The 144179-nt window shown below is 36.3% G+C and overlaps 8 protein-coding genes, 1 long non-coding RNA gene, 2 other non-coding genes and 1 pseudogene across 16 annotated transcripts in view; 6 read left to right on the top strand and 6 right to left on the bottom strand.

Annotated features, from left to right (window-relative positions):
• Positions 1 to 16171: 16171 nt before the first annotated feature.
• Positions 16172 to 16279, bottom strand: LOC148572288 (small nucleolar RNA R71). Its single transcript, XR_015908694.1, has one exon. It is a non-coding gene; the product is annotated as a small nucleolar RNA R71 (small nucleolar RNA).
• A 29664-nt stretch (positions 16280 to 45943) lies between these two features.
• Positions 45944 to 52476, top strand: LOC107634602 (uncharacterized). The gene is made up of 6 exons (XM_016338027.3): positions 45944 to 46738; positions 51232 to 51496; positions 51597 to 51633; positions 51718 to 51823; positions 51909 to 52019; positions 52101 to 52476. Exons 1-6 carry the CDS (start codon positions 46403 to 46405, stop codon positions 52215 to 52217), a joined length of 972 nt encoding a protein of 323 aa, XP_016193513.1. The 5' UTR covers positions 45944 to 46402; the 3' UTR covers positions 52218 to 52476.
• Positions 52477 to 56597: 4121 nt separating this feature from the next.
• LOC107633535 (floricaula/leafy homolog) lies at positions 56598 to 57868 on the top strand. The gene is made up of 3 exons (XM_016337150.3): positions 56598 to 56973; positions 57056 to 57330; positions 57397 to 57868. Exons 1-3 carry the CDS (start codon positions 56598 to 56600, stop codon positions 57745 to 57747), a joined length of 1002 nt encoding a protein of 333 aa, XP_016192636.2. The 3' UTR covers positions 57748 to 57868.
• Positions 57869 to 62130: 4262 nt separating this feature from the next.
• On the bottom strand, positions 62131 to 64168 carry LOC107633534 (ethylene-responsive transcription factor ERF114-like). 2 transcript variants are annotated; one of them, XM_021119245.2, is made up of 2 exons: positions 64034 to 64168; positions 62131 to 62690 (listed from the first exon to the last, which is right to left on the bottom strand). In XM_021119245.2, the coding sequence occupies exons 1-2, from the start codon at positions 64080 to 64082 to the stop codon at positions 62218 to 62220; spliced, it is 522 nt and encodes a 173-aa protein (XP_020974904.1). In that variant the 5' UTR covers positions 64083 to 64168; the 3' UTR covers positions 62131 to 62217. The 2 variants fall into 2 exon arrangements, with proteins under 2 accessions (XP_020974904.1, XP_020974903.1); XM_021119244.2 differs by having other exon boundaries at positions 62131 to 62693; positions 64034 to 64166.
• A 3278-nt stretch (positions 64169 to 67446) lies between these two features.
• Positions 67447 to 72563, bottom strand: LOC107630879 (protein BONZAI 1). 2 transcript variants are annotated; one of them, XR_001618432.3, is made up of 17 exons: positions 71974 to 72563; positions 71829 to 71876; positions 71281 to 71429; positions 71138 to 71186; positions 70706 to 70762; positions 70169 to 70354; positions 69944 to 70078; positions 69727 to 69788; positions 69531 to 69633; positions 69335 to 69449; positions 69116 to 69192; positions 68893 to 69030; positions 68645 to 68809; positions 68268 to 68381; positions 68068 to 68164; positions 67705 to 67984; positions 67447 to 67629 (listed from the first exon to the last, which is right to left on the bottom strand). XR_001618432.3 is itself a non-coding variant. In XM_016334154.3 (16 exons), exons 1-16 carry the CDS (start codon positions 72121 to 72123, stop codon positions 67890 to 67892), a joined length of 1740 nt encoding a protein of 579 aa, XP_016189640.2. In that variant the 5' UTR covers positions 72124 to 72543; the 3' UTR covers positions 67447 to 67889. The 2 variants fall into 2 exon arrangements, 1 of the variants encoding a protein (XP_016189640.2); XM_016334154.3 differs by having other exon boundaries at positions 67447 to 67984; positions 71974 to 72543.
• Positions 72564 to 75976: 3413 nt separating this feature from the next.
• LOC107633533 (uncharacterized) lies at positions 75977 to 77212 on the top strand. Its single transcript, XM_016337147.1, has 2 exons — positions 75977 to 76396; positions 76961 to 77212. The coding sequence occupies exons 1-2, from the start codon at positions 75977 to 75979 to the stop codon at positions 77210 to 77212; spliced, it is 672 nt and encodes a 223-aa protein (XP_016192633.1).
• Positions 77213 to 79983: 2771 nt separating this feature from the next.
• Positions 79984 to 80493, top strand: LOC107633532 (uncharacterized). The gene has a single exon (XM_016337146.1). It carries the CDS (start codon positions 79984 to 79986, stop codon positions 80491 to 80493), a length of 510 nt encoding a protein of 169 aa, XP_016192632.1.
• Positions 80494 to 80678: 185 nt separating this feature from the next.
• On the top strand, positions 80679 to 132652 carry LOC148572285 (magnesium transporter MRS2-3-like; annotated as a pseudogene).
• LOC148572287 (uncharacterized) lies at positions 85168 to 86616 on the bottom strand. The gene is made up of 3 exons (XM_088509591.1): positions 86412 to 86616; positions 85414 to 85533; positions 85168 to 85214 (listed from the first exon to the last, which is right to left on the bottom strand). Exons 1-3 carry the CDS (start codon positions 86614 to 86616, stop codon positions 85168 to 85170), a joined length of 372 nt encoding a protein of 123 aa, XP_088365717.1.
• On the bottom strand, positions 114982 to 115085 carry LOC148572286 (small nucleolar RNA R71). Its single transcript, XR_015908450.1, has one exon. It is a non-coding gene; the product is annotated as a small nucleolar RNA R71 (small nucleolar RNA).
• Positions 132653 to 137805: 5153 nt separating the features above from the next.
• LOC107630876 (uncharacterized) lies at positions 137806 to 139109 on the bottom strand. The gene is made up of 3 exons (XR_001618427.3): positions 138826 to 139109; positions 138314 to 138402; positions 137806 to 138138 (listed from the first exon to the last, which is right to left on the bottom strand). It is a non-coding gene; the product is annotated as an uncharacterized LOC107630876 (long non-coding RNA).
• A 1627-nt stretch (positions 139110 to 140736) lies between these two features.
• The window catches only part of LOC107633531 (magnesium transporter MRS2-3), a 3823-nt gene continuing 380 nt past the window's right edge, over positions 140737 to 144179 (top strand). The window contains exons 1-4 of one of the 4 annotated variants that reach the window (XM_088507998.1): positions 140737 to 141032; positions 142292 to 143298; positions 143384 to 143600; positions 143989 to 144179. The exon at positions 143989 to 144179 is cut by the window's right edge and continues 380 nt beyond it. In XM_088507998.1, coding sequence (XP_088364124.1) covers positions 142355 to 143298; positions 143384 to 143600; positions 143989 to 144179 — 1352 coding nt within the window. In that variant the 5' untranslated portion in view covers positions 140737 to 141032; positions 142292 to 142354. Of the gene's footprint in view, positions 141033 to 142288; positions 143311 to 143383; positions 143601 to 143988 lie in introns of all 4 variants that reach the window. The other 3 variants (XM_088507996.1, XM_088507999.1, XM_088507997.1) reach the window with 3 other exon arrangements.

The raw sequence follows: 144179 nt of genomic DNA, 5'->3' as shown, positions 1-144179 counted from the left end.
AGCAAGACCGGTGAATGGAGCAAATAGAGCGTCGTAACAAGTGCCGATACAGCTACCTGAAGGACCTCATAGTTGGTACATACTCACCTCCAAAACCAAAGGACACCCCAGACTCCCCTTCATCCAGTAGCACAAGCATTCAAGGCAAACCAGACACTGGAGGCGACGCTTCCAGCCCTCCCTTGCTCTTTACTGATGGCACGGAGGACCGTGCCAAGCCTTAAGTGTGGGGAGGTCAGTCCTCGACTTTCGGAGGTAACTTTTCTCTCTTAACACCAATATTTGATATTTTTTCTTTTGTTAGATAGGATAGATTGCATGATAATAGTTGTTTGCATGTATGTTTTGCTTGGTTAGAGTAATGAGTTTCTTTTCAAGACCCTTTCTATAGTATTTCACTAATTTAAATTGAAAATTTGTGTTAAACTTGTTTGAAGATTGTAAATTGGAACATGAATTATAGCTAAGAACACACAACCTGTGAGATTTGAGCTTAATTACATGGTTACATTATTTAACCATAATATTTTATTCTTGTGTGTTTCCTTCTCTATGATTGCAATCTATATTTTCTTCCATTCTATATGGCCATTGTTTAGTATATTTACATGCTTGCATATGATTGAGGCCATTATTTGTTATTAGCTCACTTATCCCAAATAGCCTACCCTTTCAATCACCTTTGTTAGCCACCTTGAGCCTTTTAATCCACATCTGTTCTATATTTTATCACATCACTAACCTTAAGTGGAAAAACAATTAATTACCTGAATCTTTGGTTAGCTTAAGGTAGAGATTGTGTATCAATTAAGTGTGGGGAACCATGGGAACTTGGGTTGATAGGAAAGTGTTGAATTTTGTTGACAAGATATTGGGAATTTGGGTATCTACTCATTTGAGACCAGAAAAAAATTATTAAAAACATAAGTGCATTGATATGTTATTATTATTTTTATGTTCAAAAAAAATATTTAAAAAAATATTCAAATAAATAAGTAAATAAATAAATAAGGGGACAAAATTACCCCAATGCTAAGTTAAATAGAAGATCAATGCATAGGTGATGAAATTGAAGAAAAAAATTTGGTACATGAGTATGTGATGCAAAAGTAGAAATTTTGGGTAGCTAGGCATGAATTAGAATTACATAAAGTGTGTGTGTATGTTAGGTGAAAGCTTAAGTTAGTCAAAGATTCATATTTCAGCTCACTTGGCCATACATATATCATCACCCTTACCATAGCCCCATTACAACCCTAGAAAGACCTCATGATGTTTGCATTGGTATACTAAATTTTTGTTGATTGGTTAAATGGAGAAGAAAGTTTTAGAAAGCATGATTAGAGAAGAGTAGAGTAATTAACCCTAGACACTTGAGCGATTAGAGTGCATATACACTACCAGTGAGGGTTCAATGCTTAATTCTATGTTCCCTGCTTTCATGAGCTATCTTCTTACAAGCTTACTTGTCTCTTATTGTGTGATTTAAATTAGTAGAATCTGATTTATGGTTGTCTTGGAGAACTTATTTATTTTTAACCAAGTAGACAGAATCATCTCAGCATATAGTCGTATTTATAGGTTGCATCTCATGAGTCTTACTTTCCCCTATTCATCCTTTTGTCTCCTTGAGTTTAGCATGAGGACATGCTAATGTTTAAGTGTGGGGAGATTGATAAACCACTATTTTATGGTTTATCTTGTGCTCAATTGAGTGGTTTTTATCAAGCCTTTGCACACTTATTCATATAAATTGCATGATTTTACAATTCCTTCCCAATTTTGTTTTATGATTGAAAACTTACTTCCTAAGCCTTTAAATTGTATATTTTTAATTCTCCTTTTATACCATTCGATGCCGTGATCTGTGCGTTAAGTGTTTTCAGGCTTTATAGGGTAGAAATGGCTTAGAGGATGGAGAAGAAGCTTGCATAAATGGAAGGAGCACAAGAAATAAAGGAGACAACCAGCAAGGAGCGACGCGCACGCATGGACGACGCGTGCGCATGAATTGGAGCTCGCACGGCGACGAGTGCGCGTGCCTGACGCGGACGCGTGATACGCGAAAATGACCAGCGACGCCTAGTGTGACTAACGCGTACGCGTGACATGCGCTACCTGCAGAAATTGCAGAAAATGCTGGGGGCGATTTTGGGTCGAGTTTAGACCCCGTTTTCAGCCCAGAAACACAGACTAGAGCCAGGGGACGAGCAGAGACTCAACACACATTCTCATTCGTATAGTTTTTAGTTTTAGATTGGAATCTTAGAGAAAAATCACTCTTCCTCTAAGTTTTCTATACACTCATAGTTTTTATAGTTTATGCTTTTGCTTTGGATATTGAGAAGAGTCACTATCTCCGTTGAAGTTGCTATTATTCTAGTTTGTTTTCTTATTCCTTTACTCTTTCAATTGCCCATTAACCCTGTTCAGATAAGGATGTTTATGATTTTGGAATTTATTAATGCAAAGAACTATTTTTACCTTTAATTAATTCTCAGTTATTATTTTATTTAGTTTATCATGTCTTCCTTTTATCCCCTTTTTAAATTTATGCAAGTAATTTTCATATCAATGGAGTAGACTCCTAACTTGACTTTGGAGTTGATTAATAGGAGAACCTTGAGTTGGAATACTCATGTGTTAATTTTAATTGAAAGTTGTTGGCTGGCTCTCTGGTCTTTGACTCTAATCCTTCCTTAGGGAGAGGATTAGGACCTGAGGTTTATAGTTGGTTAGTTAGTTAATTGACTTTTCCTTATCAGGTAAGGGATGACTAAGTAGAACAACAACCTCTTAATATTTCACTTGGAAAAATCCAACGAGGATAGAACTTCCAATTAATCTTCTCCGGGTCAAGGCTTTTATTTTAATTATATAAATTCTCTCGTTAATTTTCATTGCTTTAATTAATTATTATTTTTATTTTCCGTTCTCCAACTCTAAAAATTCTCAGAAAATTCCTGACTAATAAAGTAGCTTTTGTCAACTCGTTGGAAGATGACCTGGGATTTCTACTCCCAGTATTTTTATTCTTAATTTGTGACAACCCTTCTAAATTGATTAGCGGAATTTCGTTGGTTAAGAACTGTACTTGCAACGCTATTCTATTTATAATTTCTTAATTGGCTAATTTCTGCCACGTCACTTGTCTCAAACCATAAAGAGCTTTTGAAAGTTTAAAAATATGATTTGAAAACTCTTTATGTTCAAAACCGGGAGGTTGAATCACATATACTTCTCTATCTATTATTCCATTCAAGAAAGCACATTTAACATCCATTTGAAATAACTTAAACCCTTGATGAGCAGCATAGGGCAGTAGTAATCTTATGGCTTCCATCCTTACAACAGGGGCAAAAGATTTATCAAAGTCAGTTCCTTCCTCTTGGTCATATACCTGTGCCACAAGTTTTTCTTTGTTCCTTGCAATGCTTCTATCTTCTCCCAACTTGTTCCTAAAGATCCACTTTGTTTTCCGTCACTTTCTTTCCATTCGAATCTGGAATAAGAGTCCATACATTATTTTTCTCAAATTGTTGCAATTCTTCTTCTATGGCTTTGACCCAAGAAAGATCATCAAGAGCTTCTTTTACAGTTTGAGGCTCAATTTGAGACAACAATACTAAATTGTTTAGTTTGGACATTCTTTTACAAGAGGATCTTATTGTGACACCTTGAAATGAATCTCCAGTAATGAATTAATGAGGATAATTTTTCATAAATTTTTATTCTCTGGGTCCGGGAGTCATGGGAACGGATTCAGAGGGAGTTGAATATGCGTTGCTGTCATCTTTAGTATTTTCTGCTGTAGCAAGAGATAAAATAGAATTGTCTCCTACAGATTCACTCGTCACAGAGGGTTGCTCAATCTGCAGTATTTTAGATACTGTTTGGGTTTGATTCTCATCCTTGGAACTTCCTGACTTCATACCTTCACTATCATCTTCAAAAAACACTTTGAATAGTATTAGAATCACAAAAGGTAACATGTATGGATTTTTCAATAAATCTAGAGTCTTTGTGATAAACTCTATATGGTTTGCTAGATGTAGAGTAACTAATGAAAATGCATTCAAAGGTTTTTGGATCAAATTTTCCCAAGTTATCTTTTGTGTTAAGACAAAACATTTGCATCCAAAGATATGAAAATACTTAAGATTTGGGGGAGTTTCTTTCCACAATTCATAAGGAATTTTCTTTAAAAACTTCATAATAATTGTTCTATTCAAGATATATCATGCCGTATTCATGGCTTTAGCCCAAAGAAAGTTAGTAACTTCGCTTTCACACAACATGGTGGTTGCTAACAACCAATACCTGTACAATTCTGAGAGGAACCCTGTGAACTCTGGGGCTCCTCAGAAGAAAGGAGTCTTGAAAGTGGATATCTTGGATGCTATTCTTGCTCAGAACAAGGTCATGTCTCAACAAATTAGTGTACTTACACAACACTTGAGTGAAATGCAAGTTTCAGCTGTCAGTGCTCAGAATGCCCCTCAAGAGGCTCCATATGACATGAATAATGGCTTCCCTCAAGGTGAGAATTATGAATATGCTCAATTTTCTCCTGAATAGGTCAACTTTATGGGGAATTCTCCTAGAAACCCCAACAATGGTCCATATACCAAGACATTCAATCAGGGGTGGAGGAATCACCCAAACTTTAGGTGGAGAGATAAACCCCAAGGGCCACAAAATTTGGTAATTCTCAAGGCAGGCTTAATCAGAACAACTTCAATAATCGCCAACTCCAACCCTCTCAGCCTTCGAAGACCACTGACTTAGAATCACTAGTTGCAAGTTTTATGCAGGAAACCAGAGCTTTACTTAGGAGGTTCAGATGGGTCAAATAGCCACAAAAGTTGCTGAAATTGATCAGAGGTCCACCAATTTCCTCCCTAGTAACACAATTCCAAATCCAAGAGAGGAGTGCAAGGCCATCACCGTGGTAAGTAGACAAGTGGCAAGTATGGAAGCATAAGTTACTGGAGAGCCAGTTGAAAAAGAAGTTCCAGAGGAGAAAAAGGAGGAGGTCGAACACGCCCCACCTAGGCGTGCAGACAATCCTTTTCCAGTCACTCTTGACACACATCCGGCATTACCTAAACCTCCTGAATACAAGCCTAAGATGTCATATCCTCAGAGACTTCAAAAGAAAACCAAGGACAAGTAGTTTTCAAAGTTCTTGGAAGTTTTCAAAAAGTTACAAATTAATATTCCTTTTGCTGAGGTTTTGGAGCAAATGCCTCTCTATGTTAAATTTATGAAGGAGTTGTTGTCAAGCAAGAAGCCTTTAAAGGGAGATGAGATAGTGGTCCTGACCAAGAAATGTAGTACCATAATTCAGAATAACTTGTCAAGGAAGATGCCAGATCTAGGGAGCTTTCAAATTCTATGCACCATTGGAAGCACAATCTTTGAGAAAGCCTTGTGTGATCTAGGAGCAAGCATAAATTTAATGCTCTTGTCTGTGATGAAGAAGCTGCTAATCATAGAAGAACAACCAACAAGGATAGCATTACAAATGGCAGACAAATCTCTGAAACATGCACATGAAATAGTGGAGAATGTCTTGGTCAAAGTGGGTAAGTTCTTCCTTCCAGCAGATTTTGTAATTCTTGACATGGGGGAGGATGAAAATGCCTCTATAATCCTAGGAAGACCATTCTTAGCCACTGGAAGAGTTCTAATTGATATGGAAGAAGGTGAATTAGTGCTTAGAGTGCATAATGAGCAACTGGTCGTTCATGTTTTAAAAAATATGCATTCATCAGGTGAAAAGGATAGGTGCATTCAGACTGAGCTTAATGATCCAAACCTTCAAAAACTCCCTGATGATGCACAACAGGATCTGCAGCTCAAACCTCCTTTTGCGGGAACTAATACAATTCTCCCTGACATCAAATCTAAGTTTTCAAAATCTTGGTGCGGAATTTATAACCCACAAACTAACCGGCAAGTGCACCGAGTCGTACCAAGTAATACCTCAGGTGAGTGAGGGTCGATCCCACGAGGATTGATGGACCAAGCAACAATGGTTGAGTGATTCACTTAGTTAGACAAGCAGAAAAGAGTGTTTTGATGTTCAAAAGCATCAAACAGTAAATTCAGAGAATTAGAAAGCAAACAGCAAATTAGTATGAAGAATGTACTTCAAAACAGTTAAGACTTCAGAGTTGTTTATCTTCTGAATTTCTATTTCTTACCAACTATTTTAATCATGCAAGATTCAATCCATGGCAAACTATATGTGACTAAACCCTAATTCCTTAGCAATTTAGTCTCCTCTAACCTAGTCAACTGCCAATTCCTTGGTCACTTATTTTCAATTAGAAGGTGAAGTTCATTTCTAGTTTATTAGCCACAAAAATCCTAATTATCCAAATATAAAGGATTATATGTCACGTATCCCGTTAAGTCTAGATAAATTAGTAATTTAGGATAAATTTTTTTCAAGTTATTGTTCAAGTAAATTGTTTTTTCAAGGTTTACAAGAACTCAATTAGAATAAGGATTATTCTTCCGATCTACCCAAATCCTTAAGATGAAGAATGAAAACAAATTCTTGAAAGTGAAATCAATGCATGAATTAAAATAAAAAAGTAATAGTATCAATCCATACAACAAACAAAGCTCCTAAGCCTAACAGTGAAGGTTTAGTTGCTCATGGCTCAGAGAGAAAACTAGAATTCTAAAAACTGTAAACTATAGAATGAGGTGCGTAAAAGAGAAGGAAGCCCGAAGGGCTGAACTTTTTCCTTTTATATATAACCTAATAAATGTAAAATATATTTTCTAAAACTAAATAATATATTTTCCTATTTGTAAATAAAATAAAGTTTTAATCAAAATTAATAAAAGATCTCGATGCTGGCTCGTGCATAGGCGTGGGGACCAACAAATTTCCTAAAGCTGGCGCCAAACTTGGACTGGGCCAAGTTTGGCGCCACTCTACCTGCATGTGTTTCTTGCTTTTTCTTCATCTTGGTGCCAAACTTGGAAGATCCCAAGTTTGGTGCCACCAAGGCAGCGCAATTCTAGGAGATTATAGAGCTCATGGTGCCAAACTTGGAACATCCCAAGTTTGGTGCCACCAAGGTAGTGATTCCCGAAGAAAAGTATAGACTATTATATATTTTTGAAAAGCTCTGAAAGTTAACTTTCAAACGCCGCTAAAATCACTTTAATTGGACCTCTATAGCTCAAATTATGCTCGTCGGAGTGTGAGGAGGTTAGGGTTGACAGCATCATTCACTTTCTTCCTTTTCTTCTACACGAACTCTGTCAAATCCGTTCGAATGCTACTTGAAATAAATCAAATTACACACAACTCAAAGTAGCATTCATACTGGCTCAAAAATACTTAAATCTTGATTAAAATTAACAAATTTAATTGCAAATTCACTAGGAAAAGATAGGAAAGATGCTCACGCATCACATGGCTCTAGCCGTTTCTTAAAGACTTCTATTTTTTCTTTCCACAACGCCATTTTGTTGGGGTGTTCTTGGGTATGAGAAGTTATGTGAAATTCCTAGTTCATCAAAAAAGGAATCAAAATATTGATTTTCAAATTCTTTACAATGATCACTTCAAACCAAAGCAATCTTTAAATCTTTTTCATTTTGAATCTTTTTGCTAAAAACTTCAAAGGTTGAAAATACATCATTTTTATGTGCAAGAAAAAGAACCAAATCAAATCTTGTATAATCATCCATAATCACTAAGCCATAGTATTTACCACCTAGACTTTGAGTTCTAGTTGGACCAAAGAGATAAATATGTAGCAGTTCAAGAGATCTTTTAGTAGAAATGTCTTCTTTCGGTTTGAAAGAACTTTTAGTTTGTTTACCCATTTGAAAAGCATCACAAGTGATGTCTTTGTTGAATTGAATTTTAGGAAGACCTCTAACTAAGTCCTTTTTTACTAGCTTGTTAATTTGATACATGTTATCATGACTCAATCTTTTATGCCAAAGTCATTTTTCAGAATATTTGGAATGAAAACAAGCTACATTTTGACTCTTAAGTTCATCTAAAGTAAGGCCATATACATGATCACATCTTTTCACAACAAATAACACTTTATCATATTTTTCGCTCACAAGAAGGCATTCTAATCTTTTGAAAATTATCCAATAACCTAGATCACATAATTGGTTAATACTCAAAAGATTGTGTTTCAACCCATCAATAAAAAATACATTATCAATGAAGGTAGAGAGATCTTTACCGACTTTTTCAATAGTAATGATTTTTTTTATTTTTCATCATCACCAAAGGTCACGAATCCTCCATCATACTTGTTGAGTTTGACAAAGAATGTTAACTTTTCAGTCATGTGCCTAGAGCATCTACTATCCAAGTACCATATATCCTTCTTCTTCTTGGATGCTAGGCAAATCTGCACAGAGTCATAAGTAACCTTAGGTATCCAAATCAATTTAGATTATTTGATGTTAATCCATCTTAGTCACCCAAGAGCATTGAAATCACAAATAACTTTGTACATTTTATTTCCAACTTTTCTTTCAACAATGAAGCATTGGAGAAAAGGGTGACCAAGTTTTTTGCATGTTTGACAATGCTTTCTGTGTGCAGAATTTTGAAAGTGGTTAAAGGTTTTGATTTTTCTAGTTTCTAAAGTAGATGCATCAGTTTTGATAAAACGATTTTTAGCGGCTGCATCATTTTTTGCAACATAACCCATACCAAATTTTTTGACAAAGGTTTGATCCTTGACATTGATACATTTATGTCAACAGATGATTTATCAAAAACTACATTTTTAGTGACATAACTCAAACCAAATTTTTCAAATAAAGATCTTTAACTAGCAAATAATTTGTCCAAATTGTTGGAACTTTGTGCAAGTTTTGCTAAATCATTATTTAGACCTTTAATCACTTCATGCAATCTTTCATTTTCTGCAATAAGGTCTAGTGAAGCATTAACTGAGTGGATTTCATTTAACTTTCAATTTCAGATTTTAAGAACCTATTTTTCTCAACATGTTCAATGGCACTCTTGGTTTTCTTCACCTTTTCTTCCAAGAAATCATTTTCACCTTTCAAAACTTCATTTTAGCTTTGCATTTATTGTATTTACCCAGCAGTTCATTAGCATGATCAGTTGGTCATTAATAATGTGCAAATCTTCAATGGACAAGTCAAAGTAGTCTACCTCATCTAGTTGATCGTGACTAGCCATGAGACAGACTTGTGCTTCATGTTTGGACTCTTTATTATCATCAGAATTGTTCTCTAGATCCTCCTAAGAAACCATAAGTACTTTCTTCTTTTCTTTCTTCATCTTGTCCTCATTCTTAAGCTTAAGACAATCAAATTTGAAATGACCAGCCTCCTTGCAGTGATGACAAATTACCTTACTCAAATCTCTCTTTTGCTCCTTTGAACTTGAGCCTCTGCTCTTGTCTTTGCTCCTCACGAGTCTTCTTAATCTCCTAGGAAAAAATACAAGTTCATCATCTGAAAAACTATCACTGGATTCCTCTTCCAATGAATCAACTTTGGATTTTAGGGCCATTCCCTTTTTTTTTTGTGTCTCGGTTCATGTGTGTGATTTCATATGCAAGTAGTTTCCCTCTTAACCCATCATATGTCATTTGATTTAGATTATTGCTTTCAGAAATGACAGTAGCTTTTGTTTTTCACTCTTTAGTGAAACTTCTAAGTACTTTCCTCACTAGCACTTGTTTGGTGTGAGTCATCCCCATAGCATCCAAGCTATTGATGATGATTAAAAATCTTTCAAACATTTCATCGATGGATTCTCCTTCCTTTATAAAGAACATTTCATATTCTAAGCATATTGACCAAATCATGATAGCTATCCTCAATTTGTTGTCTACACACAGCCAAAGATTTGACCGTGTTAGGAGACATTGTTCCGACAGGAACTTGTCTTGACATCTTTGGAAATTTGGAGGTACGTTCTCCACTAACTGGCAATCTTGTTTGGGTTACCCCTGTGCCCTGTGTCAAAAAGACATTTGGCATTACCATATTAAGTTACAAGGACATAGCACTGACCCTAAATATGAGGGATTATTCATCAAATATTGATAAGCATCATGATTTGCTATACTAGGGTCATAGTGAGTCAGTGTACCAACTAGAGGGTAACTTGGAGGAGGTTTTAGATTATACAAGGGGTTATTCCTTGTAGTGGTTATACCTTCTATATATCCCATGTTGGGATTTTTCACTAGTGGAGCATAATTTGGAGGCAATCCGTATGGAGGCCATACTCTATATCGAGGCCATGTAGTGGGCACAGTTGACGGAATTCTCTTTGTGATAACAAGGTTCATCGTTCGACTTGATGGGCTAGCTTCTTCCTTTGGGCCTCTTGTATTTTAACTAGCGTCATTATTTGACATATCCGTCAAAGTAGAGGCTTTATCAGTCATTATTAACTTGCTACTGTGTAATCGCATGCAAGATTTGACATGTTACTTAACCCAGGGTCCCACTGGGTGTGCCAATTTGTTTCACTTGATTTTTGGTAAACGTCGACAGCGTTTCTTGGCAGGGTGTAGAATTAAGCTTGTATCAAGATCTCAAGTATCGGAGAGTAGATATGACTTTTCTAAAAAAGAGTAGGCTCGACCTGAGAATCACTCAGCATTCGTGTCGAAATGTATGGGATACTCAAATTATGGAAAATAATAAAGAATTGTAAATAAACAGATGAAGCTTTAAAATTAAAATTGAAAGCAAGCAAAATGCTTGAAAAACAGAAGTAAAAATAAAATGCGTAAAGCAAATAAATAAAAAGAAAGCAAATAAATGAAAAAAATAAAAGAAAAGCAAATAAAAGTGGACTTTCAACACTCACATACATTTGTGCTCTATGGTCTTCTGTTGCGTCACTGGGACAGGGAATTTTGGCTGAGGCTTATGTGTGATGATCTAGTATTCTGGTGTTTTTGAAGAAGTCTCATAACTCTTCTAAGTTTCTTCTATTTGTAGACTATAGAAATAGACTTGCCATGGAGAATCTTGGTCCACGATCTTACTTCCTCTTTTTTTCTCAGCCATGATCTTGCCTTAACCATGAAGAATCTTGACTCTCAAGTTTTGATACCCACGTCTTTCTTAGTCTTCAAGTCCCATGTTTTCTTCAACTTACTCCTCAAGTTTTGCACCCATGTTCTCCACCCAGCTTCAAGGTCGAGTAGCAAGCCTTGATACTCAAGGAAAGGCAATAACTACCTTTCGACTTCGACACTCTTTGTACGGTCTTTCTTCGACTTTAGCTTACCCATTTCTGCTTCTGTAGTTAAAACACCGCTTCTGTAGTTGAAACCATTGGCAATCAAAGTGCCCTCTTGTCGAGGAAAATCCATTTTTTGTACCGACAGTTTCATTAAATTAAAACACAATATAATATGGAATAATAACTGCTAAAAACATAATAAAGTAATCTCATAAATAACAACCGCTAACAACCTTCCACTAGTGGGGGCGGGACAATTAGGTGGTGGTTGAACGTCGGCTCGTGGCCCATGCAAGCTATCATTGTTGGCCATTCATGAAAGTAGAGGAGGGGGAATTAGTAAACTGCTATAGGAATAGCTTTGCATAAACCAAATGAATGTCTATAGCTGGTTGACCGTGCTCTTTAGATTTAGGTGGGTGATGATATATCCCCTTGCTACCTCGGGTGAGTATGCCTCTACTTCTCTTGTGCCCGATATGATATGGTAGCATACTTCCAGCCCTATATACTTTATCCTCTGCTCATCTTACTGTTTTATCTATCGACTAAGCTCTCTGTTAAGTAAAGTTATTTTCTTATAGAGGTTTATTAGACCCTCGTGATGAATGGTCCTATGGCATCCCAATATGAGTGGTGAAATTGAAGTGCTGTGGTAGTGTTAACGCACCTAATCTTCGTGAAATCTCTATTTTCGCATGCTTTTCTTCCATCTTTCTAAGTCGTCTTTCTCTTCTAAACCTTAATTAAACAATGATGAGCGGATAATTTATACGCTTTTTGGCATTGTTTTTAGTATATTTTTAGTAGAATCTAGTTACTTTTAGGGATGTTTTCATTAGTTTTTATGTTAAATACACATTTCTGGACTTTACTATGAGTTTGTGTGTTTTCAGGTATTTTTTGGCTGAAATTGAGGGACTTGAGCAAAAATCAGATTCAGAGGTTGAAGAAGGACTGCTGATGCTGTTGGATTCTGACCTCCCTGCACTCAAAATGGATTTTCTGGAGCTACCGAACTCAAAATGGCGCGTTTCCAATTGTGTTGGAAAGTAGACATCCAGGGCTTTCCAGAAATATATAATAGTCTATACTTTTCCCGAGTTTAGATGATACAAACTGGCGTTCAATTCCAGCTCTCTGCCCAATTCTGGCGTCCAGCGCCAGAAACAAGCTGCAAAGTGGAGTTCAACGCCCAAACTGGCACAAAAGCTGGCGTTCAACTCCAAGAATGGCCTCTCTACGTGTAGACTTCAAGCTCAGCCCAAGCACACACCAAGTGGGTCCCAGAAGTGGATTTATGCATCAAATACTTACTTCTGTAAACCCTAGTAACTAGTTTAGTATAAATAGGACTTTTTACTATTGTATTAGACATCTTTGGATTATCTTTTGATCCTTTGATCATCTTGGGACGCCTAGTTCTTAGATCATGGGGGCTGGCCTCTCGGCCATGCCTGGACCTTTCACTTATGTATTTTCAACGGTAGAGTTTCTACACTCCATAGATTAAGGTGTGGAGCTCTGCTGTTCCTCATGAATTAATGCAAAGTACTACTGTTTTTCTATTCAATTCAACTTATTCTGCTTCTAAGATATTCATTCGCACTTCAACCTGAATATGATGAACGTGACAATCATCATCATTTCCTATGAACGCGTGCCTGACAACCACTTCCGTTCTACCTTCGATTGAATGATTATCTCTTGGATCTCCTAATCAGAATCTTCGTGGTGTAAGCTAGATTGATGGCGGCATTCATGAGAGTTCAGAAAGTCTAAACCTTGTCTGTGGTATTCCGAGTAGGACTCTGGGATTGAATGACTGTGACGAACTTCAAACTCGCGAGTGCTGGGCGTAGTGACAGACGCAAAAGGATAGTAAATTCTATTCCAGTATGATCGAGAACCTCCAAGATGATTAGCCATGCAGTGACAGCGCATCGGACCATTTTCACAGAGAGGAATAGGATGCAGCCATCGACAAGGGTGATGCCTCCAGACGATTAGCCGTGCTGTGACAGAGCATTTGGACCATTTTCCCGAGAGGATTAAAAGTAGCCATTGACAACGGTGACATCCTTACAAAAAGCCAGCCATGGAAAGGAGTCGGATTGATTGGATGAAGGCAGCAGGAAAGCAGAGGTTTAGAGGAACAAAAGCATCTCTATGCACTTATCTGAAATTCTCACCAATGATTTACATAAGTATCTCTATCCTTGTTTTCTTCTTTATTTTCGAAAACTCCATAATCAATTATTATCCGCCTGACTGAGATTTACAAGGTGACCATAGCTTGCTTCATACCGACAATCTCCGTGGGATCGACCCTTACTCACGTAAGGTTTATTACTTGGACGACCCAGTGCACTTGCTGGTTAGTTGTATCGAAGTTGTGACAAATTATGAATTAAGATCAGAGCACCAAGTTTTTGGAGCCATTACCAGGGATCACAATTTCGTGCACCAAGTTTTTGGCGCCGTTGTCGGGGATTGTTCGAGTTTTCGGCAAGCTTTTGGTCCGGTAACATCAGTGCCAAGTTTGATCCGGCAACAACACCAAGTTTTTGGCGCCGTTGTCGGGGATTGTTTGAGTTTGGACAACTGACGGTTCATCTTGTTGCTCAGATTAGGTAATTTTCTTTTTGTTTTATTTTCAAAAATTTTTCAAAAATCTTTCAAAAATTTCTCCTTTGTTTTCGAAAATATATTTTTCTTCAGAATTTTTAAGAATGAATTCTAGTGTTTCATGAAGTATGTTGAAGCCTGGCTGGCTGTAAAGCCATGTCTAAATTCTTTTGGACTGAGGTTTCACTTATACTCAAGAGAAGAGCTTCTTTGTCTTTCTTAGCAAATTAGCTGATGCATGTAATTACATACTAAAGCTTGGCTGGCTATTAAGCCATGCCTAACCCTCAGATTGGAGCTTTAGACTAAAGAGCATAAGATTCCTGAAATTCTTCTTAAAGATTTTGGAATCCTTATTTTTCTTTTTCATATAATTTTCGAAAAAACCAAAAAAATTAGAAAATAAAAAAAATCAAATATATTTTGTGTTTCTTGTTTGAGTCTTAAGTCAATTTTTAAGTTTGGTGTCAATTGCATATTCATCTTGCATTTTTCGAAAATCCATGCATTCATAGTGTTCTTCATGATCTTCAAGTTGTTCTTGGTAAGTCTTCTTGTTTGATCTTGATGTTTTCTTGTTTTGCATCCTTTCTTGTTTTTCATGTGCATTTTTGCATCCATAGAGTCTAAACATGAAAGATTTCTAAGTTTGGTGTCTTGCATGTTTTCTTTGCATATAAAATTTTCAAAAATATGTTCTTGATATTCATCATGATCTTCAAAGTGTTCTTGGTGTTCATCTTGACATTCATAGCATTCTTGCATGCACTCATTGTTTTGATCCATAACTTTCATGCATTGCATCATTTTTCTTGTTTTTCTCTCCCATCATAAAAATTCAAAAATAAAAAAAATATCTTTCCCTTTTTCTCTCTCATAAATTCGAAAATTAGATTTGACTTTTTCAAAAATTTTTAAAAAAATCTAGTTGTTTTTATGAGTCAAATCAAATTTTCAATTTAGAAAATCTCATCTTTTTCAAAATCTTTTTCAAAAATCAAATCTTTTTCAAATTTCTGAGTTATTTTCGAAAATTCCAAAAATATTTTTTAAAAATATTTTTCTTATCTTTATCTCCTAATTTTCGAAAATAACACCACCAATTAATGTTTTGATTCAAAAATTTCAAGTTTGTTACTTGCTTGTTAAGAAAGATTCAAACTTTAAGTTCTAGAATCATATCTTGTGATTTCTTGTGAATCAAGTCATTAATTGTGATTTTAAAAATCAAATCTTTTTCAAAAAACTAATTTCAATCATATCTTTTCAAAAATATCTTTTCCAAAAATTTGATTTCAAAATATCTTTTCTAACTTCCTAACTTCTTATCTTTTCAAAATTTGTTTCAACTAACTAACTAACTTTTTGTTTGTTTCCTATCTTTTTCAAAACTACCTAACTAACTCTCTCTCTCTAACTTTTGAAAATATCTCCCCTCTTTTTCAAAATTTCTTTTTAATTAACTAATTATTTTAATTTTTTATTGTAATTTTCGAAAAATTACTAACCTTTTTCAAAAAAACCATTTTCGAAAATCACTAACTCTTTTTCAAAAATTATTTTCGAAATTCTCTTTCTCTCTCATCTCCTTCTATTCATTTATTCATCTACTAACATCTCTTCCTCACATCACTCACCAAATTCGAACCCCCTCTTCCATCTGTGTTCGAATTTTTTCTTCTTCTTTTCTTCTACTCACACAGGGACCTCTATACTGTGGTAAAAAGGATCCCTATTATTATTATTTTTCTGTTCCCTCTTTTTCATATGAGCAGGAACAAGGACAAGAACATTCTTGTTGAAGCAGATCCAGAACCTGAAAGAACTCTGAAAAGAAAACTAAGAGAAGCTAAAATACAACAATCCAGAGATAACCTTTCAGAAATTTTCGAACAGGAAGAGGAGATGGCAGCCAAAAATAATAATAATGCAAGGAGGATGCTTGGTGACTTTACTGCACCTAATTCCAATTTACATGGAAGAAGCATCTCCATTCCTGCCATTGGAGCAAACAACTTTGAGCTGAAACCTCAATTAGTTTCTCTGATGCAGCAGAACTGCAAGTTTCATGGACTTCCATCTGAAGATCCTTTTCAGTTCTTAACTGAATTCTTGCAGATTTGTGATACTGTTAAGACTAATGGAGTAGATCCTGAAGTCTACAGGCTCATGCTTTTCCCTTTTGCTGTAAGAGACAGAGCTAGAGTGTGGTTGGACTCTCAACCTAAAGATAGCCTGAACTCTTGGGATAAGCTGGTCACGGCTTTCTTAGCCAAGTTCTTTCCTCCTCAAAAGCTGAGCAAGCTTAGAGTGGATGTTCAAACCTTCAGACAGAAAGAAGGTGAATCCCTCTATGAAGCTTGGGAAAGATACAAGCAGCTGACCAAAAAGTGTCCTTCTGACATGCTTTCAGAATGGACCATCCTGGATATATTCTATGATGGTTTATCTGAGCTATCAAAGATGTCATTGGATACTTCTGCAGGTGGATCCATTCACCTAAAGAAAACGCCTGCAGAAGCTCAATAACTCATTGACATGGTTGCTAATAACCAGTTCATGTACACTTCTGAGAGGAATCCTGTGAATAATGGGACGCCTATGAAGAAGGGAGTTCTTGAAATTGATACTCTAAATGCCATATTGGCTCAGAATAAAATATTGACTCAGCAAGTCACTATGATTTCTCAGAGTCTGAATGGAATGCAAGCTGCATCCAACAGTACTCAAGAGGCATCTTCTGAAGAAGAAGCTTATGATCCTGAGAACCCTGCAATAGCAGAGGTGAATTACTTAGGTGAACCTTATGGAAACACCTATAACTCATCATGGAAAAATCATCCAAATTTCTCATGGAAGGATCAAAAGCCTAAACAAGGCTTTAATAATGGTGGAAGAAATAGGTTTAACAATAGTAAACCTTTTCCATCATCCACTCAGTAACAGACAGAGAATTCTGAGCAGAATCCATCTAGCTTAGCAAACTTAGTCTCTGATCTATCTAAGGCCACTGTGAGTTTCATGAATGAAACAAGGTCCTCCATTAGAAATTTGGAGGCACAAGTGGGCCAGCTGAGTAAGAAGATCACTGAAATCCCTCCCAGTACTCTCCCAAGCAATACAGAAGAAAATCCAAAGAGAGAGTGCAAGGCCATTGATATTACCAAAATGGCCAAACCCAAAGAGGGAGAGGAGGACGTGAATCCCAGTGAGGAAGACCTCCTGGGACGTCCAGTGATCAATAAGGAGTTTCCCTCTGAGGAACCAAAGGAATCTGAGGCTCATCTAGAGACCATAGAGATTCCATTGAACCTCCTTATGCCCTTCATGAGCTCTGATGAGTATTCCTCTTCTGAAGAGAATGAGGATGTCACTGAAGAGCAAGCTACCAAGTTCCTTGGTGCAATCATGAAGCTGAATGCCAAATTATTTGGTATTGAGACTTGGGAAGATGAACCTCCCTTGTTCACCAATGAACTAAGTGATCTGGATCAACTGACATTGCCTCAGAAGAAACAGGATCCTGGAAAGTTCATAATACCTTGTACCATAGGCACCATGCTCTTTGAAAAGGCTCTGTGTGACCTTGGTTCAGGGATAAACCTCATGCCCCTCTCTGTAATAGAGAAACTGGGAATATATGGGGTGCAAGCTGCTAAAATCTCATTAGAGATGGCAGACAATTCAAGAAAACAGGCTTATGGACAAGTAGAGGATGTGTTAGTAAAGGTTGAAAGCCTTTACATCCCTGCTGATTTCATAGTCCTAGACACTGGAAAGGAAGAGGATGAATCCATCATCCTAGGAAGGCCTTTCCTAGCCACAGCAAGAGCTGTGATTGATGTGGACAGAGGAGAATTGATCCTTCAATTAAATAAGGACAACCTTGTGTTTACAACTCAAGGATCTCTCTCTGCATCCATGGAGAGGAAGCAGAAAAAGCTTCTCTCAAAGCAGAGTCAACCAAAGCCCCCACAGTCAAACTCTAAGTTTGGTGTTGGGAGGCCACAACCAAACTCTAAGTTTGGTGTCAAACACCCATATCCAAACTCTAAGTTTGGTGTTGGGAGGTCTCAACAAAGCTCTGCACATCTGTGAGGCTCCATGAGAGCCCACTGTCAAGCTATTGACATTAAAGAAGCACTTGTTGGAAGGCAACCCAATGTTTATTTATCTAATTTTATTTTTGTTTTTCATGTTTTCTTAGGTTCATGATCATGTGGAGTCACAAAATAAACAAAAAATTTAGAAACAGAATCAAAAACAGCGGAAGAAAAATCACACCCTGGAGGAAGCACCTGTCTGGCGTTCAACGCCAGAACAGAGCATGGTTCTGGCGCTGAACGCCCAAAATGGGCAGTATCTAGGCGCTGAACGCCCAAAATGGGCAGCATCTGGGCGCTGAACGCCAGAATTGCACCCTGGAGAAGAGCTGGCGCTGAACGCCCAAAACAAGCATGGTTCTGGCGTTCAACGCCAGAAATGGGCAACAAATGGGCGTTGAACGCCCAAAATGGGCACCAACCTGGCGCTGAACACCCAGAGTTGTGTGCAAGGGCATTTTACATGCCTAATTTGGTGCAAGGTTGTAAATCTTTGAACACCTCAGGATCTGTGGACCCCACAGGATCATCTCAGGATCTGTGGATCCCACAGGATCCCCACCTACCTCCACTCACTCTCTTCCCTCTTCTCAATCATCCTCTATGCCCAATAAACACTCTTCCCCAAAACCCTTCACCTATCACCTCCATCCCTCTTCCCTATTAACCCTTCACCACTCACATCCACCCACTCTTCCCCATAAACCTACCCAATAAACTCCACCTACCTTCAAAATTCAAAATCAACCCATATGGCCGAACCTTAACCCCCCCTCCCTTCCCTATATAAAGCCTTCCATTCTTCTTCATTTTCACACAACACAACACTCTCTTTCCCTTCTTGGCCGAAACACACCTCCCCCCTCTTCTTCATATTTTCTTCTTCTTCTTCATCTAATTCTTTCTTTTCTTGCTCGAGGGCGAGCAATATTCTAAGTTTGGTGTGGTAAAAGCATAAGCTTTTTGTTTTTCCATTACCATTGATGGAATCTAAGACCGGAGAATCCTCTAGAAAAGGGAAAGGGAAGACAAAAGATTCCACCTCCGAGTCATGGGAGATGGAAAGGTTCATCTCCAAAACCCATCAAGACCACTTCTATGATGTTGTGGCCAAGAAGAAGGTGATCCCCAAGGTCCCTTTCAAGCTCAAGAGAAATGAGTATCCGGAGATCCGACATGAAATCCAAAGAAGAGGTTGGGAAGTTCTAACAAACCCCATCCAACAAGTCGGCATCTTAATGGTTCAAGAGTTCTATGCCAATGCATGGATCACTAAGAACCATGATCAAAGTAAGAACCCAAATCCAAAGAATTATATTACAATGGTTCGGGGGAATTACTTAGATTTTAGTCCGAAAAATGTGAGGTTGGCGTTTAACTTGCCCATGATGGAAGGAGATGAATGCCCCTACACTAGAAGGGTCAACTTTAATGAAAGGTTGGACCAAGTCCTTATGGACATATGTGTGGAAGGAGCTCAATGGAAGATTGACTCCAAAGGCAAGCCGGTTCAACTAAGAAGATTGGACCTCAAGCCTGTGGCTAGAGGATGGTTGGAATTCATCCAACGCTCCATCATCCCCACTAGCAACCGATCTGAAGTTACTGTGGATCGGGCCATCATGATCCATAGCATCATGATTGGAGAAGAAGTAGAAGTTCATGAAGTCATCTCCCTTGAACTCTACAAAATAGCCGAAAAGCCCTCTCCTGGGGCAAGGCTAGCTTTTCCTCATCTTATTTGCCATCTATGTTACTCAGCTGGAGCTTTCATAGAAGGAGACATTCACATTGAGGAAGAGAAGCCCATCACTAAGAAAAAGATGGAGCAAGCAAGAGAGCCCATTCATAGAGCTCAAGAGGCGTATGAAGCTCATCACCATGAGATCCCGGAGATGCCTCAAATGTATTTTCCTCCACAAAACTATTGGGAGCAAATCAACACCTCCCTAGGAGAATTAAGTTCCAACATGGGACAATTAAGGGTGGAACATCAAGAGCACTCCATCATCCTTCATGAAATTAGAGAAGATCAAAAAGCAATGAGGGAGAAGCAACAAAGACAAGGAAGAGACATAGAAGAGCTCAAGGACATCATTGGTTCCTCAAGAAGGAAACGCCACCATCACTAAGGTGGATTCATTCCTTGTTCTTATTTCTTCTGTTTTTCGTCTTCTATGTTATGTGCTTATCTATGTTTGTGTCTTCATTACATGATCATTAGTAGTTAGTAACTATGTCTTAAAGTTGTGAATGTCCTATGAATCCATCACCTCTCTTAAATGAAAAATGTTTTAATTCAAAAGAACAAGAAGTACATGAGTTTTGAATTTATCCTTGAACTTAGCTTAATTATATTGATGTGGTGACAATGCTTCTTGTTTTCTGAATGAATGCTTGAACAGTGCATATGTCTTTTGAAGTTGTTGTTTAAGAATGTTAAATATGTTGGCTCTTGAAAGAATGATGACTAGGAGACATGTTATTTGATAATCTAAAAAATCATAAAAATGATTCTTGAAGCAAGAAAAAGCAGCAAAAAACAAAGCTTGCAGAAAAAAAAAGCGAAAAAAAATAGAAAGAAAAAGAAAAAGCAAGCAGAAAAAGCCAAAAGCTCTTAAAACCAAGAGGCAAGAGCAAAAAGCCAATAACCCTTAAAACCAAAAGGCAAGGGTAAATAAAAAGGATCCCAAGGCTTTGAGCATCAGTGGATAGGAGGGCCTAAAGGAATAAAATCCTGGCCTAAGCGGCTAAATCAAGCTGTCCCTAACCATGTGCTTGTGGCGTGAAGGTGTCAAGTGAAAACTTGAGAATGAGCGGCTAAAGTCAAGATCCAAAGCAAAAAAAGAGTGTGCTTAAGAACCCTGGATACCTCTAATTGGGGACTCTAGCAAAGCTGAGTCACAATCTGAAAAGGTTCACCCAATTATGTGTCTGTGGCATTTATGTATCTGGTGGTAATACTGGAAAACAAAGTGCTTAGGGCCACGGCCAAGACTCATAAAGAAGCTGTGTTCAAGAATCATCATACTGAACTAGGAGAATCAATAACACTATCTGAACTCTGGGTTCCTATAGAAGCCAATCATTCTGAACTTCAATGGATAAAGTGAGATGCCAAAACTATTCAAGAGGCAAAAAGCTACAAGTCCCGCTCATCTGATTGGAGCTATGTTTCATTGATAGTTTGGAATTTATAGTATATTCTCTTCTTTTTATCCTATTTGATTTTCAGTTTCTTGGGGACAAGCAACAATTTAAGTTTGGTTTTGTGATGAGCGGATAATTTATACGCTTTTTGGCATTGTTTTTAGTATGTTTTTAGTAGAATCTAGTTACTTTTAGGGATGTTTTCATTAGTTTTTATGTTAAATACACATTTCTGGACTTTACTATGAGTTTGTGTATTTTTCTATGATTTTAGGTATTTTCTGGCTGAAATTGAGGGACTTGAGCAAAAATTAGATTCAGAGGTTGAAGAAGGACTGCTGATGCTGTTGGATTCTGACCTCCCTGCACTCAAAATGGATTTTCTGGAGCTACAGAACTCAAATAGGCGCTCTTTCAATTGCGTTGGAAAGTAGACATCCAGGGCTTTCCAGCAATATATAATAGTTCATACTTTGCCCGAGTTTAGACGATGCAAACTGGCATTCAACGCCAGCTCTCTGCCCAATTCTGGCGTCCAGCGCCAGAAACAAGCTGCAAAGTGAAGTTCAACGCCCAAACTGGCACAAAAGCTGGCGTTCAACTCCAAGAATGACCTCTCTATGTGTAGACTTCAAGCTCAGCCCAAGCACACACCAAGTGGGCCCCGGAAGTGGATTTATGCATCAAATACTTACTTCTGTAAACCCTAGTAACTAGTTTAGTATAAATAGGACTTTTTACTATTGTATTAGACATCTTTGGATTATCTTTTGATCCTTTGATCATCTTGGGACGCCTAGTTCTTAGATCATGGGGGCTGGCCTCTCGGCCATGCCTGGACCTTTCACTTATGTATTTTCAACGGTAGAGTTTCTACACTCCATAGATTAAGGTGTGGAGCTCTGCTGTTCCTCATGAATTAATGCAAAGTACTACTGTTTTCTATTCAATTCAACTTATTCTGGTTCTAAGATATTCATTCGCACTTCAACCTGAATATGATGAACGTGACAATCATCATCATTCCCTATGAACGCGTGCCTGACAACCACTTCCGTTCTACCTTCGATTGAATGATTATCTCTTGGATCTCCTAATCAGAATCTTCGTGGTGTAAGCTAGATTGATGGCGGCATTCATGAGAGTCTGGAAAGTCTAAACCTTGTCTGTAGTATTCCGAGTAGGACTCTGGGATTGAATGACTGTGACGAACTTCAAACTCGCGAGTGCTGGGCGTAGTGACAGACGCAAAAGGATAGTAAATTCTATTCCAGTATGATCGAGAACCTCCAAGATGATTAGTCATGCAGTGACAGTGCATCGAACCATTTTCACAGAGGGGAATAGGATGCAGCCATCGACAAGGGTGATGCCTTGGTGCACGAATTATGAATCACACTTTTCACAATTCGTACCACTGACCAGCAAGTGCACTGGGTCGTCCAAGTAATACCTCCCGTGAGTAAGGGTCGAATCCCACGGAGATTGTTGGTTTGAAGCAATCTATGGTTATCTTGTAAATCTTAGTCAGGAAGTCAATTATGTTTATCAGTTGAATTGCAAATAAACAATAGAGCATGGATTAAAGGTTACTTGTTATGCAGTAATGGAGAATATGTTGGAGTTTTGGAGATGCTTGGTCTTCTGAATCTCTGCTTTCCTCTGTCTTCTTGTTCACGCACGCACGTCCTCCTATGGCAAGCTGTGTGTTGGTGGATCACCGTTGTCAATGGCTACCATCCATCCTTCCAGTGAAAACTACGCTCACGCGCTCTGTCACAGCACGGCTAATCACCGGTTGGTTCTCGATCCGGTTGGAATAGGATTTACTATCCTTTTGCGTCTGTCACTAACGCCCAGCCTTCAGGAGTTTGAAGCTCGTCACAGTCATTCAATTCTTGAATCCTACTCGGAATACCACGGACAAGGTTTAGACTTTCCGGATTCTCATGAATGCTGCCATCAGTTCTAGCTTATACCACGGAGATTCTGATTAAGGAATCTAAGAGATGCTCATTCAATCGGATATAGAACGGAGGTGGTTGTCAGGCACACATTCATGGTTTGAGGAAGGTGATGAGTGTCACAGATCATCACCTCCATCACAATTAAGCGCGAATGAACATCTTAGATAGGAACAAGCGTGTTTGAATGGAAAACAGAAATACTTGCATTAATTCATCGAGACACAGCAGAGCTCCTCACCCCCCAACAATGGGGTTTAGAGACTCATGCCGTCAGAGAATACAAAGTTTTGATCTAAAATGTCATGAGATCCAAAATAAGTCTCTAAAAGTTGTTTAAATACTAAAGTAGTAGCCTAGGGTTACAAAATATGAGTAGACTATGATGGATGATGCAGAGATCCACTTCTGGGGCCCACTTGGTGTGTGCTGGGCTGAGACTTAAGCAATTCATGTGCAGAGGCCATTTGTGGAGTTGAACGCCAGTTTTTATGCCAGTTTGGGTGTTCAACTCCAGCTTTTGATCCTTTTCTGGCGCTGGACGCCAGAATTGGGCAGAGAACTGGCGTTGAACGCTAGTTTACGTCGTCTATCCTTGTGCAAAGTATGGACTATTATATATTTCTGGAAAGCCCTGGATGTCTACTTTCCAACGCAATTAGAAGCATGCCATTTCGAGTTCTGTAGCTCCAGAAAATCCACTTTGAGTGCAGGGAGGTCAGAATCCAACAGCATCAGCAGTCCTTTTTCAGCCTGAATCAGATTTTTGCTCAGCTCCTTCAATTTCAGCCAGAAAAATACCTGAAATTACAGAAAAACACACAACTCATAGTAAAGTCCAGAAATATGAATTTTTCCTAAAAACTAATAAAAATAGACTAAAAACTAACTAAAACATACTCAAAACTATATGAAATTATCCCTAAAAAGCGTATAAAATATCCGCTCATCACAACACCAAACTTAAACTGTTGCTTGTCCTCAAGCAACTAGATGAATAAAATAGAAGACTAATAGGTTGGGAAGCAATAATATCTCAGAGTTTTTGATTGAAGCTCAGATTCTAATTAGATGAGCGGGACTAGTAGCTTTTTGCTTCTGAACAGTTTTGGCATCTCACTTTATCCATTGAAGCTCAGAGTGATTGGCATCTATAGGAACTTAGAATTCAGATAGTGTTATTGATTCTCTTAGTTCAGTGTGATGATTCTTGAACACAGCTTCTTTATGAGTCTTGGCTGTGGCCCTAAGCACTTTGTTTTCCAGTATTACCACCGGATACATAAATGCCACAGACACATAACTGGGTGAACCTTTTCAGATTGTGACTCAGCTTTGCTAAAGTCCCCAATTAGAGGTGTCCAGAGTTCTTAAGCACACTCTTCTTTTTGGAGTTGGACCTTGACTTTAACCGCTCAGTCTCAAGTTTTCACTTGACACCTTCACGCCACAAGCACATGGTTAGGGACAGCTTGGTTTAGCCGCTTAGACCAGGATTTTATTCCTTTAGGCCCTCCTATCCACTGATGCTCAAAGCCTTGGGATCCTTTTTATTTGCCCTTGCCTTTTGGTTTTAAGAGCTTTTGGCTTTTTCTGCTTGCTTTTTTTTTTTGCTTTTTTTTTTTTGCAAGCTTTATTCTTTGCTGCTTTTTCTTGCTTCAAGAATCATTTTTATGATTTTTCAGATTATCAATAACATGTCTCATGTTCATCATTCTTTCAAGAGCCAACATATTTAACAGTCTTAAACAACAAATTCAAAAGACATATGCACTGTTCAAGCATTCATTCAGAAGATAGAAAGCATTGCCACCACATTTAACCAATTAGAATTTCTTTTATTAAACTCGAAATTTTATTGCTTCTTATTCAAAAGATCTACTATTTTATTCATGTTTAATGATGATGAGAAAAATAAACTATAGCTTAATTGGAGATAAAATCAAATAGATACTAATTACTATTATATGACTTCTAAGGTAAACTTTTATAAGGACACTGTCACAGAGTTAAGGCAGAAATTGGAAATTAACAACCTTTATTCTGGGGGCACGGGGGTTCCTCTGATCCTTGGGGTGCTTGGTCCTACAAGAGAAGACTTTTGGCGCTTCAGTTCCCTTAAGTCACGCCCCTGCTCCTCTTGTTCTTTAAACATATAGGTCAGCATTTGACTGTGTTCCTTCTGTTCTTTTATTATTTGCTCCATAGCTTCCCGTATCTTGGTGACGGACGTCTCAAGATATTCCCAATATTCAGCTTGAGGGATCTCTGGGAGGAATTCCTGTGCTCTCTTCTTGATGGGATCCTCCTGTGCTTGTTGTCTCTCCATTGATGCTTTGGTGATTGACTTTTCAATTAGGATATATTCAGTTATTCCCATCCTTACTCCAGCGTCCTTGCAGAGCAGAGAAATCACGCTTGGATAAGCCAACCTGGCCTCTTTTGAATTTTTGTTAGCAATCTTGTAGAGTTCAGTGAAAATCAGCTGATGAACCTCCACTTCCTTCCCCATCATGATGCAATGGATCATCACTGCTCTTTTAACTGTGACTTCAGAACGATTGCTAGTGGGCAATAGAGAACGCCCAATGAAGTCCAGCCATCCTCTGGCGGCTGGTTTGAGATCCTCTCTCTTGAGTTGATTTGGGACACCCTTTGTGTTGGTGGTCCACCTGGCTCCAGGGATACATATGTCCTCTAGAATCTTATCCAGGTCAATGTCTGCTCTCATCATCCTCCTGTTGAAGGAGTCTGGATCATCCTTTAGTTGAGGTAGCTTTAAGATCTCTCTGATCTTGTTAGGGGTGGTATGAACAATCTTCCCTCTGACCATGGTCCGAAATTCATAGAAGGCAGTTCCAGATAGTTTTTGCTTGTCAGTCTGCCACATATTAGCATAGAACTCCTGGACCATGTTCCTTCCTACTTTCGTTTCAGGATTAGCTAGGACTTCCCAGTTCCTGATTCGAATTTGCTCCTGGATCTCCAGATATTCATCTTCTTTCAGATCGAATCTAACTTCCGGGATCACTGATCTCAGACCCATTACTTTAAGATAATGGTCTGAATGTTCTTTAGATAAGAACTTCCCTTGATTCCAAAGTGGTTTTGGAACGCTCTCTTTCTTGCCTCTTGGAGTGGGTTGTTTTCCTTTGGGAGCCATGATCTTAGTGATCTCGAATAAACACACCAAACTTAGAGGTTTGCTTGTCCTCAAGCAAAAGAAAAGAAAGGAGAGGGATAGAAGGAGAGCTAGGTGCAATTGTTGATGGAGGAGGGGGTGGCCGAACCCAAATTTAAAGGGATGGGGGGAGTGGGATTTCGAAAATTTGGAAAAGATAAGATAAAAAGATTGAGTTGAAAAAGATAAGATAGAGGATATAATTTGATTTTGAAAAGATATGATAGATTTTTGAAAAAGATAAATTTGAATTTTGAAAAAGATAATATGGAGATTTGAAAAAGATATGGATTAGTTGAGAAGATTTCAGAGTGAAAAAGATAGATTTGTTTTCAGAAAAGATTTGAAAAGAGTTGGATTGAATTTGGAAAGATGGATTTTTAGAAATTAAGGATTTTTAGAAATCAGGGTTCTTGATATGTTCATGTAAAAATCATGCATTGAAGCATAAAATTTGAAATTAAAATGGAAATACGTGTGGAAAAAAATGAATTTGGCTCCTCCCTGCTGTCCTGGCGTTTGAACGCCCAAACACTGCCTATTTTGGGCGTTCAGCGCCCAATTGCTGCTCTCCTGGGCGTTCAACGCCCAGCTGCTGCCATTACTGGCATTCAACGCCCAGTGGGTGCCCCTTTCTGGCATTGAACGCCCAGCTGCTATTATCACTGGCGTTCAGCGCCCAGTGGATGCCCATTTTGGGCGTTGAACGCCCAAAATGCTCTTTTACTGGCGTTTTCTTGCCAGTGAGATCTTTTTCTCTGTTTTGTGTGCCGAGGTCTTCTGTAAATGATTATTTACCTTGTTGTCAATGAACTTTATACAAATAAAAATAAAAATAGAAATAGGGCAAAATGCTTAGAGGATTGTTGCCCCATGGCTGGGTTGCCTCCCAGCAAGCGCTTCTTTATTGTCTTTAGCTGGACCTTGCTGAGCTTTTAATCTAGCTTCAGCCTTGAGCATTCTTGCTCAATGTTGCCTTCAAGATAATGCTTGATTCTCTGTCCATTGACAATGAACTTCTTATCAGAATCAATATCTTGAAGCTCCACATAACCATATGGTGACACACTTGTAATCACGTATGGTCCCCTCCACCGGGATTTCAGTTTCCCGGGGAATAGCCTGAGTCTAGAGTTAAACAACAGGACCTTCTGTCCTGGTTCAAAGATTCTAGATGACAGCTTTCTGTCGTGCCATTTTTTTTATTTTTCTTTATAAAGCTTGGCATTTTCGAAAGCTGTGAATCTGAATTCCTCTAGCTCATTTAGCTGGAGCAATCGTTTTTCTCCTGCTAATTTGGCATCAAAGTTTAGGAATCTGGTTGCCCAGTAGGCCTTATGTTCCAGTTCCACAGGCAAGTGGCATGCCTTACCATACACAAGTTGGTATGGAGAGGTCCCTATAGGGGTCTTGAATGCTGTTCTGTAAGCCCACAGAGCATCATCCAAGCTCCGTGCCCAATCCTTTCTACGGGTGTTTACTGTCCGTTCCAGGATTCTCTTTAATTCTCTGTTAAAGACTTCAGCTTGCCCATTGGTTTGTGGATGATATGGAGTGGCCACCTTGTGGCGAATTCCATACCGAACCATGGCAGAGTAAAGCTGTTTATTGCAGAAGTGAGTGCCCCCATCACTGATTAACACTCTAGGGACACCAAACCTGCTAAAGATATGTTTCTGGAGGAACTTCAGCACTGTTTTAGTATCATTGGTGGGTGTGGCAATAGCCTCAACCCATTTTGATACATAGTCAACTGCCACCAGAATATAAGTGTTTGAATATGATGGTGGAAAAGGTCCCATGAAGTCAATTCCCCATACGTCAAACAACTCAATTTCCAAGATTCCTTGTTGAGGCATGGCGTAACCATGAGGCAGATTACCAGCTCTTTGGCAACTGTCACAATTACGTACAAACTCTCGGGAATCTTTATAGAGTGTGGGCCAATAGAAGCCACATTGGAGGACCTTGGTGGCTGTTCGCTCACCTCCGAAATGGCCTCCATATTGAGATCTGTGGCAATGCCACAGGATCCTCTGTGCTTCTTCTCTAGGCATACACCTACGGATAATTCCGTTTGCACATCTCTTAAAGAGATAAGGTTCATCCCACAAGTAGTACTTTGCATCAGTAATTAATTTTTTCTTTTGTATCTTGTTGTACTCCTTGGGTATGAACCTTGCAGCTTTATAGTTTGCAATATCGGCAAACCATGGTGCTTCCTGAATGGCGAATAAATGCTCATCAAGAAACGTCTCAGAGATCTCAAGAGAAGGGAGGGACGTCCCTTCCACTGGCTCTATCCGGAACAGGTGATCAGCCACTTGGTTCTCTGTTCCTTTTCTGTCTCTTATTTCTATATCAAACTCTTGCAGAAGCAATACCCATCTGATGAGCCTGGGTTTTGAATCCTGCTTTGTGAGTAGATATTTAAGAGCAGCATGGTCAGTATACACAATCACTTTTGATCCTACTAAGTATGATCTGAATTTGTCAATGGTGTAAACCACTGCAAGTAATTCTTTTTCTGTGGTTGTGTAATTTTTCTGGGCATCATTTAGAACGCGACTGGCATAATAAATGACATGCAGAAGCTTGTCATGCCTCTGTCCCAATACTGCACCAATGGCATGATCACTGGCATCACACATTAGCTCAAATGGTAATGTCCAATCTGGTGCAGAAATGACTGGTGCTGTGACCAGCTTAGCTTTCAGTGTTTCAAACGCCTGCAGGCACTCTGTGTCAAACACAAATGGCGTGTCAGCAGCTAGCAGATTGCTTAGAGGTTTTGCGATTTTTGAAAAATCCTTTATAAACCTCCTATAGAATCCTGCATGCCCCAGAAAGCTTCTGATTGCCTTAACATTGTCAGGTGGTGGTAATTTTTCAATTACCTCTATTTTTGCTTGATCCACTTCTATTCCCTTGTTTGAGATTTTATGCCCAAGAACAATTCCTTCAGTCACCATGAAGTGACACTTTTCCCAGTTTAAAACTAGGTTGGTTTCTTGGCATCTTTTCAAAACAAGTTTCAGGTGATCAAGACAGGAGCTGAATGAGTCTCCATATACTGAGAAGTCATCCATGAAGACTTCCAGAAATTTTTCCACCATATCAGAGAAAATAGAGAGCATGCATCTCTGGAAGGTTGCAGGCGCATTACATAGCCCAAATGGCATCCTTCTATAAGCAAACACTCCGGATGGACATGTGAATGCTGTTTTCTCTTGATCCTGGGGATCTACTGCAATCTGGTTATAGCCTGAGTAGCCATCCAAAAAGCAGTAATAATCATGACCTGCTAGTCTTTCTAGCATCTGGTCTATGAATGGTAAAGGAAAATGATCCTTTCTGGTGGCTGTATTGAGCCTCCTGTAGTCAATACACATGCGCCACCCTGTAACTGTTCTTGTAGGAACCAGTTCATTTTTTTCATTATGAATCACTGTCATGCCTCCCTTTTTTGGGACGACTTGGACAGGGCTCACCCAGGGGCTATCAGAAATAGGATAAATAATCCCAGCCTCCAGTAATTTGGTGACCTCTTTCTGCACCACTTCCTTCATGGATGGATTTAACCGCCTCTGTGGTTGAACCACTGGTTTGGCATTATCCTCCAATAGGATTTTGTGCATGCATCTAGCTGGGCTTATGCCCTTAAGGTCTCCTATGGACCACCCAAGAGCAGTCTTGTGTGTCCTTAGCACTTGAATAAGTGCTTCCTCTTCCTGTGAATTTAAAGCAGAGCTTATGATCACTGGAAAAGTGTCACCTTCTCCCAGAAATGCATATTTCAAGGATGGTGGTAGTGGCTTGAGCTCGGGTTTAGGAGGTTTTTCCTCTTTCAGAAGAAAGTTCAGAGGCTCTTTCAGGTCCTCTGAATCCTCCAAATCAGGCTGAACATCTTTAAAGATGTCTTCCAACTCTGATTCGAGACTCTCAACCATGTTGATCTCTTCTACCAAAGAGTCAATGAGATCAACTTTCATGCAGTCTGTTGATGTGTCTGGATGCTGCATGGCTTTGACAGCGTTCAACTTAAACTCATCATCATTGACTCTCAGGGTTATTTCCCCCTGTTGGACGTCAATGAGGGATCGTCCAGTTGCTAGGAAGGGTCTTCCTAGAATGAGAGTAGCACTCTTGTGCTCCTCCATTTCCAGCACAACAAAGTCAGTGGGAAAGGCGAATGGCCCAACTCTGACAATCATGTCTTCAATCACGCCTGATGGGTATTTAGTGGAACCATCAGCAAGTTGGAGACATATCCGGGTTGGTTTAACTTCTTCAGTTAAGCCAAGCTTCCTGATAGTGGATGCAGGTATTAGGTTGATGCTTGCCCCAAGATTGCATAAAGCTGTCTTGGTGCAATCACCTTCTAATATGCATGGTATCAGAAAACTCCCAGGGTCTTTAAGCTTTTCAGGAAAGCTTTTCAGGATGACTGCACTGCATTCTTCAGTGAGGAGAACTCTTTCTGTTTCTCTCCACTCCTTTTTATGACTCAAGATCTCTTTCATGAACTTGGCATAAGAAGGTATTTGCTCAAGTGCCTCTGCAAATGGAATCTTTATTTCAAGAGTCCTTAGATAATCTACAAAGCGAGCAAATTGCTTATCCTGCTCTTCTTTCCGGAGTTTTTGAGGATAAGGTATCTTGGCTTTATATTCCTCAACCTTAGTGGTTAAAAAAGCCTTTTTAGAGGGGTTGTTATCAGCACTTGTGTGTGTCTGATCCCTCACTGGCAATTGAGTGCCAGAGTCAGAAGCTGGAGTGACTTTAGACACCAGCTCACTGTCTGTTCCTGGCGCCTGAACGCCAGAAATGTGCCCATTTTGGGCGTTCAACGCTGGATTCTGCCCCATTTGGGCGTTCAGCGCCAGCCTTCCACCCATTTTCTGGCGTTTTAGCGCCAGAATTATTTTTTCCTGGGCTCTTACTGTCCTCAGGTGAATCTTTGGTGGGTTGCTCATTTCTTGAATTTTTGATGCCTTGAGGTGGGGTATTTAGTGTTTTCCCACTCCTTAATTGAACTACTTGGCATTCTTCAGCTATTTGCCTTGATAGCTGCTGCTTTGTTTGCTTAAACTGTTCGTCCATATGTATATTAGCTATCCTTGTCTCCTGTAGCCTGTCCTTGAATTCAGCTAGCTGCTTTGTTAGAAAATCCAATTGCTGATTGAATTCAGCAGCTTGTTTTACAGTACTGAATTCAGCAGTTACTGTTTTAACCTCTTCATTCATGGAAGGGTTGCTGCTTAAGTACAGATGCTGATTCCTGGCAACTGTATCAATGAGCTCTTGAGCCTCTTCAATTGTCTTTCTCATATGGATAGATCCACCAGCTGAGTAATCTAGAGACATCTGAGCTCCTTCTGCAAGCCCATAGTAGAAGATGTCTAACTGAACCCACTCTGAAAACATTTCAGAGGGGCATTTTCGTAGCATCTCTCTGTATCTCTCCCAGGCATCATAAAGAGATTCATTATCTCCTTGTTTAAAGCCTTGGATGTCCAGCCTTAGCTGTGTCATCCTTTTTGGAGGAAAATACTGATTCAGGAATTTTTCTGTCAGCTGTTTCCATGTTCTTATGCTGGCCTTAGGTTGGTTATTTAACCACCTCTTAGCTTGATCTTTTACAGCAAATGGAAATAGTAATAGTCTGTAGACATCCTGATCTATTTCCTTATCATGCACTGTGTCAGCAATTTGTAAAAATTGTGCCAGAAACTCTGTAGGTTCTTCCTGTGGAAGACCGGAATACTGACAACTTTGCTGCACCATGATAATGAGCTGAGGATTCAACTCAAAGCTACTAACTCCAATGGAGGGTATGCAGATGCTACTCCCATATGAAGCAGTAGAGGGGTTAGAATATGACCCCAGAGTCCTCCTGGACTGTTCATTTCCACTTATGTCCATGATGGATAAAAGGATATAACTTGGATTGATTTACCTTTTTATTTATTTTATTTTATAGAAAGAGGACAACTTAACCAAAAATAAAAATAACAAAAATTATGATTTTCGAAAAAGATGAGGAGAGAGAAAAGTGGTTAGGAAGTTTTGAAAAGGATATGATGATTTTAAAAAAAAAAATTATTTTATTTTTTTTTTATTTTTTTTTGAAATAAAAATCTGAATTTTATAAATATATTTCGAAAATTTGTTTTTTAAAATAGAGAGAAAAGATATTTTTGAATTTAAAGAGGAGAGAGAAAAACAATAAGATAGCACAAGATTTAAAATTTTTAGATCTAATGCTCCCTATTTTCGAAAATTTTGGAGGGAAAACACCAAGGAACACCAAACTTAAAAATTTTAAGATCAAGTCACAAGGAAAACTCAAGAACACGAAGAAAGAACACCAAACTTAAAATTTTTAGAAAACCAAACCAAAATTTTCGAAAATTTTAAGGAAAATCAATCAAGAAAACACCAAACTTAAAGTTTGGCACAGGATCTAATAGAGAAATTATTTTTGAAAACTATTTTTAAAAAAGAAAATAAGGATTCTAAAATTTTAACACGACAATAATAAGAGACTCTAAACAAAAAAAGAAATTTTTCCTAATCTAAGCAACAAAATAATCCGTCAGTTGTTCAAACACGAACAATCCCCGGCAACGGCGCCAAAAACTTGGTGCACGAATTATGAATCACACTTTTCACAATTCGTACCACTGACCAGCAAGTGCACTGGGTCGTCCAAGTAATACCTCACGTGAGTAAGGGTCGAATCCCACGGAGATTGTTGGTTTGAAGCAATCTATGGTTATCTTGTAAATCTTAGTCAGGAAGTCAATTATGTTTATCAGTTGAATTTCAAATAAACAATAGAGCATGGATTAAAGGTTACTTGTTATGCAGTAATGGAGAATATGTTGGAGTTTTGGAGATGCTTGGTCTTCTGAATCTCTGCTTTCCTCTGTCTTCTTGTTCACGCACGCACGTCCTCCTATGGCAAGCTGTGTGTTGGTGGATCACCGTTGTCAATGGCTACCGTCCATCCTTCCAGTGAAAACTACGCTCACGCGCTCTGTCACAGCACGGCTAATCACCGGTTGGTTCTCGATCCGGTTGGAATAGGATTTACTATCCTTTTGCGTCTGTCACTAACGCCCAGCCTTCAGGAGTTTGAAGCTCGTCACAGTCATTCAATCCTTGAATCCTACTCGGAATACCACAGACAAGGTTTAGACTTTCCGGATTCTCATGAATGCTGCCATCAGTTCTAGCTTATACCACGGAGATTCTGATTAAGGAATCTAAGAGATGCTCATTCAATCGGATATAGAACGGAGGTGGTTGTCAGGCACACGTTCATGGTTTGAGGAAGGTGATGAGTGTCACAGATCATCACCTCCATCACAGTTAAGCGCGAATGAACATCTTAGATAGGAACAAGCGTGTTTGAATGGAAAACAGAAATACTTGCATTAATTCATCGAGACACAGCAGAGCTCCTCACCCCCAACAATGGGGTTTAGAGACTCATGCCGTCAGAGAATACAAAGTTTTGATCTAAAATGTCATGAGATCCAAAATAAGTCTCTAAAAGTTGTTTAAATACTAAACTAGTAGCCTAGGGTTACAAAATATGAGTAGACTATGATGGATGATGCAGAGATCCACTTCTGGGGCCCACTTGGTGTGTGCTGGGCTGAGACTTAAGCAATTCACGTGCAGAGGCCATTTGTGGAGTTGAACGCCAGTTTTTATGCCAGTTTGGGCGTTCAACTCCAGCTTTTGATCCTTTTCTGGCGCTGGACGCCAGAATTGGGCAGAGAACTGGCGTTGAACGCCAGTTTACGTCGTCTATCCTTGTGCAAAGTATGGACTATTATATATTGCTGGAAAGCCCTGGATATCTACTTTCCAACGCAATTAGAATCATGCCATTTCGAGTTCTGTAGCTCCAGAAAATCCACTTTGAGTGCAGGGAGGTCAGAATCCAACAGCATCAGCAGTCCTTTTTCAGCCTGAATCAGATTTTTGCTCAGCTCCTTCAATTTCAGCTAGAAAAATACCTGAAATTACAGAAAAACACACAACTCATAGTAAAGTCCAGAAATATGAATTTTTCCTAAAAACTAATAAAAATAGACTAAAAACTAACTAAAACATACTCAAAACTATATGAAATTATCCCTAAAAAGCGTATAAAATATCCGCTCATCATGCCTCCAGACGATTAGCCGTGCTGTGACAGAGCATTTGAACCATTTTCCCGAGAGGATTAAAAGTAGCCATTGACAACGGTGACATCCTTACAAAAAGCCAGTCATGGAAAGGAGTAGGATTGATTGGATGAAGGCAGCAGGAAAGCAGAGGTTCAGAAGAACGAAAGCATCTCTATGCACTTATCTGAAATTCTCACCAATGATTTACATAAGTATCTCTATCCTTGTTTTCTTCTTTATTTTTGAAAACTCCATAATCAATTATTATCCGCCTGACTGAGATTTACAAGGTGACCATAGCTTGCTTCATACCGACAATCTCCGTGGGATCAACCCTTACTCACGTAAGGTTTATTACTTGGATGACCCAGTGCACTTGCTGGTTAGTTGTATCGAAGTTGTGACAAATTATGAATTAAGATCAGAGCACCAAGTTTTTGGAGCCATTACCAGGGATCACAATTTCGTGCACCAAACAACTTGTACAAACATATCAAGGTATCGAATGGGATGACAATTAAAATTAATTTGACAATTTTAAAGGTCTAAAAAATATGTTTATTCAATTAATCTCAATTAGAAGAAAATTCACAACAATATACATTTACAAAGATAAAGTACAAATTAAATTAATAAGTTTTACTCTTCTCAACCCAAAAATTATCATAAAATATAAATTTTTTATTTATCAAATGTACACCCTACTATATTTTTACCAACCATCTGTATTCATACCTCATCTTTTGTAATGGAGGCTACTCTAATCTAGACCCTAACAATTTAGGTGCCATGCTCTAAATTTTGTATTCTTCAAAGCAGTTTTGACATAAAAAAAAAAAACATAAAAGCATCAATAAATAGACAATTATATATAGTTAATGGTTTTGTCTATGATAGAAAAAGTAGTTGCAAGATCTTAAAGGACTAGATGAGAATATTCCATTCTAATGACTTTGATTGGTGCCATACAAAGGGGTATGATTTTAAAAATTTGGCCCTCAACTTGTGCCAATAGCAAAATATACCAGTTGGATTAAGCAAAGCATTGATCATTTTTTGTAAATCACATAACAACAGAGCTAGTTGCCAATAATATCAGTGCAGGAGATGCGTAGTACCAGTTCTTCAACTTGGAGACCCTAATTGACGGAGGTTAGGATGAATGGGATTGGTAAACTGGTTGCCGCCATGTGCGAGAGTATGTGTGCTTGGCAAAAGCGTTGAAACAAAGTCATCGTCCTGTAAACATGCCAGTATGAATCAGTTGAATTATTTAATTAACTAATTATAACATGAAGTAACTAAAAAACAAGAGAAAAAAAATATTGCTCGGGGACTCATAAGGAGACAGACAATTCACCGATGAAAATGGAGTCAGAGTCTACAGTAGCTGTGGAGGAATTGGAGTTGTTGTTGTACGGTCCTTTGAGAAACTTCCTAAGATGCTGTCTTTTTTCTCATTGGAATTCAGAGAAGTCAACGAAGAAATCTTCTCTACCTCCACTGTCGTTGAAAAGCTCAATGGTGGAGAAAAGGGTTTCGGACGGTTCAATTCACGGTGAAAACAGATCGAATTGGAGCCATTATGGTAGCGTCACAACAAGCGGCAACAACGAGGAAGATAAGAGTCCTAGTGGCAGCGATAGCGCCAGCGCCAGAGGAGATAGGCCGAGGCACCGGCATAGTAACTCCGTGGACAGTTCTAAGGGAGTGTTCAGAGATATCATAGAGGCTAAGAAAGCAATGCCTCTCGAAAAGCTTGCTGAGCAATGGACCATTGATCCTAAAGCGCCAATTTGTTTATGATCATGATACTCACTTCAATTTTCATTTTTATTTTTCTATTTTTTATCTTTTTATTTGATTTTGAGTAGAAGTTTTTGTTTTTGCAATTTGCGGTTCATCTTAATGTTATTTTCGAACAATTTCTTTCGAGAAATCTTTAATTTATGGTATGGGAACGTTGAATTTGGTAATGATATTTGATTATTGTCATGTTTTTTCTTAATCTTTAGCAGCCATTATTGACGATATTGAAGGATATAAACTTGTTGATTGGCCAATGCAAGTGATGATCATAATGAGTTCATATGCTTAAAACCCATATTTATAAAAGAACTCTAAATTATTACTGTAAATCTCGGATAATTAGTAAATAATTAACCAATAAATTAATTATTATTCAAAGAAATTAGAAAATTAAATTTAATAAGTTAGAAGGGTAAAAATAATTAAAATACTAATTTTAACACTAATTTTAAATATTTTTACCCAAAATTAGGCCAACGAGTTAAAAAGGTTGAACGGGCCCAAGTGAGCCCAAGCCCATAAACCCAATCTACACTAAAGAATTTCATTCAACCTTCTTCCCCATTTCTTCCTTCAATTCACGTTGCAAAGAGAGAAGGAGAGCTCATGGAACCTAACCCTCACCTCCAAAATTCAATCACCCATAACTTTCAATCCGGAGCTCCAATTGACGAGTCGTTTGCTGCCATGCGTTCATCTCGAAATCCTATTCAATTCTATCCAAACAAAGTGGTAAAAAAATTGTAATTCATGCCCAATTCTTCTCTCCCTATATTTTTGAGTTTTGGGTATGGTTATTGAGGAAAGTTTGTGATTTTGATAATTTAGGTATAATCTAGTGTTGGATAATTGTTAGGTTACATCCCAATTTTATTTGGGTAAGGTAAGAAACCATTATCCCTTTGAATCTTCTAATTTTATGAGGTTAGGATTTTGCATTTGTGAAATGTATATAAAATTATATGAATTAAGTTGAACATATGTGAAGTTGATGTCAAATTGGTGGTGTGAAGTGTTTGAATTGGAACTCTGGTGATTGGAAGCTTTACAAGTGGACTTTTGAGGCTTGAAAACTTGTGAAAATGAGGTTTTGAGGTGCTTCGAGCTTTGGAAAGAAATCGGCTAAGATATGGTCTTGGTTTCTCGTAGTTAATATATAATGTCACGTGAAAACTTAGGCTAATTAACCATAGGATAAGCTTAGATTAAATTTTGTTGTTGATGTGATTAGTGAATAAGTGTATATATGTGTGTAATTGATTTGAGATTTGATATGTGTATATGAATTATTGGTGGAATTATGAGACATGGTGTTAATTACGAGATGTGATGATGATATATTGATGAATTTATATGTTGATAGGATTGTGGCATGAAAAGGAGGTATGTGAGTAGGATTGTTGTTGATTTTGGTTAAGGAATTGTTGAATAAACATGTATGAAATTGTTGAATCATTGAAGGAATTGGATATTGGTATGTGGGGAATTGATTGGAAGGTATGTGTACATGATTTGGGGACATGTGATCCTGTTTTTGTTATAAAACTTTGTTTTAAAATTGAGAATTAGGAAAGAATAGATGTTTTGTACTTTTTGGTAAAAGTTAATTTTTGACCAACTTTGGCGGGGCATAAATCGGCTTTCAAACCCTCAAATTTTGTAAAACTTATTTTAAATGAAAATGGGATTCGTGAAGTTTACAACGTTCAAACAATGGACTAAAAATGATTTCTAACGAAAAAGTTATGCTCGTTCAAAGTTGGGTGTGTAAAACTGATTTTCTGTACTTCACAGCTTTTTGAAGGATTTTAGACTCATACGTACGCGACGTGCAACACGACAGGAGCATTGGGTTCTACCCATGAGTCTCACATACGCGGACATGTCATGCATACGCGAGTTTGGCAATTTTTACACTCATGCGTACGCATGACCAGCCAACTTTGCACAAGTTGTATTTTTGAGTTTTAAACCATTTATCTAGCTTTCCAAACCTTTATAACCCCTATCTAAGGCCTGAGAGCTAGCTTTAGGCTTCGGAAAGAAAGCGAACCTATTGGGGGATTAAGTTGACACTAAAGAAGATTTTGTGAAGTAAATAATTGAATTAATGAGCAAGGATAAAGTTGAATGAGATAGAATTGATGATAAAGTTAGCTATGAGAATGAAGGATAACGAGGATTGAATTGTAATGATATTGAGGATAATTTTGAAAATGAAATTGAATTTGATTGAGATGTACTACTGGGTAAGATGCAGTGGTGTTATCCACTTACTCCGAGTAATAGTTGAGACTCCAGGTAAGATACAGTGGTGTTATCCACTTGCTCTGGGTAAAAGTTGATAAGCTGGGCAAGATGCAGTGATGTTGTCCACTTGCTCCAGGTAAGAGATGAGGAAGAAGAACGATGAGGACTGGGTTTAATTATGAATTATGAATGAATTGAAATGATATTGAGAATGAATTTTTGTGAATGAGATACCTGGGCAGTGGCATTAGTAGTGGTTCGTCCCACTTGCTCTGGGTCAGTAATTGTGATGCCTGGGTAGTAGCAGCAGTAGTGGTTAATTCCACTTGCTCTGGGTTGAGTTCGTAAACACCCGCTTGGATAGTACGTAGTAGTACTGTAGTAGTGGTTTATTCCACTTGCTCTAGGTCAAGCGGGTAGTATGCGAGGGGTTGTGGCTCAGACTCGCTTGCTCTGCGAGGTAGTGTTTCTGTCCAAGGTTAGCTAGCAGGACATATCGGGTTGGCTGTATAACTGACAGATTATATTATCATCCATAAGGCAGACATGCATCATATGCACTTGTGTGTTTTGTTTGAGAATGCTTTGTTTTGGCTTACCTAAGTGTTTACCTGTAATTAACTGCTACGTGTCCTATCTGCTGTACTTGCTATCCATAATTCTGTTTTCCTTGATTGTATTGTATGTCTTTGCAACTAGGGGTGAAAACAGGCCAAATCAGGCCAGGTTTTGCACTTAACAGGCATGACCTGTCATATAGTTGATTGGCCTGAGTCTGGCCTGCAGCCTGCTATAGGCTTTTTTCAAAGTACTAAGCCTGGCCTATTATTCAGCCTGGCCTGGCCTGAAGCCTATTAAAAGGCTTGCTAATTTTTTTTTACAAAAATAAAAATATTATTTAAAAAAATATTTTTTAATAAACATATTTATATGTAAAATGTCATATTTAATATTTATAAGAATTTTTAAACTTTAAAGTATTTAAAATATACAAAATTATTTATAATTAAATATAATAAATTTAAAATATCTCATTATTTTGTTAATAATAAAAAATTATTTATATATATAATTATGTATTAAAAGGTCCAGACAGGCCTGACAGGCCAGGCCAGGCTAATTAGTGAGCCTGAGCCTGACCTATTAACATAATAAGGCTTTTATAACAATCTGAGCATGTGCCTATTTTATAACAGGCCAGACCAAACACAGGCCAGGCTGCAGGCCCTTAGCAAGCCGCCTAGCCTTTTTCCACCCCTATTTGCAACTGAGAGATCCCTCATCCTGGCGGAGGTGACGCTGAGGGTAGTTCCACCGGTGATTAGGAGGTTTGGGTTGATAGGAGGTGAAGAGTTAGATTAGAACTAGAATCCACAAATAGATTCCCGAATTTCTGGTTTAATATACTTCTTTAAGTTTAAATTTGAATGTCGAAGTTCTAGGAATGTCTCTGGCTTTTCCAAGACCTTATATATTAACTATGTGGGCACCTTAACCATACTGAGAACCCCCGATTCTCATTCCATATATATTTTGCTATTTTTCATATGTAAGTCGAGAGGTACCGAACTAAGCATTCTAGAGGCGAAGAACTCTTGGGACTTAGTGTTGTATTTTGTTTATGTATATATATATATATATATATGTGTATAGATTCACCACCTTATATATTTTATATTTTGTCCTTCTTAGAGGCTGACTTGAAAAAACAAGTGTATTTATCATATCTTTTGAACTATTTTGGATTATATATATATGTGTGTGTGTGTAAGTATATTCTGGGCGGCCTTAGTTTTGCAAGTTGAATCTGAAACTTGATATTTATATCTTTTAGAATTCTGTTCTATATACGTATAATTTATCCTTTTTGTCCGATCTTATTTATCCGTTTACGCTTATCCTTCGAAAGTGATGCAATTCTATTTCGATCTTTGTTTAGCTTCTTTTTCAGACTTTTTGTTATAATTTTTTTTAACTAAGTATATATATATATATATATATATATACGTACGTCTTTATGTGATAAAATATTATAATTACTAATGTTATTATCTATCTTAATTCTTTAAACACCAAAATATACTTTCACCGCTACCGTAGATAGCTCCATAGTTAATATTAAACCTAGCTAAATAATTAATAAAACTCACGTGGGTATTCTTATAACATTTATCAATTCATTTGCTGCAATTCTTCTTCCTCGTGTAGACTCTCTTGAAAAGTTCATTTCGAGTGGATAAACGACTAAACTCGGTTTTCTATATAACATAATAAAATAGTTGAAAACATTTAATACTTAAGTACAAAATATAATTATTTAATCATAAATTGTACACCTTATTAAAAGTAGAGAAAAAGAAAACCCTTATTCTTCTTAACTTGGACAAATCAAACCAAAGTGATCAATGTATACACATTTTTAGAAGTATTCGTTGTCATAAAATATGCAATCATGACTCATGAGTACTGTTTACCCGATAGCCCAAATGGCTATCATCCCTAAATATGTTAGTGGCTCATTTGCCCATTTGTTGTCAGTTCCGAAATTAGGTGCCGGAAATTAAGTCAAATGCCAAACTAAAAGCAGTTCAACATGGTTACATGGAAATATATATCCGATATTTCTTTCAATTTAATAATAAAATAATGAGACATTATTTTTTATGATGTTAATTAGTATATTTATTTGCATATATATTAATTTTCTTAATAATATATATAAGTTGCAGACTTTTGTAACTACTATTTTTTGTTTTTATTTTTATGGTTATCATCCTTAAATATGTTAGTAGTTCATTTGCCCATTTGTTGTCAATTTCAAAATGTTAATATTAAAAAAATAAAAAAAATAGTCAAAATTTATTTTATTTAATATTTATTCATTGTTATAATAATTAATAGTTGTTAAATAAAATTAATTTTAATTATTTTTTATTAATATTTTTTGGTTATTAAATATTTTTTATTTCGAAATTAGGTGCTGGAAATCAAGTCAAATGCCAAACTAAAAGCAGTTCAACATGGTTACACGGAAATATATATCCGATATTTTTTTCACATTTAATAATAAAATAATAAGTCATTATTGTTTATGATGTTAATTAGTGTATTTATTTGCATGTATAATGGAATGACTTTGCCAAGTGTACCAAATTGATTTAAGTAATACCACGATAAATAAATATTGTTTCCACAAGAATTAAAAGACTGAACAAATAATATTTAATCGAAACTCTGATTAGATTTACGAAATTTTGTAAGAGTAGAAATCAAACTCAAAATAATGACAATTAATTTTGTAAAGTTTATGAATGATGAAATAAGTAGATAATGAGTAAAGATGTTAGGGATTTAGAGATGTTTAATTACCAAGAAGGAAGCATTCATGTTTATTACTTTGACTCATGCAGAGATATATTCACGACAAATCATATGTAATCAAACATCAATCTTTTGGTAATTTAATTTCTTTTTATCCTAGCTGATAGTCAATTCCTTGATCAATTAGTCAACATTAAGAGGGCTATACTGCAATTTTGATTTAATGTCACAATATTTAAAGCTATTCTTAAACAATTAAAAAGTTATGAGAATGAGTTTTAACCTAATCCCAGTACTAACTTTTCCAACATAATAAAGGAATCCAAAATAGAATAGAGATATTTTCTAACACCTTTAATCACTTAGAATAAAACGAAACCCAAATTCTTAAAAAGTATCAATACATTAATCAAGATAAAAGAACAATCATTACCAATCCATAAAACTAAACAGAACTCCTAACCTAACACAGAAGAATTAGTGACTCATGAAAACAAACGAAGACAAAAGATAAAATATGCTAATGAATGCTAGATGCTGAGACTGCTCTTCTCACTATAAGAAAAATACTGAGTACCGTCAAATTTTTCGTCTGAAAAATGAACAAAATCTTAAGGTAATTAAGTTACCATAGGATTTACCGTCAGAAGGAATCAGACGGTATAAACCTTGCCAGTAAATATTTACCGTCAGAATTTTTTTTTTCCGACGGTAATTACCGTTGGATTCTACGACAAATTACCTACTCGAAAAATCATTTGGTTATCGGCGGATTTTTCTGACGGTAATGTTGGCACCACCATATGTTGTTTTCTGTACTATTACTGTCGGATTATTCCCTCGGTAAATTTGATGGTAATGTCAATTTTTTTAAAAAAAAATTGTGAAATAAATGGTTAATTTTAATTTTTTATTTAAATTTATTTTTTGCACAATTAATGATCAATTTATAAATAATAAAAACCTATTATTTAAAATAAATAATAAAATATTCAAATAAATTAAAAGTCAAGTAAATCAATTAAACATAATGAAATAATAAACGAAACACTAATCACTAAAAATCTAGGTAGTCCTCGTCATCGTCGTTCCCGTGGCATTGATGAGGCAGCGCAGAAAGCGGTGATGTCTGTGTGTCACCAACAAGACCGCTGCCACCAGCAAGGATGATGCTAGCAGCGCGCATTTGAGCCTGATACACCTCCATCTGAGCCTCCATCTGGTACAACAGGCATAATCAAGAATCAACATCCATAAATTCACTAAATCTACTAAATCTACTAAACTAGAATAAATAATCAGACACTTTCAGCAATTCAATAATCAGGAAAGATGAAACACTTTCAGTCATTCAAACCTACAGCCCTAAGTCCACTAAACTAGAATCAATAATCAGACACTTTCAGCAATTCAATAATCAGAAAATATGACATACTTTCAGCCATTCAAACCTACAATTCTAAATATACTAAACTAGAATTAATAATCAGACACTTTCAGCAATTCAATAATCAGGAAATATAGAAGACTTAAAGTGATACTTATCCCGTATTGCCATCAGGCCAAATTGTCAACCTATGATGGGAGGTGGTGGAGGGACATCAGCCACCTCACTTTCGTGAGAGGACTTTGGGGCTTCCGTCACTGGAGGCAGAATTGCCGTGGCAGCAGTCTGCTAAGCGGTTGGAGGTGGTGTCGTCACCGTAAACGGAGGGACGTAGTTGGGGTTAGGGACCATGATGAACAGATGGTCTGCTAAACTTGCAACCTGTGATGTCACCGAGGTAGTCGGAATAAAGGGAGAATCCAGAATTTCCAGGGGTACCAGAAGAAACCCTTCCTCTACCACAGCCATGACCACATCCACGACTAGTAGCCTGATCCGCTGAACCTCCACCTGTCATCATGTCTACAAATAGCATACTAATTAACTACGTTAAATTTAGCTTAGAAATCCAACAAAGAGAACTAAATGAACAATAATCAACACAAATCAACAATAATCAACACAATGAACAATAATAACCAGAAATTCAGAATAACAAATCAACTTTATAGATTATAATAACTAGTTCAGAGCAAATCAATAATAATCAAAACATGTTTTAATTAGAATCGGAATGAATCAACAAAATTAAATAAGGAACAGAAATTAGAACAAATTAATTTCAACATTTAAAATTTATTCCTAATATAACCCAAAACCAACTAAACATACAAAGTTGACCTAATCAAGTTAAAAAGGACCAACTTAATTAACCTTGTACTATTAAATAAATACCTCAATCATTCAAAAATTCAAAAGTTTTGGTCAATTAAAAATAAATCAAATTCCATTATCAATGTATAATAACAATCATAACAGACAAACGAGCATTGATTTTCAAGAATTAGACAAAAAATTGTATTATTAAAAACTCTTAGATATATTGATGAACACTTGGCATGCACAAATATTAAACATGCAAAATCAAGATCAAATAGCAATTGACAGCCCCGATTTCAAATCAACAATCAACACCAGCAATAAATAATTTAAAACAAACAACCAAGCATAATCCAAATAATCCAAATATTTTTCAGCAATTCAAAACCTAATAACCTAATCTAACTTATCTTAACCACTTAAAATTTACTAACAAAAAATAATTCTAACTAACCAACTAGAAATCAAATTAATGAAACTAAAATGAACTGAAATAGAAACTAAAACAGACTAGTAACTTGGATTGCCAAAACGGAACGGAACGAAAAAGATGAAAGGAGTTACAATGGCACTATGATGTTGCCGGTGCAAGAAAGGGCAAACAAACGGTCACCGGAGTTTGAAGATAGCCGAAACGAGCTAGGAATAGGGCTCTGTGACAGGGGCCGAGTTAGAGTGGCTTAGAGAGAGAGAGAGAGAGAGAGAGAGAGAGAGAGAGAGAGAGAGAGAGAGAGAGAGAGAGAGAGAGAGAGAGAGAGAGAGAGAGAGAGAGAGAGAGAGAGAGATTCGAATGAGGGGGAATGAGGGTTCACACTTTGAATTTTCGATCCAGTTACCGTCGAAAAAATCCGATGATAAACCATTGCAGATCATCAAAACGCAGCGTTTCACTAAGTGGGTTTACCATCGGATTTTTCCAACGGTAATCCGACCTTAAAGGACGCGCCAATTTATTTTTGTTTCCCTCCAAATATTATCGGTGAACTTCCGTGAATTTACCGTCAGAAACGTAAATCTACTGGTAATTATTTAACCTTACGAATTCGATGTTGTTATCGCCGGTAAATCCGACTGTAACTTCATCGCTACTCTGTGACGCAAAATCCAACAATAAATCTAAGGTACTCAACATTTTTCTTGTAGTGTCTCCAGCTTATTTATAATCCATATCTTTAGCTAAATTTTTTATTTTAAGCTAAATTTAATCTTATCTTTTCAAGAAGAATAAGATAAACTAAACATAATCTTAAATTTAAACTAACTGAAATCAAATCTTAAATTCTTGGAGTGTGTGGGTCGTGTTAAACATTCATGTTATTTTTGCTGAAGGAAGATTGGCGTCAGGGCTTTTTGATTTGCTCGTGAAGCGCTAATTATGATTATTGCTTTGTCTTTCATCGAAGGTGCTAAGCGTCAAGGTTTGGTGAAGAAAATCTTGAGCGCTGAGCATGAGAAAGTGGCGCTGGGTGTTGAAGGAAGATACTGGGTGCGTGGCACCCTCTTTTGTTCTCCTGGGCGCCCCTCCTTTGAAGTTTATGGGCGCTGGACACCCATCTTTTGAAGTTCAGGAGCGCTGAGCGCCAGTGTGCAGTGTGGACGTTGAGCGTCCCACCTTCTTTAATTGCTTCTACTATTTTTATGATCTAAATTTTTCTTATAGTATTCTGAACATACAACAACTCTAAAATAATTTCAAATAAAATAGATTAATCATAAAAATCTCAATTAACCTAAAAAATTATTAATATTTATAAAAAAAATACTTAAAAAAACTACTTAAAAATGACAAGGCATCAATGGCTATCATCCCTAGATATGTTAGTGGCTCATTTGCCCATTTGTTGTCAATTCCAAAATTAGGCGCTAGAACTTAAGTCAAATGCCAAACTAAAAGCAGTTCAACATCGAAATATATATCTGATTTTTTTTCACATTTAATAATAAAATAATGAGACATTATTTTTTATGATGTTAATTAGTATATTTATTTTCATGTATATTAATTTTCTTAATAATATCTATAAGTTGCAGACTTTTGAAACTACTATTTTTGTGTTTTTCTTTTTAAATGCTTTAAATCCCAATTGAGAAAAATAAAATAAAAAAAGAAAAAACATATTTTCTGAAGCAAAGATCTTTGAGTCGAATTTAAGACAGAAAAAATATTAATTAATTAAGACCTTTCTTGCTATTAAACATTTTAGGTTATGATAAGGAATACAAAATTAATATGGCTTTGATAGGATATCCGCAAAAATAAAAATAAAAATAAATTATGGATGTTAGAGAGTGGTTGACCCTTCAGCCCCATATTCATGGAAGTGGAAGCAGCATTAATTGAGTAGTTCAACACCCTTTATATATGTTATGTGTGTGGCATGTATGTTATATCTACCAAGCCGCTACAATACACAAACTAAAGTTAGAAGAGTTTGTAGAAAGGGCTACCTACAAAATCATATCTTTGCATCCTTTACAACAAAACAGAAAGAGAAGAATGGCTTTTTGGAGATCCACAACACTTGAATCCAACAAACACGACTTGAATACCTATGCAAATCCAACAACAACAATGACGACGACCACGACGAGTACGGCAACAACAACAACGGACAAGGAAGCCACTACTACTCATGCTGAGCTCACCAAAATCCCTCTTATGAGAGCCTTCATTGAAACGCACGATCCCTCTTCTATGGTAATCCATTCTTTCCACTTTCCTTGCTTGATTTTCTAATTAATTGTTTTTATTTAATTTAGACGGAAGTAGTATTCATGACCAGTTAGTTAGACATGTTTGAACAGACAAGTTGGGAGAAAAAGAAGCCTAAATCTTGTTCACTTGTATTATGGTTTGATTTTTTCTTTCAGTAATATCACAATGCCTTTGTCATTATTCTCTAAGCATATATGAATAGTGGAAAATTCAGTGGTCAACAAACACTTAAGTGGATAGAATCTAATAATAAAAGTGAGGATAAAACTAACTCTCTTAGTTAAGTTGTTTAATACATTTCAATCTATTCCATTTTGCTAATTTAAGTAATATTTTTCAAATCAAACTAATAGCTTTTTACCCCTTTTTCTTTTACTAGACAATGTTCAAATTATATTTAGATGTGAATATTATATGATCGATAATGGTTGTACTCGTGGGTCACAAATTTTGTGAGAAATACCTGTACAACAATTTTAGTAAGGAGCTAATTTAATTTATGTTTTTTTTTTCAAAAAAAAATACTATTCGTATACTAAAATCTGTTATTAAAATCAATCATTAATATATTTGTGTATAAATATATGTGTGATTTAATTTATTTTTAATGTGTATTTATATATTTTAATATATATTTTATACTAATAATTGATTTTAGTTACTAATTTTAGTATACACGTAGTATAATTTTTTTTTTTTCAAAAATGAGATTTCTAATATAAAGAATAATTTATTCTTCTAATAGATTTTTTAAACATATATCTAAATATTAAATAAAATAATTCGTTGCTTTTAAGATTTTAAACATTAATCAATCGAATTAATTTTGCATTTAATAATTAGAAGGAAAAAATGTGGCTAATTTTTTTATACTGTATAAATATATGTGTAATACATTGTTATGGGAAGATTAGGTATTTCTTTTATATGGTGTTTTATTCAAATCGGACGGTCCGATTTGTTTGAAAAAAAAAGTAAAGTACAAATCGGAGGGTCCGATTTGTTTGATAAAAAAAAATTACAAATCGCATGGTCCGTTTTGTATTTTTAATTTTTTTTTATTTTTTGAAATAGAAATCGGACGGTCCGATTTCAACAGTAAAAATTTTTTTATTTTTAAAAACACAAATCGGACCATCCGATTTGTGATTGTTGATTTTAAAAATGAAACAAATCGGAGGGACCGATTTGTTCACACCATAGCAATGAAAAACTCATCTCTTCTCCCATTATTGTGAGATGCACTCAGCTCTCCCCACACAAAAAATAATAAGCGAAAAAAATGTATTACCCTATTGTTGTCACATCTATTGAATGCTCTACAAACATACATAAATGCTTCCATCATTTGCATGACATTGTCGCTAGATTTTTCTTCTGAAAGCTAAATGCGATGTGATTGATGCTCATCGTAACTTTAATAGTTAACCTTTCTAGTTTCTAGTTTATTTTGATACTGTAAAAAATTATGTTTATCTAAGTTATTCATGAGTAAAAGTTCCATCTCTTAAGTTTGCCCCGCTTGCATCCTCTGATGTCACTGATCCTCGGACACAAACTCACCATTTACAACTTCAATTCCTTCTGAGGATTCTAACAAGGCCGCCACCGGTCAAAAATGAGAAAGAAAAAAAAAACGAGTTGATTTTTTTTTTTTAAAAATTTAAATAACCTGATAATTATTTCAAAAGATAATAAGATCTTCAACAAAAAAAATATTTTTTTCGGTCTCTGATGTTTACTTTTATTATTGAAACAAAGACTAATAAGTCTCATAAAAATTAAAATTAAGGACCGAAAAAGGTATATTTTTTTGTTTGGAGACCTTGTAGCCTCTTTAATGTAATTGTCAAAAGTTTGATTGAGTATTCACTCTTTTTTTATGAGTTAAAAAGATGTCGATTCATTTAAACTAATGAGTTAAATAAATTGATTTGTTTGGCTTGTGTTTATATTTTTATATTTTCATAAAACTAATTATAAAATTATTTGATAATTTTAATTTATTTCCTCAAAAATGTTATTATATATTATATATTTTTATATTAAATCAATTAATTCTAAAAATTTAACTAAAAAAATATTATAATAAAAAAAGAATTTATATATTATTTAAATAATAGAAAACGAGTCAATTTATGCCCTCAACTCTGATTCACTTAATTTGCAAAGTTATTCTAAGTAAGTCAGAATGATATGCTTATAAATAAGCCATAATTTAGTCGCTAAAAAAATGTCATAATTTACCTCTTTTTTTTTTTTTGTTCTATTTGTCTAACTTTACGAACAAACCAAACTGACTTGTATGCAGTTGCCATTTTGACAACTCTATCTACACTGATCTCTCCCTTTCTAACTAGCTTGCCAGCTTCAACCAATCAAATGCTAATTAGATTAGTTGGTCTCTCGGTGCTTTCAAAACCATCAGAGACAAGTGGTTTTTCCTTCAGTTCCATTGCAAGAATCTTCTGGATTTGAAATTGAGGATAGAAATTTTATTTGTGTATTTTTTATAGTATAATAGATACATTTTTTATTTTTTATAATAAAAAATATAATTTAATTTTAATATACTGTCACTATAAAATAATTTTATACGTATATTTAATTATATAATATCACATTAATAAAAATAATTATTTTTTATATTAATAATATAAATAATCATTTAAAAAACTGAATATAATAGCATGTAAACATTTTACACTATAAATATATTAAAATTAAATTCTAAAATATATATATATATATAAACACAAAACAGGTATTATTTGCTTCTAGGTAGGGGTGCACAGACCCAGCCCGGCTCGAAGGTCCGGTCCGGTCCCGAACACTTTTGGGGCTAATTTGGTGTGATCTTATTGGGTTTAGGGCCGGATAAGGGTCTCAAAAATAGACCCGGTCATTGTTTCGGGTCGGGTTCGGGCCATAGCTCGGGTCACCCGAAGTCGGCCCGGTGACCCGGTCATCATACACAATTAATATTTTGTGTTATTGGTGATGGATCATGACTATTCTTATGTGGAATTTAAGTATTGTAAATCTTAATATTTTGTGTTATTAGTCATTATAAAACTATAAGTTAATGTTTTATGTTTAAAATGCATAAGACTTTAGACTAATGCATAATATTGTGTTATTTGTATTGATTTAAATATTTGGTATTATTAGACAACATTAGTATTGATTGTGGTTATGCTTTAATTTTGAAGAATGGTTGGTTCTTGTTATATTTTTCTAAGTGAATTTTACCATGTTAAATAATGGTTGGAGTCTTGAAAATTTGAATATTTTTACATGCTAGCTTACAAGAAGATATCAACGTAATGTAATGTTAACGGTCCGGTTTTCACCCGGTATAATTGTGGCCCGAAAGTGTATTAATTTTATCGGGTCTAGGGCCGGGTTCGAATCTAATAAATAAATCCGGTGTATATTTCGGACCGGATCTGGATCACATCAAACCCGACTTTATCCGGTCCATGTGCACCCCTACTTCTAGGCTGTAGCCCGGCAGTAAAGACAGCGGCAGCGTCATTAGGGTAGTGCATCTCAGGACCTACCCAATAAGATTTTGACATGTGTCACAACAACCAACAGAATTTATGAAACCGTCCAATCTGAAATCTAACCATTAAATGTGATTGGAATCTCTCAATGGTCAAAACTGCTACTAAAGAAGAAATAATGCCTTCATTTAACTTAAACAGAAATATGTGATAAAATAAATTGATCAAAAATAGTTTAAATTTTGTTTTTAATATTTATTAATTGTTATTAGAATAAAATAAATTTAAACTAATTTTTTATTTTCTTTCTAGCATTATGGTAACTTACAAATGCATTTTCATAATAAAAGAGATTTGTAACTTCAACCATACGTACGCATTTTTGAAAAATGTAATAATCTGAAGTAGTCACGTAAATGGCCATATAAAATTATTAGCCTTACTTGTAGTTTCTAGGTTAATTAGGTGTACTGTGAAGGCTAATTTTTTTTATATTATTTAAATATATGTGTAATATATTATTATTGAAAGATTAGATGTTTTTTTTTGTGGTGTTTTATTTAAATTGGACGGTCCAATTTGTTTAAAGAAAAAAGTAAACTACAAATCGGAGGGTCCGATTTGTTGGGAAAAAAAAAGAAAACTACAAATCGCATGGTTCGTTTTGTATTTTTTATTTTTTTTTATTTTTTAAAATAAAAATCGGACAATCCGATTTTAACATTAAAATTTTTTTTTTTTCGAAATCACAAATCGGACCGTTCGATTTGTGATTGTTTGAGAAAAAAAATAAAAACAAATCGGAGGCATCGATTTGTAGCTCCCATAGCAAAGTTAAACACTTTTCTTCTCATATTATTGGGAAATACACTCTTCTCTCCCTCACACGAAAAACAAAAAGTTCTGCTGTGAAAGATGAAAAGAATAAATTAATTTGATGGTTGTTATATATGTTGCATGGTGCAGCATGAAGTGGATGATTTGATGATGAGAAGATTTCTGCGTGCTCGTGATTCAGATGTTGACAAGGCTTCTGCAATGCTCCTCAAGTGCTTGAAATGGAGGCGCTCCTTTGTTCCAAATGGTTTCTTTTCTGTGTCAGAGGTTCCCAATGAAATCACACAGGACAAGGTCTTCGCCCAAGGACATGACAACAGAGGTCGACCAATCGCTGTTATCTTTGGTGCCAGACATTTCCAAAACAAACAGGGTGGTCTCGATGAATTCAAACGTAAGTCTGTTAACTGTTAAGTACCTAGCTATATATAACTCGTTTCAATATTATTTTATTTTTCCCAACTTATTTATTTATAATACAATATATAATACAGGTTTTGTTGTGTATGCATTTGACAAGTTATGTGCCAGGTAATTGCTTTTATTACAAATACAATTAGATTCATTGAATGGCCGGATATATAATACTCTCTATATATATATATATTATTATAGTATGCCAGATGGGCAAGAAAAATTTGTGGGCATTGCAGAACTTAAGGGATGGGGATACTCTAACAGTGACGTGCGTGGATACATTACCGCTCTAAGCATTTTGCAGGTATGTGTTGTGTAGTGTTATATGCATATGATTTTATGGTTGATATTGGAAGCTTGAACGTTCAAATTAAATATGAATAATGCAGGATTACTACCCTGAAAGATTAGGCAAGTTGTTTATTCTGCACGCACCTTACATATTTATGAAAGTGTGGAAAGTCATTTACCCCTTCATTGACAACAATACCAGGAAAAAGGTGACATTTAATTTAAAACATAAAACTACTGTTAGTGTGTCTCGTTTGAGATGGATGTTAAGAGAATGAGTTTGATTGCAGATTGTATTTGTGGAGAACAAGAAGCTGAAATCAACACTGCTAGAAGATATAGAGGAGAGTCAGCTCCCAGAGATATATGGAGGCCAATTGCCATTAGTCCCAATACAAGATAGCTGAATTGTTGAATAACAATAATAAAATTGATGACTTTCACATGCAATAAGGAATAAATAAATATTTTACATCATTATTATATGTTATCTCACTGTATCAGTAGGTGCAGGTTTTATGAATAAAGATTGGCGTGTCAATACACTAATCAATCTCAGCAGATTCAATTTGTAATACAAATATTGTCTGTCATCAAATTCATATTCAATGGGAAACAATGCTGGTTAAAGTCATTTCCTTTCATGGATCTGGCCACTGTTTGTCACTTTGTTGGTGTATCGAGCCCAAACACTATAAACGTTTTTATACGAGCCCAAGGAGTAATAAGGGGGGTACGGTAGAGTTAAAAAGGGGAAGATGAGCGAGATTTGGTTTTACTAGTTTTCTTATGATTATTGAATTAAGCAGTTCTAGATTGTAGTAATAAAATTAAGATTTGGTACGGCAATAATGGTAGCATGGAGGTGGATAGAAGGGAAGAGGAGAGAAGAGATTATGATTGTTGGGTTGAGACTTGAGACTACAATACAGTCACAGAGGACTTCCTGGTAACAGCAAGTACAACTGTACAACTCTTACCTTTTCTCTATTTTGTCTCCACTATGCTCTTTGCTATTCCCCCACTCCCACTCCCTCATTTTCATTTAAATATATATTGAATATTTAGAAGTTATTTATTTTATATTTTTAAATTAAATATTAATTTTTTTTGTTGACAAACTAAACAGCAAGCTTTAAGGACTATCATAATAGCCTCTATAATTTAGAAATGTTTAAAAAATTTAACTACACTCACTACAAAAAAAGTGTCAACTACCATCAAATTTACCAACAGATTTAATATCATGTGTTATTATCGAATTTACTGTCAGATTAGATTTACAAAAAAATAAAAAATAAAAACTATTCCGTCGTATCAAATTTTTACTGTCGGATTTGCTATTCCTACAATAAAGTCACTAGTAATAATTGGAGAAAAAATGTGAAACTTGGCGCGGATTAGTAATTGTCAGATTTATTGGCGAATAAATACGACGGTAACTAATCCTAAAATTTAAAGAGCAAACCTCTCCCACATTCATTTCGAATCCCCCTCTCTACCCTCTCTTCTCCCACTCGCTCTCTAACCCTCTCATCGTCGCCGCTCCGTGTGCCGCCGCTGCTGGCAGCGCCTTTGCAACCCCCTTTCGTCGTCTCCTCTTCCTCTCACCGAAACCAACCCCTTCTTTCATTCTTTCCCCTTCACAACCCAACGTCAGCCGTAAAATCTTCTCCCCCTTTCTGTTTGTCAGAGCTTCTTCCAGCACCGCTGTGGCGTTCCACCAGCAGCGGCTGTTGCTGCCATTGCATCTCCCTTCCTTAAGTTTTTCTTACTCTATTTGAAGCTCAGGTTCCATGATCACTCTTTTTTTCTGTTTTAGTTAATTTAGGACTTAATTATATATTAATTTCTAGTTAGTAAGTGAAATTTTCTGCTGGTTAAATGATTTAGATTAGGATCAGGATTTTTCTGATTAGATCAATTGCTATTAGTTTGTATATAGTTCAACATGTTGTTATGTTTCTAATTCATATGTATAGTTATTGAAGAAATAATTTATGTTAAGACAACAGTTAACACTCATTTTTTAAATTTTGGTAAAATTTAACTTGATTTTCTATATTTTTAAATAAATATATAATGATTAATGTTATATATAATGACATTCTTTGAGATGTAAACATTAATATATATGATCCCTTATAAATGTATACAATAGTAAATATAAGTTAATATATTCGGTTGAAAATATTGTGAATTTAATTGAATTTTGACTAATATTGTGGATTGAAGTTGGATTTGTGGAAACTGTAAAGGTGGATATATGTCCAATTTTAGGAGAGGTTATGTCAATTTTTTTAAGTTTTATGTGTTTTTATATGTTTGCTAATCTTAAGCTTTTCATTGATATGTTTGCACCAAACAACAATGCATGTACACAGGAGATTTCCAATGTGATTAAGTGCATATACAACAGCCCATGACCGAGATACACGAAGATCCCTGCTGAGACCAGAGAGCGACGGTTTTAGAAGTGGGCGGTAAGAACCCAATAATGTTGAATAAACTATATTTTAACTGTATTTTATTTCGACTAACTAATGTTGTTGAATTACTTTGTGCAGGAGAAATTTATATGGGATAGGGAACATGATCTCTTGATCAGCAAGATCTACGATCACCGGATAGGCTGGCGACTTCAGCAGATGATGCAGGATGTTCGTGAGGGGCTCGACCACCTCACGATTGGGCTCTGTCTAGATATTAAGAAAGAACTGGACGTCCATCTTTGTACTGATGAGGGGTTCAAGCGTCACCATCTGATGAACAGAACTAACAGGGCATCGCCGAGGTCGTTGAAGTATGCCAGTGGGTCAGCGATTTTCATGAAGACGAAGAGTAGGCTAGTATATAGTTTGCTAATCTTTGTTAATTATTACTTGAATGAATTGTTACTTGATTTATTTTATTAGTTGGTTTCAATATATGTAATCTAACTCTAAGTTGTTGGAGTGTGAGACGACATTGGCGAAGACCTTCAAATGTACACATACGTTGAAGGCCAATAACGGGAGATTTGCTTATGAGCGATCTGTGACTCATTATGTGAGTTTCAATTAATTTTAAGTTTGAAATGTATTCGCTTCAAAGTCAATTAACTGGCATCCTAATCACAATTCACAACGTGTGTTACACAGAGATATTGGAAGCTGTGACCCAGCAATCTTAGCCTAGTAGAGACGACTCCGGCTCCGATGTCTCAATCATAAATCCTAATAGGGTTTGGCGCGAGACTGCCTCTAAGCCCTACAAAAATCGTGTCTATGGTTTGGGGTTGTTCTTCGCTAGCAGTCTCCGTACTTCCACATTGGCGGCTTCACCTCTGCCTCTGCCATCAGCTCTGTCGATTATGAAGAAGTTGTTGATCTGAGGAAAGGTACAACGATCTTCTTGCACGCTTGGGAGACATCATTGTCATCAGGGCAGAATTGACGGAGAAGCTGGAGCGACTATAGCGTTTGCGAGACTAGATGACAATGTACAACAAGCAGATGCGTGCTGGAGACAGCGGGACTGATGGTGGGGCACCGACATCAACACCTAGTTTGCCACTTCAGCAAGGAAAAAATGACGACGATAACAATTACTGGGATCTGTAAGATTTAAAAAATTAATTTATTTATGTCTATTTTATTGTATTTTACTTCTTTGACTTTTTATTATATTCATACTATTGATATTTAATAAAATTATTAGTTAATTTCTGATATTTAGAATTTGTCCACTAATTTTATAAAAAGAAAATTTAATTTGATTACTAAGACTACTAATTATGCAAAATTACAGTAAATGGACGCCACAAAACATAATATGTGCTAACATTATAGTTGAAAAAATTCAACACTAACCAATCACTTATTTTTATTATATTAATTATAAAATCTAATGCAAAATTTGTCAGTAATTAGTGTTGGATAAAATAATTCACTAATAAATATTTTTTGGCATCGTTTATACCATTAAATATATTTGAACAATAAATTCAATCAAAATAAATTTGATGATACTCAGAATTTTTCGTGTGGTGACTTTATATGAATTATTGTTTCTATTTTGATTTTGATTTTGCATAATTGCATTCACACTTCTCTTAGTCAACGAGCGAACCCCTCTATCTCTTTCTTTCTGCTATCTAATTAATATTAATTAAAGGCAGAAAAAAGGTAAGAAGGTCAGTGAGATTTTCTCTGATTTTGTAACACCGCCGTACGTAAAGCAATGAAGGCTTCATGGATTCTCTGCCACCCTACTTCGTCTCTAGCCTAGCTACTCTATTGGTTCGCTTGTCTTTTCCTCTGCAATCGGCGTACACTTTTAATTTTATCAGCGCATGGCAATTGGCAAATTGCAAGTGAACTACTTGGAACTAACTCATTCTCGTTTTGAAGGAACTCATTGTCATTGCACGTTTAACGGAAGATTATTAGTAACATACCAAGTAATAATTTAGAGAGGGAGAAAGAGGTAGGTGGTTCAGTTTGTTTGGGACTAGCTAGCTAGCTATACTGTAGTATTGTTTAGTTTCATAGGGAAAATGAAATGGTGTTTTAGGAAAGGAAAGGAACGAAGGCCTCGTCATTTAAGCATTAAGAATCCTGCTATGCTGCTGACAACACCAATTAGTCTCAGAAACGAAACACAGGAAACAAAGATCTTTTTTACTATTACAGAGACTGATGTGTAAATAATATTATAATGCAACTCATTTTGGCAAATATTATTGTTTTGGTTGTCATCAAGAGGAGGTTGAAATAATAATTTAGTGATTAAGAGGAGATATAAATATGTATGTTGTGTTGGGAGATAGAAAGATGGACCCTGACGCATTCACGTCCACCCTCTTCAAGTGGGATTCGCGCACCATCCTCCCAACTTGTTCTTCCTCACTGATGGAGGGGACCGGGGGGCTGGAGGAGCTGTTCCATGCGTACGGGGTGAGGTACTACACGGCGGCGAAGGTGGCAGAGCTGGGGTTCACGGCGAGGACGCTGGTGGACATGAAAGAGGAGGAGCTGGAGCACATGATGAACAGCCTTTCCCAGATCTTCCGTTGGGATCTGCTGGTTGGCGAGCGCTATGGCATCAAAGCTGCCGTCCGAGCTGAGCGTAGACGCATCCAAGACCATCATCAACTTCGAATTGATTCTCTCCCTCAAGAAGGTCCACATCCCTCTCCCTTCATTTCTCTTAACATTAGACCACTGTTCTTGAGATGATAGGTTTAATTTGTTTGAGGAGGCAGGGGTGCAACAACATAAAGAGGCGGTGGGGAGCACGTGGGACGTCAGGAAGAGGATGAGAAGCAGAAGCAAGACGATGAGTGATGAGGAGGAAGAAGAAGAGGAGGAGGAGGAGAGACAAAGAGAGCACCCGTTCATAGTGACGGAGCCTGGGGAAGTGGCACGTGGCAAGAAGAACGGCCTGGATTACCTATTCCATCTGTATGAGCAATGCCGTGATTTCTTGATCCAAGTACAGAACATTGCCAAGGAAAGCGGTCAAAAATGCCCTACCAAGGTACCTACCTACCTACCTTGATACTCTCCGTCTCAGCTTCTAATTTGAGAGGTATGTACTGTGCAGGTGACAAACGAAGTGTTTAGGTACGCCAAGAAGGCAGGAGCTCATTGCATAAACAAGCCAAAGATGAGACACTACGTTCACTGTTACGCGCTTCACTGCCTTGACAAAGACACTTCCAATCAGCTCAGGAGGCAGTTCAAGGAGACAGGCCAGAACGTTGGGGCATGGAGGCAGGCCTGCTACAACCCTCTAGTTGCCATTGCTGCCCTCCACCACCACGACATTGATGCCATCTTTAACTCTCATCCTCGCCTATCCATCTGGTACGTTCCCACGAAGCTTCGCCAGCTTTGTCACGCCCACAGGAACAATTCAGCTTCCACCTCCACCCATCATCATCTTCTCTTCTAGCTGTCCAAACTTAATTATAGCTTCTACTACTACTACTTCTCATCTATTATGTAATGCCCTTAATTAATCCCATCACTTGTACTTGTTCTTCTCTTTCTGTTTCCCATCTCATCTATTCAAGTTGCCTTACTTTTTTTGCTAAGTAAATTAAACGGGTAAATATTTATCGTTATGCACACAGTATAGGGCCAGGGGGAGGGGGTTATTTTTTCGTTTTTAGTTTTTACCCTACTCACACACATGTTGCAACGCAAATACATTTGCCACTTCAACCAAGGCCTTGCCCTTAATATCTATGCTCAAAGCCCCAATACTCTAGCTTGTCCAGTCCAATACTATCTTGAATGAGTTTTATACGAGAAGCAAAAATCCAAAAATAGTCTTCTTGAAATACCCAAAGGGCCTTAAACTTAAAGGCTTGACAGTATCTTATTAGGATTAGTTTAACATACTCCATCGTGACCCAACAAAAAAAGCAACAAACAAAAGAAAAACACATATGCACACTTTTGTTAAGGAGTTATTCCCATACTTCATTATTATAATTTATAATAACTCAGAACAACATCTTATTCGTATATAAATTTAAATGAATACATCTTCAAGTAATCTAAGATGATATGATGATGATGATTGATGACGAAGTTGAAAAATTGGGCAAGATATTGACTTTTGAAAGTGAGACTGGGATGAATAATGGCCGCAAGGTTTGACATTAGAGGAACAGAGACAAACATCCCTCAAATAATAGGCCCAAACAAATCTCGCGACTTAGTGCATCTAAACAAAACCAAAGTCAACCAGCTAGATTGGGGGCCATTGACTTTGTCTTTTACTTCTTTTTGTTAAATACTTGCTACATTTGCATGAGTTTTTATAAAATTTAAAAAAGATAGGGTAATGCTAGGTAGACAAAAAAACCAGTCAGAACTTGTTTTCTTTAGTATTAATTAAGTATCGCAACAATTAATGAATGCTAAATAAGACAAGTTATGGCTGTTTTTGGCTGATTTTCTTTAGTTACCAAACATTGTGAATCACAATTTTAATTTTTTAATTTAAAAAATTTATAATTTATAAAATCATGAATCATAATTTTTTTATATACAAATTGATATGTCATCACACTTATGAATTTTTTTTATTTTAATTTCATTAGTGTAATAGACAACTTCATCTATCAAATAATTAGCTTAATTACTCTCCTACTTTTAGGTTTTAGGGTCAAATTTCGTTCGTAACCCCCTGCTATTAAAATTCATGCATCATTTCGCTGGACAAGAATAACAGAAAGAGAAGGTAAGAATTCATCATTTCCCATTATGATGTGTAACGTTCAATCGGCATTTATGTTATAAATAAACTGATAACTCTATTTTTATATGAAGTTATTAATTAAAAATTATTAAATAATTTGATATATTTGATTAAACTATCATTTAATAGTTTAAACTAACAACTTTATATGTAAGTTTTCACCTATAAATAATTCAATTTAAATGGCTTTAAATAACGCTTTTTTTTGCGTATCTCTTCGTATAAACTAGCTGTTTGTAACTTGTCCTTTAAATGACACGCATCACCATTTTTAAGTCTGATTTAGTAAAGATTTTTTGGAAAGACCGATACCGATATCTTTTGAATAAATATACCTTAAAAATAATATATTTATGGTTGTAGTTTTAAAAAAAAAATTAAAGTTACTTGTGAAAATACATAAAAAATTAGTTTGTACTTCTTAAAATTAAAAAATTTAATATCATTTTATATAGTAATCAATGTTTAGATTTATCCTTAAATAAATTATTAATACCAAATTTTATTCGTTTATGATTAGTTTTTTCTATTTATATTTATTATAATTATTTTAAATTTTAAAATTATTTTATCAGATATAATTATTATTGTTTATATTTATTAAAAATTATTTTAAATTTAGATTATCAAATATAAGTTCTATATTTTAAAAAAAAAATCTCTTTTAAAAATTAATTTTGAAAAAGAAAATTTTTTTACTGTAACTATATTATTGTGGCCTCTTTAATTTGCCAATTCATTGTTAATGGGGTCACTGGTCAATGGTCAGAGTCTGGGTTCTAAATTTGACGCGTTGACTTGAATGAACATCCACATTCTCGCTCTCAGTATGATACGGACACATGCAGAAACGACTCATTCCACAGTCAAACACTCAAACATACAGGGACAGGAGACTCCATCCATATTCCATAACGAGATTATATTATTCAAATAAATTACAACCAAATAAATAAAACTGCATTCATTCGAAGTTTGTTTAGTCAACTAACCTTTTCTCTACAACCTGGGTGCTATATAACGTTTCGAGTTTGGACAGATTACGTTAGTCACAAATTAATCAAATGCGCACGGAAGTGATCAAAATTTAACCCACACGCCGATATTGCACGCTGACGCACATAATGTCTAGAGGTCACATTCACATATCTACAATGTTTATACAAATTCGATCTAAAAATTATAAATATTAATCCGATTTATAAGGTTGTTGGATCCGACCTCATATATACACTAATAGAATTACGAATTTCATATAAGTATTCGTATATTCGTAAATCTGTAAAAATAAATAAATATTTTTTTTATTTTATTTATCATATATATTATATTATATTATATTATTTTTATTATTTAAAAAATATATTTAATAATATTTTTAAAATAAAAAAATTTATCGACATTTTTTAATAATAATAAATTTTTAAAAATATTTTTATATTTATGCGAATCGCATTAAAATTTTAGATATAGTCAATCCGATTCCCCCGCTAACTACAAACTAATTCACTAATTAATTATGATTTTTATTTTCAGGTAAAATAGTTAAATAGAGTTCTGCCTGGTGTATTAATCAGATGCAATGAAATAGATAAAAGTATTTTTTTAAAAAAAGTTATTATTTCGATAAATAATCAATAACTCGATTTTTTCCATTGCCGTTCAACTTTTCTTCTTAAAATATCCAAAGTTTGCCACAGTCGCATGCATGCATCTTTTTCTAGATTGTTGGATGATGAGATCAATAATGAAAGGAAAGCAAAAAATTATTAAGACGCGGTTTCGGGGGTCAGAATTATCGCTTGTGTTCAAACCACCAGCTTCATACATACATGCACCCTTATTATATTATTGCCGTGTAATTGTAATAACATATATGTTGTTTGGTGCTTTTAAGACACCAATGTAGAAGCTATAATATATTCTCCTTAATTACCTTTACTTGTTTTCATCCACTTTCATGGCCGATTAACTATACTCGTCATCGGCTCTTTCCAGTTCTTTTTCTTAGTCAGCTTCCAAACTTTGGGACTTGAAGCAAGCTTTTATAAGGTACTCTCGATTCTTTCTCTCATAAAATATTTCAAGGAATGCTAGGGGCAGTAACTTTGTGATTTGTAGCCATCAAATAGTTATCAATGATGATTTTAATGGTGTGAGATGAGTGTGAGATTTTATCCAATGGCTCATTTTTCTTTGCAAGTTACATGTTGGCCAAAATTTAACAAAGTTGCTGGCTCCCTAGACTTTTCCAAATATTTCTACCCCCGCAAGTTAGTATATATTTATATATTGGTTTTGATGATGGAAATTTGGCACACTAGAGTTTCTTTACATGTAATCATGAAGAGTTGCATGGGGAATAATGGTGAAAGATGGACTTAGGTTAGGAGAAAACGTAGGGTTGAATATAATAAAATTGCCACTACACTCAATTTTGTTGGTGTAAAAATGATACTTAAAAATTATTATATAATGTAGCATATTTGATTAAAATATTTAATATATATGTTTATATTTTAGTTGTTAGAGAATTATATAAAATGTCATATACTCATTCATTTTTTTATATTGAATCAACAAAAATTGTTTTATTTTTAAGTAAGATGTGAAAATAAATTTATTTTCTATGAGTTTTACATTCAATTTAATTTAAAAAAAAAATTGGTAACTTGATGTATAAATATAAAATAAAAAAATATATGAATAAAATTAGATATACACTAAAATTAATTATTAATATAAAATATATACTAAATTATAAAATATAAATTAAAAATAAATTAAATAACACGTATATTTATATACAAATATATGATAACAATTTTAATATATTTATAGCACTTCTGAAAATATATAACAAATCTCTAGTAGAGATCATTACTTGAATTTAGATCAAATACACATCTTGTTAAAAATTTTAATTATTAAACCATATCATTTAGTGGCATGCTTCATCCTGACTCCTTTTTGTAGGAATGGGTTAAACGGCTCTTCAAACAAACATTTCATCATATAGTGTGCCCCATATATAAATACTATATATAATGAAAATCTTAAGAAATAAGAAATGAATGCATATATAGTTGACGATAAAAATTAACGATAAAGACAGAAAACCTTGGGCGTACCATCCAAGTCATCACTGTCCAATTAATTCCTAGGAGGAGACTTAGAAGAAGAACCTCCAAATTGCATAGAAAATCCAGAAGATGAAGATGAAGACGAAGAGGAAGAAACAAACATATTTTTATGGTTCCCATACAAATGAGGCAAAGCATAATTGAAATTGTTGTTGTTACTGCCAGAAAATTGTGAAGCTGAAGCATTAGAAATTGTGGTAGTAGTACTAGGTACTTGTTGACCATTGTTATTGCCAATTTCCGGTTGTGGAGGACGGTTAGTGAGGTAACCGAATTCACGAGTGAGATGAACCCTTTCTGGAAAGTTGAGCTTAGCTTTGCTTCCTTTGAATCTAAGAGCGGCTTCGTCATAAGCAAGTGCAGCTTCCTCGGCAGTTTGGAAAGTTCCAAGCCAAACCCTTGCTGCCTTCTTCGGATCTCGAATCTCCGCGGCCCATTTCCCCCATGGCCGGTGCCTAACCCCTTTGTAGTGTCTTCTTACCACTGCTATATACACATACATATTATTAAGAGCCAAGAGGAAGTTTGATCTTCTTTCTTTTTTGGAATAAACTATCAAAAAATCTCTAAATTATCAATTAATAAATGATATTTATACTTAGCAAATTATTTATGCATTTAATTTAAAATGATCAATTAATAAACTATTTAATAATTCAAAAACATTTTTGAGGATTTATCCTTTGTTTTGAGTACAAAAGAAGCAATATAAACTTTTTCTTAAAAAAATGCAATGAGAAAGTCTAGTTGAAATTCAACACTTAACCATCAAAAGAATAATGAGTAATCCTACACCATTAAATATCATCTAACGCCATTAAAAATATTAATGATGGCTAATTAATGACTACACATCACAAATTCTAGTGACTCCTAGTACTCTTCAAATGTAATATATATTTTGATGCGACACAGACGAACTCAATATACAGCTCCTTTGTGTCTACACCATCATAATCTCTTCTACACCTACCACTATTAGTAATGAAAGAAAAAAAAAATAAAAACTTCAAGCCGATCTCACCTCCCCAAGACCCCAACTCCTTTCTTTTTACACTCTCTTTTGTCCCCAATAAATAATTAATAAGTACGGTGTATGTAGAAATCATACAATGATTCAGATATATAAGTCAAATTAAACATTCTTTTCCTCTTTAAAAAAAAGACAAATATTACACTACTTTTTTTTAAAAAAAGTAATACTAGATAGACAAAAAAAAAACAGTCAGAATTTACCTTATTTAACATTAATTAATTGTCGCAACAATTAATGAATGCTAAATAAGGTAAATTATGGCTGTTTTTAGCTTTGGTTACCAAACATTTCCGTAGAATATATATGGGGTTGGAAACATTTAAGTAATAATTAACATCACTAGGAGATAGATATAAGAAAAGGAGAGGCTTTCTTTCCCATACTTTTTTTTTCTTCTATTTTTTCGTCTCCAAAATGAAAGGTCTAGCTAAAAGGAAGAGAGAAATTTGGTGTATATATAAAGTGAAAGACATAAGACCTTGAAAACAAACCAACCTATTATTATTTAAACAAGGTAAAACCTAATTAAAGACCCACTTATGTTGTGAAGGTCACACCACATATAAATTTCTTAGAGGATGATAATCTTCTTTATAAATCAAAATCGATTTTGATAGAGAGATTTAGAAGTTCTCTAAAAGACCGCATTACTTAGTATAAATCAATTTCAGGTTTGACCCAACAAGATCAGAGAGAAGCGAAGTTAAAGAATAACGCGAACACAAGGGAGAAGAAATGAAGACCTAAAACTAAATAATAAACCCTAAGTGCTGAAATTAAATCATTATACCTTGATCTTGCATTATAGATGGTGGTTGAGATTGTTGATTGTTGTCCATAGAAGTGGAGGAGTGAGAGATTTGTTGATGATGATGCGGTGGATTGCCACCAATGACTTGAACAAGAGCTGATACCACCGCCGACGTGTCTTGCTGGGAACGTTCAGAGTAAATCGGGAACACGTGCTCCTTCTCCTCTTTCTCTTCTTCTTCTTTTTCTTCAAGGGGAAATGGCCTCTTTCCATGTTTTCGATCCACTTTTAGAATGAAACTGAGCTTAGTTACGTGAAAACGCGGTGAAGCTTAGCTTGTTAACTTCTGCGTTCTGTAATGATGGAAGATTCTATCTGTGTTTTACGCGTACATGCCATTCCATCGTTGTTGATAAATCATCATGAGGTGAGTTAGATAATTATTCAGAGATAAGAGATGACTATTCAATCTAACAACACTACTATGTGGATGCCATATGTTGGAGATCGAGGAGAAGAAGAAATTAGGGTTTTGCTTCTATGACTTTTATGGAGTGAAGTAGAAAAGAATAAAGGGCCCTAGAAAGTCCTCTTGTTCCTAGTTCTTTTGTTATTTCTTTTAACTAAAATATCAGTTTCAATTTTAAATTCGTACAAAATATACTCATTTCTTGAGTAAATTATTTACCAATCTATCTATATATACGCTTTTTTAAAAGAGCGGCAATGCAAGAATTTTGGATATGATGATATCACTTTACGCATGTCGCATGCCTTCATATTTTAATGACAAAAGTAGTGTTTGAACGTTAAAATCAACTATTAAAATTAGTTTTTTTTTAAAAGATAGGTAGGTTTAAATTTGTATTTTTTAGATGAATATAAAGAGACTATGTTATTTGAATTATAATTCGTTGACAATTATTAAAATTAGTTATTATGTATTTATATGTGGTATTTAATTTATTTTTAATATATATTTTATATTTTAATATGTATTATATATTAATAATTGATTTTAGTAGTTAATTTTAATATATACCTAGTATAGTTGATTTTATAATCTAATAAAATAATTTTTATGACAAAAATATCTTAAATTTAGCAGTATAAAAAACTCAAAATTATGAGATATAACCCTTTTGTGTTCTATATATATTACCATATATATGTGTGTGTATTTTTAAGATTTTTTTATTAGAATTTAATTTTGATGCAATAGCATTTTATATAATTGTGTAGTTATATTCGTTTTTTTGGATACTCATTCACACGATAAATATAAAAAATAATTATTTTTATTAATATTAGATACATACGTAAAATTACTTTATAATTAAATCAAAATTAAATTCTTTTTATTATTAAAAATTCATGTCTCCTCCCAACCGAGGAGGACATTCCTCTGCTTTACTCCCTTGTTTATTGAAATCATCTAAACAAAGTCGGAAAAAAAAGGAAAAGGAAAATTATCTTAAAAATATTAAGAATAATTACTTTTTCCCTCCGTTCCCACGTCCACACATAGTATTACTTTGAAATAAAATTACAATAAACCTTTTTGTTTGGAATATGTGAAAACAAATACATAACTAAATTATTCAAACAAATTCGTAGTTATCAAACTCTAATTCTCATACTACTTATATTAAGGATACGGTCATGATTATCTTTATAGATAACATGTATATTGTCATCTACTTTAATTTTCTAATATAATGTTAGTCAAAATAATAATTATCTTAGATTCTAATGAAGAGGTCTTAAATTCAAGTTTTAGAATTATTTTGCATGAAAAGAATGGTCCATTGTAATATTTGGTTTGTTATTTAAGTTCATGGTCTATGACTAAATATTTATAGTCAAATTTAGTGACTATTCTCTCAGCAGATATTCAGGTATTTTGATAGATAGTATAACTAGTTAGAAGATTCTTTTTCTAATTAACTCTTTGGATATAAAAATTAAGCAAATAAAGAATTATAACCTAAATTACTAAACAATTTTATTTTAGATGAATATTAAAGGATCATCATAATTTATTATTTTTGATTATCAGTTAATTGTCAATGTTTAAAAGTATGGAATAAACTTAATAAAATATGTTGTTGGATTATTAAATTAAAGAAATTGAATTAATAACTAAATTATAATAAAAAATAATAAATTCTTAGCATTTTATTTTATTTTATTTTGGCCTAAAACAATTTTATTTTCGGAAATCGGTATAACCTGGAAGCGGAGAAAAAGTGACAATCCATACTGAGTTACGTTCCCAATCCCAATCCTCAGTTGCTAGATATAAATAATTCATTGGGCCTCCCCTTTACTTAGTATTTTTTAACAGTTAGTTCTTGACGCAGTAATCGTATGTTTAATTGGTCCGAAACCCGATTCTTTGCATTTTTTAATTAGTGTTAGAAGTTAAACGATCTTTGCGCAAAGAAACACGGGATAACTAAATAAGGTGTATTTAAAGTTTAAACTATTATACCACCCCATATGTGTGTACTGTGTACCAAGGAATTAGAATCTGTTAGAGTATTTATTCCTTAGGTGCGAGATAACATGGCAGGTGTGGTGCAAGTGGTTGAGGTTACTAGGAAGAGAGTGGGTGATTCCTGGAACCGTTAAAGAATTGTTCGAGAGTTGGCATGGCATGCATAATAGACAACAAGGGTAGAAGATGTGGATGAGTGTTCTTTGCAGTGATTTGAAACATCTGGTTGGAACGGAATGCACGAATCTTTAAGACTGCAAGAGCAAATCTAAAGGTCATTCACACAAGAATGGTGATGAGTTACACAGAATGGAATGGAGGTGATCCTGGGGGAGGCTGATGATAGGACTAGGAATGCTAGGGGTTGGTTTATTTGTTGGTATCTCGTTATGTGTCTTCTTCTTTAATTTATATGCTCCACTTTAATGTGTCTTCCTTTGTTTCAAAAAAAAAACCACCCCATATTTATTTTCTTTTGAGGGGCAGATGAGGATGTTGACCTCTCTGAGCTAAGCTCTATGTTTGACTTTTGACTATAGTTGTACACAGTATACTTGAATCCATACTGATGAGTGATGAGGAGCTTGTTTGTTTCAACCAAGGTAGAACTCAATCACGTGGAGAAGTAACTAACTTTTTTGCTTTAAAAAGTTGAATCAAAATTTCTCCGGGTGGAAACCCATTCCACCTTTGATTCTTTGAGCAACGCTGTCCCTTTTGGATATGTAAACAAAATCACCATTCGATAATTTCATAATGGCTACATTTTTTTTTTAAAAAATGAATCAGCTTGGCATCGAAAACATGTACCAACAAAATTTAGGTTTAAAGGACTCTAATTACAGTAAAAGTAAAACTAAAAAACGGACAGACGCAAGAAACCAACACAAAACAGGTTTTCTTCGTCTTCCAACATATCTACAAGGTGTAGTTTTTACTTTTCAGAGATGAATTGATGATAAAAAAAACTAGTAACCTTTACTAACTTCATGGATATAATCAATTTCCATCTAAAGACATCCACAAATGATCTAACTTGCATCAAAGTATCAATTCACAAATGTTTTCACTTATTGGATCTCAACGTTCACTGAACGACTAAAATTTTCCCCTCCAATTTGTAGTTCTGATGAACCTGCCACAAAACCCACAAAGCATGAGTACAAGAAGGAAAGGAAATCCTACCCATAAAGCTCGCTCAGACAGATACCAATCTTAGATAAATGCAGTTGGCTAGCGAACCCTTCTTGACCTTCAATTAAATGAGCATTCAGCACAAAGCGCGAGTTTGCACCCTTTAGCCAAATTTCAATTTAATATACTGTGAGGGCCTTGAAATGGCACAACGATCAATGGATAGAACGTTTTACTATGTAGTTTGAAAATGGTTCCTCTTTAGAGAGTAGGTTGGATATTCCTGTTTCTCATGTACGATAAAAATTGAGTAGGTAATTCTGCTAGAAGTGCTTGAACTACTGAAATTTCTCCACCTGCAATGGGAAGATTGCAAAGACTTTGTGAGTTAGAAGGCAATAGGATGGAGTTACATCATAATATGCAAACTGATACCTACTTTGAACATCTCGAAATGGAACAAACTGGACTATATCACGTGAAGCAACACGTCCGAATGAACTTTCGAGTCTCTCTCCCTTGTCAGCATCTAAAATCTATTCAAAGGAGTAGCAAAACTAAAAAAACCAGTTGTGGTATACTGATCACACAGTTCCCATGAGGAACAGTTATGTATAAAAAGCCGCCATGTTTTCATACCTCCATTTCTTTGAAATCAGCTCCTCCAACTCCAACGATAAGGATTGATAATGGTAGGTCAGAGGCTTTAACAAGGGCATCTTTTGTTTCTTGGAGATCTGTCACCACTCCATCCTAGTGATGTCAATTAAATGTCAGCATCAGCGGTGGAAAAGCAAGATGATGCAAAAAATCATCACAGGCTTAGAAGTCACGACAAAGAAATTTTTTTTCTCATATGCAACACAGATATAGAGTGATTAGCTCTGCTATGATTATATGGCTGAATCACGGCGCATGTCGGAAAGAGACATGGAAGAAAAAAGACTACAGGAGGAGTAAATTGCAGCTACATAGTTCTAGAGAGAAATAAAAAAGTTCTAATTCTTATTTCTTACTGTGATTATTAACAAAACAAAATACTTTCTTGCACCAGTTGCTACAGATTGGCTGGCAATAAGTGCAGCATTGCTTATGACAGGTCCAAAAAGAGTTGGTCCTGCAAGAGAAACATTAAGCAGGGCACTTGTGTATGCCATCATAATTCCTTGGATCCCTTCCACCTGTTAAACACACAACTTCAATCACTGATGAACTATTTTATGATAAGTGAAAACAAAAGCAAGAACAGGTGTAGCATATCTACCTCACAATAGTGACTGCTTCCATTCAGGTTAAAACAATGGGAAACAGGACCATCAATTGGTCGGGCACCAAATCCCCATGTAGGAAATCGTTTGTCTGAATCATAAAACTGTAGCACCTCTCCAACCTCAACAATTGCCTAGAAATAAAGTTGGGACAAGTTCAAGACAAGGATCGCTGGAAAAACAAATGATTCAAACTAAAGATCACTTCTCAGTTCTCACCTTCTGGTATGCATTTGGCCGTCCTGAAGGATCAATATAATGCAAAGAATCTGGAAGGCGTGGATTCCCATTTGAAGCTGATAAACCAGGAGGTTAGTTATATTTGATTAAGAATGCATAAACCTTTGTCATCCAGGTATATCTAAGGCCCCTCATGTTGACAACTACAGAAATCTAGAAAATAATAAGGTACACTTCATTTGAGGATATGAGCTGTACCTGTAAAATCAATGGCCACCATGAAGTTCAATTCAAAACCCGCAGACAAGTAATCAAGGAAACTATATTGGACACTTTCAGAAAATTTGTCCAGATATACCCGGCTCTTTAATACCTGTATTATAGAAAAATATGTTTTACACTTTTTAGAGAAAGAAAGAAGGATTCATGACACAAATAAACTTTATAATAAAACCTTGTTATGAGAATTATGACCACCGCCAGTAGGCAAAAATAAAGTTTCTCCTTGACCACTAGCATGAAGCTTCTCCAACTCTGCCAAAGACTTTTGCACTTTTCTGATAAACCAAAGAAGCATTTCAGCCTAGAAAGTATATTGATAGGCAAAGGAACAAACAGACGAAGGAAATTAAAAAGTAACCGCCAATTACCCTATCAAATCATGTTTGCCATTGGTATTGAAGTTATAACACTCTAGTATCAAAGGATTGTCCTGTATATAATAAAAACGAAAAAATGAGAGCTTCCACTGTGTCTAAATCATGAAGTTCAGCATATTATTCCATATATAATCTCATAAAACATGGCCATATTTCCATACTTTTATAGTTTTACGGAAAGAATAAATTAAGACGGTGATCCTTGTACCTTGCCTCCTACTTGTTGAATGTTTAAGAACACTGGCTTCCACTGTGGGCTGAGATCATTCTTTATAACTTCTGTTTTACAAATTGGAATATGGGTACCACCTTCCACAAGTTTTGATATTATCAAAAAAGGATCCTACAAGACAAAACAAAACCATGTCTTATTTTATACAATAACTGGCTTTCCATATAACACCTAGCAAGAAAAGGAAAAACTAAGACATACACTTTTTGAGAAGAGATCCCTATTTTCCAAATCTGAGCACCTAAATATCAACTCTACTGTAGTCTTTGAGCCAACACATTCCTCTGCATGCACCAAGAGCTTCCCGCAATTTTGGGAATGCATAGATCTGATAGGATCTTCTCTACGTAGCTCTAATGCCAATGATCGATCAGACTTTATAATTATCTGCAGATGCCATACTGTCACTGTTGATGGGAAGAGTTCTTGGGAAGATAATTTATTTTCAGAAATGAATAAGGTGCTAGTGCATCATAATTTGAGTATGCATTATGAAATGCTTGTCTTTTCTGAAAAACTTCCAATATGCTTGGCAGTTACCTAGTAAGCTATTAACTCAGACTGAGATGGTAAGCACTTTCAAACAGCATATATTGGAAAAAAGTAATAAATGTGAGATAGTGAGAAGCCATGAAGATACAGCTTAACTGAGACTATAATGAAATTTTTATTTACTTGTCAGATATCAGACCACAAAAACTTGAACAGCCACAATAGCCTGAAAGATTTCCACATTACCTCCGATAATGCACAAGTTGCCTCACCTAGAAATTGTTGCTCTTCTAGCTTAAGCATCTGCATAAGTCAATCAAAACTTACAAATATGGACTTTTATGCTTTATCAACTTGTTATTACATCTAATGAAAGAGAAAGTAAAAAGTTCCACATAGCAAATTAAAGTATAGTTTTGGAACTAACTAGAATATATTGTTTCACAACCTTATGAAGAGATTGTGTAGAATGTCAACCAATAAAGAAAAAACTTAAGCAGGTTCAGTTGTATACATAGAATCATAAAGAAGTCACAAAACAGTAAAATTCACAATCCTATTAAGAAAGGGTTACACTTTAGAATATAACATGTGAAATTATCTTTATTAAATAGCCACTTGAACTTAAAGTTAAAGGAAAAAGGGTGACGTCAAGAGTCTCCAAGGTAGACACTATACCTTCACATCCAAATTGTGAAACTGAGTATCAACGTCGTACACTCGAAACCTGTGATAAAAAATATTTTACGGAATGATTCCTAGTGAAAAAACAAAACGCTAGTGTGCCTTGTTAGAAGTATAAATATAAGCATTTAACTTACACTAAAAACTGAACAACCTCGAAATGATACATGATTAAGTGTTTAGTAATCCACTTAGGATCCAAAGAATTCAGAACTACTTCAGTACGGCCGATTTCCTCAAGTGCTCCATGTTTCCCTCTTGTATAAAGAACCATCATTGGATCACTCTACAGCAAATAACAGCCACACAAACAATCAATGGTGACCGTATTTACCATCACAACAATTTTGCAGGAAACGATAACAATCCAAAACCAGAATGAAATAACAATAGCCTGGCCTCATTTTCATTATAAAATATATATAGTTTCAATGCAACGTCACCATAATCAAATAGTCCTGCACAATTGCCTAAAATGAATTATGGATTTGCAATAATTTCGTGGTTTGTTTGTTTGTTTTGCTTTTAAAAAACAAAAAATCACGAGCTCGTTACAGAAAACAAGAGATAATTCTGGTCTTGCAACACTGAAATTGACATTCATCAACTGAACTACATGAAACTGAAGCTGAAAGAAATAACAGAACAAAGATATAAACGACGATGGATGCTCGAAACGACGAACCTTAGAGAGAAAATCTCGATCACGCAAGCCAGAAGCAGAAAACGACAGCTGCCCGCAAAACGACAAAAAAACGTTACCATAAGAGAAGTTAGTTAGGTAAGAGTAGGAGTGGTGGAAGGTAAAGAAGGGAAAGAGAGGGAGGAACCTCGATCTGAGAGAAGAGGCCGTGGTAGCCGCGGGACCTGAGGAAGTTGTCGACAGCGTCGTTGGGAGCGTCGATGGCGTTGAGGAGGCCTCGGGCAGTTCCCCCGATGGCAGCGCGGCCACCGGGGACGTCGGAGAAGCAGTTACCCATCGGAGACTGAAATTGAATTGAACAATGAATGAATGGAATAATCCTAATCCTGTTGCTGTTCCTTGTTTATCTACTTTGTTAGTTGCCAATCAAATAAATATCTATGAACTTTGTTAGCTTCTTCCTCCGTTATTTCCAGAACCCTTCCTCACTCCTCAGTGGCAGTGCTCGCTTTGGACTTTACATTATATAAACTATAAAGCTGTGGGGGTACCAAAACGCGGTTTCGTTATTTATGTCTGTTTTACCTTCCTTGGAAAAGAATAAGAATTTTCACAAGCGAAGACTTCAAATTATTAGTAAAAGACTTCATATTTTCATTTCCACTGATTCCTATCTTTTTGTCGCTCTCTTTGCTCTTTTGAAAGATGATGAAGATCTAGAGAGTTGTCCGTGCAACTAAATATGTAACATTCAGATGGAGCTTAATTAAATGAAATATAGAATATATAGCCGGCGTTTGATATTATAATACCTAGAAAAAAAAGTTAAAAAAATGTTGAAATAAAAGTAATGGACTTATTTTAAAGAGCTTTTGAAATAAAATGTTAAATAAGTTAGTTTTGAAAAAAAAGTTTAAAATATAACCGCTTTTATTAATAACAGTTTATAAATAAGTTATTTATTGTTTGAATTTTTAATTATAGAAGTATTTATTTTAAAGTTATAACGTTTGGATAAATAACTCAAAAAATATAATTTTTTTTACATAAAAAAAATGAATATTAAAATAACGATGATAACAAATACTTTTCAATATTGAATATTAATTTTACATAACCTAATCACTAAGATTACAATCCATTAGGCAATTGATTCTTTATTTATTCTCTTATTAGTTCCATTTTTCTAGTGCTTTTAGCATTCGATTCTTCCCCACGTAATATCATTAGAGACTAGTTCTTCTACTTCACCTTCACCCATAACAGTATTCTTGTATGCGGTGAATAGTAATAAAATTCTAATTCACAATAATCTTGATGGCAATGCCAAAGAAATTATTGTGTAGTTAGTGTTTATTATGATATAGTAGGTGAAAATAAAAAACAAATGTGAAAATGACTTTGCAGTTTTCGTTCACAATAATCTTGATGGTAATGCCAAAGAAATTATTGTGTAGTTAGTGTTTATTATGATATGGCAGGTGAAAATAAAAAACAAATGTGAAAGTGACTTTGCAGTTTTCGTTAAAGAAATTGGTAGGGAAGCATATGAATCAGAGTGTTTCATGATGATGGGATATGGAGAAGGATGTAGCCGAGATTTAGAGGGCTGTTTAGATGTGTTGGATAATGTAATTAGAAAGAATTTAATGTTAGTGTGGAAGCCACTGTTGAAAAAGTCAGACACGGCGGTAGAAGTGGTGCTGAAGACGTACAAGGAAGATGAAACAAAGGGTACAATGGTAATTTTAGAGGAAAATTTAAATGAATGGGGAGAAGAGATTTTAAATTTGGGAAAGAAAAATTGTACATTGAAGGAAGTTAAAAGAGGAACTGATTTGGTGGAATCTTTAAATTTAAATGATGATGCGGTTTCAGATAGTACGATATCATGGTATAATAATAATAGGAGTAATGTAAATCAATAAATGTTAAATAGCAATAATGATGATATGAGTGTAAGGGCGGATTCTTGGTCCAATGTGTTACGTCACAAGAATATAAGAGTGAGTAGTATGACTTTAGGCCAAACAAAAGGAGGTCAAAAGAGGAATGGGCTGATTGGTGTAACACTCTCACTACCAGAATATCACGCTTCTGGCTGTGCCACTCTGATAGCAAGAAATATTACGACTAACTTCATATACTTAATATTAAAATAGTAGTCTTTGACTCGACATCATATCGCTGACTTCATTGAAAACCGGAAATAAATACTTTATCTTAAAAAGAAACAAACAGACATAGATTCATATACAAGACTTCTTACATAACGGCTTATAACATAATATATATATATATAAAACATACAACTCCTATCCCTCTTACAAAATTGTAATAACAAAGACGAGGGAAGAAAAATTATCTAGTTAATACAATATCACATAAACCAAAATTCAGTATAACTCTTCATAATGCTCTTTCATCCGATTCCTGAAAAGGTAAAGCTGTAGGGGGTGAGAACCTAACCACACGATCTCACCACGGAGTTTTAGAATTGTCATAAGAAGATATTTAATAAGAAAACTGTTTTCAAGCTTAGTGATTATCATAGCCTTATGAATCTTTTAAAAACCAATAACTAATCATTCAAAACCTTTTTTAAAGAAACAATATTTAATCTTTCAGAAATCCAAAACCTTTCTTTCTTATAAGAAAATCTTAATCAGAAACCAACCACGCAATCAATCAACACAATCATCAATTCAGCACCAAAGCTCATTCTCAAAAGTAGCACACTAGGACAAACACAGATAAAACATACAAGGAAAGCACATGTTTAGGTAGCAGTTACAGCAAATAGTTCAGGTAGCAGTTAAGAACAGTTTAACAATTAGGCAAACCAAAACAAATACAAACCCAAGAAAAGCATACAAATGCATATGATGCATGCCTGTCCTATGGTTAATGAGCTCATCTGTCGGTTATCCAGCCAACCCGACAAGTCTGAAAACCTTAGACTGTCCCCCGACGCGCATCCCCATGAGTCTATGCATAGCTCTCTCTCTCTCTCTCTCTATATATATATATATATATATATATATACTCAAATCGCTCAATGGGGATACCATTCCCGGGAATTTATAAGTGCCCGGTCACCCTTACGTCGTAGGGTCAATAGAGTATCGAGTTTCAACCTGGAGCAAGTGGTGGCAAGCCACTGCGTCTACCCAAGGAAACTCGTGTCTCAGATAATTCAAATTCATAAGCCATATGAATAATCCACTCAATATTCATCAATGTCTAAGTCATTCTCAACATCATCATCATTCATCAATCCATATCTCATTTCTAAATTCATTCAAAATCATATTTCAAAGAAAATCCTCATCATCCTTCTTTCCATACCGTTCACTAACAATCCCAATTCAAAATATAATTCTTTCTTTGATAAAGAAATCAATCTTAAAACATATAATGTTTAAAAAATAGATCTTTTCAAATAATTACTCCAAATGAAACTTCCAATTTTATAAAATTTCGGCAGCATCTACTCTAAAACTCGGATTCTGCCACCCTTTTCGGGTCCCAACCAAACCAAACAAAATTCCTGTTAATCATTCAAAACACTTCCAATTACCATTATCACAACAACAACATTCAACCCAAGGAAATTACAAAATCCAAAATTCAATCAACCAATCCTATAAATCACAATTTAAACCAACTTCAATCAACAACATCAATCAATAATTAAGAATTCTCGATCTTCTCAAACAGTTTCAAACCAAACCATTCCTTAAACCCCTTTCGAATCATTTTCAAAATAGCAAATCATTCTCAATAAACAAACCGTTTTCAAATATCAAGTTCTTTCCAAATTTATTTTAAAATCAAATTCTGATATCAAATCAGGTTCAGTATCAAATCCAAATTTCAATATTAAATCTTTTCTAAAATCAAATCGTTTCCAAAATTAAGCTAAATGCCAATATTAAATTTCTTCCAATAACTCACCACTTTAACAACATCAGTTAGCCAATCAAAAGTTTCAACTTTCTCAATCGATCAATCAATCAATTGAACTAATAATCTCATTCATCCAAAGCAACTCAAATTAATTCATAAGACTTACAAAATCACAAAAATATATTTTACGCATCAATATCGATTTATAACAACTCTGGAAAGTAAAACAAGTTTAAGAAACTATGCAAAACTATAGGAGGCTCCTCCGATGCTTTAAATTGATGTCTGGGTTAAGTATCAACTTTGAGAAGTCTAGCTTGATCCCGGTTAATTGTGAGCCAGACTGGGTACAACGGATGTGCAGCGTTTTGGGGTGCAAGGCGGCAGTACTACCTGTGAAGTACCTTGGTGTCAATCTAGGGGCGAATCCGTGGCTTTTGAAAACATGGAAACCAGTGATTGATAAGGTTGAAGAGAAGCTTAGCCTATGGAAAGCGAAGGTGTTAAATAAAACTGATAAATTGGTTCTTATAAAATCTATTCTCAATAGCTTGCCAGTTTATTATCTTAGCTTGTATAAGATGCCGAAGGCGGTTGTAGAAAAGTTAATTACTTTACAGAGAATATTTCTTTGGGGAAAGGAGGATGGTAAACCTGGGATTGCTCAAGTTAAATGGGAAGTAGTACAGGCACCTAAGAAGGTAGGAGGTTTGGGGATAGGTGATGCAGTGGTTCGGAATATGGCGCTTCTATTTAAATGATGGTGGAGGTTTTCTAAGGAAGATTGTCCACTTTGGAAAAAAGTGGTGTGCTCGTGTAATAACCTGGATCTGAATCGGATACTATGCACTCAAATGCTCCCCACTAGAGGTGGTCCTTAGAAGGATATTTGTCAAATACAGATAAAGGAGCAACATGTAAAAGAGAAGATGATTAATGGTCTGTATATGGAATTAGGAGATGGGAGGATGATTAGATTTTGGGAAGATAATTAGTTACATTGTGGTGTTCTAAAGTCTTGCTTTCCAAGACTTTTCTCGGTTTCAAACCAAAAAGGGTTCACTATACGGGAATGTGAATTTTGGGATAGATTAGAGTGGGTGCAAAACTTCCAATAGAGAAGAGATCTATATCAATGGGAATTAGAGTTACTAAACCAACTACATAGTGTTTTACAAGAGGCCAAATTGATAAGAGGAAGAGAAGATACAGTTGTATGAAAATTTGATAAAAATGGACTGTTTACTACTAACTCATTTGTACAGGTATTACAGGAAGAAAGGCTACCGGAGGATATATCAAGCTATAGTTTCACTAAAGCTATTTGGAAAGGGCTGGTTCCACCTCGAGTTGAAGTTTTTACTTGGTTTGTATTAATTGGTAGAGTGAATACTAAAGATAGGCTGAGTAGGTCTGGTGTAATTGAATCTAGTGACAATTTGTGTGTGCTATGTGGTAAGGACATAGAGAGTGTATACCATTTGTTTGTTGCTTGTGAGTTTTTGTGGCAGCTGTAGTGTGCTTGGGCTTGTGATAGTGGCCGTTCATAGACTATCGTAGATACGATAAAGGAACATTTCGAAAGTTGGACAAGAATAACAATGAGAAAAAATCATAGGAAGAAGTGGTTGATAGGTTTTTTTGCTATTGTTTGGAATATCTGGTGGGAAAGAAATCAAAGGACCTTTCAGAATAAGGCATCCGAAGTTGCTGATATTGTTCAACATTCGTTTAAAAGCTATAGAGAGTAGACTTGTGCTGATTCCTTTAGTTGTTGATGGCAATGTCAGAGATGACAAAGGAATAGAGATTATGAACAGTTTTTTATTCTTGTTATTTTTACTCCACCTTGTTGTATTGAGTTTTGTGTTTAAAAAAAAAAACAAATGTGAAATGTGTGTCAATGTATATTTTGTTGCTATTTTTTATTTTTTATTTTTTTATTCCTATTAGAACTTTCTCCTCCTTTATTGGGGTCAAAACTTGCTCTAACTATAAAAATAATAGCAAGCTATATAAAAATAAAATCACATGTAAAAAAATAAAATTAAAACTGAGATTTCATACCATACACAATGTTAAATACAAATTTAATAATAAAATAGAGTGGTAAAATGGTAAAAAAAATACATGGAAGGAATATATAGAAGGAATATATGCAATAGGTGGATGGTCAATACTTCCACCAGATAGAACATTGCGTAAAAATGGTGGTGGAAGGCCAGTACTTCTAGCAGATGGAACCTTGCGTGAAAATGGTGGTGGAGGATCAGTATTTCTAGCAGAAACAGAAAATATTTTTCACAGAGCCAAAAATAAAAGTAAATTTTTTTGTTTTGAAGTCAATTTTTTTTTATAGAAGTGTGATAGAATGACTTATCGAGAAGGAGAAGTCATATATTTCTACTTCTTCAAAAAGTTAGGAATTAGCCTTTTGAAAAGTTAATAAGATTTTTCCAAATGGTGCCAAATACGCGTATTGTGATTTTTTATAATTCAAAAGTAAAAAAAAAGTAGCTTCTACTACTTTCGAAACGGGCTCTTACAAAAATAACAAATTAAACTTCATTGTGGATTTGTTTGGCACTCAAAACTATATCTATTTTGTTACATAATATGAGGGTAATCAATGTCTAATGATCAATGTCTCCCACTTCTCCAAAAATATTATGCTCTAAAATTATATTACGCGGTATACACGACTTCTCCATAGAAATTATGCAAAGACATGTAGCTTATTAGACTTTTTTGGCTTTTCAGACAAAAGTGATTTTCAGCTTTGACCTTCGAGTGTATAGATTTTTTATTGTAAATAATCTCAAACATGCAAATAAGAGCGTAATAGTCTCTGATAATTAAATTCCCTCTAACTAGTCAATTTGATTCCATAGCAAAAGCCCCATGCCCTATCAATGGGCAAATGAAACAGAATTGAAGGAAAAGAGTAGTATGCTATGACGCTATGCCCATTGATGCATGTGCGGAAGGGAAGGACCATCAACCAAGAAATAGTGATGCAACTTTGCAAGCAAGGGTGACATGTCTTTTGGTTGAAACCCCAAAAGTACAACAGCATGACATGGCATATAAAAGATTCTCCTCATGCTTGAATTACGACAGAACTTGAATTACTGGTATATTTTACGTTATATTGTAGATGCATTAGGTTCTATACGTTAGTTTTCTTTAGCATGTTGTTGACATTGGAGCAAAATTCACAGGGAGGTACGTCGGTTTAGTGGACCACATACCTGTCTAGCACCAACCATGTCTCAGAACCATGCTCAACTGGATAATGGGTTGACCTGCAAGGTCGTGTTACCTATGATAAAGAATGATCCATTGGTGTCTATCTCAATGCTGCAAAGTATTGTCCATCAGAGTCACCATTTTAAGCCCTCGTATCGGAAGGTGTGGATGGAAAAGCAAAAAGCGATTGCCAAGATATATGGTGATTGCGAAGAGTCATATAATAGGATTCCGACGCCCTTACAAGCTTTCCAACAGTGCCTCACAGGTACGATCCACGAATGCATTGCTGTCCCATATTACAACGGGGATATGGTTTGATAAGGTTTTCTGGGCATTTCCTCCATGTATTGAAGCATTTAAGTTTTGCAAGCCGTTTGTATGAGTGGACGGAATACATTTGTACAGCAAGTACGGGGGGCGTGCTTTTAATTGCTATGGCTCAAGATGGCAACATCAATATCCTTCCCATAGCTTTTTCATTAGTGGAGTTTGAGACAACGGGTCATGGTCGTTTTTTCTCTCAAATTTGAGATAGCATTTTACTCCACAGCCAGGAATCCTAATCATATCAGATAGATCACAGGCCATTCACATCGCTCTTAATGCACCTCAACAGTGGATGGCATCCTCCGTCAGCATATCATGCTTATTGCATCCGGTACATGGCTTCAAACTTCAATTCCAGGTTTAAGTCAGCCGAGGGTAAGAGGTACCTTATAAATGTTACGTACAGTCCAAGTAAGGAGCGGTGCGACTGGTACTTGGATACTTTGGGTACACTATCCCGAGAGATGGTGGATTGGGCTCTTTGTTTCAGAAAGGATTTGTGGTTACAACATTGCGACGAAGGTCGTCGGTATGGTCACATGACGACGAATCTATCAGAGTGTATAAATGCCGTGCTGAAGAGAACGAGGAATCTTTCAGTGCCAGCGATTGTTCGGACAACTATGAGAGGTTGCAACAGCTGTTTGTGCGCAGAGGACGCGAAGCACATGCTCAGTTACAGGGTTGACAAATCTACTCGGCACCGCTGATGGCAGCTATAGATAAGAATAAAGAGAGCCTACCGATGATGCGAGTCACCCATTATGATCGTAGGGCATCCGTTTTTAGTATGGAAGAGTTGGAGCTAGTGGATGGTTGGTCACAGACTTCATATCGGGTTCGTCTAACCGAGCGTACATGCGACTGCGGCCTGTTACAGTCATTGCATTACCTATGTCATCACGCCCTAGCAGCATGTGCAGCTGAGAGTATTGAGTGGGGTCATTTTGTGGACCCTGTGTACACAATGGCCTCTGTATTCAGGGTATACGAGAGAGAGTTTTTGCCGATACCAAATGAAAAGATGTGGCCTCCATTGTATGGTGCACGCCTGAAGCCCAACTTAGCCATGAAGAGGAAGGCATCGGGAAGGCCGGTATCTACTCAGATCCGAAATGAGATGGATGCCATTGACTGTGCGGAGAAGAGATGTGGGCTCTGCCACGGAGAGGGCCACACTAGACGTGGGTGTCCCAATGAATCCCACTCGGATCCATGATGACGCAAGTAGTTTAGGGTTTAGGCCTTTTGTTCCAACGTTGTCACTTTGATGTAGTGTTTGTTATTAAATATGTTTAATGTGTAATGAAGCATAATCTCTGTATAACTAGTTACTTTCGACGTTACGGACCCATTTTTCATGTACAACATTCCAATATTTTCATTAAAAAGGCAAACACCAAAATGGGTAAACAAATAGAGGACAAGTCTGGTAATACCCTGGATCTTTCCCCTTATCTCGGATGCACTAACCCGAATAAAAAAACGCGTGTATCTTAGGTGCAGTGTATTCAAGATATACTTATGTTCATATAATAGTTGGATCCGAGATATGGTTTGCAGACACCCTATCATAGCACGGGGTCAGTGCACCCGAGATGTGGGCATTTTGGACAATGACCCTCAGTACTCGAGATGTAACTCAGGGTGTATTTTCGTAATTTCTTCGACATTTATGTATTTTGGTAAATACTATATTATTTAATTTAAATAAAAAAAATCCTTAAAAGTCTCCAATTTAAGAAACTAAAAAGAGCAGAGATAAAGAAAGAGGGAAGTGGAACGAGGGGTAAGGGTGAGGGAAGCGTTCTGTGTACGCGAAGAGAGAATAGTTAAATGCCAAAACCTAAAAGCCATAGAATATAATTAATGCAAGGAAAAAGTTGAATAATTGATTAAGTGAAGGAGGGAATCGAAGGGATGAATATTCGGGGTCAGGGCCTCCGGTTCCGGCAGCGGCGGCAGGGATGATGGATGGGATTGGGGTTCCTGTTGCTCTGAATCGGATAAGCAGGAAGAAGGGGACCGGGGTGAGGGCGTGGCTGCTTCTCGATTCCAGTGGTCAGAAGTAGGTTGTGGAGGCCGGTAAGCATGCCATCATGCGACGCACCGGTCTCCCCGACCTGCGACCTCCGTATCCTCGACCCTCTCTTGTCCTACCCCTCAACCGTGCTAGGCCGTGAGAGGGCCATCGTGATCAACCTTGATAACATCAAGAACAGCCATGTCGGCAGTAAAAGTGGACTCATGAGTGCTCGGAAATATGTACTGGGACATGATCTATGCCCACACTCGAGCTTCCATAGTGAGGTCTTGGGCGGAGATGCTCTTGGGTCTAGTCCGGTATTGCCCATAGATCTAATCGCTTCCGGGTTGGGCGATGACTCCATGGATGAGGTTCCAGTCAAATTGAAATGTCTGGCGCTCAAGCTGTGCCTCTTGATAGGCATCCATCCCATCCGGACTAGGTAAAAGATCAAGTACTTTCTGAATAGCACCTTCTGAGATAGGGACTTGCTTTTGGCACACAAAGACTGACTGGAGGGTAGGTGAGTGATAGTTGGCATAGAATTCAATAACCCAAGAGAGATTTGCTTCTCGTGCTGCCTCTTTAAGAGTCCCCACTGTCTCCTTTCAATGCGGGGCACCACAAATTTAACGAAGTGCTCTGGAAGAATGAGGAGGTGCTCATTGTGGTAGTTTCTCTCTACTAAGACGGGGAACATCCGCTCACCATAGCGGTTAGTGAATCGTGCAGAGTCCCGTGCGGGAAATTCCTTCTCCGATTCATCAACTCGGATGGTCCTCTTCACCTGCTTAGTAGGTGGCTTGACCCTTGAGGATGGTTGCGCCTTAGCCGGTGCTCTTTTAGTTCCCTTCTTCGCCGGTGTCTTATTGGAAGCCTTCTCTTTTCCTCTCTTGATGGCCATCCTGAAAAAGGAAGAAAAAGAAGGAATATTGAACTTAGAGAGTGATAAACTACTATTTTATGGTTTATCTTGTGCTAAATAGAGTGGATTTTATCAATCTTTTATACACTTATTCATATGAAATGCATGGTTTTACATTTTCCTTCCTAAATTGATGCTATGATTGAAAACATGCTTATTTGGCCTTAAATTCATTATTTTTAATCCTCTCTTATTTCCATTCGATACCGTGATATGTGTGTTAAGTGTTTTCAGGGATTACAGGGTAGAAATGACTTAGAGGATGGAAAATAAGCATACAAAAGAGTAAGGAACACAAGGAATTAAAGATTTCATGGACGAGTAGCGACACGCACGCGTGTAGCACGCGTACGTGTGACTTACAGAATGCGCATCGACGCGTACGCGTGACAGGCCGTCACGTGCTGCATATCAGAATTCGCTGGGGGCGATTTCTGGGCCCTTTTTTACCCAGATTCAGGCCCGAAAGTCCAGATTAGTGGCAGGGGTGTAGCTGAGACTTGGACACACTTTCATTCTCACTTAGTTTTAGTTTTTAGTTTTGGAAATTCTAGAGAAAACACTAGCTCTCATAGGGTTCTTAGCTTTTTCTTAGTTTTGGTTGAATTGTATCTTGAGAGAGTTACTACTACCCTCGGTTGAAGCCTCCATCATTATAGCACTACAACAAATAAGGGTTTTCGCAACGGTCAAAAACCGTTGTCATAGATCAGAAAACCGTTTCTAAAACTTTAGGCAACGCTTTGGCAACAGTTTTTGACCTGTGGTATATGCGGCCGTTACCAATGCTCAAAGGCAACGGTTTTATACCTAAGGCAACAACAACCAAAAAACCGTTGCCATAGTTACTAGCATAGACAACGGTTTTGACAACAATTTTTAAAGAACGGTTTAGAACCGTTACTGGATAGGCAACGGTTTAAAACCGTTCTCTTTGATGACGTAACGGTTTAAAACCGTAACTGGATAGACAACGGTTTTAAATTGTTGTAATTTTGTTGTTCATAAAGACAACAGTTTAAAAGCGTTGCCTTTGGTAGTGTTTTTTGCAACGGTTTTTAATACCATTGTCATTTTGTAGCTGTCTTTGACAACGATTTTAATACCATTGCCTTTTGTGACTTTTGACAACAGTTTTTTATAACTATATTATTCTTTATTTACAATAGTTTTCTCATGTTGCATTGAAATTAGTTCCAACTATTTTTTTTTAAATTTAATGTCAATAAACAAGGTTAAACTATTTGAATCAAATTACTAAAAAAAACTAATTGAACACTTATCATAGAAAAATAAACATTTATATACTTAGTGAACCAAAAAATCTCGGATACAATATAGTTGTATCAGTGTTGGTTACAAGTAATTCCGGATATTTTCTAATTATCCCAGGAAAATAAGCTTAAAAAACGCCAACCCTAGAAAGGAATTCAATCTTCCTCTAAAGAGTTTTATCAATGCTGGCAGCGAAAAATAATTCTCCCAATAGTTTCTTTATCCAAGCCCATATTTTCAAAAAACAGAACCACCTGCAGACAACAAGGAACACAAGCTTTTTAACAGGGGAAAAAATGAAGCATTTTGAATCAGTAAAATACAAAATAAAGAACAATGGCATGCATATAACACATATCACTAGCACAATGGATACAAGCACATAGGTACTTAACAAATTCAATTCTTAATAAGGCATCAAAAGGATCAAGCAACCATAGTGTAGTTATTTTCAAGCATGATTGTTATAACCAGTAAGAAAAGCAATATTTGCATTGCTAATAAATAAGCTTCTTAATACATCAAATCAAAAGGTTGTAATTTATAAAAGATATTAAATCCAAGAACTTCTTTGCACTAAAAGCACCACATAAGGTCACAAGACCCACCTCCCCCTCTTGTCCCCTCCTTTGACACTACCAGAAGGTAAACCAACAGCAGCAATAAATATAATAGCAAATTTTAGACTTCAGATTCAAGCATACTTATTCAAACATACCTAAAAGAAACCAGTCTCATCATGGACCCCTTTGTCAACATCAGCAGTTGCTTTGCTTAGTATAGTCTCTCACACAAAGCAGAAAACTTAGACCACCAGCCCCACCTTGCGGTAGCCAGTTAAACATGAAATCTTATCAACTAAATTAAATTGATAGCACATGAACTCTTATTTCTTCCATGTAACTGCAAAGAGATGATTAAACAAGACTAAATATGAATGGAAAAGGTTTAGAACTAAACAAATTGCAATTGAAGCTCAACTTGTGTTGCCCCTAAATACATAATGAAAATAGAACAGTCTCATAATAAAAAAAATAACATTCTTCAAGAGTGTAGTGTTGTCAGCTCAAGATAGAGCCAAATTATGACCAGCCTAAGTGTAAATCGATGACTATGCACACTGATAAAAGAAGAATGTTTCCAAGTACCCACATGAACTATAAATTCTATACTCACAGGTTGTTTCTATTGAAATCATTAGATTATGTGCACAACAAACAAACAAAAAAGTGCCAAAAGAAAAAAGAAAAAAAAATACAATGGTGCTAACTTGTTCAAGGTAAATCAATCATGGATGAAGACAGAGTCTATCACATTTCAAACAAGCAGCTTTACAGGTAAGCTACTAAGGTTGAAATGCTGGTCAACACAGAGGAATTAAATAGAAATTGAAATGATCAAGAGAAGGTTAAAAGGAGACACACCCAGTAAAATGCTGTCAATTCCACCATGCTGGGACTGTTTGTCTTCAAGGATTATCAACTATTGTAGCTGTAATTCGTAATTGTCTTGTCTATTCTTACTCTCCATTCCGCTTCCAGAAAGCTCTTCTCCACCAAACTTCAAATCCTCTTTGAATATTTGGGCAATCTTCTCCAGAATTCTAAGATTTTTACTTGAGTCATTCAGGCCATCAAAATCAAATGCAGCAATTTTACTTGAGTCATTCAGGCCATTGAGAGAATCAACTTAGAATTCCCAGCCACTTTACATGCTAACAAAATAAACCAACCAACAATTAAGAAACAACCATTAACATTAACATTATTCTCCATAAAATAACTTAGCTTAATTTCAAACCAAATTGAATTAAAAACAAAACTTCTATGCTTAACTTTTTACATAGAGAGAACATGTTCAGCTAAATAACTCTTTGATTTATAACAGAAAATAACCTTAATCCAAATACATACCGTAACCGAACCTCAGCGGACGAGGTGGGGGACGGCGTAGTGGACGCAAGCGGAGAGGAGAGCACGGAACAGCAGCAGATGATAGAGTAGGAACTGATGACAAAGCAGAACTATTTTCTCCTAACATTGCTCAGAACAAAATCTCATTAAAGAAAAAAATTCAATCAACAAAGTAACTAATGGCAGAACAAGCCAACATCATCATAGTAACAATCAACAATCAACAAAATTCATAATAAGCAAAACCAATTCATAAACCAAAGAAAATGAAATCATGTGGTTCTTCCCAAAAGATTTTACCATAATAGAAGAATAGTCTTTACAGTTTATACCTCAAAGCAAACAAGGCAATTGTGATGCATTGCTCTTTTCAAACAGCAATGACCATCTTCCAATCATTTAGAGTAGCAGCACCCTAAAACATATAATAATTAATTTACAAGGATCAGCAATCATCAAACAAACAGGTTCTCAATAATCAACATATTTTATCACCATTTGGTTCCACTCATTGTAAAATTATTTATAAACCATAAAAATTACTACTTTTAGTTAAGAAATCAATTTTAGGTACTTAGTTTAGAAATCTAAACTCAATCTATTTATCATTCATCAAGCCTTAATCTCATAAATTACTCATTATAATTTGATTCAACCACCAATCACAACATTATTAAGTAAAAAAAAAAAACAGAACTTCCGACAAGCATTCATCCCCAAACAACCTTGCAAGATGCACACAAGAGCTAAACAAATTTCAATTCACACGCACGTAATCATCATCATACCAGTCACATTCACAGTCATAACCTAAACTCAATAAACTAATTGAAACACTAGAACATCATCTCAAAAACTAATCCAAATTTTACATCCTCAAACCAAGCTTATTTCTACCAATTAATCACACAAGACATTTATAAATTATTTGCAGATACTCACTAAACTTCAATGATATTCATAAATTAAAACGGTTAATTTTAAAATAAATCCCCTACCTCTGAGTGTCGAAATTAGAAGAAATTTGAGACGGGTTGTGGCGGCAATGGCTGAACCAGCATAAACAGCAACAGAAACAGGGGCCGAGCACGGACAGTGGCTCCAATAGTGGCATTCTCCGGTGTCAATGGTGGTGTTCCCTGGCGACCAGCGGTGCGGCGGCAAAACCTCCCTCTCCTCTACGAGTTTCTCCTCCCTCTTCATGTTCTGTTCATCCCATCAACAGTAGCAACTTCTAATCATTGGCGATGAGACAGCCTCGTTCTCCTCCTTCTCCGTCAGAGCATCCTTCGCGCGTCACTCCTCTGGTTCTCTCTCTCTCGGACGCTTCTTCTTCAGCAGCAGCGACAACCCCGAGCAGAAACGGTGACGGCTTCACAGCTTCCTTTTCCCTCTTCTGTTCGCGCATCCTTCCTCCTTCTCTGCCACAGCGTCGACGGCGACTGCGACGGCTAGGGTTTGACAGTGACGGCGGTGGCGTCTTCGACGGCGAGCTCAACAGGGAACAGGCGCCACAGATCTGGCGGCGTCCTCTCCACCATCGCGTTTCCCGCAGCGGCAGCTCTCTCCCTCCCACGGTTCAGATTGACGGTGACATGACGGCGGCGACGCGTGTGATGGGCTCTACGGCGGTGAGGCGCGACGCCGGCATGCTCTTCCCCCTCTCCTTCCCTTCTTCTTCCTCGCGGGGTTTAGCTTTCTCTCTTCTCTCTACGTTTCTCTTTTTTCAGTAGGGTGGAGTTCTAAGGTTAGGTTTTTCAATTTAGGAACTAGAATTTTTTATTTAATTTAAAAATTTAGTATTAGAGTTAAATAGTTATAAAATATAGATAAAATAAATATTTTAATAAAATTATTGAATACAATAATAATTTTAAAATTATATATATTGTATTTAAAATTATTTAAAAATATTATTTATTAATATATTATTAAATAAAAATAATTATTTTTAATTTAAATTATAAATAAATATATTAATTATGATTTATTAAATAGCATTTAAATTTAAAATATTAATTATTTAAATTAAATTATATAATTTTTTATTATAAAAATTTTAATTTTAAATTATATAAAATAATTAATTATAATAAAATTACATAAAAATATTAATTAATTTAAGTTCAAAATATTTATATAAATTAATTTAATCATTCTTAAAAGTTTAACTTTTAAAAATAAAAAATTTAAATTAAATCATAAATTATTCATAATATAAGTTATTTAAATTAAATTATATAATTTTTTTTATTTTTTAATTATTAAAATTATAATTTTAAATATATAAAATATCCAATTATAATAAATATTATATAAAAATTTTAATTAACTTAAATTTTAATTATTATAAAAAATTATATACCACTCCTAATTACTTTAGATTCAGTATATATTTAATTATTTTTAGTAAAGAGAATTCTTCCAAATTTGGTTATGTTAGGGTTTAGAGGGAGTTTAAATAAAAAAATATTAATATTTATTATAATTTTATTTTAATTTTATTTTTTTAATTTATTTTAATTTTATTTTTTAAAGTAATATTTGTTATATATTTATAACAAAAATATATAATATTTATTATAAATGTATTTTAATTTTGTTTTTTAAATAATATTTGTTATATATTTATAACAATAGCTTTAAGTATTCTATAAATTATAGTATTTACAGAAAAAATTATTTAAATTTATATGATTATTTATAATTATTTTTATATATATCTTTTAATTTTGATAATTATTTAAATAATATTAAAAAATTATTGTTTGATAAAAAATTGTTGTAGTAGTTATAAAATCGTACTTTAAAATAGTCAAAAAGAACGGTTTTATTTTATTGCTATAACGTAATGAAAAACTGAACTTCAACAACAACACTGTAAAAATCGTTGTCTAAGACCATCTAATAGAACGGTTTTAAAGTGTAGCATTTTGGCAATGATTTTTATGTGTTTCTTTTGTACAATTATTTAAACAACAATAAAAAACCGTTGCTTAAAAATAAATCTTGGTAATGGTTATAAAACCGTTCTTTAAAATAGTCAAAGAGAACGGTTTTAGTTTGTTGCTAAAAAATAATGAAAAATTGAATTCATTGGTAACATACAAAAAACCGTTGTCTAAAACTATCTAAGAGAATGGTTTTAAGGCGTTGCAAAATTTGGCGTTGCTAAAGCCCATATTTGTTGTAGTGTAGTTTGCTTTTCTGATACTCTACTCCTTTATTTTTCCATTTAGTTACTTGAATTCATGTTTGGATTTTCTTAATTTTAAATTTATTAATATAATGAACCATTTTTATGTTTAATTCCGTTGCTTGTTTGATTTCGTTTAATCAATCATCAGTTCTAATTTTGCTTTTATTAATTTAATTTTAATTATTATGTCTCCCTTCTACTCCCTTTTCATGTTTGTGAAAATGACATTCATGTTAATAGAGTAGAACTCTTAACTTGGCTTTGGAGTTGATTAATTGGAACCCCTTGAGTTGGAAAACTCAAGTGTTAATTTGAACTTTGAAATTGTTGCCTAACTCTATTTTCACTAACTCTAGTTAGTGTACCCAATTGACCTTCCTTTGCAACTGCAAGAGGATAACTAGTTGGAAGCAATAACTTTTACTATGTTACTTGGGAAAACCAACAAGGATAGAAACTCCAATTAATCTTCTCCTAGCCAAGTCTTTTTATTTTAAATACACAACATCTCTTATTATCATTCACTGCTTTAATTTTTCGTTTCCAAACCTCATAAATTTTTCAGAAAATTTCTGATCAATAATTTACACTACTGTGTCAACTCTTTGGGAAACGACGTAAGAATTCTACTCCCAGTTATTTATTCATTAATTGTGACATCTTTTAAATTGACAGTGGAAATTTCGTCGGTTAAGACTGTACTCACAACGCAGTTTCTATTAATATTTCTTAACCGGCATTTTTCCGCCCGTCAGAGAGCTAAACACCAGAAGTAAGAAGGTGCAAGTGATAATGAATGCCAAAGAGAAAGAAAGTGTCTAAAATACATGGTGGCTACAACATGCAAGTAAGATATCAATGAAAATCATGAAGGCGTGTCACTAATACTAGATGCGAGAGGGATAAAAGCATGCAAGTATAAAGTATGAGAAGAATAGTTCAAGCATCAATATCAACAATGATAAGTACATGTAAAACAAGCACAAAATAATGAGCATTTGTAGGATAAAAATTAATGAATACCAAGCTTAGTGCATATGTATTGCAAGGGTTGTGAAAAAGAAGCATTAAGGTGCAAGAATAAGATAGAAAATAAATTAAGATACCATGAGATCTTTTTCACAAACACTTGGTGTGCATATTAAAAACAAGAAGTAAGGTAATCAATCCAAGTGTATAGTAGACCCAAAATGGAATGCCAATTGTCAAAGCACACCTCATAACACAAACAAGCTAAGAAATATCAAAATAATCCACCAAATAAAATTCTAACACCAAAATAAAAATGCAAGAAGAGAAAAGAATTAAAAAGAAATTACAAAAAAAAATAAAACTAATATGCAATTAAAAATAATTAAAATATTCGAATGTAGGAAACAAAAGAAGAATTAAAGAGTAGAAGAAAGTAAGAAAAGAAACCTTGAAAAGAAGATGAAAAGGGGAAGATAAATGGGAGTAAGAATGAGATAAGAGGGGTGGAAAGAGAAAAAGAAAAGAAAAGGAAATTGGGGCTGCCAGAGGTGGTGGTGGAGGGGGAAAGAAAGAAGGAAGAAGTAAAAAGAAAGAAAGAAGAAGAATGAAGAAGAATTAGGATTTGAAGGAAAGAGGAATTGAATGCAACAGGGGCAGTGCGCTGATTTAAGTGATTCGGCGCTTATGACACGTGCGCGTCACCCACGCGTAAGCGTGACTACTCGTCATGCCAGACGCACGATTCTAGCATAGTACCAGAACAACTCTCGGGTTTTTGTATCAGAGTGCGCCGAATTGACATACGACGTGTGCGCGTCGCTTACGTACACGCGTAAAAGGATGAAATGGCTGGTGACGCATACGCGTGATGACGTGTACGCGTGGGGTGGGTTGTGCGCCAGGCACCCTGCCCACACAGTTCCAGCGCAACTCTCAGGTTTTTGTACCAGAGAGCGCTAGCATCCATAAGACGCGTGCGCGTCAATGACGCTTATGCGTGGGATGCTCATTTTTTTTCAATAACTCAGAACAAAAGGAAAACATGACTATTTGAAAATTAACAAAGACAATTAATGAAACAAATATAAGAAAATAAATAAAATAGAACTATAAAAAATGAAGATCATACCATGGTGGGTTGCCTCCCACCTAGCACTTTTCTTTAACGTCCTTAAGTTGGACGGTCCATAGGCTCATTCCTCTTCCTTTGTTAGATCCTTCAAAAGGAAGATCTCTAACTCCTTGTTGTTCTTCACTTTTGCACCATGATAAAGTTTTAAACGATGGCCATTGACTTTGAAGAAGGTAGGGCTTGAGGGGTGACTTAGGTGGACAACTCCATACAGTTCCACCTTCTCCACCATGTAGGGTCCATCCCATCTTGACCTCAGTTTGTCCAGCATTAACATCAACCTTGAGTTGTAGAGAAGGACTTGATTCCCAGCTCTAAACTCTCTTCTCTTGATGTTCTTGTCATGTACCGCCTTCACCTTTTCTTTGTAGAGTCTTGAGTTTTCATACGCTTCTAGCCGAAGGCACTCTAATTCCTCTAGTTGTAATTTTCTTTCAATTTCGGCTCCTCCCAATCCTGAGTTTCATTCCTTCACAACCTAGTAAGCTTTGTGTTCCACCTCTACCGGAAGGTTACAAGCCTTTCCGTAGACTAGGCGGAACGGACTCATGTTGATGGATGTCTTGTAAGCTGTCCGATAAGTCCATAGCGCATCTCCAAGCCTAGAGCTCCAGTCCCTTCTATGAGGTTTAACAATCTTCTCGAGTATGCGCTTGATCTCTCTATTAGACACCTCGGCTTGGTCATTTGTTTGGGGATGGTAAGCCGTCGCCACCTTGTGAATGATGCCATGTTTCTTCATCAAACCTGTCATTCTTCTGTTACAAAAATTAGAGCCTTGATCACTCACAATTGCTCGTGGTGATCCAAAGCGATAAATAATATTATTCCTAACAAAAGAAACAACTACGCTAGCATCATCAGTACGGGTAGGAATTACTTCCACCCACTTGAAAACATAATCAATAGCTAACAGAATATATATAAGAAACCATTTGAGTTTGGAAATTGACCCATGAAGTCAATACCCCAAACATAAAAAATTTCACAAAAAAACATGAGTTGTTGGGGGTATCTAATCCCTCTTGGATATGTTTCCAAACCTTTGGCATTGGTGGCAAGAGTCACAGCAAAGATTAGCATCCTTAAAAAGTGTGAGCCACCAAAATCCGCAGTCTAAAATTTTTCTTGCAGTTCTTTGAGGACCAAAGTGTTCACCACTCTCAGAAGAGTGGCATGCCTCTAAAATAGACTGGATTTCGGATTGTGGAACACACCTTCTAATTATTTGGTTAGCACCACATCTCCACAAATATGGGTCATCCCATATGTAATACTTGGACTCGCTCTTAAGTTTGTCCTTTTGATATTTAGAAAAATTTAGAGGAAAGGTGCGACTAACCAAATAATTAGCTATGGGTGCTCTAAATCAAACTCTTGCAATAACAATATCCAACAGATTAACCTTGGTTTAGACTCTTTGTTAGCTAGCAAGTATTTCAAAGCCGCATGGTCTGAATATACTACCACTTTGGTCCCAAGTAAATAAGCTCGGAATTTATCCAAATACAAAACAATGGCTAAAAGTTCCTTTTCAGTGGTAGTATAATTAGACTGGACACCATCTAAAGTTTTAGAAGTATAAGCAATAATATAGGGATCCTTACCTTCGCGCTGAGCCAGCGCCGCTCCTACCGCATAGTTAGATGCGTTGTACATGATCTCGAATGGCCTACTCCAATCAGGCCCTCTCACAATAGGAGCTTGGGTTAAGGCAATCTTCAGCTTGTCAAATGCTTCCATGCAGTCTTCACTTAGGTCAAACTCTACGTCTTTTTGTAGCAGACGGGAAAGGGGTAGTGCAACCTTACTGAAGTCCTTGATAAAACGCCGGTAGAAACCTGCATGACCAAGAAAAGAATGGACTTCCCTCACAGAAGAGGGGTAAGGTAAACCAAAAATAACATTAACCTTTGCAGGATCAATAGATATACCAGTATTAGAAACAACATGGCCTAGAACAATACCTTGCTTTACCATAAAATGACATTTTTCAAAATTAAGCACAAGGTTTGAACTAGCACATCTTTCTAATACTTTAGTAAGATTATCCAAACAAAGATCGAAAGAATCACCATAGACACTAAATTCATCCATAAATACTTCCATACAATGCTCAAGAAGATCCGAGAAGATACTCGTCCTGCACCTTTGAAATGTAGGTGGTGCATTACATAAACCAAAAGGCATTCTTTTATATGCATACGTTCCAAAGGGACATGTAAAATTTGTTTTCTCCTGATCTTCTAGAGTAATATAGATCTGAAAATAACCAGTATAACCATCTAAAAATAGTAGTGTGATTTACCTGACAGGTGATCAAGCATTTGATCGATAAAAGGTAGTGGATAGTGATCCTTGCGAGTGGCCAAGTTCAAGCGCCTGTAGTCGATACACACTCTCCAGGAATTTTGCACCCTTGTAGCCATGAGTTCTCCATTCTCATTTTTCACTATTGTGACGCCGAACTTCTTCGGAACCACTTGTACTGGACTAACCCACTCACTATCTGAGATTGGATGGATAATGTCGGCTTCAAGCAGTCGGGTCACTTCCTTCTTCACAACTTCTAGAATTGTGGGGTTCAACCACCTTTGAGGTTGACGGATAGGCTTGGCTCCCTCCTCCAGAAAAATGCGGTGCTCACAAACTTAAGGGCTTATACCTACTATGTCCGCCAAACTCCACCCAATAGCTTTCTTGTTTCTTCTCAGTACATTAAGCAGTCACTCCTCTTGTTGGGAAGTAAACTCCTTTGCAATGATCATTGGGAGCTTTTGATTATCTTCAAGATAAGCATACTTGAGGTGAGGTGGAAGGGGCTTTAACTCCATAGTCAGCTCATGGCTTGGCACCTGATCATCTGGGACTACTGGAGGTCGCAAGGTGTCTTCAGTATACTCAGGGGGCTTTCCCACACTTGCACCTTGAACCACGTTCTTCTCATCAACTGTCTCTTGGTGAACTTCAGCCACAGTCTCATCAATAATATCACACTGGAAGATAGAGTGGTCTTCCGGTGGATGCTTCATAACTTCATCAAGGTTGAAACTCACTGCTCTTCCATCTATTTCAAAGGAATATGTACCCGAGAAGGCATCCAATTTAAACTGAGAGGTCTTCAAGAATAGCCTTCCAAGTAAGATAGATGATGGTCTTTCTGAGTCATTAGGGGGCATTGATGAGCGGATAATTTATACCTTTTTTGGCATTATTTTTACATAGTTTTTAATATGTTTTAGTTACTTTTTATTATATTTTTATTAGTTTTTATGCAAAAATCACATTTCTGGACTTTACTATGAGTTTGTGTGTTTTTCTGTAATTTCAGGTATTTTCTGGCTGAAATTGAGGGATCTGAGCAAAAGTCTGATTCAGAGGCTGAGAAAGGACTACAGATGCTGTTGGATTTTGACCCTCCTGCACTCAAAGTGGATTTTTTGGAGCTACAGAAGCCCAATTGGCACGCTCTCAATTTCGTTGGAAAGTAGACATCTTGGTCTTTCCAGAAATGTATAATAGTCCATACTTTGCCTGAGATTTGATGGCCCAAACTGGCGTCTAAACGCCTGCCAGAGACCCTTTTCTGGCGTAAAACGCCAGAACTGGCACCAGAATTGGAGTTAAACGCCTAAACTGGCATCCAAGCTGGTATTTAACTCTAGAAAAGGCCTATGCACGTGTAAAGCTCAATGCTCAGCCCAAGCACACACCAAGTGGGCCCCGGAAATGGATTTCTGCACTATCTGCACTTAGTTACTTATTTTCTGTAATCCCTAGTAACTAGTTTTAGTATAAATAGCACTTTTACTATTGTATTAAAGTTTTGGAACGAGCTTATGCCAATTTTCTACATTTGAGAGGCTGGCCACACGGCCATGCCTAGACCTTTTTCTCTTATGTATTTTTCAACGGTGGAGTTTCTACACCTCATAGATTAAGGTGCGGAGCTCTGCTGTTCTTCATGAATTAATGCAAGTACTATTGTTTCTCTTTCAATTCACGCTTACTTCTTCTCCAAGATATACTCTTGTACTTAATTCAGTTAAGTCAGAATGAAGGGGTGACCCGTGACAATCACCCACTATCTTCGTTACTCGCTTAGCCAAGATCCGCGCGCCTGACAACCACAAGCGGTCTACATGATGTTCAACGTAGTCATTGGACGACAGCCAGAGTATATTCTCTTGGGTTTCTAATCCACAGACCGAGTCCGTGAGGTTGGAACCTTCGTGGTATAGGTTAGAACCAATTGGCAGCATTCTTGAGATCCGAAAAGTCTAAACCTTGTCTGTGGTATTCCGAGTAGGATCTGGGAAGAGATGACTGTGACGAGCTTCAAACTCGCAAATGTTGGGTGCAGTGACAGTGTGCAAAAGGATAGAGAGATCCTATTTTGACGCTAGTGAGAACCGACAGATGATTAGCCATGCGGTAGCTGTACCTGGTATTTTTCATCTGAGACGAGAAATCCGACAGTTGATTAGCCGTGCAGAAACTGTACCTGGTGTTTTTCATCCGAGAGGATAATACAGCTTGCCATGGAAGGGAGCACGCATGATTGGAAGAAGACAATAGGGAAGCAGAGGTTCAGAAGCAACAAAGCATCTCTAAACGCTTATCTGAAATTCCCACCAATGGTTTATGGTGCACGAAATTACAATCACACTTTTGCAATTCCGCACAACTAACCAGCAAGTGCACTGGGTCGTCCAAGTAATACCTTACGTGAGTAAGGGTCGATCCCACGGAGATTGTCGGCTTGAAGCAAGCTATGGTTATCTTGTAACTCTTAGTCAGGATATCAATAATTCTCAGATTTGATTGTAAAAAGTAAAAGAACATGAAATAAATACTTGTTATGCAGTAATGAAGAACAGGTTGAGGCTTTGGAGATGCTTTGTCTTCTGAATCTCTGCTTTCCTACTATCTTCTTCTTCATGCACGCAAGGCTCCTTCCATGGCAAGCTTTATGTTGGGCATCGCCGTTGTCAATGGCTACTTCCCGTCCTCTCAGTGAAAATGTTCCAAATGCGCTGTCACCGCATGGCTAATCATCTGTCGGTTCTCGATCATATCGGAATAGGATCCATTGAACCTTTTGCATCTGTCACTATGCCCAACACTTGCGAGTTTGAAGTTTGTCACAGTCATCCCTTCTCAGATCCTACTCAGAATACCACAGACAAGGTTTAGACGTTCCGCATCTCAGGAATGGCCGCCAATAGTTCTAGCTTATACCACGAAGACTCTGATCTGAATCATGAGGCTAAGAGATATGCATTCAATCTAAGGTAGAACGGAGGTGGTTGTCAGGCATGCGTTCATAGGTGAGAATGATGATGAGTATCACGGATCATCACATTCATCAGGTTGAAGTGCGAATGAATATCTTAGAATAGAAGCAAGCGTGATAGAATGGAAAACAGTAGTAATTGCATTAATTCATGAAGAACAGCAGAGCTCCTCACCCCCAACAATGGGGTTTAGAGACTCATGCCGTAGAGAATACAATATGAAATGTGTAAAGTGTCATGAGGTACAAGATGAATTACTAAAAGTAGTTTTTATAGTAAACTGGTGACCTATGGTTACAGAAAATGAGTAAGCTAGGGTGTTTAGTGTAAAAATCCACTTTCGGGGCCCACTTGGTGTGTGCTTGGGCTGAGCATTGAAGCTTTCATGTGTAGAGACTTTTCTTGGAGTTAAACGCCAGCTTTTGTGCCAGTTTGGGCATTTAACTCCAGCTTTTGTGCCAGTTCTGGAGTTAAACGCCAGAATTCTTGAGCTGACTTGGAACGCCGGTTTGGGCCATCAAATCTTGGGCAAAGTATGGACTATTATATATTGCTGGAAATCCTAGGATGTCTACTTTCCAACGAAATTAAGAGCGTGCCAATTGGGTCTCTGTAGCTCCAGAAAATCTACTTCGAATGCAGGGAGGTCAGAATCCAATAGCATCTGCAGTCCTTTTTCAGCCTCTGAATCAGATTTTTGTTCAGGTCCCTCAATTTCAGCCAAAAAATACCTGAAATCACAGAAAAATACACAAACTCATAGTAAAGTCCAGAAAAGTGAATTTTAAATAAAAACTAATAAAAATATAATAAAAACTAACTAAAATATACTAAAAACATACTAAAAACAATGCCAAAAAGCGTATAAATTATCCGCTCATCACAACACCAAACTTAAATTGTTGCTTGTCCCCAAGCAACTGAAAATCAAATAGGATAAAAAGAAGAGAATATACAATGAATTCCAAAAACATCTATGAATATCAGTATTAATTAGATGAGCGGGGCTTTCAGCTTTTTGCCTCTGAACAGTTTTGGCATCTCACTCTATCCTTTGAAGTTTAGAATGATTGGCTTCTATAGGAACTCAGAATCTAGATAGTATTATTGATTCTCCTAGTTAAGTATGTTGATTCTTGAACACAGCTACTTTATGAGTCTTTGCCGTGACCCAAAGCATTTTGTTTTCCAGTATTACCACCGGATACATAAATGCCACAGACACATAACTGGGTGAACCTTTTCAGATTGTGACTCAGCTTTGCTAGAGTCCCCAATTAGAGGTGTCCAGAGCTCTTAAGCACACTCTTTTTGCTTTTGGACCACGACTTTAACTGCTCAGTCTCAAGTTTTCACTTGACACCTTCACGCCACAAGCACATAGTTAGGGACAGTTTGGTTTAGCTGCTTAGGCCAGGATTTTATTCCTGTGGGCCCTCATATCCACTGATGCTCAAAGCCTTGGATTCTTTTTATTTTACCCTTGCCTTTTGGTTTAAAGGGTTATTGGCTTTTTCTGCTTGCTTTTTCTTTTTCTTCTTTTTAATTTTTTTTCGCTTTCTCTTTTTTTTTTTGCAAGCTTTTCATTGCTTTTTCTTGCTTCAAGAATCAATTTTATGATTTTTTAGATTATCAAATAACATTTCTCCTTTTCCATCATTCTTTCAAGAGCCAACAATTTTAACATTCATGAATCAACAAATTCAAAAATATGCACTGTTCAAGCATTCATTCAGAAAAACAAAAGTATTGCCACCACATCAAAATAATTAATCTGTTTTAAAATTCGAAATTCATGCACTTCTTTTCTTTTTCAATTAAAAACATTCTTCATTTAAGAGAGGTGATGGATTCATTTTCATAGCTTTAAGGCATAGACACTAAGACACTAGCGATCATGTAATAAAGACACAAACATAGATAAACATAAAGCATAAAAAATTCGAAAAACAGAAGATAAAGAACAAGGAGATTAAAGAACGGGTCCACCTTAGTGATGGCGGCTAGTTCTTCCTCTTGAAGATCTTATGGAGTGCTTGAGCTCCTCAATGTCTCTTCCTTGCCTTTGTTGCTCCTCTCTCATGACTCTTTGATCTTCTCTAATTTCATGAAGGAGGATGGAATGCTCTTGGAGCTCCACCCTTAGTTGTCCCCTATTGGAACTTAATTCTCCTAGGGAGGTCTTAATTTGCTCCCAATAGTTTTGTGGAGGAAAATACATCCCTTGAGGCATCTCAGGGATTTCATGATGATAATTTTCCTCATGCTCTTGTTGAGGTCCATGAGTGGGCTCTCTTGTTTGCTCCATCCTTTTCTTAGTAATGGGATAGTCCTCTTCAATGAGAAGTCTTGACCACAACTTCATAGAAGTGGTCTTGATGGACCTTTGAGATGAATCTCTCCATCTCTCATGACTCGAAGGTGGAAGCAATTGCCTTTCCATTCCTCTTTCTAGAGGTTTTTCCGGCTTTAGGTGCCATAAATGGTTATGAAAAAACAAAAAAAAAAGATGAGCTTTGCCACACCAAACTTAAAAGGTTTGCTCGTCCTCGAGCAAAAGAATAAAGAAAGGAGGAGAAGAAGAAGTGATGGATGAGATGGAGGTGCGTGAATTATTCGGCCAAGGGGGTTTTAGGTGGTTATGATGTGGAAAAGGAAGGAGTGATGGTTTGAATTTGAGTGGGTGGGTGTAGGTGGTTTGTATGATGGTTTTGGAGGAGTAATGGAGGTGATTGGTAGAGGTTATTTGGGGAAGAGTATTATGAAAAGGTGTGAAGAAGTGAGAGAGTGAGTTGAGGTTGGTGGGGATCCTGTGGGGTCCACAGATCCTGAGGTGTCAAGAATTTCCCATCCCTGCACCAATTAGGCTTGCAAAATGCCCTTTGCTGCCAATCCTGGCATTAAACACCAGGTTGCTGCCCATTTCTGGCGTTAAACACCCAGAATGGTGCTAGACTGGGCGTTTAACGCCCATTCTGCTGCCTTTACTGGCGTTTAAATGCCAATAGGCTTCTCCTCCAGGGTGTGTTATTTTTTATTCTGTTTTTCAGTTTGTTTTTGCTTTTTCAATTGTTTTTGTGACTTCACATGATCATCAACCTACAGAAAACATAAAATAACAATGGAAAATGGAAATTAACATAGATAAGTAAAATTGGGTTGCCTCCCAACAAGCGCTTCTTTAATGTCAGTAGCTTGACAGTGGGCTCTTATGGAGCCTCACAGATACTCAGAGCATGATGATGGCTTCTTAACACCAAACTTAGAGTTTGGTTGTGGCCTTCCAACACCAAACTTAGAGTTTGAATGTGGGGGTTTTATTTGACTTTGTATTGAGAGAAGCCTTTCATGCTTCTTCCTTTTCCTGCCTGCAAACCATGGTGCTTTCTGAATGGCGAAGAGTTGCTCATCCGGAAAGGTTTTAGAGATCTCAGTAGGAGGGTGGGACGCCCCTGCTACTGGTTCTATCCGGGACAGGTGATCAGCTACCTGGTTCTCTGTCCCTTTTCTGTCTCTTATTTCTATATCAAACTCTTGCAGAAGCAACACCCATCTTATGAGCCTGGGTTTTGAATCCTGCTTTGTGAGTAGGTATTTAAGAGCAGCATGGTCAATATACACAATCACTTTGAACCTACTAAATAGGATCTAAACTTGTCAATGGCATAAACCACTGCAAGTAACTCTTTTTCTGTGGTTGTGTAATTCTTCTATGCATCATTTAAAACACGGCTAGCATAGTAAATGATGTGCAGAAGCTTGTTATGCCTATGTCCCAACACTGCACCAATGGCATGGTCACTGGCATCACACATTAGTTCGAATGGTAATGTCCAGTCAGGTGCAGAGATGACTGGTACTGTGACCAGCTTGGCTTTTAGGGTTTCAAACACAAATGGCGTGTCAGTAGCTAGTAGGTTGCTTAGAAGTTTTGCAATTTTTGAAAAATCCTTTATGAACCTCCTATAGAATCTTGAATGTCCCAGAAAGCTTCTGATTGCCTTTACATTGGCAGGTGGTGGTAATTTTTCAATTACTTCCACTTTAGCTTGATCCACCTCTATTCCCTTGTTTGAAATTTTATGCCCAAGGACAATTCCTTCAGTCACCATGAAGTGACATTTTTCCCAGTTTAAAACTAGGTTGGTCTCTTGGCATCTTTTCAGAACAAGTGCTAAATGGTTAAGACAGGAGCTGAATGAGTCTCCAAATACTGAAAAGTCATCCATGAAGACTTCCAGAAATTTTTCCACCATATCAGAGAAAATAGAGAGCATGCATCTCTGAAAGGTTGCAGGTGCATTGCACAGACCAAAAGGCATCCTTCTGTAGGCAAATACTCCAGAAGGACATGTGAATGATGTTTTCTCTTGGTCCTGAGGATCCACTGCAATTTGGTTGTAACCTGAATAGCCATCCAAAAAGTAGTAATATTCATGACCTGCTAGTCTCTCTAGCATCTGCTCTATGAATGGTAAAGGAAAGTGATCCTTTCGGGTGGCTGTATTGAGCCTTCTGTAGTCAATACACATACGCCACCCTGTAACTGTTCTTGTAGGAACCAGTTCATTCTTTTCATTATGAACTACTGTCATGCCTCCCTTCTTGGGGACAACGTGGATAGGGCTCACCCAGGGGCTATCAGAAATAGGATAAATAATCCCAGCCTCTAGTAACTTAGTGACCTCTTTCTGTACCACTTCCTTCATGGCTGGATTTAGCCGCCTCTGTGGTTGAACCACTGGCTTGGCATCATCCTCCAATAGGATTTTGTGCATGCATCTTGCTGGGCTAATGCCCTTAAGGTCACTTATGGACCACTCAAGAGTTGTCTTGTGTGTCCTTAGCACTTGAATTAATGCTTTCTCTTCCTATGGATTTAAAGCAGAGCTTATGATCACTAGAAAAGTGTCACCCTCTCCCAGAAATGCATATTTCAGGGATGGTAGTAGTGGTTTGAGCTCTGGTTTAGGAGGTTTCTCCTCTTCCTGAGGGATTTTTAGAGGTTCTTTTATTTCCTCTGGTTCCTCCAAATCAGGCTGAACATCTTTAAAGATGTCCTCTAGCTCTGATTCAAGACTCTCAGTCATATTGATCTCTTCCACCAAAGAGTCAATAATATCAGTGCTCATGCAGTCATTTACTGTGTCTGGATGCTGCATAGCTTTGACAACATTTAACTTGAACTAATCCTCATTGACTCTCAGGGTCACTTCCCCTTTTTGTACATTAATAAGAGTTCGTCCAGTTGCTAGGAAAGGTCTTCCTAGAATGAGAGTTGTACTCTTGTGCTCCTCCATTTCCAGCACTACAAAGTCAGTGGGAAAGGCTAATGGCCCAACCTTGACAATCATGTCCTCAATGATGCCTGATGGATATTTAATGGAGCCATCAGCAAATTGAAGACATATCCTGGTTGGTTTGACTTCTTCAGTCAACCCAAGCTTTCTGATAATGGATGCAGGTATTAGGTTGATACTTGTTCCAAGGTCACATAGAGCTGTCTTGGTGCAAGCACCCTCTAATGTGCATGGTATCATAAAGCTTCCTGGATCTTGAAGCTTTTCTGGTAAGCTTTTTAGAATGACTGCACTGCATTCTTCAGTGAGAAACACTCTTTCAGTTTCTCTCCAATCCTTCTTAGGACTTAAGATCTCTTTCATGAACTTAGCATAAGAGGGTATTTGCTCAAGTGCCTCTGCAAACGGGATCTTTATCTCAAGAGTCCTGAGATAGTCTACAAAGCGGGCAAATTGTTTATCCTGTTCCGCTTGGCGGAGTTTCTGAGGATAAGGCATCTTGGCTTTATATTCTTCAACCTTAGTTGCTGCAGGTTTATTTCCTACAGAAGTGGTTGGAGAAGCCTTCTTAGAGGGGTTACTATCAGCACTTGCAGGTGTCTGATTCCTCATTGGCATTTGAACGCCAGGATTGGGTGCTGGATGGCCGTTTAACGCCAACTTCCCACCCTTTTCTGGCGTTTGAACGCCGGAACTGGGCAAGGAATGGGCGTTTAATGCCAACTTTTCCCCCTTTTCTGGCGTTTGAACGCCAGAGTTATTCCTCTCTGGGCTCTTGATGTCCTCAGAGGGATCTTGGGTAGTGGTTTGGTCATCCTCTGTCATTTGTTTCTTTCTTGACTTTTTGCTATTTTGAGCTGAGTTATTCAATGTCTTCCCGCTCCTTAGTTGGACAGCTTGGCATTCTTCTGTTATCTGTTTAGATAGCTGCTGTCTTGTCTGATTCAATTGTGCTTCTATATTCTTGTTAGCATTTTTAGTGTCTTGGAGCATCTCTTTGAATTCTGCTAATTGTTTTGTCATAAGGAGTAATTGCTGATTAAGTTCAACAATCTGTTCTTGAGGATTGGGATCAGTAGTTACTGCCATAACCTCTTCTTTTATGGAGGACACACTATTTGAGTACAGATGTTGATTTCTAGCAACTGTATCTATGAGCTCTTGAGCTTCTTCAATTGTTTTTCTCATGTGTATAGATCCACCAGCTGAGTGGTCTAGGGACATATGAGCTTTTTCTGTAAGCCCATAGTAGAAGATGTCTAACTATACCCACTCTGAAAACATTTCAGAGGGGCATTTTCTTAGCATCCCTTTGTACCTTTCCCAGGCATTATAAAGGGATTCATGATCCTCTTGTTTAAAGCCTTGGATGTCCAGCCTTAGCTGTGTCATCCTTTTTGGAGGGTAAAATTGATTCAAGAATTTGTCTGTTAATTGTCTCCATATTTTTATGCTTGCTGTGGGTTGGTTATTTAACCACCTCTTAGCTTGATCTTTTACAGTAAATGGAAACAATAATAATCTGTAGACATTCTGATCCACTTCTTTATCACGTACTGTGTCAGCAATTTGTAAGAACTGTGCCAGAAACTCAGTGGGTTCTTCCTGTGGAAGACCGGAATACTGACAATTTTGATGCACCATGATAATGAGCTGAGGATTTAGCTCAAAGCTGCTTGCTTTGATGGGAGGTATACAGATGCTACTCCCATATGCAGCTGTAATGGGGTTAGCATATGACCCCAGAGTCCTTCTGGACTGTTCACTTCCACTTAGGTCCATGATGGAGAAAGGGAGATGATGTGGATTGCAAATAAAATATATTTTTGTTTTTATTTTATTTTAATTAAAATTAACCGAATAAAATAAAGTAAAATAAATGGAAAATAAAATAAAGTTTCAAAAAAAAAGGAAATAAAATAAAAGCAAATTGAAAACTAAATTAATTAATTAATTAAAAAGATTTTGAAATTAGCAATTAAAAAGATATGATTGAAAATTATTTTGAAAAAGATATGAATGAGAAGATATGATTGCAAATAAAATAAAAAGATATGATTGAAGAAATTAAAAAGATTTGATTTTTGAAAAAGATTTGAAAAGATCAATTTTTGAAATTAGAATATTGACTTGACTAAAAAAAAAGATATGATTTTGAAAATCTTTGACTAAATTAATGCAAAATTTCGAAATTTATGAGTAAAATAAGGAAAGGATATTTTTTTTATTTTTGAAATTTAATGCGGAAAGAGAAAAACAACAAAATGACACTAAACTTAGAAATTTTAGATCAAACACAAAGACCAAACAAGAAAACTTTGAATGTCAAGATTAACACCAAAAACACTTTGAAGATCAAGATGAATACCAAGAACAAATTTTTGAAAATTTTTTAAGTAAATAAAAGCACAAAAACACACCAAACTTAAAATTTTTAGAGAATCAAACAAAAATTTTTGAAAAATTAAAGGAAAACACAAAGAAGACACCAAACTTAGAATTTTTAAAAATCAAGAAAGAACCGAGGACATGCAATTTCGAAAAATTAAAAGAAAATAAAAGCATGCAATTGACACCAAACTTAAAATATAAAACTAAACTCAAATAAAAGACTCTAAACTAACAAAAATAATTTATTCCTAATCTAAGCAACAAGATAAACCGTCAGTTGTCCAAACTTGAACAATCCCCGGCAACGGTGCCAAAAACTTGGTGCACGAAATTACAATCACACTTTTGCAATTCCGCACAACTAACCAGCAAGTGCACTGGGTCGTCCAAGTAATACCTTACGTGAGTAAGGGTCGATCCCACGGAGATTGTCGGCTTGAAGCAAGCTATGGTTATCTTGTAACTTTTAGTCAGGATATCAATAATTCTCAGATTTGATTGTAAAAAGTAAAAGAACATGAAATAAATACTTGTTATGCAGTAATGAAGAACAGGTTGAGGCTTTGGAGATGCTTTGTCTTCTGAATATCTGCTTTCCTACTATCTTCTTCTTCATGCATGCAAGGCTCCTTCCATGGCAAGCTTTATGTTGGGCATCACCGTTGTCAATGGCTACTTCCCGTCCTCTCAGTGAAAACGTTCCAAATGCGCTGTCACCGCACGGCTAATCATCTGTCGGTTCTCGATCATGTCGGAATAGGATCCATTGATCCTTTTGCGTCTGTCACTACGCCCAACACTCGCGAGTTTGAAGCTCGTCATAGTCATCCCTTCCCAGATCCTACTCAGAATACCACAGACAAGGTTTAGACGTTTCGGATCTCAGGAATGGCCGCCAATAGTTCTAGCTTATACCACGAAGACTCTGATCTGAATCATGAGGCTAAGAGATATGCATTCAATCTAAAGTAGAACGGAGGTGGTTGTCAGGCACGCGTTCATAGGTGAGAATGATGATGAGTGTCACGGATCATCACATTCATCAGGTTGAAGTGCGAATGAATATCTTAGAATAGAAGCAAGCGTGATAGAATGGAAAACAGTAGTAATTGCATTAATTCATGAAGAACAGCAGAGCTCCTCACCCCCAATAATGGGGTTTAGAGACTCATGCCGTAGAGAATACAATATGAAATGTGTAAAGTGTCATGAGGTACAATATGAATTACTAAAAGTAGTTTTTATAGTAAACTGGTGACCTAGGGTTACAGAAAATGAGTAAGCTAGGGTGTTTAGTGTAAAAATCCACTTCCGGGACCCACTTGGTGTGTGCTTGGGCTGAGCATTGAAGCTTTCATGTGTAGAGACTTTTCTTGGAGTTAAACGCCAGCTTTTGTGCCATTTTGGGCGTTTAACTCCAGCTTTTGTGCCAGTTCTGGAGTTAAACGCCAGAATTCTTGAGCTGACTTGGAACGCCGGTTTGGGCCATCAAATCTTAGGCAAAGTATGGACTATTATATATTGCTGGAAAGCCCAGGATGTCTACTTTCCAACGCAATTAAGAGCGTGCCAATTGGACTTCTGTAGCTCCAGAAAATCTACTTCGAATGCAGGGAAGTCAGAATCCAACAGCATCTGCAGTCCTTTTTCAGCCTCTGAATCAGATTTTTGCTCAGGTCCCTCAATTTCAGCTAGAAAATACCTGAAATCACAGAAAAACACACAAACTCATAGTAAAGTCCAGAAAAGTAAATTTTAAATAAAAACTAATAAAAATATAATAAAAACTAACTAAAATATACTAAAAACATACTAAAAACAATACCAAAAAGCGTATAAATTATCCGCTCATCAATTTACATAAGTATCTTTATTTTATTTTACGTTTTATTTATCTTTTAATTATCAAAACTCATAACCAATTGAATCCGCCTGACTAAGATTTACAGGATGACCATAGCTTGCTTCAAGCCGGCAATCTTCGTGGGATCGACCCTTACTCGCGTAAGGTTTATTACTTGGACGACCCAGTGCACTTGCTGGTTAGTTGTGCGGAGTTGTGAAAAGTGTGATCACAATTTCGTGCACCAAGTTTTTGGCGCCGTTGCTGGGGATTGTTCGATTTTGAACAACTGACGGTTCATCTTGTTGCTTAGATTGGGTAATTTTATTTTATGTTTAAGCTTTTTATTTTTATTTTCGAAAAAAGAAAAAAAATTCTTATAGTTTTCGAAAAATGTTCTTCAAAATTTTTAAGAATGAACTCTAGAGCTTCATGAGATATCTTGAAGCCTGGCTGGCTGTTAAGCCATGTCTAATCTTTTGGACTGAGGTTTTCACTTTTCATTGTAGAAATGACATGTCTGTATTTGTTATGCTAAAGCTTGGCTGGCCATGTGGCCATGTCTAATTCTTTTGGACCAAAGCTTTAGACTAACATTGCATGAATCCTGGAATTCTTATTAAAAATTTTGAATTTCTTTATTTTCTTTTTCCAAAATAATTTTAAAAAAATACAAAAAAAATTAATAAAATCATAAAACCAAAAAAAAAAAAATTTGTGTTTCTTGTTTGAGTCTAGTGTCAAATTTTAAGTTTGGTGTCAATTGCATGTTTTTAATTTTTCTTAGATTTTCGAAAATTCATGCATTGTGTTCATCTTTGATCTTCAAGTTGTTCTTGATGATTTTCTTTGTTTAATCTTGTGATTTTCTTGTTTTGTGCTTTTTGTTGTTTTTCATATGCATTTTCAAATTTATAGTGTCTAAACATTAAAAATTTTTAAGTTTGGTGTCTTGCATGTGTTTCTTTTCTTAAAAATTTTCAAAAATATGTTCTTGATGTTCATCATGATCTTCAAAGTGTTCTTGGTGTTCATCTTGACATTCAAAGTGTTCTTGCATGCATTATTTGTTTTAATCTTAAATTCTTATGTCTTGTATCATTTTGTTGTTTTTCTCTTTCTTCATTAATTCAAAAAATTTAAAAATAATATCTTTCTCTTATTTTACTCATAAATTTCGAAATTTTGGGTTGACTTAGTAAAAAAATTTTAAAATTTAGTTGTTTCTTGTTAGTGAAGTCAAAATTTTAATTTAAAAACTTTATCTTTTCAAATCTTTTTCAAAAATCAAATCTTTTTCATTTTTCTTCTTAATATTTTCGAATTTCTTAAATAAATTTTCAAAATCTTTTTCTTATTTTTATTTCACATTTTTGAAAACTTTACTAACAATTAATGTTTTGATTAAAAAATTTCAAGTTTGTCACTTTCCTATTAAGAAAGGTTCAATCTTTAAGTTCTAGAATCATATCTTTTAGTTTCTTATTAGTCAAGTCATCAACTTTAATTTTAAAAATCATATCTTTTTAATTTCCTTTTTCAATTACTTTTCAAAATAAATTTCAATCATATCTTTTTCAAAACTTAATTTCAAAATCTTTTTCTAACTTCTTATCTTTTCAAAATTTATTTTCAAATCTTTTTCAATTAACCACTTGACTTGTTTGTTTTAATTTTAAAAATTTTACTATTTCTTATCTTTTTCAAAACCACCTAACTACTTTTCTCTCTCATTAATTTCGAAAACTAACTAACAAATTTTTCAAAAATCTTTTTAATTAATTAATTTATCCAGTTTTCAATTTGCTTTTATTTCTTTTCTTAAATTTCAAATTCTAACTTATAATTAAAATAAAAATAAAAATATTTTTCTTTTCCCTCTTCTTAAAATTTGAATACTCTCTCTCTCATCTATTTCTATTTATTTATTTAATTACTAACACTTCTCTTCTACCCATAATTCGAACCCCTCCCTCTTCTCTCTGTTCGAATTACTCATCTCCTCTCTCTTCTCATTCTTCTATTCTTCTATTCTTATACTCACATAAAGGAATCTCTATACTGTGACATAGAGGATTTCTCTTCTTTTCTGTTCTTTTCTTTTTCATATGTGCAGGAACAAGGATAAGGACATTCTTATTGAAGCTGATCCTGAACCTGAAAGGACTCTGAAGAGGAAGCTAAGAGAAGCTAAAGCACAACACTCTGGAGAGGACCTTACAGAAATTTTTGAAAAAGAAGTAGACATTGCAGCCGAACCCAACAACAATGGTGGAGATGCAAGGAAGGTGCTTAGTGACTTTACTGCACCAACTTCCGACTTCTATGGAAGAAGCATCTAAATTCCTGCAATTGAAGCAAATAACTTTGAGTTCAAACCTCAATTAGTTTCTCTGATGCAGCAGAATTGCAAGTTTTATGGACTTCCATTGAAAGATCCTCATCAGTTTTTAGCTGAATTCTTGCAAATCTGTGATACTGTTAAGACCAATGGGGTTAATCCCGAGGTCTACATACTTATGCTTTTTCCCTTTGCTGTAAGAGACAGAGCTAGGATATGGTTGGACTCACAACCTAAAGAAAGCCTGAACTCTTGGAAAAAGTTGGTCAATGCTTTCTTGGCCAAATTTTTTCCACCTCAAAAGATGAGCAAGCTTAGAGTGGAAGTCCAAACCTTCAGACAGAAGGAAGGTGAATCCCTCTATGAAGCTTGGGAAAGATACAAGCAATTGATCAGAAGGTGTTCTTCTGACACGCTTTCAGAATGGAGCATCGTATGTATATTCTACGATGGTCTGTCTGAATTGTCCAAGATGTCATTGGACCACTCTGCTGGTGGATCTCTTCATCTGAAGAAAACCCCTGCAGAAGCGCAGTAACTCATTGAAATGGTTGCAAATAACCATTCATGTATACTTCTGAAAGAAATCCTGTGAATAATGGGATGACTCAGAAGAAAGGAGTTCTTGAGATTGATACTCTGAATGCCATATTGGCTCAGAATAAAATATTGACTCAGCAAGTCAATATGATTTCTCAGAATCTGACTGGATTACAAGCTACATCCGACAGTACTAAAGAAGCCTCCTCTGAAGGAGAAACTTATGACCCTGAGAATCCTGCAATGGAAGAGGTGAATTACATGGGAGAATCCTATGGAAACACTTACAATCCTTCATGGAGGAATCATCCTAATTTCTCATGAAAGGATCAGCAGAAGCCTAATCAAGGCTTCAATAATAATAATGATAGGAAAATTCGATTTGGCAACAGCAAGCCTTTTCCATCATCTTCTCAACAACAAACAGAGAATTTAAAGCAGAGCCTCTCTGACTTAGCAACCATAGTCTCTGATCTATCTAAGACCACTCTCAGTTTCATGACTGAAACAAGGTCCTCCATCAGAAATTTGGAGGCACAAGTGGGTCAACTGAGTAAAAGAGTTACTGAAACTCCTTCTAGTACTCTCCCAAGCAATACAGAAGAGAATCCCAAAAGAGAGTGCAAGGCCATAAATATACCCAAAGTGGCCGAACCTATAGAGGAGGAAGAGGCAGTGATTTCCAGTGAGGAAGACCTCAATGGACATCCACTGACCACTAAGGAGTTTCCTCCTGAGAAACCAAAGGAATCTGAGGCTTATACAGAGACCATAGAGATTCCACTGAACTTACTGTTGCCATTCATGAGCTCTGATGAGTATTCTTCCTCTGAAGAAGATGAAGATATTGTTGAAGAGCAAGTAGCTCAGTATCTAGGAGCAATCATGAAGCTGAATGCCAAGTTATTTGGTAATGAGACTTAGGAGGATGAACCTCCATTTCTCATTGATGAGTGAATAATTTATACCCTTTTTGGCATTGTTTTTACATAGTTTTTAGTATGTTTTAGTTACTTTTTATTATATTTTTATTAGTTTTTATTCAAAAATCACATTTCTGGATTTTACTATGAGTTTGTGTGTTTTTCTGTGATTTCAGGTATTTTCTGGCTGAAATTGAGGGACCTGAGCAAAAATCTGATTCAGAGGCTGAAAAAGGACTGCAGATGCTGTTGGATTCTGGCTCTTCTATACTCAAAGTGGATTTTCTGGAGCTATAGAAGCCCAATTGGCGCGCTCTCAATTGCGTTGGAAAGTAGACATCCTGGGTTTTGCAGCAATATATAATAGTTCATACTTTGCTCGAGATTTGATGGCCCAAACTAACGTTTAAAGTCAGCCTAAAACATCTTGGCGTAAAACGCCCAAACTGGCACCAGAATTGGAGTTAAACGCCCAAACTGGCACCAAAGCTGGTGTTTCACTCCAGAAACAGCATATGCACGTGAAAGCTTCAATGCTCAGCCCAAGCACACACCAAGTGAGCCCCGGAAGTGGATTTCTGCACTATCTGTACTTAGTTACTCATTTTCTGTAACTCTAGGCTACTAATTTTGTATAAAAACTACTTTTTAAAACCCATTTTTTGTTGTAGAACCTATGCACAATTACTCAAGAGGGGGGGGGTGAATTGAGTATTGCAACAACAATGAATCTTTTTGCGAAAGTTAAAGACAATATACAAAGGTGTTATTGTACTAGTATTTTTCCAAGAGCTTAACTCAATTGCTAAGCATTTATAAGGAGCTTTTACTTTCCAATAGACACCAACTCAAATAAATTGATCAAGCTTTTCACCAATCAGACTTAAGCTATTCCTTAAGTACTTACGAAGCTACTTTTCGATCACAATTTATTTGCTCAAAGGTAAAAGACAATAATATTGAAGAGATGAGTTTGGAGAGATGCAAACGCTATTTAGAGTGGTTCGGCACAATCCTTGTCCTACGTCCACTTTCTTTCTCAATCGCTATTGAGAAGTTCCACTATTGCCAAGCTTCAAGGTGCTCGCGCAAAACCTTTTACAATCCGAGTCCTTAGTTTCTAACACCTCACGGTATATGATCACCACTCGTATACTAACCCACTCCACTTAGAGATACCTTCTCTAAGATTTGCCTTGAGTACTTAGTATACTTCTTTGGTATCCTCACCGACTATAGTGTTTATAACTCTTGACTCAACCTTGGAGATCACACTCCAATTTACAAAGTGTACAAGAAAACAATTCTCAAAGAATTGTTGAGACGAAATGAGTACTCTCTAGAAGAGTGTATGATTACAAGTTTAGCACTATTGAACCAATTGATATTGCTCTCTCAAATTGTGTATTATAACACCTTAAAAATGTGTAGAATGAAAGAATATGAACAAGATAGTTTGCAAATACTCACATGTATGAAATAAGGCTTCAATCCATCTATTTATAGACTCCCCAAACCTTAGAAACGTTGGGGAGTTAATGGGATGGAGCCGTTTTGTTAAAACTAGCCGTTTTTTATGTTTTTGAATCATTTGCATCGATGCATAACACTTTGCATCGATGCAAATGTGTCTTTGAAGCTGAAATTTGAATTTTCAGCTAGGTTGCATCGATGCAAACATCTTTGCATCGATGCAACAAGTCGTTGCATGTTTTGCATCGATGCAAGATGAGTGTGCATCGATGCAAACCTTAAAGAATGGCTTAAAATCACTTCAAAATGCTTAGGATTGATCTCAAACTTGTTGGAGTCAATTCCTATGCTTTTGTACCTTTGAAAACAAGTTTTTAAACCATTTGGCTAGCATCGAATTGCAAGATGTGCATCAAAACATTTTGTGAGTGTGTGTTGAGAGATTTAGCAATTGGTTCTTAACAAGAAGTTACCTAAGTCCTAAGACACTATACTTGTCTTCAAAAGTTGTGGACTTGAGTTTCTTGTTGTTGTTGTGTTGCTTTCAACTCTTCATTCCTCAACGTTGAATGTTGGTTGATCTTTCAACATGCTTGTTCATTCAAGTTGTTTGTTGGTTTGTCTTTCATGTCTTTTGTTGGTTTGTCATTCATCAAAACCTACGAATACAAACTTCGCATACAAGCAACATGATTTACATTTGTGTTTTGGTTAATCTGATGTTATCATAGATCATTGTACACGTTTGAAGGCTGGCCTCACGGCCATGCCTAGACCTTTCACTTATGTATTTTTGACGGTGGAGTTTCTACACCCCATAGATTAAGGTGTGGAGCTCTGCTGCTCTTCATGAATTAATGCAATTACTACTATTTTTCCTTCAATTCACGCCTACTTCTTTTCCAAGATATACTCTTGTTCTTAATTCAGTTAAGTCAGAATGAAGGGGTGACCCGTGACAATCACCCAATCTTCGTTACTCGCTTAGCCAAGATCGCGTGCCTGACAACCACAAAACGGTCTACATGATGTTCAACGTAGTCATTGGACGACAGCTGGAGTATACTCTCTTGGATATCTAATACACTGACCGAGTCCATGAGATTAGTATCTTCGTGGTATAGGCTAGAACCATTGGCAGCATTCCTGAGATCTGGAAAGTCTAAACCTTGTCTGTGGTATTTCGAGTAGGATCTGGGAAGGGATGACTGTGACGAGCTTCAAACTTGCGAATGTTGGGCGCAGTGACAGTGTGCAAAAGGACAATGGTCATATTCCGACGCTAGCGGGAACCGACAGATGATTAGTCGTGCGGTGACAGCGCATATGGATTTGTTTTCATCCGAGAGGATCATACAGCTTGCCATGGAAGGAAGTTACGCATGGTTGGAAGAAGGCAATAGGAAAGCAGAGGTTCAGAAGCAACAAAGCATCTCCATACGCTTATCTAAAATTCCCACCAGTGAATTACATAAGTAAGTTTATCTTATTTTATATTTTATTTATATTTTAATTGTCAAAACCTCATAACCATTTGAATCCGCCTGACTGAGATTTACAAGGATGACCATAGCTTGCTTCAAGCCGACAATCTCTGTGGGATCGATCCTTACTCACGTAAGGTATTACTTGGACGACCCAGTGCACTTGCTGGTTAGTTGTGCGGAGTTGTGAAGAAGTGTTGAGATCACGATTTCGCCAACCAAGTTTTTGGCGCCGTTGCCGGGGATTGTTCGAGTTTGGACAACTGACGGTTCATCTTGTTGCTCAGATTAGGTAATTTTATTTTATTTTCAACCTTTTTATTTTCGAAAAATTCAAAAAATTTTATTTTGTTCTTCAGAATTTTTAAGAATGAATTCTAGAGTTTCATCATGATCTGTTGAAGCCTGGCTGGCTGTTAAGCCATGTCTAAATTCTTTTGGACCGAGGCTTTCACTTATCATTGCAGGAGCTTTTTTATTCCCATCAATTTGGTTGTTGTATGTAATGCTCTGCTGAAGCTTGGCTGGCCATTGGCCATGTCTAATCTTTTGGACCAAAGCTTTCACATAAAGCTTGGCTGGCTATTAAGCCATGTCTAAATTTTTGGACCGAAGCTTTAGACTAACATTGCATGATTCCTGGAATTCTTATTAAAAAATTTGAATTTCTTTATTTTCTTTTCCTGATTAATTTTCGAAAAATCCCAAAAAAAATTAATAAAATCATAAAAACCAAAAATTTCATGTTTAAGTCTTGTGTCAAATTTTAAGTTTGGTGTCAATTGCATCTTTTTAATCTTTCTTTAAATTTTTGAAAAATTCATGCATGTGTTCTTCATGATCTTCAAGTTGTTCTTGATGACTGTCTTTGTTTGATCTTGTGTTTTTCTTGTTTTGTATCTTTTCTTATTTTTCATATGCATTTTTGAATTCTTATTGTCTAAAGTTTAAAAATTTTTAAGTTTGGTGTCTTGCATGTGTTTCTTTTCTTAAAAATTTTTCAAAAATAAGTTCTTGGTGTTCATCTTGACATTCAAAGCGTTCTTGGTGTTCATCTTGACATTCAAAGTGTTCTTGCATGCATTTTTGTTTTGATCTTAAATTTTTTATGTTTTGTTTCATTTTTGTATTTTTCTCTCTCCTCATTAAAAATTCAAAAATAAAAAATAATATCTTTCCCTCGTTTTACTCATAAATTTCGAATATTTGAATTGATTTAATCAAAAATTTTAAAATTTAGTTGTTTCTTGTTAGTCAAGTCAAAATTTCAAATTAAAAATTCTATCTATTTCAAATCTTTTTCAAAAATCAAACTTTTTTCATTTTTTTATATATTTTTGAAAACTTTTAAAATTGATTTTTAAAATATTTTTCTTAATTTTACTTCATAATTTTCAAAATATTTGCTAACATTTAATATTTTGATTCAAAAGTCTCAAGTTGTTACTTGCCTATTAAGAAAGGTTCAAGCTTTAAATTCTAAAATCATATCTTTTAGTTTCTTATTAGTCAAATAATCAACTTCAATTTTAAAAATCAAATCTTTTTAATTTCTTTTTCAAATATTTTTCAAAACAAATTTCAATCATATCTTTTTCAAAACTTAATTTCAAAATCTTTTTAGAACTTCTTATCTTTTCAAAATTGATTTTCAAATCTTTTTCAATTAACTACTTGACTTTTTGTTTGATTTTAAAAATTTACTATTTCTTATCTTTTTCAAAACCACCTAACTACTTTTCTCTCTTTAATTTTTGAAAACTCCTCACCACCTTTTCAAAATTATTTTTAAATTAACTAATTGTTTTAAATTTTAATTTTATTTTATTTCTCTTTTTAAATTTCGAATACTAACCAATAATTAAAATAAAAACAAAAATATTTTCCTTTTATTTTAATTTAAAATTCTCTCTCTCTCTCTCTCTCTCTCTCTCTCTCTCTCTCTCATCTCTTTCTATTTATTTACTAACACTTCTCTTCTTCTTATAATTCGAACCCTCTCTCCCTCTCTGTGTTCGAATTCTTCATCTTCTCTCTTCTTCATTCTACTCTTCTATTCTTCTACTCACATAAAGAAATTTCTATACTGTGACATAGAGGATTCCTCTTCTTTTCTATTCTCTTCTTTTTCATATGAGCAGGAACAAGGATAAGAACATTCTTGTTGAAGCTGATCCGGAACCTGAAAGGACTCTAAAGAGGAAGCTAAGAGAAGCTAAAGCACAACACTCTAGAGAGGACCTGACAGAATTTTTTGAAAAAGAAGAAGAGATGGCCGAACCCAACAACAATGGTGGAGATGTAAGGAAGATGCTTGGTGACTTTATTGCACCCTCTTCTGACTTCTGTGGAAGAAGCATCTCAATTCCTGTAATTGGAGCAAACAACTTTGAGCTTAAGCCTTAATTAGTTTCTCTAATGCAACAGAATTGCAAGTTTCATGGACTTCCATTGGAAGATCCTCATCAGTTTTTAGCTGAATTCTTGCAAATCTGTGACACTATTAAGACCAATGGAGTTAATCCCGAGGTCTACAGACTTATGCTTTTTCTCTTTGCTGTAAGAGACAGAGCTAGGGCATGGTTGGACTCACAACCTAAAGATAGCCTGAACTCTTGGAAAAAATTAGTCAATGCCTTCTTGGCCAAATTCTTTCCACCTCAGAAGTTGAGCAAGCTTAGAGTGGAAGTCCAAACCTTCAGACAGAAGGAAGGTGAATCCCTCTATGAAGCTTGGGAAAGATACAAGCAATTGATCAGAAAGTGTCCTTCTGACATGTTTTCAGAATGGAGCATCATATGTATATTCTATGATGGTCTGTCTGAATTGTCCAAGATGTCATTGAACCACTCTGCTGGATGATCTCTTCATCTGAAGAAGATACCTGCAGAAGCCCAGGAACTCGTTGAAATGGTTGCAAATAACCAGTTCATGTACACTTCTGAAAGAAATGATGTGAATAATGGGACAACTCAGAAGAAAGGAGTTCTTGAGATTGATACTCTGAATGCAATATTGGCTCAGAACAAAATATTGACTCAGCAAGTCAATATAATTTCTCAGAGTCTGTCTGGAATTCAAGCTGCAATAGACAGTACTAAGGAAGCTTCCTCTGAAGAAGAAGCTTATGATCCTGAGAATCCTGGAATGGAAGAGGTGAATTACATGGGAGAATCCTATGGAAACACCTATAATCCTTCATGGAGGAATCATCCAAATTTCTCATGGAAGGATCAACAGAAGCCTAATCAAGGCTTCAGTAACAATAATGGTGGGAGAAATAGGTTTGGCAATAGCAAACCTTTTCCATCATCTTCTCAGCAACAGACAGAGAATTCTAAGCAGAGCCACTCTGACTTAGCAACTGTAGTCTCTGATCTATCTAAGACCACTCTCAGTTTTATGATTGAAGCAAGGTCCTCCATTAGAAATTTGGAGGAAGAAGTGGGTCAGCTGAGTAAAAGAGTTACTAAACTCCCTCCCAGTACTCTCCCAAGCAATACAGAAGAGAATCCAAAAAGAGAGTGCAAGGCCATAAATATAACCAACATGGCCGAACCTAATGAGGAAAAAAAGGCAGTGATTTCCAGTGAGGAAGACCTCAATGGATGTCCACTGGCCTCCAAGGAGTTCCCTAATGAGGAACCAAAGGAATCTGAGGCTCATATAGAGACCATAGAGATTCCACTGAACTTACTGTTGCCATTCATGAGCTCTGATGAGTATTCTTCCTCTGAAGAGAATGAAGATATTATTGAGGAGCAAGTTGCTCAATATCTAGGAGCAATCATGAAGGTGAATGCCAAGTTATTTGGTAATGAGACTTGGGATGATGAAACCCCATTGCTCATTAATGAACTAAATAATCTGTTTCAACTGAAATTACCTCAGAAGAAACAGGATCCTGAAAATTTCTTAATACCTTGTACCATAGGCACCATAACCTTTGAGAAGGCTCTGTGTGACTTGGGATCAGTGATAAACCTCATGCCCCTCTCTGTAATGGAGAAACTAGAGATCTTTGAGGTGCAAGCTACAAGAATCTCACTAGAGATGGAAGACAATTCAAGGAAACAGGCTTATGGACTTGTAGAGGATGTCTTGGTGAAGGTTGAAGGCCTGTACATCCCTGCTGATTTCATAATCCTAGATACTGGGAAGGAAGAGGATGACTCCATCATCCTTGGAAGACCCTTCCTAGCCACAGCAAGAGCTGTGATTGATGTGGACAGAGGAGAGCTAGTCCTTCAATTGAAGCAGGACTACCTTGTGTTTAAGGCTCAAGGATCTTCTTCTGTAACCATGGAGAGAAAGCATGAAAAGCTTCTCTCAATACAGAGTCAAACAGAGCCCCCACACTCAACTTCTACGTTTGGTGTTGGGAGGCCATCATCAAGCTCTAAATCTCTGTGAAGCTCTCTAAGAGCTCACTGTCAAGCTATTGACATTAAAGAAGTACTTGTTAGGAGGCAATCCAATGTTATTTAATTATATTTAATTATTTTCCATTGCTATTTGATGTTTTCTTTAGGTTGATGATCATGTGAAGTCACAAAAACAACAAAAAAAATCAAAAACAGAATGAAAAACAACATTAAAAATAGCACACCCTGGAGGACAGACTTACTGGCGCTTAAACGCCAGTAAAGATAGCAGAATGGATGTTTAACGCCCAGCCTGGCAGCATTCTGGGCGTTAAACGCCAGAATGGGTAGCACTCTGGGCGTTTAACGCCAGAAAGGGCTATCTGGCATCTGGCTGGCGTTAAACGCCAGAAATGGGCATCTGGCTGGCGTTTAACGCCAGAAATGGGCATCTGGCTGGCGTTTAACGCCAGAAATGGGCAGCAGACTGGCATTTAATGCCAGGAAAGGTAGCAGAGCTGGCGTTAAACACCAAATTTGGCACATAATGGGCGTTTAAATGCCAGAATGGTGCAGGGACTCGAATTCCTTGACACCTCAGGATCTGTGGACCCCACAGGATCTCCACCTACCCCACCTCTTCTTCTCTCCTCTTTACACCTTTCCATAATACTCTTCCCCAAACACCCTTGACCAATCCTATCAAAACCTCTTCCCCAAACACCCCTCACCTATTAAATCCTACCCTCTTTCCCACAACCTCTTCACCACTCACACCCATCCATCATTAAACCCCACCTACCTCACCATTCAAATTCAAACCATTTCCCTCCCAAACCCAACCCCTCATACATGGCTACCCTCTCTCCCTTACCCTATAAATACCCCTCCTTACCACCTTCATCTTCACACAACATACACATTACTACCCCCTTGGCCAAATTCACACCCCCTCTATCTCCTCCATTTCTTCTTCTTCTACTCCTTTTTTTCTTCTTTTTTGCTCGAGGACAAGCAACCATTCTAAGTTTGGTGTGGGAAAAGCTAAAGCTTTTGTTTTCCATAACCACTAATGACACCTAAGGCCGGAGAAACCTCTAGAAAGAGGAAAGGGAAGACAATTGCTTCCACCTCCGAGTCATGGGAGATGGAGAGATTTATTTCAAAGGTCCATCAAGACCACTTCTATGAAGTTGTGGCCAAGAAAAAGGTGATCCCCAAGGTCCCCTTCAAGCTAAAAAAGAGTGAATATCCGGGATCCGACATGAGATTCGAAGAAGAGGTTGGGAAATTCTCACCAACCCCATTCAACAAATCGGGATCTTAATAGTTCAAGAGCTCCATGCCAATGCATGGATCACTAAGAACCATGACCAAAATGTGAACCCGAACCCAAAGAATTGGCTCACAATGGTTCGGGGGAACTACTTGGATTTTAGTCCGGAAAATGTGAGGTTAGCATTCAACTTGCCAATGATGCAAGGAGATCCTCACCCTTTCACTAGAAGGGTCAACTTTGATCAAAGGTTGGACCAAGTCCTTAGGGACATTTGTGTGGAAGGCGCTCAATGGAAGAGAGATTCAAAAGGCAAGCCGGTTCAACTAAGAAGGCTTGACCTCAAACCCGTGGCTAAGGGATGGTTGGAGTTCATCTAACGCTCTATCATTCCTACTAGCAACTGGTCTGAAGTTACAATAGACCGGGCTATCATGATCCATAGTATCATGAATGGAGAGGAAGTAGAAGTTCATGAGATCATATCCCTAGAACTCTACAAGGTGGCAGACAAGCCCTCTACTTTGGCAAGGTTAGCCTTCCCTCATCTCATCTGTACCCTATGCAATTCAGCTGGAATTGTCATAGAGGGAGGCATCCTCATTGAAGAGGACAAGCCCATCACTAAGAAAAGGATGGAGCAAACAAGAGAGCCCACTTATGGACCTCAACAAGAGCATGAGAAAATTCCTCATCATGAAATCCCTGAGATACCTCAAGGGATGCATTTTCCTCCACAAAACTATTGGAAGCAAATCAACACCTCCCTAGGAGAATTGAGTTCCAACATGGGACAACTAAGGATGGAGCACCAAGAGCATTCCATCCTCCTCCATGAAATTAGAAAAGACCAAAGAGCCAGGAGAGAGGAGCAACAAAGGCAAGAAAGATACATAGAGGAGCTCAAGCACTCCATAAGATCTTCAAGAGGAAGAACTAGCCGCCATCACTAAGGTGGACCCGTTCTTTAATTTCCTTGTTCTTATTTTTTTTCTGTTTTTTGAAAATTATGCTTTATGTTTTGTCTATGTCTGTGTCTTTCTTACATGATCATTAGTGTCTAGTGTTTATGTCTTAAAGCTATGAATGTCCTATGAATTCATCACCTTTCTTAAATGAAAAATGTTTTAATTGCAAAAGAATAAGAAGTGCATGGTTTCGAATTTTATCTTGAAGTTAGCTTAATTATTTTGATGTGGTGGCAATACTTTTTGTTTTCTGAATGAATGCTTGAACAGTGCATATTTTTGAATTTGTTGTTTATGAATGTTAAAATTGTTGGCTCTTGAAAGAATAAAGAAAAAGGAGAAATGTTATTTGATAATCTGAAAAATCATGAAATTGATTCTTGAAGTAAGAAAAAGCAATGAATAGACAAAGCTTGCAAAAAAAAAAAAAAGCAAGCAGAAAAAGGCAATAGCCCTTTAAACCAAAAGGCAAGGGTAAAAAGGATCCAAGGCTTTGAGCATTAATGGATAGGAGGGCCCACAGGAATGAAATCCTGGCCTAAGCGGCTAAACCAAGCTGTCCCTAACCATGTGCTTGTGGCGTGAAGGTGTCAAGTGAAAGCTTGAGACTGAGCGGTTAAATTTGTGGTCCAAAGTAAAAAGAGTGTGCTTAAGAGCTCTGGGCACCTCTAACTAGGGACTCTAGCAAAGCTGAGTCACAATCTGAAAAGGTTCACCCAGTTATGTGTCTGTGGCATTTAAGTATCCGGTGGTAATACTAGAAAACAAAATGCTTAGGGTCACGGTCAAGACTCATAAAGTATCTGTGTTCAAGAATCAACATACTGAAATAGGAGAATCAATAACACTATCTGAATTCTAAGTTCCTATGGAAGCCAATCATTCTGAACTTCAAAGGATAAAGTGAGATGCCAAAACTGTTCAGAAGCAAAAAGGCTATAAGTCCCGCTCATCTAATTGGAACTAAGTTCATTGATAAGTTTGGAATTCATTGTATATTCTCTTCTTTTATCCTATTTTGTTTTTAGTTGCTTGGGGACAAGCAACAATTTAAGTTTGGTGTTGTGATGAGCGGATAATTTATACCTTTTTTGGCATTGTTTTTACATAGTTTTTAGTATGTTTTAGTTACTTTTTATTATATTTTTATTAGTTTTTATTCAAAAATCACATTTCTGGACTTTACTATGAGTTTATGTGTTTTTCTATGATTTCAGGTATTTTCTGGCTGAAATTGAGGGACCTGAGCAAAAATCTAATTCAGAGGCTGAAAAAGGACTGCAGATGCTGTTGGATTCTGACCCTTCTGTACTCAAAGTGGATTTTCTAGAGCTACAGAAGACCAATTGGCATGCTCTCAATTGCGTTGGAAATTAGACATCCTGAGCTTTCCAGAAATATATAATAGTCTATACTTTGCTCGAGATTTGATGGCCCAAACTGACGTTCAAAGTCAGCCTAAAATATCTTGGTGTAAAACGCCCAAACTGGCACCAGAATTGGAGTTAAACGCCCAAACTGGCACCAAAGCTGGCGTTTAACTCCAGGAACAGCCTATGCACGTGAAAGCTTCAATGCTCATCCCAAGCACACACTAAGTAGGCTCTGGAAGTGGATTTCTGCACTATCTACACTTAGTTACTCATTTTCTGTAACCCTAGGCTACTAGTTTAGTATAAAAACTACTTTTTAAAACCCTTTTTTTTGTGTTTTGGTTAATCTGATGTTATCATAGACCATTGTACACGTTTGGAGGCTGGCCTCACGGCTATGCCTAGACCTTTCACTTATGTATTTTCTACGGTGGAGTTTTTACACCCCATAGATTAAGGTGTGGAGCTCTGCTGCTCTTCATGAATTAATGCAATTACTACTGTTTTTCCTTCAATTCATGCCTACTTCTTTTCTAAGATATACTCTTGTTCTTAATTCAGTTAAGTCAGAATGAAGGGGTGACCCGTGACAATCACCCAATCTTCGTTACTCGCTTAGCCAAGATCCCGTGCCTGACAACCACAAAACGGTATACATGATGTTCAACGTAGTCATTGGACGACAGCTGGAGTATACTCTCTTGGATATCTAATACACGGACCGAGTCCGTGAGATTAGTATCTTCGTGGTATAGGCTAGAACCATTGGCAGCATTCCTGAGATCCGGAAAGTTTAAACCTTGTCTGTGGTATTCTGACTAGGATCTGGGAAGGGATGACTGTGACGAGCTTCAAACTTGCGAATGTTGGGCGCAGTGACAGTGTGCAAAAGGACAATGGTCCTATTCCGACGCTAGCGGGAACCGACAGATGATTAGCCGTGTGGTGACAGCGCATATGGATTTGTTTTCATCCGAGAGGATCATACAGCTTGCCCTGGAAGGAAGTTACGCATGGTTGGAAGAAGGCAATAGGAAAGCAGAGGTTCAGAAGCAACAAAGCATCTCCATACGCTTATCTGAAATTCCCACCAGTGAATTACATAAGTAACTTTATCTTATTTTATATTTTATTTATATTTTAATTGTCAAAACCTCATAACCATTTGAATCCGCCTGACTGAGATTTACAAGGATGACCATAGCTTGCTTCAAGCCGACAATCTCCGTGGGATCGACCCTTACTCACGTAAGGTATTACTTGGACGACCCAGTGCACTTGCTGGTTAGTTGTGCAGAGTTGCGAAGAAGTATTGAGATCACGATTTTCCCACACCACTCATAAATGAATTGAATGCTTTGGTTCAACTGAAATTATCTTAGAAGAAACCGGATCCCGGAAAGTTCTTAATACCCTGTACCATAGGCACCATGACCTTTGAGAAGGCTCTGTGTGATCTGGGGTCAGGAATAAACTTCATGCCACTCTCTGCAATGAAAAAACTAGGGATCTATGAGGTACAAGCTGCAAGAATCTCACTAGAGATGGCAGACAAATCAATGAAACAGGCTTATGGACTTGTTGAGGATTTCTTAGTGAAGGTTGAAGGCCTGTACATCCCTGCTGATTTCATAATCCTAAACACTGGGAAGGATGAAGATGAATCCATTATCCTTGGAAGACCCTTCCTAACCACAGTAAGACCTGTGATTGATGTGGACAGAGGAGAGCTAGTCCTTCAATTGAATGAGGACTACCTTGTGTTTAAGGCTCAAGGAGCTTCTTTTGTAACCATGGAGAGGAAGCATGAAAAGCTTCTCTCAATACAGAGTCAAACAGAGCCCTTACACTCAACTTCTAAGTTTGGTGTTAGGAGGCCACCATTAAGCTCTGAGTCTCTGTGAAGCTCTCTAAGAGCTCACTGTCAAGCTATTGGCATTAAAGAAGCGCTTATTGGGAGGCAACCCAATGTTATTTAATTATATTTATTTATAGACATTCGTTTTCCATTGCCATGTTATGTTTTCGTTAGGTAGATGATCATATGAAGTCACAAAAATAGCTGTAGAATTAAAGCGGAACCAAAAATAGCATAAAAAATAGCACACCCTGGAGGACAGGCTTACTGGCATTTAAACGCCAGTAAGGATAGCAGAATGGGCGTTTAACGCCCAGTCTGGCAGCATTCTAGGCGTTAAACACCAGAATTGGCAGACAGACTGGCGTTTAACGCCAGAAAAGGGTGTTTGGTGTCTGGCTAGCGTTAAACGCCAGAATTGGCAGACAGACTGGTGTTTAACGCCAGAAAAGGTAGCAGAGATGGCGTTAAACGCTAGAAATGGCACACAGAGGGCGTTTAAACGCTAGAATTCCTTGACACCTCAGGATCTGTGGACCCACAGGATCCCCACCTACCCCAACTCACTCTCTCTTCTCTTTACACCTTTCCATAACACTCTTCTCCAAATACCCTTGACCAATCACATCAATACCTATTCCCCAAATACCATTCACCTATCAAATCCTACCCTCTTCCCCACAATCTCTTCACCACTCACATCCATCCACTACTCCCCAAAAACCCATCATAAAACCCCATCTACCTCTCCATTCAAATTCAAAACATTTCCCTCCCAAACCCAACCCCCTCTTACACAAATTCCCTCTCTCTCTCTCTTACCCTATAAATACCCCTCCTTACCACCTTCAATTTCACACATCATAAACACTTAAACCCCCCTAGCCGAATCCAAAACACCCCTCTATCCCCTCTATTTCTTCTTTTTCTCCTTCTTTCTTTCTTCTTTTGCTCGAGGACGAGCAAACCTTTTAAGTTTAGTGTGGGAAAAAGCTCTTTTTTTGTTTTTCCATAACCATTAGTGGCACCTAAGGCCGGAGAAACCTCTGAAAAGAGGAAAGGGAAGGCAATTGCTTCCATCTCCGAGTCATGGGAGATGGAGAGATTCGTCTCAAAAGTCCATCAAGACCACTTCTATGAAGTTGTGGCCAAGAAAAAGGTGATCCCCGAGGTCCCCTTCATGCTCAAAAAGAGTAAATATCTGGAGATCCGACGTGAGGTTCGAAGAAGAGGTTGGGAAGCTCTCACCAACCCCATCCAACAAGTCAGAATCTTAATGGTTCAAGAGTTCTATGCTAATGCATAGATCACTAAGAACCAGATCAAAGTATGAACCCGAACCCAAAGAATTGGCTCACAATGGATCGAGGAAAATACTTAGATTTCAGTCCAGAAACCGTGAGGTTGGCATTCAACTTGCCAATGATACAAGGAGATCCTCACCCTTTTACTAGAAGGGTCAACTTTGATCAAAGGTTGGACCAAGTCCTCATAGACATCTGTGTGGAAGGAGCTCAATGGAAGAGAGACTCCAAAGGCATGCCGATTCAACTGAGAAGGCTTGACCTCAAGCTTGTGGCTAGAGGATGGTTAGAGTTCATCCAACGCTCTATCATTCCTACTAGCAACCGGTCTGAAGTTACAGTGAACTGGGCTATCATGATCCATAGTATCATGATTGGAGAGGAAGTAGAAGTTCATGAGATCATACCTCTAGAACTATATAAGGTGGCGGACAAGCCCTCCACTTTGGCAAGGTTAGCCTTTCCTCATCTTATCTGTAACCTATGCAATTCAGCAGGAATTGTCATAGAGGAAGACATCCTCATTGAAGAGGGCAAGCCCATCACTAAAAAGAGGATGGAGTAAACAAGAGAGCCCACTCATGGACCTCAACAAGAGTATGAGGAAATTTCTCATCAAGAAATCCCTGAGATGCCCTAAGGGATACACTTTCCTCCACAAGGCTATTAGGAGCAACTCAACACCTCTTTAGGAGACTTGAGTTCTAACATGGAGCAACTAAGGATGGAGCACCAAGAGCACTCCATTATCCTCAATGAAATCAGAGAGGACCAAAAGGCCATGAGAGAGGAACAACAAAGGCAAGGAAGAGACATAGAGGAGCTAAAGCACTCCATAGGATCTTCAAGAGGAAGAACTAGCCGCCGTCACTAAGGTGGACCCGTTCTTTACTTTGCTTGTTCTTATTTTTCTGTTTTCGGTTTCTATGCTTTATGTTTTGTCTATATTTTTGTCTTTATTACATGATCATTAGTGTTTAGTGTCTATGTCTTAAAGCTATGAATGATTCCATGAATCTTTCACCTTTCTTAAATGAAAAATTTTTTCTGAAAAAGAAAAAGAAGTACATGAATTTCGAATTCTATCTTGGAAATAGTTTAATTATTTTGATGTGGTGGCAATACTTTTTGTTTTCTGAATGAATGCTTGAACAGTGCATATTTTTTATAGTGAAGTTTATGAATGTTAAAATTGTTGGCTCTTGAACGAATAATGAAAAAAGAGAAATGTTATTGATAATCTGAAAAATCATAAAATTGATTCTTTGAAGCAAGAAAAAGCAGTGAAAAACACAAAGCTTGGGGAAAAAAGGGCGAAAAAAATAAAGAAAAAGAAAGAAAAAGAAAAAAAAGCAGAAAAAGCCAATAACCCTTTAAACTAAAAGGCAAGGATAAAAAAAGGATCCAAGACTTTGAGCATTAATGGATAGGAGGGCCCAAAGGAATAAAATCCTGGCCTAAGCGGCTAAATCAAGCTGTCCCTAACCATGTGCTTGTGGCGTGAAGGTGTCAAGTGAAAAGTTTGAGACTAAGCGGTTAAAGTCGTGGTCCAAAGCAAAAAGAGTGTGCTTAAGAGCTCTGGGCACCTCTAACTGGAGACTTTAGCAAAGCTGAGTCACAATCTGAAAAGGTTCACCCAGTTATGTGTTTGTGGCATTTATGTATCCGGTGGTAATACTGGAAAACAAAATCCTTAGGGTCATGGCCAAGACTCATAAAGTAGCTGTGTTCAAGAATCAACATACTAAACTAGGAGAATCAATAACACTATCTGAATTCTGAGTTCTTATGGATGCCAATCATTCTAAACTTCAAAGGATAAAGTGAGATGCCAAAACTGTTCAGAAGCAAAAAGCTACTAGCTCTGCTCATCTAATTAAAACTAATCTTCATTGATAATTTTGAAATTTATTGTATTTTCTCTTCTTTTTATCCTATTTTTTTTTAGTTGCTTGGGGACAAGCAACAATTTAAGTTTGGTGTTGTGATGAGCCGATAATTTATACCTTTTTTTAGCATTATTTTTACATAGTTTTTAATATGTTTTAGTTACTTTTTATTATATTTTTATTAGTTTTTATGCAAAAATCACATTTCTAGACTTTACTATGAGTTTGTGTATTTTTTTGTAATTTCAGGTATTTTCTGGCTGAAATTGAGGGATCTGAGCAAAAGTCTGATTCAGAGGCTGAGAAAGGACTGCAGATACTGTTGGATTCTGACCCTCCTGCACTCGAAGTGGATTTTCTGGAGTTACAGAAGCCCAATTGGCACGCTCTCAATTGCATTGGAAAGTAGACATCTTGGTCTTTCCAGAAATGTATAATAGTTTATACTTTGCCCGAGATTTGATGGCCTTACTAGCGTAAAACGCCAGCCAGAGACCCTTTTCTGGCGTAAAACGCCAGAACTGGCACCAGAACTGGAGTTAAACGCCCAAACTGGCATCCAAGCTGGCGTTTAACTCTAGAAAAGGCCTATGAACATGTAAAGCTCAATGCTCAGCCCAAGCACACACCAAGTGGGCCCCGAAAGTGGATTTCTGCACTATCTACACTTAGTTACTTATTTTCTGTAATCCCTAGTAACTAGTTTTAGTATAAATAGCACTTTTACTATTGTATTAAAGTTTTGGAACGAGCTTATGCCAATTTTCCACATTTGGGAGGCTGGCCACACGGCCATGCCTAGACCTTTTTCTCTTATGTATTTTTCAACGGTGGAGTTTCTACACCTCATAGATTAAGGTGCGGAGCTCTGCTGTTCTTCATGAATTAATGCAAGTACTATTGTTTCTCTTTCAATTCACACTTACTTCTTCTTCAAGATATACACTCGTACTTAATTCAGTTAAGTCAGAATGAAGGGGTGACCCGTGACAATCACCCACTATCTTTGTTACTCGCTTAGCCAAGATCCGCGTGCTTGACAACCACAAGCGGTCTACATGATGTTCAACGTAGTCATTGGATGACAGCCGGAGTATATTCTCTTGGATTTCTAATCCACAGACCGAGTCCGTGAGGTTGGAACCTTCGTGGTATAGGCTAGAACCAATTGGTAGCATTCCTGAGATCCGGAAAGTCTAAACCTTATCTGTGGTATTCCGAGTAGGATCTGGGAAGGGATGACTGTGACGAGCTTCAAACTTGCGAATGTTGGGCGCAGTGACAGTCGTGCGGTAGCTGTACCTGGTATTTTTCATCCGAGACAAGAAATCCGAGAGTTGATTAGCCGTGTAGAAACTGTACCTAGTATTTTTCATCTGAGAGGATCATACAGCTTGCCATGGAAGGGAGCACGCATGATTGGAAGAAGACAATAGGGAAGCAAAGGTTCAGAAGCAACAAAGCATCTCCAAACGCTTATATGAAATTCCCACCAATGATTTACATAAGTATCTTCATTTTATTTTACGTTTTATTTATCTTTTAATTATCAAAACTCATAACCAATTGAATCCGCCTGACTAAGATTTACAGGATGATCATAGCTTGCTTCAAGCCAGCAATCTCCGTGGGATCGACCCTTACTCGCGTAAGGTTTATTACTTGGACGACCCAGTGCACTTGCTGGTTAGTTGTACGGAGTTGTGAAAAGTGTGATCACAATTTCATGCACCAGGCATCTCAAGAATGTAGAAATCAATAGGAAAAATCAACCCCTTAATGCTCACCAAGACGTCTTCTGCAATGCCAACCACTGAGATTATGCTTTTATCTGCCAACACAAAACGGGCTGTCGACCTTCTCAACAGTGGAAGCTTCAAAGCATCATAAATAAATAATGGCATAATGCTGACACAGGCACCTAAGTTACACATACAATCAACAAACTGTACACCACTTATAGTGCAAGTAACCATACAAGGACTGGGATCACCACATTTATCCGGTATAGCACCCATCAAAGCAGAAATCGAGCTACCCAAAGGAATAGTTTCTAAATCATGGATCTTTTCCTTATTCATGCACAAATCCTTTAGAAACTTAGCATACTTAGGGACCTGGCAAATAGCATCAAAAAGTGGAATAGTTACCTCAACCTTTTTGAAGATATTCACCATCTTGGGATCTAGCTCCACTTGCTTTTTAGTCCTCCTAGCTAGGTATGGAAAAGGAATGGGAATGGCCTCTTTCACAACATTGTCTTCCTTAGAAACTCCATCCCTTGGTTGAGCAACTTCTTCTTTAACCGCCTCTTGTACCTCATCCTCGTCTTCCACATCTTCTACCTCAACAACATCTTCATCCTGAGTGGCTCGTCTTGAGCTTGGCTCCTCAGAACTCCTTTCTTGCAATGTAGTGCCGGACCTCAAAATGATGGCATTGATTCTACCATTGGGGTTGGGTAAAGGTTGAGAGGGAAGTGCACTAGAGTTTGAAGATTGAGTATTGGAGATAGAGGATGGTTCCATACGGAATATAAGAGCTTGTAAAGTGGAAGTAAGACCGGTGAGGCTAGAGGTAAGTGAAGTTTGAAGTTCTTTTTGTCCTTGAAGAATAGAATGGAGTGTTTCATCTTGGTTGGAGGAAGAAGGAGGGTAGGTAATTTGGGGGACTTGTGGTTGGTTGTGTTGAGGTGCTTGAGCTTGCCTTTGGTAAGGTGGTTGGTATCTTTGGCCTTGGTTTTTTTGTTGGTATGGAGAGTTTTGTTGATACCAGTTTTATTGGTAGTTATTATTCCACCTTTGATTTCCATCATTGTCTCTGCCTCCTTGGTTGTAATTGTCTCTTTATCCTTGGTTTGGATTGTCTTGCCAACCTTGATTGTAATTACCACCTTGATTATAGTTACTGTCTTGTTGATAGTACCCTTGATACAAACGGTTGTAATAAGCATTGGTAGCTGCCAAGGTATTGTCCACTTGGAGTTGTGGACATTCATCAGTATAGTGAGAATAGCAAGCGCAAATTTCACATACTCTCTGAGGGACTAACTGTTGACATTATTGCTGTGGAGGGGGTGGAGGTTGTTGTTGATTGAGTTGGAGTTGCTTGAGTATATTGGTCATCTCTCCCAAAGTCTTGGGTGAGAGCGGTGGTCTCACTACTAGAAGAAACTTTTGCAATAGCCTTGGGATGATTATTCCTTTGCCTTGCATGTTGGGTAGACTTGGCTAAATCGGTGATAAGTTGCCAAGCTTCCATCGCCGTCTTGTACTTTGTCAGAGAGCCATTACTCGCAACATCTAAGAGAGTTTTATCTTGAGGCTTCATGCCTTGGCAGAAGTAGCTAATTAACATCAACTGGTCAATCATGTGATGGGGGCACGGATCAAGGAGATTCCTAAAACGTTCCCAATACTCATAGAGAGTCTCTGATTCACCTTGAATGACGCCAGAAATTTCCATCTTCAATCTATCTGTGACCTCCGATGGAAAGAACTCGTCCAAGGATTCCCTTCTAAGCAAATCCCAATTAGTAACAATAGCTTCGGGTTGAGTGTGGAACCACTCCTTTGCCTTTCCCTCAAGAGAAAATGCGAAAGCATATAACCAAACAGCAACCTCATCCGCACCATGCAGCCTAGTAGTTGAACAAGCTGTTTGAAAGTCTCTAAGATGCTTGATGGGCTCTTGAGCGGGTAAACCATGGAATTTAGGAAGTAGATTGATCAATGAGGTCTTCAGTTCAAAATTGGCAGTCAAATTTGGATGACGCGCTTGAAATGGTTGAAGAGTAAAATCCTGTGCTCCCGCTTCCTTGAGAGTAATCCTTCTAGGAGCTGCCATAGTATCTGCACCTAAATCAATAGAAGAGACGCCAATGGATTTAGTAGGAGAGGAGTTAGTTTCTTCCTCAAATGATGCTTCAGATTCAACCTCGGATAAGATTGGTGAATTGGGTGAAACCCCTTCATCACCTTCGGAGGCTAACCAACGCCGAGCTCGCCTAATATGTGAAATAGTCTTTTCAATTTCAGGATCAAATGTGGCTAGACTCGGATCCAGTATTGAACGCGTCATTCAATAAAAGAAACATAGAGCTCATGGCAACAAAATATACTAAGAAAAATAAATAATAAATACTACTAATAAACAAAAAATACACAAATAAATGATGCAATTATGTAAATATAAATATATTTACACCAACCAATAACTTAGCACACATATGCAACTCCTCGACAACGGCGCCAAAAATTGATGGGTGGAAAAATGCTGGTTAAGAATTTATGAAAAGTATTTTCTAAAATAGTGTTGCAAGCACAACCTTAACCGACGAAATTTCTACTATCAATTTAGAATGTGTCACAATTAATAATAAATAACCGGGAGTAGAATTCTGGGTCGTTTTCCTAAGAGTTGACACGTGATGCAAATTATTGGTTAGGATTTTTCTGAGTATTTTTTTTTTAATTGAGAACGGAAAAATGAATAGCTAGGAATTAAAGCAATGAATAACTAGCAAGAGATGATAAGTAATCAAAATAAAAGGCCTTGATTAGGGAAGAGAATTGGAGTTTCTATCCTTGTTGTCTTTCCCAAGTGTAATAATAAAGGTTCATTGCTCCCACTTAGTTATCCTCTAGCAATTGAAGGAAAGTCAAGTGGACGTCACTAACTCTAGCTCACAAGTCCTAGTCACTTCTTGGGGAAGGACTAGAGTTGGTGAGAATTGAGTTAGCCAGCAATTTTCAATTATAGATTAATACTTGGGTATAACAACTCAAGGGGTTTCAATTACTCAACCCCCAACCAAGTTGGGAGCTTTACTCCATTAACAGGAATGCCATTTTTATAAACACATGGTAGGTGTAAATAAAAGACATGATAATTATGAGAAATTAATTAAATCAAAATTGGCACTAACAATAATTAACAAGGATCAAACAAGCAATAAAAAAACATAAAAATACTTCAATGCATTAATAAAATTCAAGAGTGATAAGATCCAAACATGAATTCAAAGCAATCAAAAGGAAAAGAGTAATGGAGGTATTAGAGAAGAAAACTATAAGGACAATGACTCCAATTGAAGGTAGCAGCAGCTCTCTCAAGATCCAATTCAAAGCAAAACTAAGAATATCAAAAACTCTAGAGAGAAGTAGGTGTTTCTCTCCTTAGAACTCCAAACCAATCAAAAACTAAAGTGAAAAGTGAAGTGTAGTCAGTCTCAGCTCCATCATTGCCTCTAGTTTGCGTTTTCGGGCTTGAAACTGGGTCCAAATCAGCCCAGAAATCGCCACCAGTGAGTTCTGTTAAGTGCAGCATGTGACGCTCTGTCACGCGTACGCGTCAGCCATGCGTACGCATCATCTGAATTCTGCGCTGGTCACGTGTACGCGTCAGTCATGTGTACGCGTCACTGAAAGATGCTCCAAGTCACGCGCACGCGTCAGCCTTGAGTGTGCGTCGCTCCTCGCTTCTCAACTCTTTAGTTTCTTATGTTCCTTCCACTTTAACATGCTTCATCTTCATCTTTTAAGCCATTCATGTCCTGTAAACCTGAAAACACTTAACAAACACATTACTACATCGAATGGTAATAAAGGAGAATTAAAAATTAACAATTTTAAGGCCTAGGAAGCATATTTTTAATCATAGCACAAAATTAGGAAGGAAACTTAAAAACATGCAATTTACATGAATAAGTGTGAGAATAGTTGACAAAACTCACTCAATTTAGTCCAAAATATGTCATAAAATAGTGGTGTATCAGAGGGCCATCGTGATCAACCTCGAGAACATCAAGGCCATCATCATCGCCCACGAGGTCCTCCTCCTCAACTCTCGTGACCCCTTTCGTGGAGGAGCTCCACTCGAGGATCCTCCGGCATCACCAAGCCCAGGGAGATGCTATGGCCGCTATGGCTTCGGATGATTTCAAGCTAAGCAAAGTGTACGACTCGGAAGAAGGGCAATCAAGAGAGGGATAGGATGAAGATGAAGATCCCGATCCCGTTGGGGAGCAAGTGAAAGCCCAATCGAAGCAGAATGGTATCCAGAATGGCGATGGGATGAAGATCCTGCCGTTCGAGTTTATGGCACTGGAGGCCTACCTGGAGGCTGCGTGCAGTGTGTTAGGGAACGAGCAAAAACCCTAGAATAGGAGACCCACCCTGCCTTGGACAAGCTCACTTCCAAGATCAGTACTCTCAATTTGGAACGTGTTCGTCAAATTAAGGGCCGCCTTGTTGCCATCACTGGTTGCGTTCAGAAGGTAAGGGATGAGTTAGAACACTTTTTCGATGACGACGACGATATGGCTAAGATGTATCTCTCCGACAAGTTACAATAGCTCTATAGTTCTTCTGCCTGCTCTATAAATGATGATGATGTAGACAATGACCCCCATAATCATCTTGATGTCGATGACAGGCACGTGTACATGTAAATCTTTTCTGTTTACTTTGAATCGTGTTAGTTAGTACTGCTTTACTGATTTTAATCCTCCATTTAGCAGCATTCCTCCTGAAATATCACTAGAAGAGGATGGAGCTGCTACAAGCGATGACGATAATCAACATGATGATGATAGGTTATTAGTGGGAGTTAGCAGGGACAGCCGTGCTAGCACTACCTACAGTACCACAACTAAGCATCTTAACTTGGAGGAGCTTGAGCTGCTCCTGGAAGCATATTTTGTGCAAATCGATAGCACACTCAACAAGCTCTCTACGGTATGCCTTTTCATTTATTTGTCATGCCCTTTTCCCTTGCCTATAACTACCATTTACAGTTTTATTCTTTTTGTGTTTTATAACCAACAGCATAACCAACTAATTTCCATTTCCAAGAATTATTGTGACGCTCTTTTGGTTTCTAATTGAGGATTTCGCTTGTTATTTGCTTGCACAAGATCCAAACATATCAGAGATTCAAAATCTTAGTGACAACCTCTTCTTTTGGGTAATAGAGGCAAATATTGTGCCTTGGTAGTTTTAGGCTATAATCTTTTCAAAGAAAATGCTTAAAACAAATTTTAACTAACATCTCTGGTCTGGTGAGCTTTTTGTGGTTTATATGTTACCTAAATGGCTGAATGATAAGATCGGTTTTGATGTTGTTTTTTGTGGTGATTCTTGGTTTTGTTGTGGTGATCCTGTTGAAGCTAAGGGAATACGTGGATGACACAGAGGACTACATCAACATAATGTTGGATGACAAACTCTTCTGGAATGTTGGGGGTAGCGCTACCGGAACCATTTTCTTGTATGTGGTTGTAATTGCATGGTGCAAGTTTTTCTATTTGTGATCTTTTGAGTAATGAAGTTAGATTAATCCACACTTTTTTTTTGTCGGACAACTCCCAATCCTAGGTACCCCAATAGATTAGACAACCCCAATCCTAGGTACACAACACACCCACACATTCTTCACACTTTTACCACATTTTTTCCTCAATTGCAATCTCTAGGGTTTGAACTCTAGACCTTTGAGATGAGAAATGGGAGAAATGTCATGTGGGTTAAGGATCATTGGCGATTAATCCACACTTAATCATTATAATTATGTTAGTGGACTTTTTTGATGTCGATCCATAACCCTTTTTGTAAGAGGGCAGTTGGTGTACAATTTAAAAGATACAGCATTTTGGGACTCCAAAAATTTTGATAATTCAAAAATAATAATAATAAAAAGAGTAATATGAACGTCAACCAAAAACAAATATATATATATATACAAAACATTACCCTACTTTGTGTTATCACCGTTTAGGTCTTTAACCAAACCTCCCCTGCATCATAAGAAATCTTCCCAGGTACTCTGACGGATTTAAATATTTAATTTGAATTTTGAACTAAATTAATAAGCCATTTATAAGGAATAACAATTTCATTTTACTGCTTAAATATAATTTTCAAAACATATTTCTATACATAATTATGTCTAAAAAACGTTATTAGTATGGAGACAACTTAACCTATTTTACTTCAATAATTAGACCCCTAAACAACAAGAGTGTTTTCCGCAAAAAAAAAATAAGAAAAATAGAAGACAAGAATTTGTATAAGGAAAAAAATAAAAATTTCATAAAAATATACTTATATACACGAAAAAAATAAGAATTTGTATAAGGAAATTTTTGTTTAATTTTAAATTTTTCCTTTATTTTGACAATGATTTAAATTTAGAAAAATCAAAAATAAAAATATTGTTAAAATATAAAACATTGTGGTCTTTTTTAAAATTTTGTAACATTTTAAAGAGTTAATAAATATTGTATAGTTATAATCACAAAAAAAAATTATATAGTTACTAAAAGGAATTATAAGTGTCATCTATTTGAAAAGTATAATGTCTAAATTATTTATAAGTATGACACAACGTTCAACTCGTCTCTTAAAATTTTAATTCTATATTTTTACTTTGTACAGTTTAGGATTTATGATTTTAGTATTTATTATGTAAGATTTTTAATGATTGAATTATGTGTGTTGTGTAGAATAGCGGGTTTAAACTTCAGAATTTAGACTTTAAGATTTTGGGTTTTTAATTTGTAACGAGTCAATTATGTTTATCGTTTTGTAATTAAGTATAAAACATAATATATAATTTTGTAATTTATAATTGAAATTAATTTGTAATTTCATAAGTATGGTTACTATTATTATTATCATTATTTATTTTCTCGGACTTTACCTTTTTTTTATGTCAACACTCAACATTTGTTGGACCCTAAAAAATGTCATACCACATAACTTTTGGATCCCTCAAAAAAAGCCCAACAATAAAATATGTTATCGTAATTAAAGTTAAATTATATTCAGGAATTAAAAAGAAAAAAATAACTTTTGTTAGTATTTTGTAATTTGATGATTTTGATCTTTTATTTTTTTATAAAAATTTGAAGAGCACAGTAAATAAAAAGTAATTATTAATTAATGAATCATTAAAAGTTTAAAAAAATAGTGAATTTATGAGAAAACAAAACTAAAAGAAATATATATTGGATTTAAAAAGTAAGGATAATTTATGTTAATAAATTAATTGGAAGTCAAAATTACACAGATGTCCTGAATAAAAATTGGTTACATACATATCCTAAACATATTTATATAAATTGAATCAGGCAAACTTGATTTTTAGGCATTTACATATAAATTAAATTAGATTGATTCGATTTATTATGCACAAGATATACACAGTAAATCAAATACATATATAATAAATAAGTATAAATTAAAATAAAAATTTTATTATAATTAAATTTTTATTTTAATTCATACATTAAAAATTTTTAAAGTATTTATTAAAATAAAATTTATATTTAAGATTTATAATAATAATTTACATATTTATATGAATATACATGTTAACAACTTAATATTTAGTTGTATGAATATAAAAAATGAAAATAATAAAACATAAAAGTTATTATTTATATTATAAATTTAAAAAATATATATTTGGAATCAAATTTTTGTATTGACATTAAATATCTATATGTTAAAAATATGTGTAAAATAATGTGTAAAAAACTAAAAATAGGCATGATGACAAACTCTTTTAGGAAAGAAGTGATAATAAATTTAATTTCATTTTTTTTGGCCCACTTCATAAAAAGAAGGTGGGACACTCCTGAATGTGAGTTTTGTTTCAGATAAAGTCCTAACATTCACCACATCTTTAATTATTATTATTATTATTATTATTATTATCCTTTTTTTTTTGTCAGATAGATTAGACAGCCCATAATCTTAGGCATTACTCATGTATTACACACCCACACAGTACACTCACACACACACTACATGAGTTCATTTAAGGATTCATTTTTCTTCTCATAGGACTTGAACCCAGGTGCAGCTACTTGCGAGGCAGCAGATCCTGCCACTAGCACCAAGCCTCGGCTGCATCCTTAAAAAGTCTTATGCCAAAATTGCTTGGATTAAGTATACACATTTTCAATCCTGATCACTTGAAAAAATAAGGGCCTAACTCCAACCAAAAAATCCAACTCAATTGTTAGCATAATTAAGAACAAACTAATCCATGCTAATTATGCCACTCCATAACGTAAACACTGCATCAGTTCGGACAGGTTCCTGCCACTGCTGATTTGATTCAGTTCTTGTCTCTGTGTCTGGCAGCAGCAACACGCGTTCCTCTTTCGACATAACAAACTCATTTCAGCACTTATTTGGGAAAAAGAAGCTTCATCACAGTATCACAACCCTAAAAACAATACTGATGATGAGGTTCAGGTTAAGGAATTGTTTTATAAAGGTGTTATTTTAATAAGATATGTTTAATAAAATTGTTATTTTTTAACGGCACAATAAAAAATTGCTTTAATTGATTTGAGATGAGATTAATTAGTTGGTGGAGTTAAGTTGTCTTAGTTTACTTATGATATAGTTGTTTTCTTATATTTTTTTTAATAAATTATTTACCTCTTGGGATTAGGACAATCCGAAAGATGTCTTTATAAAGAAGATCCAACCCTCCCCCAAATAGAGACATTGTTGAGGGGGAAGGAAAAAGGAAAATTTCAACTGATATTGGTTTAGAGTTTTTTAAAGTTGATCTTAGTTTGTAATTTTTTAAACTAAAATATAAATCTAATAGTATTATTAGTGTAAAATTATAAAATTTGAAATAAACAAAGATAGTAAAATAAATTTAAAAATACAATAAATTAGATTGTGTTTAGTTAATTAAAAATCTCATAACTTTTATTCAACTTATGTTGATTTAGAAGTTTTTTAAAGTTGACCTTAGTTTGCAATTTTTTTAACTAAAATATAAATTTAATAGTATTATTAGTGCAAAATTATAAAATTTGAAATAAATAAAGGTTGTAAAATAAATTTAAAAATTGAAATTATTAAAAATTTGAAAAATAAAAAAAATTATATTTTTTTAAATTTAAAAGTATTGATAATTAACGTTGTAAAATAAATTTTAAAATAAGTAATTTTAATTAAACAAACATATTCCTAAAGTTTAAGGGTTATTTATTGGGTATTATTAGTAGAAAATTATAAAATTTAAATGATTTCAATTATAAAATTAGTCATATTAACCGTAGTTATTAAAATAGGATTAGACCGGCTGGTTCGACCAAAAAACTAATAAACCAAACCTTATACCAGTTCGATCTGATGATTAGATCGTCGGTGCGAACCGATAAAAACCAGTCAAACTCGGTAAAGATCAATCCGACCGAACTGCTTGAGTTTCAAAATTTCCTCAACATGAAGATGGGTCCCCCCCCCCTCCCCACCCCCAAAAGAGAGAAATGATAATCAAAACCACCAAGCTATCTTGCTTGTTATTAATATATGTGCAAATTAAAATATATAGATATCTTTTAACAAATAATTTACTTCTATTTAATTTATTTTAATTTTAGTTATAAACTCACTCATTCTTAAATTAATTATATTTTTATTTAACAATAATTATAAACTTACTTATTTTTTTCATAATTATATAATATCTATTAATATTTTTTTCAATAAATACTTGTATATAATAGTATAATAGATATAAACTAATTAATAAATTATTAAAATTCGAAAATAATAGTTATTTTACTATAAAAACAAAATAAAAATATTTATGATAAAATTAACAAAATACTTATTATTCTTGTTCCATGTTTTAGAATAGCTAGATATTTTTAATATGTTAGTGAAATATATATTTTAAATTTTAATTTTAAATTTTTGACTATGTTTTGTTTTTTATTTACATAGGACCGGATTAACCGGTTCAACCAGTGATCCACCAGTTGAACTAATGACCCAGTGACCCAGTAACCTGACCGGTTTGATCACCGGTTCGGTTCCAACAACTATGATATTAACCCTCTCTCAACCACATAATTAATTTTCACACATCAGCAGCTCTTAATCACCTCAATACATTCGCAACCTAATAGCACAAGTAAAAGACCCAATTCAACACACAAACAAGTCACAATAAGACAAACAGCACAATCACAAAAATAAAATAAACAAACACAACCAAATGCAAATGCATAGATATTATTATGCATGTCTATCCTAAGCAGGCTATGAACTCACGTGTCGGTTTGGATACCCGCAACCCGACCACATCTCCGAAATAGGCGCTACGCATCGCCGTCCCTATGTTCGCAAATCATTCCCTCTATGAGCGTTCAGTATTCGCTGTCCTCATAGGGAATCCAAATCTTTCCCTCCATGAGCGTGTCGTATTCTTATGGAGAAACCACACTTCTGGTCTTAAGTGAGCGCTACGCTTCGCCATCCTCACTAGACCATACTCAATGTCTCAGGCAAGGTTCTGAAAACCGAACCGGTCATTGAACTGTTCTAGCTACTAATTCACTGGTTTACTAGTTCAACCGGTTCAACCGTAATTCAACCGAAAAAATCTTTTTATAATAAAATAATAAATAAAATATAAATAATCACATTGAACCATAATATTATGATCTCATTCAAATATAAACTCAGAAGTCAAAATAACAAAAAAAATCAACACAATCACAACATATGAACTGAAGGATAAAAACTACAAACATATGCATTAACACTGCTATATTTCTAGTTAACAGTCTCACCTGAAAAGTTTGAATATATTCTTGATAGTGGAGAAAATATTATTATTTTTATTTACTTCAAAGAAAAAAGGTTCATCTATGAATTCTAACATTAAATTTAGATCATAAAAAATATGATTACTTTCTGATGGGTTGCTCTTGATGCTTTCCAGCAAACTAAGCTCCTTGATCTTGGTTCCAGTTTTCTGAAAAGTAAGAATTTTAGACTCAATAGGCAGTTACAAGAGAGACATTACTAGTTTACTGAAACAGAATGACACTACTAGTGCCTAGGCTAATGGAGATTCTAAGCAAGCTACCTTCCTTGAATTACAAATTTCTAGTACACATCGAAAGAAAAAGGATAACGAAACAACATACAGATTCTCTAGTTCAAGCTTTTTCAGCAATGAAAACTGCTTTGCTTTCGACCACTTCCCCACCAACAACCATATTGATCACAACACCATCTACAGAAACAAGTCATAAAATCTTATCAACAATAATCCAATCCACCACCCCAGAGTGAAAGAATCAATAAACCAAACCCTAATGAGATTGATTCACAGAAACGATACAATACCATCTTGAATTGAAGCCAGTCCCAGGAATCACAAAATTTTAAAGAAATCACAGAAATCAAATCACAAACAATCCAAAAATATAAATTATAATGAACAAAATCAAAATTCCAAGAATAATCAGAATCAGAAATATAAATTATAATTAATATAAATTATAATTAATATAAATCACATAAATCAGAACAATGCTATAATAATTAACAAATTCACCAAAGTAACTTAAGAATACATAGATACCCTAAAACCAGTAACAACAGCTAGAAGCATAGAATAGAACAAATCCTTAGCAATAGGGGGAGCAGCACTGACCGGTGGAACAGAGATGGCGCTGGTGACGGTGGAACAGAGCTTCGCGACGGAGGCAGGAGGCGAGCCCAACGACTGTGCTTCCACTGCCGAATCGTTAGCTGCACGAGCAAGAGTGAGGGAGTGAGCTTTGAAGCTCCAACTTGTGACGCGGCAAGAGCAGTCCGGCGACTGAACGAGAAGTGAGGAGTGAGTGAGCTGGCGTTGAGAGGAACGACGAGCTCGAGATTGATGGGAGGGAGGGAGTGTGTGCTGCTGCTGCGCCGTTGGAGTGAGTTAGGGTTGCTGGGTTGGTAATGGTTAGGGTATTAGACTATTAGTAGATCAGCTCACAAAACGGCAGCGTTTTTGGTAATATTCAGAAAAGGGGCTGAGTCCCGGTTCGGTCCGACCTATCGGTTTCTGGTCGGTTTAGCGGTTCAATTTCTATTTTTTATTTTTGCGATTTTAGCATATGATCGAACCGTAATTCTCATCGGTTCACAGTTTGACCGGCCGATTCGAACCAGTTTTCAGAACCTTGGTCTCAGGTGAGTGCTACGCATTGCCGTCCTCACGAAACTATATCCATAATCAATGAACATAGATAATTTTAAATTTTAATTTTTTTTAATTTCAAATTTTAGAATTTGAAACCATTAAATCTTTGAAAACAAATAATTTTGAATTTTATATTTTTTTTAATTTTAAAAGTATTGGAAATTAAGGTTGCAAAATAAATATTAAAATAAGTAATTTTAATTAATCAAGTTAAACAAACGTACTACTTTAAGAAATGAGAAGTTTAAATTAAAAAAAAAATTAAAATACACGTGATAGTGTGTATCCAATTTAATAAAAAACGAAAAAAAAATCAGATAGGCTTAGATACACATAAATATCATCACGTGTCAGTATGTCTAACTTTATTCTCAACATGTATTCTTGAAATAAATTTAGAAATAGTATATATTATTATTTACTAAAATAAAAATATTTTAAATACTCTCTATAATTAAAATAAGACATTAAAATCAATTAAAAAATAAACTTATGTTTTACTATCAATAAAATATCAAAATATCATTATGTTTTATCTAAAAAAATATTTTATATTTTATATATATGTGTGTCCTTGTATCTTATAAAATTTTAAAATTCATGTATCGAAATATTTCGTATCGTGTCGTGTTCCCGTATCTATATCAGTCCATCATAAATTCCCTTTAACATCATCATTCATAAGGAACAGAACATGTTCACTGGGCGGCGAATCTAAGAACCTGAATCCTTGTCTACAAGTGAGGCTTAGTTTAACTCCATTATTATTATTTAGGTCCATATCATTTTTTTTCCTGCTTCATATATAGTCCATAACTTAATCATATCGTATGGATCACAATATTCAGATCAAACCAAAAAAGCAAGCCCAAACACCATATACCAAAATTTTTTCTGAAACAGCAGAAAAAAGCCCAGCAGATTTACTAATCACCATCACTTACCGACAACTCCTCTCATAGTTTCTGCGAATGCAGCAGGGTTTTTTGCATAGTGCTAAAAATCGGACCAGACCAACCGGTTCAACCGTTCAACCGAAAACCGACAAGAAAAACGATCCAATCATCCTCTTAAAACCGTTAATACAAAACTGTTTTAAAACCGTTGAACTGGCCGGAAATCGGTTGGTTGGATCGGACCAAAAACTGGCCGGTTCTTAGAAAACGACGCCATTTTGCCATTTAGAACAAAAAAAATCAATGTTCTGAAAACCGGTCAAACTACGAACCGGTAGCTTAGGCAGTTCGGTTTATTAGCAGAAACCGCTGTTCTAGAAACCGGATACAAACCGCTGAACCGGCCGAGAACCGGCCGGTCAAAGCGGGCCGGGACCAGGCCGGTTTACAAGAAACGACGCCGTTTCCTTAGGAAAAAAAGGGATTGCACGCGTTTGGCTCCCTTCTCCCACTCCTTCCATAGTCATCACCCAAATGCCATAGCCTCCACCAAAGAAAGCAAACCCTAGCCTCCGCCAATCTTGTCGCCGTCTGTCGGAGTGAGAGACTGCTGTTGCCGCCTCCGTCGTACTCAAGAACTTCCGTCTTCGTGCTATCGGCGTTCGTTACTTCGCTCTCACCATCCCCTGTTCGCTATCCATCTCCTGTTCGCTCTCATCAGTCGCCTGTTCGCCGTCGTCCATTGCGCTCAACCGCTCTCTGTCGTCGTCGAAGGTCAATGCTCACTGCTAGTGCTTGTTCTTCCTGTTTTTTTTATTGTCTGTTTAGAAACCAAACCCTCTTCATGCTTGTTCTTCGATGGTTAGTGATCGTCGTTTTTAATTACTCAAATATGCAATTTCTGAAATTAGGGATTTGTGAATCTGAACTCTGAAGTTAGTGATTGATTTCTGATATGTTACTGATTCTATTCTAATATGTGCTTTTGTTACTGATTTGTTACTGATTCTGAAATTGAGTAATGGATTTGTTTCTGAAATTGAGTAATGGATTTGTTAATGATTCTGTTCTATGGTCTTATGGATGATTATTTGATTTCTGGCCGTTCTGTTGCTGTTTTTAATTTGGATTATGATTTATTGATTTTAGTTATGGATAGAAATATTAATCAAGAAGCAGTTGTTGATAATGCCTGTTTGAGTAATAATTCATCTGCCAATCCTCCTAATTCAAATGATTCTGCTAATCCTAATCCACCTAGTTCGAATAATAGTCAGTCACAAGGTTCTTCTAATCTACGGATTTTGATAATTGATAAATCTTCATGTTGGTTTTTAATATTTATATATGTCTTTTTACTATTTAACTTTTGAGATTGTATTTTGATAAGATCATATGGATTTGATTGATGACACTTTGTTGTTGAATGCTAATTTTTGTTGCTGAATGCCCTGTTTGTTGCTGAATGCTGTTGGTAATGGTGTTTTTGTTGCTGAATGCTGAATGCTGTTGGTAATGGTGGTTTTGTTGCTGAATGTCCTGTTTGGTGCTGAATGATAATTTTTTTATTTCTGGCTGTGCTACTGCTGTTTTTAATTTTGTGAATGATTTATTAATTTCAGTTATGGATGATAGTATTAATCAAGAAGCAATTGCTGAGAACAATGCATCTGTGAACAATAACTTGCCTGCCAATCCTAATCCTCCTATTTCGAATGATACTGCCAATTCTAATCCTCTTCATAACAATGCATTTGATGATTGATAAATCTTTATGTTGGTATTTAATATTTAGATATTCTTTTTATTATTTAACTTGAGTATGTATTTTGATAAGATCATATGAATTTGGTTGATGATATTTTATGTAGTGTTTTAAATTTAGAAGATATTTTAAGATTTATATTAGATTATAATTATATTTTAGGATGTTTATTTATAATTTATTTATTATTTTATTCTAAAACGGTTTTTTCGGTTGAATCACCGGTTGTTTCGGTTCTACCCCTAATGTAGCCACATCGTTTCAGCAGGTGAATACAATTAATACAAGGCAAGAATTGAATAATTGATTAAGTGAAGGAGGGAATCGAGTGATGAATATTCGGGGTCAGGGTCAGGGTCCGCCTCCAGTTCCGGTAGCAGCGGCAGGGATGATGGATGGGATTGGGGTTCCTGTTGCTCCGAATCCGATAAGCAGGAAGAAGGGGACCGGGGTGAGGGCGTGGCTGCTTCTCGATTCCAGTGGTCAGAAGCAGGTTGTGGAGGCCGGCAAGCACGCCATCATGCGGCGCACGGGTCTCCCCGCCCGCGACCTCCGTATCCTCGACCCCCTCCTGTCCTACCCCTCGACCGTGCTAGGCCGTGAGAGGGCCATCGTGATCAACCTCGAGCACATCAAGGCCATCATCACCGCCCACGAGGTCCTCCTCCTCAACTCCCGCGACCCCTCCGTGACCCCTTTCGTGGAGGAGCTCCACTCGAGGATCCTCCGGCACCACCAAGTCCAGGGAGCTGCTGCGGCAGCTGCGGCTTCGGATGATTTCAAGTTGAGCAAAGTGTACGACTCGGAAGAAGGGCAATCAAGAGAGGGACAGGATGAAGATGAAGATACCGATCCCGTTGGGGAGCAAGTGAAAGCCCAATCGAAGCAGAATGGTATCCAGAATGGCGATGGCATGAAGATCCTGCCGTTCGAGTTTGTGGCACTGGAGGCCTGCCTGGAGGCTGCGTGCAGTGTGTTAGAGAACGAGGCAAAAACCCTGGAACAGGAGGCCCACCCTGCCTTGGACAAGCTCACTTCCAAGATCAGTACTCTCAATTTGGAACGGGTTCGTCAAATTAAGAGCCGCCTTGTTGCCATCACTGGTCGCGTTCAGAAGGTAAGGGATGAGTTAGAACACTTGCTCGATGACGACGACGATATGGCTGAGATGTATCTCACCGACAAGTTACAACAGCTCCACAGTTCTTCTGCCTCCTCTATAAATGATGATGATGTTGACAATGACCACCATAATCAACTTGATGTCGATGACAGGCACGCGTACATGTAAATCTTTTCTGTTTGCCTTGAATCTTGTTAGTTAGTACTGCTTTACTGATTCTAATTCTCCATTTAGCAGCATTCCTCCTGAAATATCATTGGAAGAGGGTGGAGCTGCTGCAAGCGATGACGATCATCAACATGATGATGACAGGTTATTAGTGGGAGTTAGCAGGGACAGCCGTGCTAGCACTACCTACAGTACCACAACTAAGCATCTTGATGTGGAGGAGCTTGAGATGCTCCTGGAAGCATATTTTGTGCAAATCGATGGCACACTCAACAAGCTCTCTACTGTATGTCTTTTCATTTCTTTGTCATGCCCTTTTCCGTTGCCTATAACTACCATTTACCTTTTAATCTTGTGTTTTATAAGCAACTAATTCCCGTTTCCAAGAATTATTGTGACGCTTGTCTGGTTTCTAATTGAGGATTTTGCTTGTTATTACTTGCAAAAGATCCAAACATGTTAGAGATTCAAAATTTTAGGGACAATTTCTCTTTTTGGGTAATAGAGGCAAATATTGTGCCTTGGTAGTTTTAGGCTATGGTCTTTTCAAAGAAAATGCTTAAAACAAATTTTAACCAACATATTTCTGGTCTGGTGAGCTTCTTGTGATTTACATGTTACCTTAACGATAAGATTGGTTTTGATGTTGTTTTGTTGTGGTGATCCTATTGAAGCTAAGGGAATACGTGGACGACACAGAGGACTACATCAACATAATGCTGGATGACAAACAGAATCATCTGCTCCAAATGGGAGTCATGTTGACCACAGCAACTCTGGTAGTGAGTGCCTTTGTCGTTGTCGCTGGTATTTTTGGCATGAACATTCATATTGAGCTATTTGATTCAAATATTACCGGGAATGG

This window comes from Arachis ipaensis, chromosome B3 (genome assembly GCF_059453495.1).
Source record: "Arachis ipaensis isolate K30076 ecotype BB chromosome B3, ASM5945349v1, whole genome shotgun sequence".
NCBI lineage: Eukaryota > Viridiplantae > Streptophyta > Magnoliopsida > Fabales > Fabaceae > Arachis > Arachis ipaensis.
Note: the sequence above shows the minus strand (reverse complement) of the source record. Positions and strands in the feature narration are given on the sequence as shown.

Bases quoted from the DNA above. Each gene is read 5' to 3' on its own strand.
- LOC107634602 (XM_016338027.3), top strand. From the start codon at position 46,403: ATGTTATGTGTGTGGCATGTATGTTATATCTACCAAGCCGCTACAATA. The intron at 46,739-51,231 runs GTAATCCATTCT...TGCATGGTGCAG, and splicing joins CGCACGATCCCTCTTCTATG to CATGAAGTGGATGATTTGAT. The intron at 51,497-51,596 runs GTAAGTCTGTTA...TATATAATACAG, and splicing joins TGGTCTCGATGAATTCAAAC to GTTTTGTTGTGTATGCATTT.
- LOC107633535 (XM_016337150.3), top strand. From the start codon at position 56,598: ATGTATGTTGTGTTGGGAGATAGAAAGATGGACCCTGACGCATTCACG. The intron at 56,974-57,055 runs GTCCACATCCCT...TTGAGGAGGCAG, and splicing joins TGATTCTCTCCCTCAAGAAG to GGGTGCAACAACATAAAGAG. The intron at 57,331-57,396 runs GTACCTACCTAC...TGTACTGTGCAG, and splicing joins GTCAAAAATGCCCTACCAAG to GTGACAAACGAAGTGTTTAG.
- LOC107633534 (XM_021119244.2), bottom strand. From the start codon at position 64,082: ATGGACAACAATCAACAATCTCAACCACCATCTATAATGCAAGATCAA. The intron at 62,694-64,033 runs GTATAATGATTT...ATGTGTATATAG, and splicing joins ATCTATAATGCAAGATCAAG to CAGTGGTAAGAAGACACTAC.
- LOC107630879 (XM_016334154.3), bottom strand. From the start codon at position 72,123: ATGGGTAACTGCTTCTCCGACGTCCCCGGTGGCCGCGCTGCCATCGGG. The intron at 70,079-70,168 runs GTATGTCTTAGT...TTTGTCTTGTAG, and splicing joins GGGATCTCTTCTCAAAAAGT to GATCCTTTTTTGATAATATC. The intron at 67,985-68,067 runs GTAGGTATCAGT...TTCCCATTGCAG, and splicing joins TCCATTTCGAGATGTTCAAA to GTGGAGAAATTTCAGTAGTT.
- LOC107633533 (XM_016337147.1), top strand. From the start codon at position 75,977: ATGTCTGGGTTAAGTATCAACTTTGAGAAGTCTAGCTTGATCCCGGTT. The intron at 76,397-76,960 runs GTAGGAGGTTTG...TCATTTGTACAG, and splicing joins TAGTACAGGCACCTAAGAAG to GTATTACAGGAAGAAAGGCT.
- LOC107633532 (XM_016337146.1), top strand. From the start codon at position 79,984: ATGGCAGCTATAGATAAGAATAAAGAGAGCCTACCGATGATGCGAGTC.
- LOC148572287 (XM_088509591.1), bottom strand. From the start codon at position 86,616: ATGAAGAGGGAGGAGAAACTCGTAGAGGAGAGGGAGGTTTTGCCGCCG. The intron at 85,534-86,411 runs GTAGGGGATTTA...GAGCAATGTTAG, and splicing joins TCTAATTTCGACACTCAGAG to GAGAAAATAGTTCTGCTTTG. The intron at 85,215-85,413 runs GTATGTATTTGG...TTATTTTGTTAG, and splicing joins TCCGCTGAGGTTCGGTTACG to CATGTAAAGTGGCTGGGAAT.